The 144,179-nt window shown below is 38.2% G+C and overlaps 1 pseudogene; it reads left to right on the top strand.

Annotated features, from left to right (window-relative positions):
* Window positions 1-29,668: 29,668 nt before the first annotated feature.
* LOC134474717 (ubiquitin carboxyl-terminal hydrolase 42-like) lies at window positions 29,669-111,698 on the top strand (annotated as a pseudogene).
* The last annotated feature ends 32,481 nt before the right edge of the window (window positions 111,699-144,179 follow it).

The raw sequence follows: 144,179 nt of genomic DNA, 5'->3' as shown, positions 1-144,179 counted from the left end.
CAGTACTATATTAAATAGGACTCGTGATAAGGGACATCCTTGTTTTCTGCTTGATTGTAAAGTAAAGGCCTTCAATTTTTGGCCATTTAGTATGATATTGGCTGTTGGTTTGTCATATACAGCTTTCATTATATTGAGAAGGCCATCTATTCCAGTTTTCTGCAAGGCTCTTATCATAAATGAATGTTAGACCTTATCAAAAGCCTTGCATCTATAAAGAATATCATGTGGTTCTTAGTGTTGGCTCTATTGATAAGATGTATTACATTTATTGATTTACATATATTGAACCATCCCTGTGTGTCTGGGATGAATGACACTTGGTCATGGTGTATGATTTTCCTGATGATTTGCTTCATCCTATTTGCCAATATTTTATTGAGGATTTTTGTTTCTGTGTTCATTAGGGAGTTTGGTCTGTAGTTCTCTTTTTTCAGTTGGGACATTTTTAGGTTTTGGTACTAGAGTAATATTTGTTTCTAGGAATGATTTAGAAAGGATTGCTTCCCTTTCATTTTCATTGAAGAGTTTGAAGAATGTTGGCCTTAGGTCTTCTTTATATTTCTTGTAGAATTCTGCAGTGAATCTGTCTGGTCCTGGGCTCTTCTTTGTAGGTAAGGATTTAATTATGTTTTCAATTTCATTAATAGAAATTGGGTTATTCACTAGTTTTACATCTTCATGACCAAGCTTTGGTACTTCATATGCTTCCAGGAATCTGTCAATTTCCTCTGTGCTATCAAACTTTTGAGAGTAGTGGTTTTTTAAACTGGTGTTGATGAACTTCTATATTTCTATAGGGACTGTAGTGATTTCTCCTCTTTAATTCCTTATTGCCTCAATTTGAGCTTTTTCTTTCCATTTTAAATAAGATTGGTTAGTGGCTTATCAATCTTATTTATACTTTCAAAGAACCAACTGTTTGATTCATTGATTTTTTGGGTTCTTTTAGCCTCTATTGCATTGATTTCTGCTCTGACTTTTATAATTTCTTCTCTTCTTTTGGCTTTTGGGTTGACTTGCTCTTCTTTTTCTAGATGTTTGAGGTGTAATATCAGGCTTTTTATTTGTATTCTTTCTGTTTCCCTGATGTGTGAACTAAGTGTAATAAATCTTCCTCTGATGACAGCTTTCCTTGCACCCCACGATTCCTGTATGTAGTAATTGTGTTTTCATTTTTTGTATGGAGTGTTTCATTTCTTTAATTTTCTCTGTGACCCACTGATTATTCAAGATTGTGTTATTCAGTTTCCATGTGTTTGTGGGAATTTTGCAGTATCTTTTATCATTAATTTCTAATTTCATAGCGCTATGGTCCAATAGAATGCAAGGGGTAATTTCAACCCTATTGCATTAATTTAGGTATGTTTTGTGAATTAATAAATTGTCTATTTTAGAGAATGACCCATGCACTACTGAGAAGAATGTGTATTCTGTTGATGGGTGGAATACTCTATATATGTCTAGTAAGTCCATTTGTTCACAGGTGCGATGCAGTTCTTTTATTTCTTCACTGATTTTCTGTTTGGTTGATCTGTCCATTGGTGTTAATGGTGTGTTAAGATCTCCTATTAGAATTGTTGTACTGTTAATTTGGTTTTTTCATTTCTGTTAATACTTGTTTTATATAACTGGGTGCTCTGGAATTTGGTGCATATATATTTAAGATAGTTATCTCTTCCTCTTGGAGTTTTCACCTAACCCAGTATGTAGTGAACTTCTTTATCCCTTCTAATCATTATTGGCTTGAAGTTCACATTGTCTGCAAACAGAATAGCCACCCCTAGTTTTTTGGGTTCCTCTTACCTGAAGTATTGTTTTCCATCCTTTAACTTTCAGTCTGTTGATATCCTTTTGGTTTAGATGGGTTTCTTGCAGACAACCTATGGTAGGATTTTGTTTCTTGATCCATTCTGCCTATTTCATTTAATCGGTGCATTGAGACCATTCACATTAATTGTTATAACTGTTATACATTGGTTTATTTTTGACATGTTATCACTCTGCTATTGCATCGTTTTCTTTCAGTTGTATTTAATTGTCTTCTTTGTTTAGTGATTTTTTCCTAAATGTATCTAGGCTGTCGTTAAGCATTCTTTGCAGGGTTGGCTTGGTGATCATGTAGTTTTTCAGCTGTTCTTTTTCATGGATGTATCTTATTTCTCCATCCATTTTGAAGGACAGTTTTGCAGGGTACATCGGTATAGGTTGGAAATCATTTTCCTTTAGGATCTGAAATACTTCACTCCATGTGCTTCTTGACTTTATTGTTTGTGCTGAGAAGTCTGCTGTGAATCTGATAGGTTTTCCTTTATAAGTGATCTGCCTTTCCTCTCTGAAAGCTTTTAAAAATCTTGTGATGGATTTCTTGGATGGTGATTATTACATGTCTAGGTGCAGTTTTATTTTGGTATGACTTTTTGGAGTTCTATAGGCTTCACTGAACCTGATGTCGGTTTCTGATCTCATGCCTGGGAAAATTACAACTATTACTTCTCTGAATATACTCTTGACATTCTTTGTGTTGTCCCTTTCTTTTTCATTAATCCTTATCAATCTTGTTATATTTCTTTGCATCATCTTGCAGTTGTTGAATTGTTATTTCCTGATTCCTTGTTATTTTTCAAAGATCTTTGCTTGCCTGTTCACTAGAGGCATTCCTGTCCTCAAGCTCTGAAATTCTATCTTCACTTTATTGAGGTGGTTTTTACAGCTTTCAGTGCAGTTTTTTTTTTTTTTATTTCCTGTGTATGTTGGTGCATCTTCTTTAGGAATTCTGTATTTTTCTTATATTGCATATCTAGGGATTCTATATTTTTTAGTTCCTCCAATGTTTTAACTGTGTTTCCTTTAGATATATTCAGAATATATTAAATTTCTTTTATCATTTCTTCTTTTACCTGGGAGATTATTTCAAGTTTGAATTCCTTTAAAGCTTCGTGGAGTTTCTTGTTTATTTCAGTAGCTATTATGTCTGATATTTGAAGTGTATGGCATGTATTTTCTTCTATATACATCACACCTAGGGTTTCTTGAGATGGGATAGAGGTTTGAGGTTATAATTGGTCTTTTGTTTTGTAATTTTCCTATATTTCAGTGTTTCAAGTGTTATTTGCAAGCTTCCTCAGGGTCTGTTGGAAATCCACTTCTTTATTCGGAGCACCTGGGACTGTGGCACCCAGCTCCCCCAGGAGGCTGGGCCTCTAGAACCAGTGGCCCACTTCTGCCTGCTTATAAATCAGTAGTTGCTGACAAGCTGGCTCCATGGACACTGTGTGCCCACCTGCTTGCTGGAAACTCCACAGTTCTCAGAGCACAGCCAGAATGGGGAGGCAGATATACATGCCTCAGACCCATTAAGCCACTTAACTGCACCCCAAAGCCTCGGGACTCCTGAACAGTCTGTGCTTTGGGCAGAGTACACTGGCACTTACTGCAGGCCAGGGACCTCTGCAATGGGTGATTCTCACCTGCTGGCTGAGAAATCCACAGTCTTCCAGACATGCCAGGAGGTGGATGAAGTTGTCCCAGATCAGCCCAGGCCTTCCTCTGCACCCACATGGTGCAAGAGTCTCAAATAGGCTTTTTTCAAGGAATTGTGTGTGACCACCTGCTTGCTGGACCCTCCACAGTTCTCCTAGCACAACTGGAATAGGGAGGTGGATCAACTGTTCAGATTTACTCCAGAACTTTTTCACCTAGATCATTACTGCTCATCTTCTTCAGGTCAATCACCCCTCTGTGAGGCAGCCAGATTGCACAAGGACTGTGTCTCTAACTGATCTGTCCTATTTCCATTTTCAGTATACACAATAATTCCAAAAAATATATATATAGTATAATGTGTGAATGAATGACCTTCCTGCTCAGATAAGCACTGACAACATATTAAACAAACCTTAGCTCACTTTTTTAACAAGTCACAATTCTTCATATAAAGATGTAAGGACAGATTTGTAAAAATGGAACTTTGTAATATCTATCAAATTGCTATGCCAAGCAGCTCCTTCAGGAGGAAAAGCACCATTACATCTATTCAGAAACCCTAGAAACAACTACAAAAATATTGATCTATGTTTTAGATACTTATACCTTTCTTGTGTTGTTACTAAGCACAAGTAAATATGTGTAAATCATATAGAGCCTGTAAAAGAGAAACAAAATATAAAATAGAAAAAAAAATAAAGTTATTTGTATCTTCATCTTCAAAAACATCACTTTAAAGGAAATCATGATAAACAAACAATGAAAAGGAGATCCAAAACAGAGTAGTGGGGCAGTTACAATATTTGATATACTGAGCACTGGTTTATTGTAGTAGGTATTAAGTGCAGGACATAGTCATCATACCTAGTCTAAAAAGTTTATTATTTTATAGTGCAAAATATTATTTTCAGGGAACAGACAGAAATTAACTCTATGAGTACCTTAACTATCTTCTATATTTTTTTTTCATTTTACCTATTTTTACTTTCCCAATCATAGTTTGTCTTTTCTTTCAATGGTTTCTTCCCAATTGATAGTATGTGTTGAACATGTTGTATTTTAAAGAGAAAAAAGAAATAAACCATAAAAATCAAAATGCAAAACTGAAAAAATGAACAAAAGCAAAATAACAGCAACAGCAAACAAACAAACAAACAAACAAACAAACAAATAGTAGTTATATATGTCTTCAAAACAGTGTGGCAGGAATTTAACAATGGTTCTCATGCTGCATATTGTTATCTTCAAAATACTTGCTCAGGTTACCAGATACAGCAATCAAAAAAGCAGTAAAATTAAACAAAATTGATTTCTAAAACAACAGAGAAGGAAACTCCATAGCTGCCACAATGTACACTGCCATCCTCCAAATAGGTGCTGGGAAGACCAGTCATAGACCTGCAAAGTCAAGCAAACAGCTCAAACATCAAGTGATTCCTTTCAGCTCAGTTGCTATCATCTCATGCTGAGTCTTCTGAATCAGGCAATTACTCACAGTGTGAGCAGGGATGCTTTTCTTGTTTCCCACGCCCTACATCAGTGGTTCATGGGAGGCCTTCCACATCTGTATTCTTGGTGAGACTCTTCCTGATCCCCATGGTTGAGTTTGCTTACCGCAAATTTGTGTTTTTTCTGTATTTCTTTGATTAAGTGTGATGCATTTGTTAATTTATTACACTATGTGATACTTCTGGTATACTTCACTTGACCATTGGCACCAATTGGCAAACATAAGATCAAAGAAACCATCCTGGTGTTCTGCACCTCCCCAGTCCACTCAGGTATGTTAGACTCAGAGGTTTTCTTAGGAAGCCCTAGTTTTGTTAAGTAATACAAGTTAATTTAGCCACAGAATTTTCCTCTCTTTTTGATTTATTTTTGTTTTTATTCATGCTCTTGTAGCTGCCTCTAAAGTCCCTGTATAGACAGCTCACTGAGAAGAATCTGCTTTGACACCAATCATGAGAATATGAGAAATTTACTTCATATCTGACCTGGGAAATGGAAGCACTATTGGCATCTACTCCCTTACCTCCTATAAATAGTAAATGGCACATCCAAAACATTCAGCAGAGATGCCTGGGACGCAGTCATCTCTCAGGCATTAGCTGGCAGAAATATTCATTTTATCATGCTTATCTCAGTAAGTGCTCAAAATCTCCACAAGCCCTTTAACTTACAATGTGCAAATGAGCCCTGTTAATTGTTCTTTATTCATCAGAAACCACGAAGGCCAGCAGACAGTCCGGTGACATAATATGCTTAAAAAAGGAAAATAAAGTGCTAAAAGAGGTGATGGTCATGTCACTCCATTCAAGCATGTAAAAGGCCCAGAATAAAGTCTCTAGGAAGAAGGGGAGGAAGAAGGAGCAGAGTTAGCAGAGGAGGTGGAGGGGAGCAAAAAGAAGAAAGGTGGGGTAGTTCTAAGGGAGTGGGAGAGAGCGGCAGGCCAAAAATTCTGAAGAACTAGGTCAGAAATGCACCTTTCCTACAGAAAGGTTAAAAGGGCCAGCTTGGTAGCCTATGCCTATAATCCCAGCCTTCTGGGAGGCTGAGGCAGGATGATCCCAAGTGTGAGCCCAGTCTAGGTAACTTAGTGACTGGGTGAGAACTTGCTTTAAAAGACAATTTGGGATTTTGCTTATTGTGGAAGCCCTGCATTCATCCATATTTAGCCTATCATTTGTAGTGCTGAAGGGGGCACTTGGACTCCCTGACTCCTCTCCACCTGCACCATCTAGTAGTTTCTCCTCTTCTTCCCCCATCATACCTAGTCTAAAAGGTATGTTAAAGGGTGTTACTGATTGCTTAACTAATGCATGCTGGGAAACCCACTGAGAACCTGGGTGTTTCTGCACAAACACCACTGACACCTTCCTGACATGAATCAATATTAGGTGAGTGGAAGTAGGAAGATTGCAAGAGAATGGGGTTGGATGTATTAGTGAACAGGTTTATTCCCCATGTATGCATTCAACACAGTGTCATAATATGCCATTTTAAGAATATCTGCATTTCATTTATAAACTCAATCAATTCTATACAATGAATGTTTTATTCATTTTCAAAAATAATTTTTTGGGGAACAATTGCAATGTATTTTAAATCTTTGCAAATACAGACTCCCTGCCAGACTCAAACATCCAAGGTACTGCGAGCTGAATTATGGAGGAATGGCTAAAAACACAGGCCTCTCTCTTCTTTCCTTTCTTTCTATTTATTATTAATTATTTTTTGTTGCTGTTTGTTTGAGGCAAGTTCCTGGGTATCTTACATAGCCTGGGACCCAACTCCAAATTTTTCTCCCAACCATCATGTCTGACACAGAAGACTCCTTTAGTCTTTCACATCTTTTTAATTGTCATTTGTGGTTTTGTAATTTTGGGTACAAAATAAAAATACCATCAAAATACCTTATAAATCTAGAGAAATCACTCCTAAAATTTATCTGGAAGCAGAAGAGTCTTAGAATAGCAAAGGCAATTCTAAGCATCAAAGGAAAGGCAGGCAGCATCACAATCCCTGACTTGAAGTTATACTACAAAGCAACAGTAGTAAAATCAACATGGTACTTGAATCAAAACAGAGCCAAAGATCAATGGAATAGATTAGAAAGTACATCCACAACTACAAACACACTCAACCAACTTATCTTTGAAAAGGAGCCAAGTAGGTTCACTGGAAGAATGACAACCTCTTTAATAAATGGTTCTGGAAAACCTGGCTCTTCTTTTGCAGAAAACTAAAGCTAGACCCATGCCTATCACCATGTACTTGATTAAAAACTCAATGGGTCAAAGATCTGAATATTAAAACAGAAACACTAAATCGATTGGAAAACAAATTGGGCAGAAACTTTGAAGACATAGGGGTGGGTAGAGATTTCATGAACAGGACTCAAACTGCATGGGAAATACTTCCCAGAATCAATAACTGGGACAACTTATTACAAAGTTTCTGCATATCAAAAGAAATCTCCAGTATAGTGAAAAGAAAACCCACAAACTGGGAAAAGATTTTAGTGAACCCTCTCTCAGACAGGGGACACTTGTCTAAAACATATAAAGAATTAAAAAAACTCAGACCCCCAAGATTCAAAGATCCAATCCAAAAATGGGCATCTGAGATGAATATACACTTCTCAGAAGAAGAAATACAAATGGAAAAGAAATAAATGAAAAAATGTTCATCATCATCAGTAATTAGAGAAATGCAAATTAAAACCACACTGAGATACCATCTCACTCCTGAAAGAATGGCCAGGATCAAGAAAACCAACAACAACAAATGCTGGAGAGGCTGTGGGGAAAAAGGAACTCTGCTACACTGTTGGTGGGACTGTAGACTGGTACAACCACTGAGGAGGTCAGTGTGGAGAATTACCAAAACCTGGGACAGGAAGTCCCATTTATTCCAGTTATTTCACTTCTAGGCTTATTCCCAGAAGAACTGAAAGCATCATACCACAGTGATATATGTGCACCTATGTTTATAGTAGAACAATCTGTAATCACCAGATCTTGGAAACAACCCAAGTGTCCATCAACTGAGGAATGGATAAAAACGTTGTGGTATTTTTATACAATAGAGTATAACTCAGCTATAAAGAAGGATCACATTGAGATATTTATCAATGAATGGGCGCAGCTTGAGACCATACTCATAAGTGAAATAAATCAATCTTGCATGTGTGAATACCAAATATTTCCCTAATGTAAGTAATCAAATATATAAAAGTATGTGGTCATCATAATTTCCCATTATGTGGCCTTGAAGCCTTATAAATTTTTCACTTATTAATTTGAAAGTCTTTATTCTGGGCTTCTTGATATGGAAATATTTGAAACTCTATTATATGAAGTTATATACAAATATGTCAAGAAAAAAGACATTATTGTAACTACTATTAAGTCAGGTTATTTGGTGGTGAAGCATGAGGTTGCTGAAACAGTCATGCTTGACCAGTATTGTTATGTTGTTATGCCCTCTTTTATCTCAATCTCTCCCTTATTCATTAAAAAATTATTTAGTTATTTTTTTATGTTTTTTAATTAAGGGGAAAATTTTAAAAATTAGAAAGATATAGTATAGTAACTTTATTGGATTTCCTATTCCCTTGCTTTGAAGTCCTGTAATACTCCCATTATCTTGTTTTAACTGATTAAACTCTGTTCCATTCTATATGATAGTATCAAGTTTGAGGTATAGGCAACTACTTTGAAGATAATAAGATTCACTAAGATGCCCATTGTGGTTGGACTATTTTCTCCTTTGGAAGTCCTGTAATGTTTTCAATGCCTAAGTTTTATTGGTCTTGTTCTCTACTGTTTTGTTTAACTTTAAAATATCTAATGAAATAGACAATTCTTTTTAAGGAAACAAGAGACATCATTGATAACCATTGTTGGTAACCTTGTACTCTGTTTTAACATCATGTACTATGTCTATCCTTGGATTTGTCTGACAACTTTTTTTTGGATATTTGACTTTCTTCTCTTCCAAAAAAAGTAATAAGAACTAAGGAGTAATAAAACTGAAAATGTGTAAATTTTGTTGTAAAAAAGAGCAGGGAAAAAGTGCTATAGAGGATAAAACTGCGAGTGTGTTTAGGGGTGTTAAATAGCTGACCATATTAATGTTTTTGGTTGGATCATTGAACACAACTGTTTGCAGTCTCTGTGTTTGAATGTTCACTTTGTATGCTTTGATACTGTGACTTGAGCAACGATTTATAAGATGATACTATGTAATCTATTAACTGCTGATTTCTTACTTTTTTTTGTAGCTCTTTGCTGATGTACAGGAAGATGTGGGAGGATGGCAAGTTCTTAGTCAATGTTTTCTGTGGTTGTTGAGGGCTTCAAGTCATACCTGGTTCCACTGGGTGTGGAACTTACACCACTTTGTTTCACTTTATTTTTTCTCTTTTTCATTTTAAATAAAATTTTAAAAAAATCACACTGTGTGCTCGGGATGTGTGCTACCACTGAACTATGAACCTGTTGAAGAGCATTTTTCTTTTAGCACATTTGTGCAAGAGATTTGGGTCATGTACTTTTTTCAATTACTTTTCACTTGTTAGTATTTCATTAAGACTACTTTCACAATTAGATAGTACTAGTATGTGCTTTACAGACACACTTATTTACTTACCCATTGGGAGTACTTTAGATTAGAATCTGGGGAATATTTGACCTTACTATTGGATTTTATATTTTGAGACAGAGTTCCTCTAGGTTTCACAGGATGATCATGAGGCAGCAAACAGGTATGAGGATAGCCATGTAACACTGTGCCCCAAAAGCCATTCATATCAAAATTGATTCACTTAAACACATCCTTCAAGAAACATTCAAAACACAATTTAATCAAGAGTTTGAGCCAGCAATGTGATACATAAAATTAAGTCATTTAATTCAGTCTCTCAATGTTATCAAAACAAAAAAATGAGTTAAAAATTAAAAATTATGTTAAAAATACAAACATAAAGAAAGCAACAGAAAGAGGGCAGAAAGAAAGCTCTTCTTGCTGCATGGCTCCAGGAAAATTTCCTGAAGAGGCTTCTGCTGAACTGAATTTTGATATGGCAGGTGGGTCTTCTGCTTTGTACACTGGCTCTGCCAATGGCTGAGGCAAGAGGTTGCTAAATTCCCGGGAATTCTGGGCATTAAATAAAATAGCCTCTGTGAAAATTTCAGAGACTTTGATGGGAAAGGCTCTAGGTGTAACTTGGTGGAAATGTCACTTGCCTAGCATGTAGCAAGTTCTGGATCCATTCTCCGGTACTGAAGACAGTTCACAAAATTCTTTTAAAGTGTGACATGAAAAGACTGAAGCTTTCTTCATTAGTACAGAATTTACTTTTGTTATATGAGGGCCAATTTCAACACCATTAAAACATTCATTTTCTCTTGGTGGATGAGTACTGACCTGATCTATAATTATGGTGCTCAAGGTACATTAGATGTGATTTGGATTGGAGCACTTTTTTGTTCTTCCCTGAGTGCTCATTCAATTGATATGAATGGAATTATCTTTGTGTGTGTCCTTGAGACCTAATGATGTTTGTAGTGTCCCAAATTCCTTCAGGTCTGCAGGAACTCTCCATACAAAGGAGTACTTAGCAATTATACAAGAAGTAGTTTGAGAAATGGTGGTAGCTAGGCTTCAAAGAAGATGACAGGACCCAGTGTGGTGATGCTTGGGTGTTATCCCAGTACTCAATGAGACAGAGACAGGAGCACCACATATAGTAGAGCTTGACAAGTATCATGGATTCACTGTCTCAGAACAGATGAAGCAAAAAGATCTGGGGAGGCAGCCCAGGGCAAACGCCATGAATGTAATCCCCTGCATCTCAAAAAGCAAATAGAAGTCAAAAACCTCTTCTAGGTTAACTTTCCCAAGGTCTCAAATTGTGCTAAGGTCGGGTTTGGGAGCATTAGCTTAGATAATGTGGCTTCCAGGATATATTGAAGACATTGTGACTAGCATTAGTTCCTTCTTTCTGCATAACCTCTGTGGGCCTTCATAGGGAGCAGCTGGGGCAACCTGTAACAAAACAGGGGGCCCAAAGGTCTCCACACCCAGTGGAACCAGGTATGACTTGCAGCCCTCAACAACCACAGAAAACATTGAATAAGAACTTGCCATCCTCCCACGTCTTCCTGTACATCAGCATATGTGGCTCTACACTCATAGCCTAAAATATTTTTGTGAAGGGGGCCAAAACAATCAGATACCAACATTTGACACAACTTTGACAGTTAAGACCCAGTCTGGCTACACATGAGTTGAGCATCTGGATTGTATAATGAGACCCTGGCTCAAAAAGTGTATTTATATCTTAAAAAATGAAATAGCAACTTAAATTTTATACTAGTAACCAATGTTTTACATAGCGTGTTACAAGATACTTGAACTGAAAATATTCAAATCTGTATCTGAAAGAGTGTAGACTACGGATCCGTGTTTCTCAGCTTCCAGTCAACATGAACTTTTAATATAGCACAGAACACAGCCAGGTATCATGCATTTTCTTTTGAACCTAAACTGTGAAAGATTGTCCTCTATAAATTCATATTTAAAGTTCTCCTTCAGCATTCCCCGAGAATATTTTATGTTCATATCTTCACAGTTTTCAAATCTTAATGATGTATTTTATTTCTGAAATTGTTCATATGCAATATGTGAAAATGGGTGATCAATACATGATGTCATTTTTAGCTAAGTTTTAAAATTCTATTTTCTTATACAAACAATTCAAATACACATTTTTCTTCTGAGTACATCATTCCAACTCCTCTGTGGATAAAACAAGGTTCTAACATACCACAACCCACATCAATCCCTAAGCTGCTTCTGCTTCCCTACTCATGGAAAATTAGTGTCATATACATTAGTGTAGTACTTCTTTTATTAATCCCCGTGCATTTCTTCTTCCATTCTGTAAAGAAGGCACACACTATCATAAGACAGTAATTTGGGAGGTTTGTTACTGCATAAAATTGTACCAAAGATATATTTCTGATGTCTTTAATTTGTTGTGCACTTGAAATATGATTTGAAGAACTTCTTGTGTTAGTACAAATAGAACTCTACAAGTGTGAAATTCAGTGGTAAATTCAGCAATTTTCCCATTGAATGGAATCATGTTTCTCCGCTGTTGAAGCAATGCATAAGGACTCAAAAATCCATAGTAAGTGGATGCTCAGAGAGAATATGTGTAAATATTACAGATGGGATATCCATTTAAAGATAGACTCATATCTGTGTAGTTGGTTTGTCAAATGGTTTAATATCAGATAATTCAGAGAATCGGGGGGCCTTGACGTCCTTAAGGGTAAACTTGCAGGAATTGGTGCAGTTTACTGTGCCCCATTTGCAAATCTTTCTGTTAAGATCAGAAAGATTAGATCCCCTGTCTTATCTGCAGATAGGAGTGTCCTGTATTGACCCATGGCACAATTCTTGCCTTAATGCAGGGGAAGCATCCATCTCTTAGTCTACATTGTGTTCCTCAGACAGTGAGGTGAACTGGCGCCACATTCTCCAACATCCTTTCCACAGCCCCAATGGATCCTACCACCATTTACTGCACTCTGCCCCTTTGCCTTCACTCAGGAATGAGCCCAATGCCTAGACAATTCTGCCACACACCCACAACCCATGAAGAACATAAACTTTGACATTAATTGTTGGATCACAAACAATACATCTATCCTATAAACATGAAATACTAGTGGTGCCAAAGTTGTAGTCTTGTGGAGAAAACTGAATGACATGTTTAAAACACCAAGGAGTAGTACTTAGAACATATTTACCCATCAAGTGTTAGATGACAGAGATGCCATTCCATTACTTTTTGATCTAGGAGGTGATTTCTGCCAGTGCTACTGACTAACACCCATCATTAGGTCAGGTGGTCTCTGACCATGGTGGACAGCCCCTCAAGGAAACTTAACACCTCAAATCACCCCCTTGAGGAATGTTTTTGTGAAATTTTAATTATTGTCATCAGGTCAATTAGGTGAGCGAGACACTTGGCTTTCCTTGTGTTGTGATCTCTCAGTCTTGGTCCATAGAACTGCTGCATTCTAGGAGAGCAGAGTTTAAAGATAGGGTGGAGATGTTTGCTAGCACAGGATGGGGTGAGAATGAATCTTGAAAGGAATATATTTATGCACTTCCAAGTCTCAGAGCAGAGGCTATACCTTCCAGATACAGCTGAGTTAGGCCTCTCATGACAGATACATGGCTGAAGAGGAGAATGAAAGGTGAGAACAGAGCTGCTGTTGGGCTAGGGGAGCACAATCTAGACTTGAGTCATCAGTAGGCCAAAATGGAAAAGTGCAGTAACTCCATAAGGTAGCGACTGTGGAGGTGGGTGGCACTTTGCCCTTGGGTGATTTCAAGCAGAGGTCATGTGTGCTGTGAGAGAGTTAGGGGATGAAGGTGTTGGGAGTCAGACTCAGGGAAGTCTCGTCTGCAAAGGAAACACCTGCTTCCTGTGGGATCTGTGGCATTGGAATGAATGTCTGCACTGAGGAAGAACATATGCCCCAGGCTAGAGAGAGACATCTGCATATCATGAAATACAACATGTAAAAATATCCCTCCCATGATGTGGCCCACACCAATCCTGTTTCCCCCTCCTCCTCCCATTTCCAGGTGTCTCTAGATGCAGAGCAACTCTTTATAAGCACCTCCAGGCCAAATAGGGCTTCTGTGTTTTGAAATCCTTTGTTGACTCCCTGCTTTGCAGAGCTGACATCATGAAAATTCAAAACAGTGTTTCAAGAGAAAGAGTTCAGTGCACAAGTGAACAGATTTTTTTACCATGTGAACATCCAACAGAGAAAGTGTGACAAGGTGTCCTTGTGAGACAATTGCATTTTATGTTAAAATAATGTTAATCTTCACACTACAAGAATTTTATTTAATTCCAAAGAGATTCTCTGTGATCCATGACATCGTACTTGACACCCTTATGAATGGAGTGGACTCCTCCACCAGGTCCACCATTGCATGGTGTTTTGAACTTAATACATGTATCACTGGGTTACATACACAGCACTTTTGATTTTAATGAGACACAAGGCCCTGTTAAGTTGCCCTGAATGAACGTAAGATGTGGGTTCTTACCTCGGGTTCCTGAGGAATTATTATTGTAGGCCTGAAATAACATGTCTGGCCCTGCACACCTCTTCAATCAGAAAAGTGTTCAATCTTTTTCAGTTTTGCATTGGTTGGTGCTGGCAGTCTGGGACTCTTGGATGCCAGGCAGCTGCTTTTGCACTGAGCCATGCCACCACTTCAGAATGTGGTTCCTTAAGTCCTTAGCATTTGAGTTTGGGGCATGTATCCTTGTAAAAGTTCACTGTTCATTACTCGGGCTCTACATCTAACATATTTTGGTAATGAGTAGATCGCTAATCCTGCTTGAGAACACACTGCTCAAAATTTGAGCTGAGTATCCCTGTGTAACTTGCCACACTTGTATAATGATTTGTCGGTGTCGCTCCCAGCCGGCAGGAAGGACACACGACAAAGTCTGGCAGTGGACAACCTTTTCTTTTATTTTCTCTCCGTACAGCCTGCCCTGGGATCGCTCCCAGCCGAAGCCTCCTCTGGTCCGCTCCCCGCGGCTCCTTCCGTGCTTCGCTACGAAGCCTCTACCGGTCCGCTCTCCACGGCTCCTTCCGTGCTTCTTTCCTCTCGCGGAAGAGGCACTAGTATATATGCAGATACAGCGCCCAATCATGTTAAAGCCGGCGATGCAAGCTGATTGGCTAACGTCATTAGTTACTAGGTAAACTACATTGTTGAGCGGGTTGTTTCAACCAGGAAGCAGGAAACTAACGTGCTCGATGGGAGGGGTAATCTAACTCAGGCTTTATTCTTTACCACAGGCCGCATGATTGCTATATGCGGCGGCTCGGCAATGTGGTGGCTCCCAACATCTCCCTTTTTTATTTTAAATGAGTCTACGCATCGCAGCCCGTCCTGAATTGAGTGTAGAGGCCTATGCTCTGATAGGAGGCCCACCATGGGCTCTCGGCGTCGGCCCGGGTCGGCCGTCCCCGAGTCTGCCGAGGCCCCGAGGCCCTCGTCCTTTTTCTAGGGCCAGGAAGGAACCGGACGGAACCTGGATGCACACAGGCATACACTCATGTCGCTCCGCATGATCCCCCCGGGGCGACATTTGGTTCGGGCGGAACCTAGTAATTCAGCGGCTTTCGTGCGGTATGGGGTAGGGCCTGTCTTAGGTTGAGTCGTGCTGGGGAGGCACGCTCTTACCCGTCATTGACTCACCCACCCTGCTACATGTTGTTGCCTAGGGAGGAGAATATGGGAAGCCCATCATCTCTAAACTCGGTCGTAGGCCATTCGAGCAAGCCATGCATACGCTTGGGGGTCATTTTGTCCATTCTGGACTGCTGCCAGAGCCGCGTGGGCAACCATGCGGACCTGGCGCCGAGCCGCCGCAAGGCGTCCATTGTCCTATAAGCAGAAGCAGAAACAGAGAGCATAGGGGCCCCAACAGAGGTAGGACATAGGGGAGTAGGCCATTCCAAGCCCCCCAAAAGGGACTGTCTTGCAGCTCTTTTCTTCTTTTTTCTAGGTCCTCTTGTAAATTTTTGTCGATCACGCATGATCCCGGACCCGCCGGCACAGAAGCAGCACCTTTCCTGCAAGGCAACACAAACACCTCCCCTTTCCACAGTTAGTAGGTCTAGGCCCCCTCCATTTTGCAGCACAACCTCCGCAAGGGAGCCAACCTGGTCCTGCATTTCCTGAAGGGTCTAGACTAATGCCTCGGGATTTGGGGTGCAAAGGCGGGTGGTACTGTATCTCAGGAAAAGGATCTAATTGTTTCCACCGCTCGATGAGTTGTCTTTGCCTGTGTGTGCTCTTATATGGGTGGTGTATACTTTGGCATCCCTGTTTTGGAGCAAGGTTTGGATAGATAGGAGCAATTGAGTTATCCTGGAGGTTGGTTTAATTAGGCCCGCTGTCTCAAGGATCTGCATAGCATTGACCACATATTTGGAGTCAGAAACGATATTAAGGGCATCTGGGAAAACCTCCAGAACAGTTTTGACAATTTGTAATTCTACCACTTGAGGTTGGTCTGGCTCAAATTGTACGCTAACTGGAGCCGCGCCTGAAACCACATAGGCTCCCACCCCTGTCTTAGACCCATCTGTGTAAATGGTCGTCCCTAAGGCAATGGGCTAATCGGATGGTGAGTGACAAATTGTAGCAAAGGGTCCTTGGGATATTGATTGTCCACCTCCCCAAGGAAGGTGCATCTTAGTATGGCCCAAGCATCTATGCAAGCGGTTAAAACTTTGATCTGGCTAGCTGTATAGGGTACCCGAATGGCTTGGGGTTCAGAGCCAAAATGTTAGATGGCTCTAGCAAACGCCTCTAAGGCCAGGGTGGCGACTGTTTTCGGGTAATGTTCAATAATTTTGGCAGGTGATACTTTTGGATGTATCCATAGGAGTGGTCCTTTCTGCCAAATCACTTATGGTTACTCACCGCGTGAGGCCTAAGGAATCTGCCACTTACGCGTGACTGTGAGAGGAGTCTAAAAACCCTGTAGGTGCGCGCCACCCAGGGCCCAGGTTTATCCTCTACTCACCTGTCTTGCAGCGCTGTATCAAGAAGCGTTGTCCACCACCACGTCTCGGGGGTGATCAGTCCCCCGTACGGGCCACCAGATGTCGGTGTCGCTCCTGGCCGGCAGGAAGGACACACGACAAAGTCTGGCAGTGGACAACCTTTTCTTTTATTTTCTCTCCGTACAGCCTGCCCTGGGATCGCTCCCAGCCGAAGCCTCCTTTGGTCCGCTCCCCGCGGCTCCTTCTGGGCTTCTACTTCCAGGCTTCTTCTTCCCCCCCAGGGGTGGCACCAGTATATATATGGATACAGTGTCCAATCATGTTAAAGCAAGGCAAGCTGATTGGCTAACATCATCAGTTGCCAGGCAGACTATATTGTTGAGCGGGTTGCTTACGCGGTAAGCAGGAAACTAACGTGCTCGATGGGAGGGGTAATCTACCTCAGGCTTTGCTCTTTACTACAGGCCTCACGTCCGCCAAGTGAGGCGACCGGGCTCGGGGCTGCGGCTCCCAACATCTCCCCCTTTTTTATTTTTTATGAATGTGCGCATCGTAGCCCTTCCTGGACTGGGTGCAGAGGCTTATGCCCTATGTGTAGGCCCACCGTAGGTCCTTGGCTTAGACCCTGGTCGGCCGTCCCATGGTCCGCCAAGGCCCTGAGGCCCTCGTCCTTTTTCTAGGGCCAGGCACAAACTGGATGGAACCTGGATGCACACAAGCTTGCACTCATTTCCTCTCCATAAAGAAATCCCCTCGGAGAGAAATTTAGACCTGGGCAGCATCTAACAGTCCAGCGGCTTACGTGCAGGATGGGGTAGGGCCTGGCTTAGGTTGAGTCGCACTGGGGGAGTACACTCTTACCCGTCATTGACTCTCCTACCCAGCTATGTCATAATTTTTTAGAGGAGGAGTGTGGGAAGCTCACCGTCCCTAGACTCGGTCGTAGGCTAGGCGAGCGAGCCATGCATATGCCTGAGGATCTTCTTGTCCATTTCGGGCTACCACTATTTCTATTCATCTTGTTGGTTGGTCTGTGATGGATCTCCGGTAGGGCAGGTCTGATCTTCAGTCGAGGGCTTTGTCGCCCGTGTCAGTCTCTCCGGTACCCACAGTGGTTCTCGTCCCGATTCCTGTGGGAAAACACAAACCGCGCCTCGGTTCCAGCTGACCACTGGATCCGGGCCCATCCATTGTCCTGTCAGGACATCTTTCCACTTCACCCACCCTTTATGGTTGGGGGAAGGGTTGCAGTGCTCCACAGCTGGGGAGCAATTATCATTATTTAAATTTAAAAAATTGTGTGTGAATAGTGCCATGGATAATCGTGCCTTTGGGGCCAGGCCTTGGCCTACTCCCCCTTTTTGTTTTTGTAAAATTTCTTTGAGGCTTCTATGAGCCCTTTCAATGATTCCTTGACTTTGGGGATTGTATGGGATACCATGTTTTAATTGAACCTCCATCATTTTGCAGAACTCATTGAAGGCTTTGCCTATATAGGCTGGTCCATTATCAGTTTTTAATATTTTTGGTTTGCCCCATGCGGCCCAAGCCGCCAGGCAATGATTGATCACATTAGACACTTTTTTACCTGTTTTTGCTGTTGTAAATATGACGTGAGAACAGGTGTCTGTGGAAACATGAACATATTTAAGAGTCTCAAACTCCTGTATATGTGTGATGTCTATCTGTCAAACATCACCAGGGATCAAACCTCGAGGGTTTACTCCCATCGGTATGGCAGGTTTGTATGTGGCACAGGAGTCACATAGTCGCACGATATCTCGTGCATCTGCTCTGGAAACATGGAAATGGTTTGCTAGTGTCCTGGCATTGACATGAAACTTATCATGGAAGGCACGGGCTCGCTCGATTGGTGTTAGTAAGGTAAAAATCCATAACGGGCGAGTGGCAGTATCAGCAGCCGCATTCCCCTGTGCCATGGGCCCTGGCAGGGATGTATGTGCTCTTATGTGGGTGGTGAAGACCTTATGGTGTCTGTTTTGAAGCAATGTCTGGATAGACAGGAACAGTCCAGCCACTGTGGAAGTGGATCTAATTAAACCGGCAGTCTCAAGCACTTGCATAGCATTGACCACATACCTAGAATCGGAGACAATATTAATGGCTTCTGAGAACCATTCAAGAATCATTTTAACGATCTGCAGTTCCACCACCTGAGGCTGATCTGGTTCAAATTGTATGGTAACCGGGGGCTTGCCTAGGATCTCATAGGCGCCTATCCCCGTCTTGGAGCCATCTGTATATATTGTAGTTGCTGGGACTAATGGCTCAGAGGCAGTAACCTTTGGAAAAATTATAGGGTGCTGAGTGACAAATGACAAGATAGGGTCTTTAGGGTATTGATTGTTTATATCCCCATGGAAAACACATCTCAGAATGGCCCACGTATCTATGCAGGCAGCCAGGGTCTTGATCTGGCTGGCGGTATAGGGTACTCGGATGGCTTGTGGTCCTGAGCCGAAATGTTGGACAGCTCTACCATGCGCTTCAAGGGCCAATGAAGCGACTGCCTCCGGGTAATGCTCTATGACTTTTGCAGGTGAGACCTTAGGGTGTATCCACAGTAATGGTCCTTTCTGCCAAATCACCGCTGTGGGCTGTAGACTAGTCTGTAGCAAACAGACATCAAAGGGTCGCCCTGGTTCAATTCTGTGTAAGGTAGCCCCTCCTAAGGCTTTTTCCACTCTCTGTAAGGCAGCTCTTGCCTCAGGAGTGAGCCTCCTGTGGGAGGCTATATCTGGGTCTCCCTTCAGAAGGTCGAACAGGGGTTTGAGATCTGAATTTGGTGTATGTAAATATGGCCTAATCCAATTAATGTCTCCCAATAGCTTTTGCATGTCATTTAGGGTCCTAACGCCATCCGTCCTAATGGTGACCTTCTGTGGAGAGACTAGCATAGGGGAGATTTTCGTGCCTAAGTAGGTCACCATTTCTCCTCCCTGAATCTTGTCGGGGGCAACATGCAGATTAGCTTGTCTCAGGGCCTCGACCAACTGGCCGAGCATATTATTTAGCATGTCTGGGTCCCTGCCGCTGAGCAAAAGGTCGTCTATGTAATGTACACATCTTATCTTGGGAAAGGATTTCCGTAGGGGGGCCAGTAGGGAATCAAGGTAAATCTGACACATAGTGGGACTGTTGGCCATACCTTGGGGCAGCGTTATCCACTCGTATCTGAGATCAGGGCTTTCTTGGTTAATGGTGGGTAAAGTAAAGGCGAACCTATGAGTGTCCTCTGGATGCAGGGGGATTGAGAAGAAACAGTCTCTAAGATCTATAACATAAACTGGCCAGGACTGAGGGATGACTGAGAGAGCTGGCAGCCCCCTCTGGACTGCCCCCAGGGACTGCATCTGCGCGTTGACCGCCCTTAGATCATGGAGCAGCCTCCATTTGCCAGACTTTTTCTTAATTATAAAAATGGGGGTGTTCCATGGGGAGGTTGACGGCTTAATGTGTCCTAATCTAAGTTGTGTACTGACTATTTTTGACAAGGCTAATAGCTTCTCCTTAGGCAGGGGCCACTGAGGTACCCAAACCGGATCATTTGACCTCCAGGTGATTTTGATCGAAGTGGGTAGGAGAGCTTCTTCAGTGGCCCCTAAGAAAAACCCAGCCCTTGCCTACCTTTTTTGTTCTCTACTGGTATTGGGGATGTCCGACCCTGTAGGGCATTGCCCAAGCCTTTGCCGGGGGTATATCCCTGGTTCCTGAGTATATCCTTAGCCTGGGGGGAGCAGTTTGACGTAAGCGTGACATCCATCTGAGTGAGGATGTCCCTTCCCCATAGACACTGGCAACTGCAACACAAATGGTTGGAAATGGCCCTGATGACCCTCCTCATCGCACCAGAGCAGGGTTGAAGCACTAACCTGAGGAGCTGACACCATCCCCAGGCCCTGCAGCGTGTTATCTGCAGTGTTGGTGGGCCAGTTGGAGGGCCAATCCTTTTTGGAGATAATGGAACGGTCAGCTCCTGTATCTAGGAGCCCTGTTATATTCTTGCCATTGACCTTAAGTGAGAGCATGGGCCTTTTATCAAGTATTATATGGAGTCCCTCGAAGACTTCCCCTGAGGAACCGAAACCTTGACTTTCTCTAATTTTCTGCTTTGAGGGAAATCTCCTGTGGAGACTGGGGAGCAGCAAGAGCTGCGCTATCTTGTCTCCTTTATTGATTACCATAGTACCCACAAGAGATTGAACCATAATTTTAATGTGTCCTGTGTAGTCTGAGTCTATGACCCCCGGGACTACTATGAGACCCCGAAGGGCCGTGGAGGATCTCCCGATCACCAGACCCAAGGAATTTTCGGGTAACGGTCCCTTAAAGGTGGTTTCAACCACTTGAACACCCATATCAGGCACTAATATAAGTCTGGAGGCGACACTGAGGTCCACACCTGCTGACCCAGGGGTGGCCCTTGTTGAAGGCTGCCATCCTGAGCTGTCCTGTCTCTGGGGCGGGGGCCCGCCTGTGAAGGGGGCCCCCTCTGGCCGTTTTTTGGCCCTCTAACATCTCGTCCACAAATACGGTTGCCCTGAGCATCAAAGACCGACCTACACTCCTCAGCTTTGTGTGATCCCCTCTTGCATCGCCCACAAACATATGGTTCTTCATTCCTAGGGCGAGGCCTAGCATCTGCATTGTTTGGGCAATGACGTTTAATGTGTCCTGGCTCCCCGCAGGCAAAACACCCTTTAGCCTTACATTCCCCTTCTAACCCGCGAGGTCCCCTCTGCTGTACAGCCGCGGCCAGGAGAGCAGCCACTCCCGAGTTGGAGAGCGGCCCCCCTATCTCTCTACATATCCTAATCCAGGCGTTGAGGTCCTTGTTCTTATGAGGAGCTATCGCTGCCTTGCACTCCTTTGTACATTGCTCAAAAATCAGCTGCCTTACCAGCGGTCGAGCCACTCCCGGATCAGAAAATATCTTATCGGCAGCATCTTGCATTCGGGCCACAAAGTCAACAAATGGCTCTGTGGTACCCTGAATTACTGGGAAAGAACCCTGCGACTCCTTATCGAGCGACTTAGGCTCCTGACAGCTGGTCTCTTTGGCCTCCTTGCCATTCAACTTTCCCTCGTCCTCGGAGTCAGACGACTCCGAGGCTAGAGCCCCGTCCTTCTCCTTAGCATCTTTGTTCCCCTTGACGGGCCCCTCTCGGGAGCTCCCTGACTGGGCCTGCTCAAATACCCTGTGTACTTTTGTAAGCTCTTGAGAGCTTTCTCCACAACCACCCTCGCTCTTAGTGTTGCTACCTAGCATGTTTCCCATCTTTTAATATGTTACTCACCGCGTGAGGCCCAAGGAATCCGCCACTTACGCGTGAGCCTGAGGGAAGTCTAAAAGCCCTGTAGGTGCGCGCCACCCAGAGCCCAGGCTTATCCCCAACTCACCTGTCTCGCAGCTCTGTACTGGAGCGTTGTCCGCTGTCACGTCTCGGGGGTGATCAGTCCCCGTGCGGGCCTCCAAATGTCGATGTCCGCTCCCGGCCGGCAGGAAGGACACACGACAAAGCCTGGCAGTGGACAACCTTTTCTTTTATTTTCCTTCTCCGTACAGCCTGCCCTGGGATCGCTCCCAGCCGAAGCCTCCTTTGGTCCGCTCCCCGCGGCTCCTTCTGGGCTTCTACTTCCAGGCTTCTTCTTCCCCCCCCAGGGGTGGCACCAGTATATATACGGATACAGTGTCCAATCATGTTAAAGCAAGGCAAGCTGATTGGCTAACATCATCAGTTGCCAGGCAGACTATATTGTTGAGCGGGTTGCTTACGCGGTAAGCAGGAAACTAACGTGCTCGATGGGAGGGGTAATCTACCTCAGGCTTTGCTCTTTACTACAGGCCTCACGTCCGCCAAGTGAGGCGACCGGGCTCGGGGCTGCAGCTCCCAACAGTGGCTCCCAACAATGATTGTCTTTCCTCATTAGTTATGGCATAATTATCATAAATCTTTCCCTCTATTACTTTTCCAAGCCCCCCCTCCCCCGGAATAATCTGATCTCATTATGTAGTGAATTTCTTTAACCTGGCCAGATTTTTGGATTAAAAAATAATGTTCTGGGGTAGAGAGGTGCCTATCTCCTTTCCTCAGAGCTGGATGGGTTCAGACAGCTGTCAGTTTTGAGAATTAATCATCTCTTTCTCACAGAGTACTTTTACACTGCCAGGGATCATGGTGCACACCTGTGACACTGGCCCTCAGAAGGCACAAGCATGGTGATTGCCCTGAATTTGAGGCCAGGCTGGGCTGCATAGTGAGGTCCACACCATCATGAACTACAAAGTGACAGCCTTTCTCATAAAGCAAGACTAAGAAATAATTGAGTAAGAATGATCCTTTAGCCTCTTGTGTTCTTAGTCTGGGTGATATTTTCTGAAAAAGCAAAGCAAGTATGCCTTCTCTTTTATCCTTTAGACTAGTAATATTTTTCTAGACACTCTTTAGGTCCCAATCTTTAATCCTCAAAGTGTTTTTGGAGGAGAACCTGAGAAGGAATCCACTGACCACCTTAACCATCAACAAAAGCCATGAAAGAAATCAGCTTTTCTTTGCTTTTATGTTCTGTATACTCTCTTTCAAATGCCCTGGTTTTCCACATTGAAAATATGCACTTGTGCTGTGAGAATTACACCCTTGGAAGACTCCTCCTGATTTCTTTGCTGATTCTTTCCTTGTCCCAATTGTGGGCAGTCTTTCACCAAGTTCCTGTCTTTTGTACAGAAGACACCTTGATTTTCACTTTCTGCTTTTCCTCTATCCACTCTACAAAGCTTTTGACCCACTTTTAGTAATTCAGTTGACCTTTCACTCCATCCCTCATTCCTTTATAACTTTTAATAATACCAAGGCCACTCTCATTCCCCAAATTTCCCTGAAGGAGTCTTTGATCTTAAATTTGAAAGAATCATTAGTACATCAAAGAACAAAATGTAAGCTTCATCCTCTTTAGACTTTTTACCAACATTTTTAAACCTCCTAGTTTGGTCATTCTCTTTCCTTCTTTAACTTGGTAAGGCAAGAATTATCATACAAAATTCTCTGACACCAAGAATGTGTATGTACACTGTCCAAATTACTACAGAATTAATCTACAGTGTGTAAAGACCAGATTTCCTATTTAATATTGATTTAAAAAATCACTTTCTGTATGGAGTGGGTAAATGACCTGATCCATAAGGATACTGTAGTGTGGTTTGGTATATAACTCCAGTGAAATGCATTTTTGCCCTTCACTTAAGGCTTGTTCATATGAACAAAATGATCCCGATGTGGCAATGAGACTCCATTTTGCATGCAGCGCCTCAGATTACTTCCTCCCTAATAAGAGTTCTGAGTACACTGCAGGTACATTATAATTATAAATGAAATGATTTGGGAAATGGGAATAAGGAGACTTAAATGTATTTGACTTTCAAGATGAGGTCAAAAGACTTGGGCTTTTATCTTGTTCCTGCTCCTCCTTACCAGGTCTAGTCCCCAGTAGGGAGAGCTGTATCTGCTAGAAGCAAGACCCGCATCCCCACTCGGACCCAGAAATGACTTGAAGAGTTGAATCACCTCAAGACTAAATAGAACTACCAAGTTACAGAGCTAATGCTACACCTCAGAAATTGGAGGAAAATGTCTGCCCATGTTACAGTAGATCTCAACCATGTAGTTGGAGTGAAGAGTGAGAAATTGGCTCATTTGCATGGCTTCCATGCAGCACTTGTGGTGTCACTGCCATGAGGTTCCTCAACTGCCAGAATCTTTGTAACAGTGACAGTTGGTCTTAGAGGCTGAGGGTCTGTTGAGGTAAGCACAACTCTTTCTAATTTCACTTTTATATCCACAAAAGTAAGTCAAAGCAATTCTGGCTCCTAATTTATCTTAGTGAACTAACATGGTGATTTCCAGTGGTTACTGATGATAGAGTTGAGGCTCCCATTTTAACATCGAGACTTACACCTGGATTTTGAGGTCTCAATATCCACACAGTGAGAATATGTATTTTATCACATTTTATCCTTTTTTAAACATTTATTTATTTATTTATTTTTGGTTGTGGGAGTATTAACCCTAGAGTCATTCTTTCCCTGAGCTAGGCAGCCAACACTTCTTATATTTGACAAAGAGGTGGTGTCTCCCAATGTGATGCCAAGGCTGGTCAAGAACTTGCCACTCTCCTACCTGTGCCTCCGGAGTAGCTCAGAGAACACATGTGGGATACCATCCCCAGCTTGAGATACTTTTACATAAGTTTGAAAAATCATAAGCTAAAATATTTTGATAAATTTTGGCAAGGTTTAGTTAGGTGAAAAGCTTGCAAAGTAGGTAAATGTAGGAGTTCAGGGGTTCAGGAGGTAGGGGTTCAGGTTAATCCTGTACTTCACAGTGAGTTCTGGGCATTCTACACTGTGTACTGAGCCCATGTCTCCTAAAACATATTTTCTACTTATAAATAATCTAGAAATCTGGCCTTCTACCTAATAACGAGCATTTTACATGGAATGTTACAGAGTACCTCAGCTGAAAATATGCAGATGCATATTTCAAAATGTCTGGGCTTTAACTTAGTGCCTCTCAATACCCAGTAGATGTGAATATATGATGTGTAATGTAGCCCCAGACCACGGCCAGATCCCATTTGGTTTCTTCTGTAAAGTTCCTTTATTTTACACTACAGTACAGAGTCCTATTAAAGTATCTTTTTTATTTTTATTTTTTTGCTTTGTTTTCTGGGACAGGGTCTCAATCTGTACTGTCTGGCGTTGGACTCACTATGTAGTATAGCCTGGCCTCAAACTCATGACCATCCGCCAGCCACAATTACTGACTACTGGGATTACAGGATGTCATGTTTAAAATTCCTTTCAAAATTCTCTTTAGCCTGCCCTGCAGAGGTTTTGTGTTTGTATCTCATAATCTTTACACCTTAATAATGAATTTCATTTCTGGAAATGTTTAAATATCATGTATAAGAGTGGATGATCAATAAATGATGTCATTTTAAGGCAAACCTTAAAATTCAATTTTATTATAAAGACACATAGATATTTCTTTTGTGAGCACATTCTTCCAGACCCTCTGAGTCTTGTCAATCCCTAAGACCACTTTCCATCCCTATGCACTGAAGGCAGCTTCATGAATATTAGTCTAGCAACTATTTTATTAATTTACATATATGTATTCATCATGTATCCATTGAAATAGGCACATACCACAGTAAATCAAGAGATTTGATGGTTTTGTTCTCATATAAAAATTTCTTACATTTTTATTGTATCTTTAGTTTGTGGTTCCCATGAAAACATATTTTGAATAGAGTCTGATAATATAACATGATATAACATAATTCTCCAAATCTGATATTCTGCAGTCAGTTTAGCATCTTCACCACTGAAACATAGCAGGTCTCTTCATTATTGTAAAAAACACAAATGGTAACATAGGCACTCAGTGTATGTTTGCAGGCAAGTGTAGTAAATGTACTAGTAGGTAACTTGCACTGCTGTCTTTTTATACAGGAGTAACCTACATTGACAGAATGCATAGTTCTTGTCTGACAGCCATCTCTTACTGGTAACTTCTGTTTTCTCAGCTACTGATGTGAGTTAGTTCCACATCCATCAACATCTCCCCACAGAACCTGGAGCCTCATTCCAGCAAGGTCTGTACTCTGCTCCTTTGACATTTTTCAGGGCTGAGCCTATTTACCTAGGAAATCCTTCCACCCACTCAGAGTACTGAAAAGAACCTGCACTTTGACACTAATTGCTACACTGTATAAAATCTACTACACATTTATCTCATAAAAGTGAAATACTGTGTTCTTGATGCCTACTGCATACTTCTGGGCAGAACAGAAAATTACATGTCCAAAAAACTGAGGAGAGAGGCCTGGGAAACCCTCATCTGTCCAGTGTTAGCTGGCACTCATAAATTTTGCTAATGATCATCCTTCACTTTTGCTCCTAGGAGGTGACTGCTGCCATACCGCTGACCAACAGCCAATCCTAGCTCAGAGGGTCTGTGGGCCTGGAGGGCAGGACCCTGTCTTGCCAGACTCTTGAATCTCTTTGTTGAAGGAGGTTTTCATGGAGCTGCAGATTTTGTCATCAACACCTGAATGTTAGTCAAATGCTTGGATTAGCTTTTACCCTGTTGTCTTACCACTCCATTCCGTGGCACCTCCAGTGTTATACCAGTGTAGAGGTCGCAGATAGGATGAGAAAGATTCTGCAGGTCTAGGAGGGGACACAAAAAGTTTTAGAAGGGAGACTTTTGAGACTTCCAGGTCTCAGAGAGGAGATTACCTGTGCCAAAGATAATCAAAGGGAAGTATCAATCAATGTGGAAAAGCCTTGGTGAATGGGATCAAATGGGTTCAAAAGCAGAAAATGATACTTAACATTGGGACTGGGTCTTCTTTACAGAGTATCCTCTCCTAACCAAACATGGTTTTCCCCAGAAGGACAAAGAGCCAGCTGTCTCTATGTGACAGCTTTACATTGCTCAGCTCCTGAGGTGATCTGGACCCATGGCCCCCTACTCCCTCTCACAGCACCTGGAGTTCCACCACCCAGAACTGCACATACTCAGCCACTTAACCATATCAAGAGCTGAGTCCAGTTCCTTAGAAAGTCCTTCCCTGTGAAGAATGTGTGTTTTAAATATACTGAGTGTTGTGTTTTGAGCAATGCAATTCACCTGTAGTATGTAAAATGGAAGGGAGTCATGATGTGATTCCATAGTCTTGTGGAGAGTAGTCAATGGCCTGTATGAACATTGAGAAGGGTGGTAGTCATCTCTCAAGTGTTAGCTGGCATAAATGATTCTTCCCAGTGACAATTCCCCATCTTGGCTACTAGGAATCTCTGATGCCATCATGAGTGATGGACACCTAATCTTAGGGATCAGAAGAACTCTGATCCCACTGAGCCTGGTCTCCTCAGTGCCTTCTTACCTGGAATTAATTGAAATCTGCAGGTTTTTTCAACCAACTTCTTAGGTCCATGACTTGGCTTCTCTCCGTCTTCTCTCAAACCAAGCTCCATGAAATCTGCATTTTTCTAAGTGTCTAAACATACAGATAGGATGAGGAGAGTGTATTTCAATAAGATGAGACAAGAATGTGCATTGGAGAGGAACATTATTGTGTAACACCTGTTCTCAGACAGGAGGTTTCCCATACCAGGCTGAAACAGCAGAAGCACCTTGTTGGTGTCACATGAGAGAAGACATGAATATGGGGAACCTGAATCTCCTTTATTGGATTTTGGAGGATTTAGAAGTCAGGGTAGATCAGGGAGCTACACATGGAAGGCTGCAATAATTTCACTGGGCTTCGGGTGTTGGACAGTCTCTGTATGTTTTCACTTTGGCCCGGGTGATTTAGAGCAAAGTAAATATTAGATAAATAGCTAGATAAATAGGTCATTGAGATCAGACACTGGGTTGGTTTTTATAGGAATCCCGTGTTTTGAGTAGGCCTTTACTATCCAGAAATCACCTTCACAGAAGAGAGAGAATTTCTCCCAGGGGAACACAATGCTGGAGATGTCTATACAACATAAAGATGGCACCTCATGTTCACCATTGACACGCAGGCCAAGAGATGCCTCACTTTGCCATCTTTCATGATCTTTATGTGGATTTGTTCCCTGTGGTCATCTGTCTAAGTTCCCTTCCCATTGGAGAAAAACATCACAGGATTAAAGCCTCCCTTAAAGATATTTTGATGTGATTATCATCAAGTAAAAGAGCTACAGAATAAATGATGAGCAGCTGCAAGAGAAATTAGCCAGCAGGGTCCGGGGCAGGACAAGCTTTTAGGAGAGGTTTCTAACTCAATGTTACGGGAAAGGAGTAATGCAGGAAACTGTCCTGGGAATCAATCTCAGGACAGAATTTTTGCAAGGTAGGCACTTATGTTCTTAGTTAAGTCTCTGCCTAGAGAAGATAAATTGTAAACTGAGTAGAAATGTTTATGAGCCAGTGGCTAAAGGAAGGAAGAAAATCAGATAAAAATGAGTTCTGTATGCTTGGTCCATGGAAAGCAGGAACTAAATATGGACTCAGTATGGTGGGAAAGTAACCTGGGAAGCATCTGAGATTACCAGCCCAGAGTGTTAGGAGAAGGTACTGTGCATGGCTGCCAGGGCACTCCTGAAGGGTTTTCTGTGGGTAACAGCACACCTGGATTTGGCTGCTGGGCAATTTTTGAGGCTTCACTAAAAGTACTCTGTTGCATAGGTGGTTGAGCCTGGAGGAGGCTTGCTTGCTTCTGTTCTCAGTCGCTGACTGATTTTTGCTATAATCACCTCTCTGCAGGTCCTGTGGATTATTGTCTTCTCTTTGTGATTTACTATGAATGTTAATGTTCCTCCATCAAATATTGCAATGCTAGATGAGTTATACTCAGTAACTTTAACACAATATCAGATAGAAAATAAGTACTTTGGCACATGTATTTCTGTTGAAATTTTAATCAGACAAACGTGTGTTTGAAAGATGACACTTTCTAGAGTAATCATTTATTTAGATTGTTATGCTTTTCACGTAATTGTGTTTTTTCATTTTTTTTTTTTTTTTTTAGACACCGGGTCTTGTTACTTAGTCCAGTTTGGCCTTGAACTCCTTATGAACCTCAGGCTGGCTTTAGACTTGAGAGTTTCCTACCCCAACTTCCTTGTGACTTCTATTATTGATGTGCACCATCAGGCCCTGTACTTATGATGGAATTTAATTTCAAAAGCAAAGTTGGTTTTCCTCTTTATGTAGTCAAGACATTTTTCTTCTAAATAATAAGTAAACGTACAATGTCAAGGCTGAGGATATAGGTCAGGGGTTGAGTGAGACCCTAGGTTTAATCTCTAGGGCTTGGGAAAAGAAAAGAGAAATTACTCGAGTTTTTATATGTGGTTGATTTGTTTGAAACTAATATAAATTGGCAAGAAAACTTTCAAAATTCTAATGGCAGGCTGACTACAATACATTTACATTAGGAAAAAAATTGTATGCTTTTTAACTTTTGTAGATTTGAGGATGACCATTGTGGACAGAGCTGACTCTTCAGGTTAGTTGGACCATCAGAATCAGCAGGGCCATTCTCAGGCAGTCAGCACTGCAGACCTGGTTGCAAGCTCTGTTGGCCAGAGCCCTGAGTCTTCATCACTGAGTGATGTTTCCTTTCACTCGCTTTATTTAGGACTTGTACAGGGTGCTGTTTATTCAGAGTCAGCTGTCTTTGCTAAGTCAGAGCCATCACCACCAAAAGACCAAAGAAAGCGCTGTTTTCTAAAAATATTGAAAAAATCACTGCCAGACTTTTTGTACAAAAGCCACAAGTGTTGATAGTTTCAGAGGGCAGCTTGTGGTGTGAGAGAGATCCCCACATGGATGGCCAGCGTTCTAAAGTGGAAATCATTTTGCTCTAACATGTAAGCATTCCTTACTAGCATGTGTATCACAGCAAGGTATTGATTTTAGTTACTCAAAGATTTGTCATTGGTTTTATTTCTAATTTTTAAAGGGTAAACTATGTTGGGGAAAAAGGGGGGGAGTAAGTTTTCTTATGTTTTCAGTTAAACAGTAATTATTATGCTCACTAGGTAGGTATAGAGTCTGTCCTTGGAAAAGAGCAGGTAAGGTAAACACAGTTATATTTTTAAATTTATCCAGATAATTAAACATTGGCTCTTTCAAAGGGTACTTTTAAGCCTGAAAACCCTGATAGTTTGAATTGGAAAGAAAAGCATGGGTAGAATTACTTTGTAATTGGAATATTGTCTAGCTTAGGATAATTTGATACTTGTCTTGTTTTGAATCCTCTTAGTAACCTTGATATTTTTTTTATTTAAGAGGAAAAAGAGAAAAACACAAAGAAGTGTAAGGGTACATGTAATACAGAACTAAAAAAAACAAAACAAAACAACAACAACAAAAACAAACAAACAAACAAACAAAAAACATAACAGTAAGTAATCACCTGTTAGTAGATTACATATTATCATCTTGAAAATAGTTGCTCAAATCACAGCATCAAAGAATACAAGGTGGACATTCATAACAGCAAGTGTGTTTAGGGGTGTTAAATAGCTGACTATATCAATGTTTTTGGATCATTGAACACAGCTGTTTACAGTCTCCCTGTTTGAAAGTAACCTTGATATTGTGTGGGAGTGTTTGTTACGGTTTGTTCAAGGTGTTTTGACTATGTGCAAGGGGAGGCTTACAACTCAGAATACAACTTAATCTGAAGTTAAACGTTGAACTTCAAGGCCTTTAGCTTTGTGATCAAGACTTTCCCACAGGGCATTTTTCAGCAAGGCTTTCACTCTTGTCATATTGCTGAGGCTTCCCTTTATCTTTTCACTCTCCCCCTTTTTAGGACCCTTGTGTTGTTCTCTACAGACTCAGTTTTCCTTTCCAAATTTTGTTCTCTATTCCCTGTGATGCCACGGCCTACTTAAATAATCATTAATATCACTTCAGGTAGAGAGCAACTGTATCATCTTTGACTTCATTAGCACTGAGAAACCAGTTATCCTGGCGATTTTGAATTTTCCTAGTGTGGTAAGTTGTTTCTTTGCCATAGCACCCATCAGAACAAAAAACATGGGATTCCTGGGAAGGCTAAGTGACATGATGGTAGGAATGGAGGAGGCACTGCATGCAAACAGCCAAGGCAAATGTTCCAGGATAGTGGTGTATCTTGTGTATTGAAACTGATTGTGTTAATCAGCTATAAAAATAATTCTAATGAACTGTTATGAATTTTTCTCCCAGTTTTGACATTTATTAACATATAGACAACTGATCCACTGACCCTGTATCCAGTATTTTAAAGAATTCCAACATGAGGACAGGGATTCAGCTTAGAGTCATAATCGCCTGTCTGGGAAACACAAAGTCATAATTTCAATCCCCACTACTGAAAACAAAGTCCAATATTTCATATTTAATTTATAAAAAAATAGTTTGTATATGCATATAATTATTTTGAAGAAATAATACTAATTAGAAAATCTAGTCAGTATTTAGGCATCTGTGGTTCTCATAAAATTTGTTTTCAGTACCAGAATTCCATGGATTATACCTGGGAAGCCCTTGGGTATATTATTTTTATTTTTACAATCCTATTTTCAAACAGGATATGGCTAAATCAATAAAATGTCCACACTGGCCTAAAACTTGCAATCCTGCTTTGCTCTCTTGAGTAGCTGGTGTTACAGGGTTGCACAATCATGCATAGCTGTAGAGTTAGTTCTCCGTTCTCAGTCATTGAAAGCAAGATCCTCATGGTATCTGCACTTGGCATGTGTGGGTATTTCTATGCAATGGCTCTAATTGGGAAGCATACCCACTTCTTGTATTATTAATTTATTTATTGAAGCAACTAAATCATTTAGCTTCTCATTTTCTAGGTTGTGTCTTTTAAAATATCCCTGTTTGCCTTGAAAATGAGATTTAGAAATTTAATCAGAAATCACTATTTCTTTAAGTTTAGAAGCATGCCAAGTTTTTTTTTTTTTATAATGTTTGCTGTTGATTGTTGTATCCCTAGGTGATAGCATTCCTCCAACACAGAAAATTCTTTTTCCATCAGAGAAGATTTGTATTAAGTGGCAGCAAAGTCACAGAGTTGGCGCTCTGTTTCAGAATCTGGGTAACACTTGTTTTGTCAATGTGGCACTGCAGTGTTTGACATACACACCACCTCTTACCAATTAAATGCTATCACGTGAACAGACCAAGACATGTAAGTGCTATGCACTGTGGTGCTATATGAATGTTGAATGCTAAGCGGTGGTTATGTTAATCTGCTCATTTTTTCCCTCAGAAATGAGATGGATTAAGGTGTTATGTAATCATTAAGAAGTTGGTAGGGCTCGGGATTTATCTCAGTGGTCCTGAGTGTAATCCCTACTAGGGATTACAAAAAAAAAAAAAAAGTTGGTTTATCCGTTTAGAGTCTAGGATTTTTAGTTAGGCCACATAAGAAGCATTTTGTATGTGATTTGAGCTGGGTTGGATGTTTATTTATTTTAGTACTGGGACTCAATCTTAGGACCTTGTGCTTGCCAGCCAGGTGCTTATGCCTATGAACTATATCCATGGTCCATGGGGATGGTGTTCAAAAAAACCTTATTTTATCATCATTTGGCATTTCTAATCTCCTCCGAACTTTTCTACACTTGTTAAAAATGTTTTTTTTTTTCTTGTGCTGGGGATCAAACCCACATGTCAAGCAAATGCTCTACCCCTGAGATACACCTCCAGCTCTTCCATTAGTTGGCAACGTCACCCACTGTCTGACATTAACAGTTGGGGCAAAAGATCAGATCTTGCCACTCTGCCATTCACTGGAATGCCTCATTCATTTGCAGGCAAAGAGAAGATCGTTCACAAATGTCCCAATCTAGTGGAATTCACACAGAGCTTTCCTTTTAGCATTTGAGTGCTCCATCTTTACACTACACGGGCAGAAAAATCAGTTACAAAGGATGAATTGTGGTATTTACTTTTTTGAAAAATTGGCCCATTTCTTCTAAATGTATGTGTGTAAATTTATATAGTATTTATTTTCCTTTCATTGTTTCAGGGCTTGTATTATAATAATATCCCCAGTTTCATTCCTGATTTTAGTAATTGTTGCAATTTCCCCTCAGACCAGTTTTGTGCTCCCCAGTTTATTTTTATTCCATGTAGTGTATATTTCTAATTCCCTTGGTATTTATTCATTGATATCTGTATTAAATAACTTCCATTTCCAGTTATTTGGAGATGATCTTTTTTTTCATGATATTTGGTATTGATTCCATTGTGATTGGAGAAGACTTAAGTTTTCTAAGGTCTCTGAAACAAAGTCAGTTCTTTGTGGGTCCACTGTTCTCTAAATGGTGATTGATTTGTTGTGGTGACTGAGAATATTTTTATATTTTTCAATACACGTGATTTTCTATTGTACTATTCATGGAGTCCCTGACAGAAAGATGTTGACGTTTCCATCTCTAAATGTAGGTGTTCCTCTTTCATGTCTCAGGTTTGAGTTTGATTCGTGTAGTTTTCAGCAGTGTTGTTTGGAATAAACTCATGTAAAATTGCTCTTTGACTCTATCTCTGTCTCAGAATGGGCTTCAATTTGTAATTCTCCTGCCTAAGCTTCCCAGTTCACTGGAATTACAGGCATGTGCAACCACATCTTACAGGATTGCTGTTGTCTCAATGCATTGCTACTTAAATACAGAAAGCATTATTTATGTAAAATATGTATTGCCCTCTGTCTCTCCCTTTAGTCCATTTGTGTCAGTCATTTATTTATTCAATGATGGATATAGAGTCCATTGCTTTTGGTCTGTAGTCCATCTTCACTGATTGTATCATAGACATTTTTGAGTAATAGACACATAACATTTCATTTCCACCCTTTGATCCTTTGCTTAACTGTAGCGTGACATTTGAATTTGGTGAGTAATAGACAAAATGTGGGAGATCATATATTTTTAAATCATTGACTGTTTGATCAATCTGTGTCATTTATTTATTTGGCAATTTAATTTTTAATGTGAACCCAAAGCCTTTGCACTAAGCTATATACTGATGCTGCTTTTCACTTTTTATTTTGAAACAGGGTCTTGCTAAATTGTCCAGGCTGGGCTCAGATTTGTGCTTCTTCTGGTACAGCCACGCAGAGTCCTGAAATTACATGTGTGCATAATATATGTCTAATTAACCAGTTTATGTAGACATTGGAGTTAATATGATCACTGATACACCTAGACTCAGTGTGCCACTTTATGTTCTGTTTTATTATTTGTTCACTTTTTTTGTTCTTTCTCTTTCTTTTCCTTTCTTTCTTCGTCTCCTTTTCTCTGTTTGGCTTACATAAAAATGTTTACAAATCCATTTTTTATTTACATGTTTTTTTAGAGTATATCTGCTTCTGGGACTATATATATATATATATATATATATATATATATATATATATACATAATTTATTGGTTTTCTGGTATTTTCATGTTATGAACTTGAGTGTTATTTAGAAATGTTATTGCTTTTTGTACTTTTTATTTCCTCTTAAGATATAATTTTTTAAATGTATTTCCTACTTACACTTAGAGTCAGGTCAGTAAGTATTATAATTTTTGTTTGATGAATTTTTGGTTCTTCGTGCAGGATTTTTGATTTGAAACCTGGGGTTCTTCAGATTACATTAGGGGACCCTGGGTCCTCTCTAAGCTGTGTTTTATCCAGCTTTCCTGACACTGCTTAGGCCCAGGAAGTGAGGTTAGGCTGAGGCAAAGTCCAGGTTCTCCTCTCAGCTTCCATTGGCTGAGTGGTCCCTGATGCTGTGAGGTGATGTTGGGGAGTTGTAGCTCTGCAGGGTCCCCACTGATCCTGCAGTGTGAGTAGCTTTGAACTATTTAACCCTAAGCGGTAGGGCAAGAGTCAGCACCTATAGGTTACTGGGTGGGGATGGAACACACAGACTCATGGGGCTTCACCTTCATGGGGCTGGGAGAACTAAACCCACTTTGAGGAAAGCTCCATCTCCTAATCAACTTCACATAGATCTGTCCTAGGGTGTGGGCTGCGTGCCTCATCACCTGGCAAGTAAAGTCCAGGCTCTGCACTTGGCAGGTACAGGTAATGTTAGAGGTGGAGTCATATTTGCTCTGGAGAATATGCCTGTTCTTTTACATAATGGTCTGTTAGGAACAGCTTTAGTAGAGGCTTAAGAAAAATGCATTTTTTTATGGGCACTGGAGACTGGAGGCTTGGCTTGTTGTCTAGGGCTATCTTGAAAAGACACCAGAGTGGTCACGAGGTAGAAGACAGGAATGATGGGGGAAAGCATTAGGGCAGAGCATATATTGAGGTTTCCACAGGCAAGACAAATCAGGGCAGTGTGAATCTTTGCACTAGCCCATTTGAATAGTTTCAGTGGGCTCTAAGCTGTAGGCAAGGTTCTTACTTGCCTTGGACCTCAGCATGTGATGATTACTGCAGACTAAAGCTGCTGCCTGGATGTACAGGCCAGACAGAAGGGCACATGGTTTTGAACTGTTTAGTTTGCTGAGCAAGGGTACACTCCTTTCTGAGCCATTCCCTGTATCTAGAAATTGGGAGAGGTAAGGGTCCTTTCAGCCAGAAAGGATTTTAAAATTGTGACCAAAGACTATTGTTTTTATCATATTTGTGAGAGGATGTGTACACACACACAGGAGATGGTCCAGGAGGTTTTCTAAAGTTATACTCCCATTTATACAAGGCTAGTCTGTGTCTTATCATTTACCTGGATGGAACAGGCTTTGTTCTCTGCATTTGTTAGTGCTTCTGTATTGGGGTCTACGTCAGCTCCATATCTGGAGTATTGGAAAAACAAAGAAAAATAGAGAAACCACTGTCATGGCTTGCCAGTGTCCCAAGGTCCACAGTGTATGTCTCTTTATCTGTGCTTTTCAGAGTCTTTATGTATTCATTAAAAACACATTTCCAATTCCAAGGATGCTTTTGTCATCATAGTTGGCAGAAAGAACAGGAGAAACTACTCCTGTTTCATTTCCCCAGATTTGCAAATATCATCTTTGTGAAATGTGTTGAAGTCTTATTATTTTTTTTCTAATACTTGAAAGATGTTACTGCATGAATTGAAGGTCTGTGCTGTTTCTTACATTAAGTCTGTCACCAGTTTCCCATTCTTCCTTTCTATATATGGACTTTTTTTTTTCTAGGTGTTTTCATGTTTTTATCACTTGTCTTGAGCAGTTATAACTGCGTTTTCTTGAGGTTTTAAAAATGTATATGTATTATTTCCATGAAATTGGGACAACTTTTGGACACTTAGAAAACAGCAAATACTTCCCAGAATAAAATAAACTTTGTGTGTGCAAAGTTCTTTAAATTTAAACACATGTATCATATTCTTGTAAAACACCAACTCATGTCTCTCAAAATATGCAATCATTTCATGACCTTAAAAGTCTTTGTTGTACTGTACTTTGGAAGATAAGTATTCCTTGAGGTCTTTCATCCATTCCATTACTGTCATATTTCAGTTAAGTTCATATTATGGGCAACTTAGTATTGTCCCTTAGCTCACTGATACACTTCCAATTTTTTATTGTGATTTTAAGGTTTCTTTTCCCTCTTTGTGTATTATTACAGATAGGGGTTAACCATTCTTCTGATTTGTTTAAATGCCCCCTAGACATCATGCAGGAATGGAGGTGACTAAATCTACATTTATATTTGGCTCACCGTGTAATGTGGGGATTGGTGTTGTGAGTGCTAAACCAATCCAGGATGGGTAGCCAGTGTACAATATAAGGGAGGGAAAGAGTCATGCTTCCCACTTTTGATGTTTCATTCTTGTTGCTTGTGGACACCTTGAACAGCTGCTGCTCAGCCACAACACCCTGATTTGGAGCCAGTGAGTACAGACTGAAACCTCAAAAAAAATGTATGCTAAATATTCTTTTACTTGCTTCACTTTTGGTTCCAGGTATTTTGTTTTAACATTGAGAGAAAAATAACCAAGACAACCAGTATAATAGGCTATTTTCTATTCATAATGCGTGTCTTCAAATTAAATAATGTTCCATTTTATAACATCTAATTTGGTATTAATCATTTTGTGTATATTTTTCAGCTAAGAGAGTCTATTAAAATGATTTGTGCTATACTATAGGGTGTAGAGTGCTAGAAATAAGTTTTATCTTTTCAATTTTTAAAGCTTTATTTGAAAAGTTCTGAACAGCCTTTGCATAAATAGAATCTATTATGTTTTGGGGCCAAATAATTATTTTCTGTAAGGTGATATCGTGTTTTTTTGTAGGATATGTAGTGTATCTGGCCTCTGAGACCTACTTGCACCTAAAAACACTTAGCATGAACTAGAAATCAGTTTTTAACAATTTTATTTCATTTATTTGTTTTTATATTGAAAGGAATGACAGAATGCCATAAATTAGAAAAAACAAAACAACGAGAACCATAATGGATTTTCAATAGAAAATTGAAGGAGATCAACCATAGTCCTATATTGTATATTATCATCCTCTAAACATATATTCATGCTACTACTGGCTTTAGGCCTCCAACGTATCAATCGAAACAAACATTACTTTGTTTTTGTACTTTGATTGCTATCATATTGGCCTGTGTTCCTCTAAATCAATTGACTGCCTCCAAAGGGATGGTGAGTCTCTACTTGTCTCCTCGTCCACATGGCAGCTGGCTCACAGCAAGGCATAGGTTGACTTCTTGGCTCTCCTCTCTGCCCACAGCTGCTTTTGGCTTATGGTTATGGCAGGCAGACTTTATGGTTCTCTTCTTGGCCCATGTGGCTGTTGTTGGGTCTTGGGAAGAGCAGGCTGACTTCTTGGTTCTCTCAGGGGCCCAGAGTTTCTTGTGTTTTACATTTTTAAAAGCCTTAAAAAACAACATGTAGAGATCACAATTTATGGGCAAGAAAGCAAGAACATTTATGTAGAAATTTCTAACTCCTGTTATGGCAAACATTCTTTCACCATTTGCAACTAATGGTAACACAGGGGAAAAAAATCTTGTTTTTCTTGTATAGAATCAGTCAGAATACTGCCTTTGAAATGAGGAAAATTGTGAGTCTGTCTTATTGTGTAACCTTGGGCAGACATTTAACGCTCGGAGCCTTTTCACTTTCTTGAAATAGAGCCTATCTATACTTAGCATTTGGATTCTTAAGAGAATTAAATGGAAGTAAATGTAGACAAGTCAATGCACATGCATAGCAGCTGCAAATTTAATTTTATTTCAGGAATGTTCTCTACAAGTGTGATTTACTATCCATTTTGCTAATATGAGGCATTGTAATCTATCTTTCAGGTCATGCAGGAGGATATTGTGTGATGTATATGATGCAGGCACATATTATCCAGGCACTCAGTCTACCTAGGTATGCTATTAACCCCATGTGTCTGATCAGTGAACTGCAGGGTAAGTATAAATCAAGGAAGTATTTCTTGGTGATTAGAGTTTTCCTGATGAGGGCTGATATCTCTAATCCAGTGATCCCCTCACATCAGCATCCCAGGTAGCCAGGACTACAGGTATGCACAGTCATGTCTGACTTTTAATTAGTAGTAGTGGCCTAGATGATTTTTAAAAAGTGAAATGTTTAAAAAAAAACAATGTGTTTCATTGTATATGAATATCTCTTTAATTTGTAATGCATGTTTTGTAATATTTTTACTATATAAATTATTTTAAAAAATTAAAGATATAACAAAACAATGGAGACCTTAGTTTAATATCCTCAAAGTTTAAATGATTCAAACCTTACTTGTTAGTAAAATCATTTATAGATGCCTTTTCTCTGTTGGATTTATGTGTCTCTGTTACGTGCCCACAAATTTCTTTAAATGGTTTGTAATTGATTTTAATTTGGTAAATTAACTCTGTATTGTACTAGGTGAGAAGATCAGTCAAAATGAAGATATTAATACTTGGCCATTAGGTTAGCTCATTAGTCTAGTATTACAGGCTCATACAACACACCAGGCTCTGTGTACTTTTTAAATTAACCTTCCCTATTTGTAATTAGTTAAGTTGTAAAAAATGCATAGAAATAAAAAAAATCTTAATCTGTCATCCAGCTTGGTAATTATAGGGATGCATAATTACACAATGATTAATTGTAATGATTTTGCCTTAGAAGTTGCTAAACCTTAAATATTAAATAGGGCTTTGGCATTATTGGTCATGAAGATTTAACAGTACAGAAATCTTTAGATCATACTGGAGTCTGGTACAATTTAGGTAGGGCCTATTTGTAAAAGTTAATAAGCTATAAATGAACACTAAAATTTAAAAGACAATCTTTAAGGTAAAAACATAAAAAGAATACAGATTGCTTTGTTGAATGTCTTTTCGTCATGCTGCTCCTTCTTGTTTTGTCCTCGTCCTTCTCTTACTCCTTCTCCTTTTCCTTCTCTTTCTCCTTTTGTACATGCAGGCAATTTTTTTACAACTGAACTAAATCCAAAACACACTTCTCTTGTTTTTCTACGTCATTCACTTCCAATACAATTCTGTACCTTCACCATATTTATAATCCTGTGCAATCACTCTCAAAGATTTATCTGAAGAATTGTTTCTTACTTAACCTGCCCCACTATATTCTTCCACATGTAGCATCAATATGTTAGAAAATATATTGGGGCTTTGGAGATAGCCCTGTGATAGAGCTCTTGCCTAACATGTGCCATGCCAGAACAGCTTTTGTTTGACTATTCATACATTTACTTTTAGCAAGTATAATTAACCACTGTTTTTCTTTATAAAAGTGTCATTCTTCAGAATGTGTTCTTTGTAATCAAATGCATTTGAGTCATGGAACTGCTATTTTTGTCAGTCAAGGTGGTGAAATAGCAATTTTACATGATTTCAGTTAGAGCATATATCTATATTTGCATAAATATGGAAAACTAAAGGCATAATAAATTTTCTGTTATTTGTACATTTGTGCTGATTCTTATTTATAATTTGAAAAAAATAATTTATTTTTGCAACTGCTAAGTCATCAAGAAAGACTGAAATGAAAATATAACTTGTTCTTGGTCATTGGTACAGGATATATGTTGAATATGAGTGTCCTGCATTGGGTCTCTTATGATTTCGAGTGTCATATTCACAGTGGGTGCATTCACCTCACATTTTGAATGAACTTGAGTCAAATGAACTGAGGTTGACTTTATTCAAATGAATTGTGTCAACTTGTTTTAGACACAAGACTCACCCTGTAGCTGCTCCTAAACTCTCAGGAACTGCAGATCCGTGGGCTCTGGGTGAGAGTGTATAGTGTTTGTGTGAGTGCTGCTTTCTTATTCAGTATAATTTTGGCAGCTTCTAAGGAACATAGAATGTAACTTTGAAGATGAGGCATTTAATATATAATGATAAAGGCTTGTCTTAATATTTCTAGGTATAGCTAGTCACTTCCAATTTGGAAACCAAGAAGAAGCTCACGAATTTCCTCAGTACACTCTTGATGTTATGCAGGAAGCATGCTTACATGGCAGCTATGAGTGAGTACATGTCATTTCTTCTGTTTACATCTCAGGCTTATCACACGTATTTTGCCTTTTATGTTCACAACTTTTTATTTTTTGGCTTTACATTGCCTGTTCCCCACCTTATTTGCATAATTTACAATGTCTAAAATTTAAAAAGATTTGTTTACCATCACAATTTGAATTTGTTGAATTCCAAATGTTAGGAAATGAATACTGTTTTTGCTATTACTTAACTTTCGAGTGCAGGATGCTTTGGCAATGTAAAAGTATTTGCTTCTTTCTAATTGAGCTAGACATTTTCTCTGTTGACCTACAGCCTTATAAATATGTTTCATGTCTCTTGTCTCTGTATCTCACTCTCTGTTAGTTACCAGTTCCTATAGCTCCTTCCTAAAATCTAAATGCAGACTGAAGAGTGAGAAGAAACAGAAAGTTATGTAACTTTGCTAACCCACCTGCCACTGCCCACACACCTGGTCTAGTACCTCTCTGTGTATTCCACTCTGCCCTGGCCTTTGTGGTCTGGATAGTGATAGACTCTGCTTTTCCCCCTGCTTCACTTCCCACAATGGATGACAAAGCTGCTGGGAGTGCCTTCCACTTGCTGCTTTGTTTCTGAATTTAATTTCTGACTGAATTTCAAAGTCCCTTCATGATTTCGTTCCTTCCATCTTCTTCTACAGATACTTACTGTGTTCCACCAGGCGGGGCTAATCTCTGGATACCATTAAGACTACATTTTAAAAATCTCCCTTTTGTGCATGCTTGTTTTATAAATGTGCATCCTTTAAAGTCTAGTCATATCATCTTTAAATTAGCAGAACTCATTAATCACTGTTTTGTCTTTTTCAGATTAGAGAGACAATCAGGTCACCACTCTTATTTATCAGATATTTGGAGGCTATCTAAGATCAAGAGGTAAGACTGTATTCACAAGTCCATGAAGTGACACATGCATGTGGTATTAGAATGCAAATAGTCGAAACGAGGTAAAATATAATACTTTTTCCTCTTTAGTGGCTGCCCCTATGTCAGTTTCTACTATGTTCTTTGGGTAGTTCCTTATTCATGAGTAACTGAGATGCAAGTATAGAATATTATGTTTTTGTCTTAATTTTAGTTGTAACAGATTCCTTCATACCTGCCATAGTGTTTATTTATTTTTTCCACCATTGGATATTTAGTTGGGTTTCTATTCTCTTATCACCAGTGCATTATTAAAGAGTACCATGCACTCATACTTTATGTCTGTCTTACTATCTTTTCATTGCTGAGCAAAATACTGAGATCTAAATTAAAGGGGAAGATATCTGTGTAGCTCATAATTTGTAGATGTTTCAGTCCATCATCAGCTGGCTAGAAAGCTGATTGGCACAGCAGGGCCCAACAATTCAAGATGGCAAAAAATGCCAAAAGAAGCAATCACAGAAAGATTGCGGGAGCAAGCTTCTTTTCTCTCTTTATATTGTATGCAAAGTATCTGCCCCTAGGACAAATGTAGGTAGCCTCAGACAATGTCTGTGCTTTTTTCTTGCACAGGCTGAGGGTGTTTGCAAAGTGAGGATGCTGGACCATGCTAAATTATTAGTTAATATTTTAATCTTCTCAAGTTGATGAAAAGAATTGACAATTATCACATTGTAGGGTGTAAGCAACTGGACTAGCGCGTTTCCTCTATACTGTGGGATGCAAATCAGATGAGTTGCTAGTTAAGCTCTGAAACTTGTCAAGGTGACCCAATGTATCAACCATTACATTGTATAAGTAAAAGTGCATGTGATAAATTTTCAGTATTAGTATTTGATCCATAAGTTATATTTTAAATTTTAAAATGTGCATTTGTCCTTCTAAGAGGTCATAGAAGTTTATATTTCATCCAGTAGTATACTGAGGTCAAAACTCTTGAGTCTTTTTCATACACTGTGGATAAGATTAACTTGTCTGCCAATCTAGCAGAAGAAAAATTTTATATCATTTTAATTATCTTTCATTTTAAAATTTTTGAGACTGCCATGTTGATTTTACTTTGATTATTTTTTCACTTTATTTTTATTTCAGTCACATGTCAGACTCTTTTCATCCATATCTTGATGATACATTGGAAACAGAGGTAAATCTCATACTTTTTGAGGTGGTCAAGTTATAAAGCTTTATTACTCTTTTACTTTTCACTTAGTAAGTCTTAATCAATCTGGTTTTGATCTTGCAATGGCAAACCTTAATTGGGTTCAGTGTTATCATCCTAATGGGAAAACATTTTTTATGGCCTTGGAAGTTAATCCCAAGGCCCTCTAGCCCTCAGCCAGATTCACAGTCCATTTTAAAAATCATTTTGAGATTGAATCTGAATTGATCAAGCAGGACAAAATCTTACAATCCTCCTGCTTCAATCTCCAAAGTAGCTGTCAACACAGCCACATCATTCCAATAGAAATATTATTTCCTCATTAAAATGCTGCTTTAATTTTCTGTCTTCTTCTTCCTTGCTTGCTCTCTCTGTCTCTCTCATAAGCCACCATAAGTGTGGGAAGATGTGGCACAAATGATTTTTCCTCTCAGGATGTTTGCAGTTTTAAAGAGACATTGGCTCAGTTTGTGAAGTCAGAACAGCTAGAAGGAGAGAACTGCTACAAGTGTAGCAAGTATGATGAGGTGGTGTGTGGTTGGCTGTCCCTCATTTGGCCAGTTCAGGTGAATCTTTAAATTAGTGTATTGCAGAGAAATAATAAGTAGAATTCTAGAGCACCAAAAATAATCCATACATTAGACTTCTTAATCCTTTGTTTCTCTTGACTTCAAGGTGCAACAATATGGTTCCAGCTTCAAAGAGGCTTTCCATACACAGATCATCTAATGTTCTCACACTGTCTCGGAAACACTTCTCCAGTTGAACTGGTAGAAAAAATGGCCAAGGTATGTAGATAATGTTCTTAACAGTTTATGTGGAGCCAATATTTAAGTGCCAGTAGTTTTACCTAATTGAACAATTTTGGTAATTTACTTTCTACAGTTTTTTTTTTTTTTTTGCATTGGATAGAAGGGGAAAAAATCAAAGAATTGAACAAAGAGTTGGTCTGTGTGCCTAAGATTATGTGCATCTTTACTACACTCTTGAGGTCAAGCCTACAGAGGTAATTGGCAACTCTTATCTGTATTAGGCATTCATAGTCAGTTCTTTGATATCCATGGAAATGAAAGTACACAGGATGAGTATGTATAATCTGAAAGTCCAAAGAGGACTTTCTTATTACATTTCCCTCTCTTTCATCCAATTTTATTTTGTTGTTTTCTTATTTTTCACATACATTCAATTTTCCTATTTTCTTTCCACTATTAAAGGTTGAACGAGGTCAAAAATTCATGGAGAAGGCTGACCATGATGCACTCAGAAAGTTAAAGCAGGAAGATTAGGAGTTTGGGACCAGATTGAATGATATAGCAAGTTTAAAGCCAGACAGGCTTACACAGTGAAGTCTTATTTCAACAAACAAACAAAATTGCAATGAAATACATGAGAAATAACTAACCTGTTCTTTAATTATTGGAAGGAATCTGGAATAGAGTCATATTCCAGCACTAGGGAATCTGAGGCAAGAGAAGGTTTGCAAGTTCAAGATCAGCCTAGGCTTGAGGCCAGTGTGTTCTACAGATTAAGATCTTGTGTCAAGAAAGCTACTTACTTATTTAATTAATTAAATAAAACTAAAATAATTGGTGGTGAATGCCCACAGTTCCCAATTTGTGATTATCACCTATCATGATTTTGGGAAATTCACTAAATGTGCATCCTAAACTGTTTAACGAAAATAAAGACTGAGAGAATAGCTTAGTTATCCTTAGACCTGGTGTCTTTTAGGTATCTTGTCTTTGGAAAAGTGACTCAGCACACTGGGTTTCTGCAGGAAAATCACCATGCTGTGTAGTGCGGTCTCCTGCTGCACTGTATATACCCTGTAACTGAACATGTACGGCATTCACTGACTTTAGAAATGACATTATTTCTTCTTTGTCCATTTATGTTTAGAATATGAAATACCCAGAACATCTCAACATTAGACCTTACATGTCTCAGCCCAGTGGAGAGCCCATGCAATACTTTTTGTACACAGTGCTGGTCCACACCAGATCTAAGTGCTGTGTTGGTCACTAATTCTCTTACATAAAAGTAAGGCATGTGGATTTTGTGCTTGCTTTTACATAGACTCTGTAAGACAACAAGCAATAGCTTTCTCTGGGGGAAAGTAGGAAGTTTTACATGTCATGTATGAATGCTTGTATTCCTCCTTCTTTTCACTGTGTTTTTGTTAACCTGAAAAAATCTAACATTTCTCTCTTGCTGACTGTATTTTGCAGTAAAGCAATAACCTGTGGTACCAGATGAATGACTTCATGGTATTGCCCAGTGATAATTCATCTATGCTGACCCAGCAAGCCTATGTACCCTTTTATGTTAGATATTGTTAGTGCAAAAAGCTGCCACACTTTTTATACTGTAACTGCTTTTTATCTCACCCACATTCAATTCATTTTTGTGTGTGTGTGTGTTTTTTTTTAAGCCAGTGCTTAGGTTTTAGCCTTTTGCATGCTCTGCAGCATCAGGAGGTGATATCTGAGCTCGGGTTAAGAGTGGGGATTAGCTCAGAGCCCCATGGCACTCAAAATTGAGAGAGGCAGAGGAAGAGAAAGGGGGTGACTGAGATGATGGGGTGGCTTATGCTGCTACCTGGGCATGTGAAGGCCATGGCCAGAGGGCTCAGGATTGGAGTTCTGAGCACCCTCCCTGGTTCTACCCAACTGTTCTCTAACACTGAGCACAGTGCTGGTTATGTATCAGTCTGGGCTCAGACAAGCAGTTGATTGATTCTGCTGTGGCTGTAAAGTAACTTACAAATTCCACTTTTAAAAAATTTCTGCTGTGCCCTCACAAGTTTCCCCTGAACCTTTCTCCCCACCACAGACAAAGGAAAACCCAGGCACTATGACTGAGCCACACCCCAGCCCCTAAGGTACCCATTTGAAATATGGTGGCTTAAATTTAAAAAATGTCCTAAAATGTTCAACAATGGCATTATTTGTGTCGGAACTTTATGCAGTTGTCAAGAGAGACTATTTTCATTTCTTCTTTTTTAAAGACAGTTTCTTGCTGTGTCACCATATTTTGCTGAGTGGTTTTATACACACTTCCTTTTTTTTTTTTTAATCCTTTGAGAAAGTGCTGACTGTACATTGAGGGAAAGCAGGTTGTTATAAGAGATCCTGGTGTTGAGCAAAGGATGGGGAAATGATCCATCCAATGAAGGGGGAACCTTCTGGATGGACAGGTTGATACATTTGTTTCCTACTTTCCCATACACTCTCTACATCTTCTACATTGGTCCATATTTTTAATTTAAAATACAAACGGAAAAAGTATCCATCTGATAGCAGCATCCTCAGAATAGAGTATGAAAGTACTATTTCCTTTACCTGGCTGACCTTGTGACCTGGGCTACACACCCCAAAACTGACACACACCCCTCCAGCAGCCAGTGCATCCTGTGGTTCTGTGCAGTGTGATTTACAAGCAGTGCCTTTGCCATTGGTGTCTTCCAGAGAGACTGAGATTGTAAAGAAGTCCATAATAAGAGGCCATTTGTTGTCCTAAGCCCTCCCTTTCTTTGTCCCTAGGACCAATGATGTGCAGCACAGAGGTAAGGTTACTTTTCATTCCCCTGCCCCCCTGTCATTTCTCTTCACACATGGACACCCATCACCATACCTCCACCAAAGAGCAGGCTGCATCAGGGTTTAATGGACCACAGCTGGCATTTCACATAACATGGGTAACACTTCAAAAGTGGCCTCTGATTTTTACCTCATTCTAAGGGTCTGTCCCTAAAAACTCAGGCTAACCCTGAAGTTGTTTTGTCATGTCTACAACTGTAATTCTTAAAAAAGAAAAAAAAATATATATATATATACAGGCCTTTATTTCAAAACATGAAACGTACATTTATTTCAGCGTGAAAGATGATGGATACGGACACGTGATGTGAGCATATTTAAATATTGGTGCCCACTGTGGACCTGGGCTTTAGCCTGGTGTCATATCACTGAGTTTTTAAAATCACATTAGCCGACTGGAATGTGATCCTATTACAAGGACACTTTGTATCCACACAGGTATTTTAGGAATGAGCCATTTTTCCTCTGTGCTGTCCCCAAGTGTGTGATCATGCCCATGAGCCTCTATGCCCAAGGGTCCTGACAGTCCACAGGGTGAAGCCATTGGGAACCCCTTGTCCAGGCCTTCTACAGCTTGAACTGCATTAGGTCATTCTGCTGTCAGGTTTTGCAGCTCAGTTTGACTTTGATTTGAACCATTAGATTACCTGGTTCAATGCTTTTTTGTGTAGACTTTGGTCTCTGTTTCAGTTAAAAGCCTTTATGAGCTGGAGTGATGATGAGCTTTGTGATGGCTAGCTGCTGAATTGGGCAGTGCTTCAGAAACCCACTGGAGAACTGACAAAGCAGAAAGCATGCACAGTGGGAAAAGGAGAGGTAGAATAGACATTTTAAAGAGGTTTTTAAAACTTACAAAATAAATTTTTGTTTTACCATGCTGATTCAGCAGCTAATTCAAAAATTTAAGAAAACAACAAATAGGTCAACCTGTATTTGCCAGTGAACCAACTGTCAACTATGTTGTCACAGGGTCCAGGTTTAGAGCAATATAAGTGAATGAGTACAATTCTGACACATCACCTGTTGACATCCAGCAATCACAGACCCACATGCAGTGCCCAAAGCAGCCTTTGCTCCATGCCCTTGTGACTTTCTCCTTTGTTTGGAAACCAATTGCATTTCTTTCTTCTGTGACTTCTGTCTGTACATTGTTGACCTCCTGGGAATGACAGCAAAGGAGAGCATACATGAACCCATGCCTAGAGAGACCCGGAAAGAATATGGTTCTGTGGATTGTGTTCTGGGAGCCATATATGTCCTGTGTGTGAATTACTTTAAAATTAGGGCCAGTGATTGGTGCCTGTGGGTAGCTCAGATGAAAGTAAAGGGTGGTGGTTGTGATTTTATGTAATTTGCCAATCACAAGACCAAAGTGGGAAGGCCATAGCCTGGAGTGATGACCTGTCTCTGGCTTTCTCCCTTGCAGAATTTGCTTCACTGGAACAATATACTGGCACCAAAAGACACATCAAGTTGTTCCACGTGGAGTCCTAGTGGAAATCTCAAGGTGAACAGGCATAGGCCTGCTCAAGCTTCTACTTCTCTTCCACATCTTTGAGTTTACAGACACTCTGAGATTCCACAACACCCTATCAGGGCCTCTGTAGAAATCTGAAATTAAGTTTTTTGAGAATACAATTGTTCCCACATTCAACTTTTTTATTTTTAGAGAACAAAACTGAAAGAAATAAAATAGAATAGACAATCAAAATGAATTAATGAAGATGATACAAGAATTCAAAATAAGGTAAAAGGAAAGGAACTGGCTACCATGATGCTTCTGACTATATCCAAAATAACTTCCTGTACCATTAGCAGAATCAAATCCAACAAAACAGAGCAAAGCAAAACCAATCAAAACAAAACAATGAAAGCAATACAGGCCTACAAAACACGACTGTAGGAATAAGTAGTGGTTACCATAATGCTTCTTCTTTTCTAAAATGTAGCTGTTTATACCATCAGACATAATGAAATCAAACAAATAAAATAGAAGTAAAATTCAATACAAAACAATGAACATGATACAGGGCTTTATGTCAGTATAAAAGGAAATGGCTACCAAAATGCCTCTTGTTATCTTCAAAATATATGGCATACCATCAGGGATAACAAAATCAAATAAAATGGAAGAATAAAACCAATCAAAACCAAACAATGAAAGAAAGGCATACAGGACTTCAGGGCAACACAATTGGAATAAAACAGTGGATACCATAAAGCATCTTGATATCTTCAGAATAGCTGCTTACAACATCAGACATAATAAAATCAAACACAACAAAATAAAACAAAAAAAGCCACTTAAAAATTTCGAGCAATATATTACTCCAAATACGATAATAGGAAATCCATAATGACTACCATCATTCTACCTTTGTTACTTCAAAATTAGACATTCATGCCATCAAGTAAGATAAATTCAAGCAAAACAATTCAATAAAAGAAAGGCAAACAGAAAAAGAACAATAAAGGTTATCAAACAGGATTTAGATTAACAAAGGCCACTGCCTACCCGCTGTAAACACTTCTTCATCTTTCACCTTTACAACATTTGTTGTGCATTTTGGATCCCATCAACTCCTTTAAATTTTATACTAGGGAGACAGCATGATGTTCACTCATGTTACTCTGAATCATTTCAACATGAGCATGATCTCGTGTTGTTCCATTTACCCACAAGAGCCTCAAGGTTTTCTTTCTTTCTAGTTGAGTAGCTTTCCATTGTATAGAAATGCCATATCTCTCCTATCCTTTCTACAGCTGATGGGCAAGAGACCCCTACTTTTTTTCTGATTCCCTGTCACATACAGCACTTTTCTCCCCTCAAACTTTTAGTCTATGAATTTCCTTTTGAGTTCAATGTGTTTCTTGTATAAAGCATAGTAATGGGTCTTATCCCCTTATCCATCTGCCTGTGTTTCTTTTTATTGGTGAATGGGCGCCATCTACATTAATCTTATGGCCTCCTGCACTGGTTGGTCTCTGTGATGCAGTTTTCCTGCCATTGGATGCCTACTTTTCCCCTCCTTTAAACTGAGTTCCAAAAACCATGATCCCCTTCTGATGCTCTTTCTGAAATTCTGGTATTATTATCTCTCACTAAAATGTGCTTCTGTATTCTTTGCAGTTTTGGTTTGGTGGCTATGGATTCCTTCAGTTCTTTTTTGTCATGGAAATATCTTTCTTCTCCATTAGTTTAGAAAAAATCTGTTTTCCAGGCTACATTAGTTTGTGCTGGAAGCTGTTTACTTTTAGGGCTTGAAATGCTTCACTCCAAGGTCTTTGAGACTTGTTGGTTTGTGTTGCAATGTGTGTCATGAATTTGATGAGTTTTCTTTTATTGGTGATTTGTTTCTTTTTCTAGCATCTTTTCATATTCTATCCTTGTGCTGAATTTTTGCAATCTTGATTATTATATGTCTCTGTGGAGATTTATTTTAGTTATGTCTAGCTGGAGTTCTATATGCCTTATCTGTATGTCACATTCTTTTCCGAAATTTGGGAAGTTTTCTGCTACTTCCATAAATATCATTTTGTGTTGACCCCTGCTTTCTCAGTGACACCTATTATTTTTAAATTATTTTGCTTTGAATCATCAGGAAATTATTGAATTGTTATTTCTTGTTATTATTTTTAAGAGATCTTTCCTTTACTATGGCAACATCCACACCTGTCTTCAATGTCTGAAAGTCTATCTTCAGTTTCTTTCAAGTAGTTTTACCAGATTTCAATGTAAGGTTTAATTTCCTGGATAACTCCTTGAATCTGTTTTGTGCATTCTAAATGTGTGCTATTTTGTTCATTAAAGGTTTCTCTCAGTTTCCTATGCACTTCCCTTTTTAAAATCTATGCGTTTTTTAGAGACTATTACCAAGTTTTTTATCATGCATTTCATTTCATCTTTTACCTGACATAGTATTTCTAATCACTGCTTTGACTTAGAGTCTCCTGAAGTTGTTTCTTTAATTCAGTTGCAATCTCTTTAGAAACATCAGATGCACAACTCCCGATCTCTTCCATGTTTTTCTTTCCTATACTTGCTCTGCTTGGTTTTGAGTCCAAGGATGGCCCTTTGCTTCTTCATCTTGACACTTTCTTGGGTTTTTCCAATCAAGTGGGTAGTGGGGTCACAGGCCTTCTTGCATTGGCTACAATTTCTCCAAGTGTGAAAGTTTGATTCTCCTAACTTTTCTGGCCTAAGGGTGTGCTGGTACAGATCCTGCTGTTTCTTTTCTCCAGTCATGCATTTCTCCCTTTGTTGTGATCATCCCAAGGGCTGTTGGGCTGTGCAAGGGCAAGGGAAGCTGCTGACTCACTATTGAGCTGGTTCTTGGCATGCAGTCCTACATTTAATTTTTTAAAACTATTCAGTGTCTTGACATAGCTGTAACATAAATCAAGAATATGTGGAAAGGAATATGGAGTGAAGCCGTGGTTGATTCAAGTGGAATCTGCAGATGAACTACTACTCCAGGAGACAGGGTTTCTGTTGGCAGATACCTGACCACCTGCACGTGCACCCTGTGATCATTCAGCATGAACACTGCATCCAGAGTTGCCATCTACACCTCTGGGCTGTGAGCCACTTTGGGGACCTTTCAGCCACATCACAATGTGACCATTTCTCATTTTACACTATCCTTTACTTCCTGGGTAGGGTAATGTCTATTGTTTCAGTGTTTAGGATGGAAAAGCATATTACTGAGCTTTTGTTGGATCATTGAATGGAAATGTCACCAATATTACTCTATGAATGTCCCCCTTATATGACTTAATTTTATAATTTGGACAACTGTTTCTAAGAATACCACATGTAACCTATTGAGCAGTGATTTTTTACTGTATTTTTTTCTTGAAATTCTCTATTACTTGTACCCTTTTACTGCTTTTTTATCTCCTTTTTTGCCTTTAAATAAAAAGAAATGGTAACATTTTGCTTTGAATCATCAGGAAATTATTGAATTGTTATTTCTTGTTATTATTTTTAAGAGATCTTTCCTTTACTACTAAAGGAAAGAGATCTTTCCTTTACTGAGGTGATTCACCACAATATACCTGGGTGATTCACCACAATAGATGTGAGCACATGTCATGGAAGAGCCTCCTTCCTGGCCCTGTGACAACCCCAAATGACCCCCAAGAATCTATGTTATGGATGTGGCATTGTTAAAGAACAATGGAGAGACAGAGAACACTCCATACTCCTTTGCCTTCAGATACAATAGCTGGATGCCCTGTATTTGCATGATTATTTTCCCCCTTTTTCTTTCTTAATTCACTTTGGTGCTCAAAATGAATGTACAAAAGAATTACTGTATATACACTTATTATATGTGAGGCCATGTATGCACGCTGGCCAAACACATGTATTTTATGTGCAGCCTCAAAAATCTCCTGCTACACTCAGTGCTACTAACTTCCCTATGGGGCTGTAGTTATCTCCTCACTGGATTGTGGAGATCATGGCAAGGGTTGCACTGTTTCCACAGCTGTCAGCTCATCATGAGAGTGTGTTGGAAGAATTGCAGCCATCACTTACTACAAAAAGTTTTCCCAGAGCCTCAGTGAGTCCCTTAGTTTTCCTTAATTTAAGGAGCTGTTGGCTCTATTTGGAATAGTTACCTCTCCTCTGAGCTTCCAAGAGAAACAAGATAGGCAGGAAAGTCATCAAATAATGCCTTAGTTCTTGAGAATTAAAAGCATTTCTGGAAAGAAGCAAAGTGCAGAGCTACAGAATTATTGTTGTTGAAACCAGGTAAGATTGATGTAAATTTTGGTTGGTGTCCAGAAGTGATAGCCTGATACCGTCCTGAAGGTAGCTTAATATACCTAAGGTAGCTATATTTAAAGTGAAAAGATATTTAGTAAATGTGATCCATGACAATACACATAGAGCATCCTGCTAACTATTGTCTTGTCTCTTTCTTTTGGTGTGATCCAGTGCTCCTGGAATGAAACAAAGTCTGTTGGGGGAAGTGATTACAGATCTTGAGGCTGTCAGTGTTTCTGCTGTTTCCAATGATGAAGTGGACCTGACAGCAACTCTGTGTGAAATGTTTATGAAACTTTTGCTGGCCATGGACATCATCCTGAAATGCATGAGAGATGTGATGTTAGAAACCAGCTCAGCCATAAGTGATGGGTCTTTGACTTTGGAAACAAACTTGGCAACAAGAACAAGAGAAGCACATGTGCAGACCCACTTTGTGAGCCCTGTGATGCTGGGAAGGTAACACAGGATTGCAGCAAGGAAAAAGGGTTGTTACATGAGAGCCTAAGGCACTCTGGACTAGCAGAGACAGTGGAGCAGATGAGCCTGGCTCCCTTCAGACATGCAGAAGGCAGATGTGAGCCCGGGCACTTGGTTTCCCTCAGCATAGACCAGTGTAGTGTTACAGGGACTCAGACTCAGAATACAGGTGAATGTGCCAATGCACTGCCTTATACTCAGCCACAGAGGAACCCAGGCACCCATACTGAATGGGACACTGGGCACAGTTATGTCAAGGGGTGCAGTGAATTTCAGGCTGTCCAGAAGGTTCCAGACCACCCTCCACAAAAAATAACCTGCTGTAGGCCATGTAACCATGAAGGTTACCATAACCTTAATGACTGTTCCTCGACTGGAGAAATGTTAAGAAAAGCAGGGTTCAAAGTCAGAGCTGGAGGTAAAGCAGGGGTTAGAACAGGAACATGGGCAAGGGCCAGACTGAAGGTCATTGTTACAGAAACTAGCCCTGCTACATGAGAAAGCATAATGAGCCACAGTGCCATGCTGTGCAGAACTGCAGTCCCAACCAGCACACTCTCTGCTGTAGAGACAGAGTCATTTTCAGGCACTATGTTCTGAGAAGATAAAGCTAGCACCACTCCTAAACCTGGAGTTAAGCTTAGCCGGGCTGGTGCTCATACCTCCTCTCTGTCAGGGAGCATCACAGGCTCCCGGAGAAGTTTTACTGCAAGAAAATGTGGTGGAACCAGTGCAGATACCTCAACAGGTACACTCCATATGAAGCCAGTGAACCAAATGTGAAATGATCACAACAAGAGTTCCTCCCAGTCCAGGAAGGGCCAGGAGCTCCCTGCCCTGGTGTGGGAGTGGACCAGCTTCCACAGCCCAAAAACAGGTGCTTCACCACCTTTCCTTCTGCACCCTGAGTGCTACCATCAGGAGAAAGCTGCCTTTGGGGCTGACCACAGTGGCTACAACCTGTCTCACCGAATTCATGGGCATGAAACTGTGAGGTTAGGAAAGCACAGGTTCCAGAGTGCAGAAAGTATCTGTAGTGGGGGTAACACACCAAAGAAAGACCACAGGAGCCTATCAAGGGAACTGGAGGACCCTAACAAATCTAAAGCTAAACACCATGAGTTGAAGCACAGGTGAGTGCAGGCTCTGCCAGCAGGGACTCAATCCCTCAGCTTTGTGGGTTTTGAAACTTCACTGTTTCTCTGCATTTACAAAATGGTGCAGCTTTTACCTCCTGTATCATAAAATGCCTCATTTTGCCATTCTCAGTGAATGCATTGTAAATCCTAGGAATAATTGTGAGTTCTGAAGAAGTCACATGGTGACTTGAAAATTGATGGTCAGATAAGTTACATTTCAGAAATTTGTTTTTGTTTTTAAATTGAGTGACTAAATGGAAGCAGGTGAAGGTAGGGCACAGTACTGCTTGTATCTGCCCTGTATGTCTAGATAGAATTCTGAGGGTCATCATTTCTTGTCTTGGGCTTTGTCTATGAGTCTCAATACAAAACTAAAAACAGTCATATTTTTAAAATGCTAAATAGGTTGTTGATTGTGTGTGTGTGTGTGTGTGTGTGTGTGTGTGTGTGTGTGTGTGTGTGCATGTATGTGTAGTATTGGGGATGAGACCCACAGCTGTGCTCATGTGGCCAGCACCTACCAGTGAGCCACAGGCCTAGCTTTGGGTGCTGTCTTGAAATCAACTTGTTCATGAGAAGATGAGTGAAGATGGGTGGAATTCCTGTGTATTCTACTTAACTTGGTTTAAAAACCTAACATCCTAGCCAAAGAGTGCCAAAAGCTGTATATAAATAGGAATCGGTTACTTAGGGTGCAAATGAAACCAAATTACAAACCCCTTCCTCTATTAGTCTCAGGCCCTGGAATTCTTTATTTTCTTCTACTTTCTTCCTTTTCTCTCTTCATTTTTTTCTTCTTTCTTTCTTTCTTTCTTTCTTTCTTTCTTTCTTCCTTTTTTTCTATCTTTCTTTCTTTCTTTCTTTGTCTTTTTTATTTTTCCTTTTATCACTAATGCTGCATGCCCAGTTCCTGAGCAAAGAGCCAGTGGTGGGAAAGTCAGCGGTGTGCTGAAGTTGGGAAAGTTAAGGCTCTGGAATTTAAAATGATTTACAGCTGAAAGTGGAGAATGCATTTGAACTAGATAAGCACTGACTGTGGCTGTAAATTGAGTGCCTTCAGTAAGTGGTCAAGAGAGTGCCAGCTGCTGTCTGAGGTGGTGCTTGCATTAGTGTTGCTAATATCTGTCTACTGCTTCTGCAGGTGTCTGTTGGACCCAGATCTCGCAGTCTTGCAGTCAGACACTGAATCCCATAGATACAAAAAGAAGAGGCACTCAGAAAACTTTGGAACAGAATCAGGACTTCACTCACACAGGACCACAAGCTGTGAGACTGTGGAAGATGTCTGGAGACCTGAGGGTAGCTCCCTGTTTGATGATGGCCTTCCTGTGGAGGGCTTTGGACATTTTTAAATGGAAAAAAAAACCATTAAAGCTGGACAGCAGGACTGACCATTGTAGGTATGGCCAGGGTAAGAATGGATTTTTGAAATTAAGAAGAGAAAAATTCTTTCACAAAACTTGTTATGAAAAGGGGACTGACACAGTGGGGTGTAACCCGAGTGCCTGGAAAGGTGGTGTGAGTAATGCAGGGCTCCTACCTTGCCAGCCTCTACTCACAGTGCCTGTGTGATTCACTATCCTTGTGTAGTTTGGATACCTGACACTGATCCATTAGCACTGAATGATGGTTTCTTGGAAATGGAATTTAAGGCTCCTGAAATTCATGACTCTCTGGGTTTCTGCATATTTACTTACAAGGGAGAACTTAATGTTTTTGATGTATTTTTGGTAGTGATGCTTTTGCACAGAGAGAGGGAGTGTTGTAACTCACAATTTGATGACCTAGGCCATTCAAAAGTTAGCTGCCACCTGTAAAGTTATCGCCTTTGGACTCCTGGTTCGCCCTCTTATTCTGAGATACTGGGCATCTTGGATTCTTGTGTGTCAGTTTTGTCTTCTTGTGAGTTAGCAGCTCTTTGTGCTCTGATTGCAGTGAGGCAGCCCCTCCCCCTTTCTAACTGGTTCCCCAGGGAGGAGCCCTGAGAAGCTTGTTATGGTTGAAAGTGAATGGAATGCATCTTGGGACACAGTTTCCAAGCTCCAATAGAAGACCAAAGCAGGTCCTGTGCCTCTTACATCAACTGTGAGGTAAGGTGGCTTTCAAGTCTTCAAAGATTCCAAAGAAGGGTAGGAATTGGGTCATCTGAAGATTGTGAAATACAAATGTCATGTTCTGCAGACTTCCCTGAAGCACAGCTGGTGTTTGTGCATGGTTGGTGCTCCTGCCAGAGGAAGGTGATCACTGCTGATACTGCACAGCCCACCACAAAATGTTTATCACCTGGCCCATTACAGAAAAGAAAGCTCAGCTGAAATGTGTTTTCTTGGAAGGTACAGTCAGGAACAGGCCCTTGCCTACTATTTCCCCATGAATGTATGCAGCTGTCATTGGTATGCTGAGAAGCAGGCCTCAGGAAGGCCGAGACTACAACAGAGGCTACAGGCAGAGTCAACTTATTCTTCCAGGAGAGGAGTGAAGCAGTGTGGCATTTGTTCTTTGTGTTATGGAAATGTGTACATTTGTAGAGCATGTTCACATTAATGTTTCATGATTTTGGGAGGATACAGTTTTCTGACCACTGTGTAGTACTTGAGGATTCGGTAGTGAGACAAATTTGGTCTGCATGATGGCAGCTTCCTACCAGTGTTGGAATCTGTTATCCTGCCTGGGCAGGTGAAGCCTCAGGGCTTAGCAAACTGGAGTCAGCAAGTTGACCAACAGCATTTTGGGCTGTGTCCACTCATCTACTGCAGGAGCTGTAATCAGGTCATTTCTCACTCCTGGTGCACTGATGAATGGTTTGAAGCCTGCACTTCCACTGGGAACACACACCAAGTTTCCTGGGTTCCAGGCTTCCTGAGATGGGCCTTGGGTGAACCAAGTACTCAGCCATCCTACATGCGCTGGCCTTCCTGTGTCCTAACATGGACCACTGATCTTTCTCCTGCAAGTTCCTGATCTTGGCTTCATTCAAAACCACTTAATTTCTTTGGGCTGAAGTCTTTTGCACCCTCATGTGGGAACTCAGAGGTGTGATGGTGTGGGCATAGCCTGTTTCTTAGGGACAGCTTTGGGGACTCCTGTCTGACAATCCATCATAATGGGAACTCATTTTTCTTACAGGGGGACTCTTGTTGCAGGGGTTGTGTGCAGATTGACTTTACTCAGACCTATTGTGACTGAACGCGGGCAGTCAGTGTTAAGCTTCAACAAAACTATGTCTGATGAGAAAGACTTCATTCATGCTGAGAGCACAGACACTAGAAATTATACTGTCATTAAAATGTTTATTAACATTTGCCTTTCAGGTGATTAAAACCTTGGTCCCAGAACAAATAATAATCCTTATCTCAGGTTAGCACTTTCCCTGTCCATTTCCTTCTTCCTAGAATCACTGGGAAGGGACAGAAAAGTGTCACATTTCTGAGGAAAGTCAAGGGTCATGGAATGCTGACCTATGGAAACAGCAGCATGGACTGGGACCCCTGAATTCTAAGCAAGCACTGGAGGGTGGGGACCTCTTCTATCTGGCTATGGAAAAGGAGGCATTGCTTCCTCCCCTGCTTCCTCCCACCTCCCTCTCTGGAAGAAGCCCACAGGGAACCCTCATCAGAATCAGCTGATATGGGATATGCTTCTGGGATGAGAAGCCCGTGTCCCCCCAGACAGCAGAGTCCAACACAAGATCTCAGCACCTAGGCCCGGTGGTCATGAAATTTTTGGTCATAGCCCTCAATTGACACTGCCACCTTGTGGGGATGAGGTCCAGGGGACATGTGCAGAGCCTTCATTTTATGGAGGCTGTGTATGAGTCTCTATTGTTCTGTAGTCCTGGGAGGTCGGGACTCCTGTTCCATGTTATCCACTGGGGCAGGTAAAGGGAGAGGTGAACCATTTAACTCACGAAAAGGAAACTGTTTTTATGTTACTCATAAATAATCAGCAAGGATGATTTTATATGAACTTGGAGGTGAACTATCAAAAGATGATCAGTGTGCAGTTAATTAACATTCTTTACTTGTGTTTCCTCAAAGGAAAGCATTAAGTCTGAGGACTGGAAGTGTTCTGGAGTGAAAGAGGATCTAAGGATATGGAAGGACTGGTGACAGCTTGGTTCCAGGCTATGCAGGTGCAGTGTGTCCAGCAGGTGGTGACTCCCTGGCAAGGACCACAAGAGGTCCTCTACAACTGCTTGGCTTCCATGGGTTCCTCTACTGCCTTTCAGAAAGGCAGCAATTACTTCAGTTGAAAAGAGCTTCCTGAATAGCAAGGGGAACTGTGGACTGGCATGGTGGCACAGAAAGAGGAGCCTGGCTCCAGGGGGAAACTCATTTTCACTAATGTGTGTGCCTCCTGTCTTTCAGATTCAACATGTTCCACTGCAGTCATCCCAACTTGGTTACATTAATAATACAAAATTGTTCAAATCTTGGTGATGCCTCTTTACTAAATGCTGTACATATTTTGCCAAGATTCTTTGGGTTTAATAGTTTCTTAATTGTCCCTATTCCAAAAGGATGAACACTTTCTGCATCTGTGGACCATTGTAAAATGCTGTGTATATAAATCACAATGAAAGTAACCCCCAGCCACAGCACATGTCACATGCTGCTGAACTGCACATTAACCTACCCAGGCTGAGTACTCATACTTATGTAGTGTTCTTCCAAGATAGACATGTGATTGTGCAAGACCAACTGAGAAAGCATGGAATTATTAAAAGAACAAACTGACAGGGATTTCATTTAAAGACTTACTTAAAAATTTACAAGCTTTCAACTAGACCTTTGATGGCACTGTTATCTGTGGTGTCTGACACAAAGAAAATTAATTTGCTCCCTAGATTAATTGTATTCAGGTTTGAAAAGGTGTTTCACAGAAAAGATTTGTTTTTGAACTTTGTGTAACTATACCAATCAACTTATAGCTATGTTGAGTATTCACACTAATAATTTAAAATTCAAATACTTGTGAAGTTTACACTATTTTTTAATGATATAACCCTTTCTTCCACCGGGTCTTGTCACCTGTAGAATCCTGAAGTCACTTGTCAGCCTGATCCTAAAAGTTCTAGTTATGGACAAAATCATGCTGTGATATTATTTTTCATATGGATATGCTATAATATTCAAGTACTAATAATGGTATTTAGTAGTGTGTGTATAAATAATTGCATGGTTTATATATTTTTTAAATTTTATTTAAAAGGAAAAAGAGAAAAACACAAAACAAAACAAAGCTGTGTAAGGGTACAAATAATACAGAACTACAAAAAAAAAAAACAGTAAGAAATCACCAGTTAATAGATTACATATTATCATCTTAGAAATAGTTGCTCAAATCACAGTATCAAAGAATACAAAGTGGACATTCCCACAGTGAGACGGCAAACAGTTGTGTTCAATGATCCACCAAAAACATTAATATGGTCAGCTATTTAACACCCCTAAACACACTTGCTGTTGTATCATTTAGAGCTCTTTTTTTTCTCTCTTTTTTACAACAAAATTTTTACCTCTTGGGTTTTATTACTCCTTAGTTCTCATTACTTTTTTGGGGGGAGAGAATAAAGTCAAATATCGTAAAACAATCCTGTCAGTCAAAACCAGGGATAGACATAGCACATGATGTAAAGCAGAGTACAAGGTTATCAATGATGGTTATCAATGATGACTCTTGTTTCCTTAAAAAGAATTGTGTATCTCATTAGATAATATAAAGTTGAACAAAACAGTAGAGAACAAGACAAATAAAACTTAAGCATTGTAAACATTACAGGACTTCCAAAGGAGACAATAGTCAAACCAGAATGGGCATCATAGTGAATCTTATTGCCTTCAAAGTAGTTGCCTATACCCTCAAACTTGATACTATCGTACTGAATGGAACAGAGTCTAATCAGTCAAAACAAGATCATGGGAATATTACAGGACTTCAAAACAACTTAATAGGAAGTCAAAAAAAGTAATTGCATGGTTTAGACAGTTTTTGCAGTTCAGTGATTTCTACTTTGGTTTTTGATCTCTTAAAGATGGAAAAGCACTTGCTCCCCTGTTAATATGCAGCAGGTGGAATTTATATAGTTTATAAATTTGTGGACCTATATTTGGTGGAGGTCAGGTCCACAGCAGCAAATTTGTCAATATGTGGTATTTGTGACCTTTTTTCCCCACTTACTTGCACCTGCTTCTTCTGTCTTCATGTTCACTTTACTTAAAAGCTGCACAGTTGTGCCAGAATCTCTATGGGTGCATCAGACCTCAGAGATGGATCAGGGGCAACCAGGCTGTGATGTGCTGGACCCAGCACATCTCTATTCTAAGAAAGCTAGTCTTAGACAGCCTTGCTTTAAAAACACATGTGATTTTTATTTAGTGAAGGCAATTTTCCAAACTTTAACATCCATACACATTTCACTTGTTTAACTCAGTTTACAGAAAATTATTGGTTGATATTTTATTATCAAGAGAATATTCATGTAAGTGGTAGAAGATTGATACATTGAATAGCAAAACATTCCAGAAATCAGACTATGTACATTATGAACATATTACTTTTATTTTGGCTAATAGAGATCTTTTTTTGTGGAAAAATAAAAATAACTAAAACTTGACTCTAATCTATAATAGCAGCATAGCACATCTGTGTAGATGGGTGCATTTTTAATCTTAAAAAAATTAGTGCTTTATATAAAGTGTAAGATGCTGCTTCATTTACAAAAGTTTTAATTTGAGTCCATTTAGTGCCCCCATTAAACCACCTGAAATGTTCTAGAACCTGGAGATATGAGGCCTCATGTGCATATAGGATGGGGCCAAATAAACTTCTAATGGTATCTGGGACCAAGGAAGACATCTGGTCTTGTGGTGCCGGTTGTGGGGATGCCATCTCTGTGCCCAGGTTCCTGCTCAGAACTGCCTGTGACACTTTGTCCCTGGAGGAAGCTTGGTTTCTGGCAAGATATGGGACCTATAGTGTAAGAGAGTTTAGACCCTCATGTAGAGAGTCAATGAGCACAACTGAGCCTCACTGTCTGCTCATTGAAGGGAGGCTCTCCCCACTTCTATATTTGGTGAAGGTCAGGTCCACAGCAGGATGTCAGATGCTTTCAGTGTTAATACTGTCACAGTTATTCTGGAGCTAAAGAATGTCAGGCATGGCTCTTGATAGGGTGAGTTACATAAGATACTAAGCCCCAGGGCCGTCTGCCTGATCCTGAGTCAGCAACCATCTGGCAGAGTTGCGCACAGGTGACTGTGGTGAAAAAAAGATTCCCCACTAACCACTCCATGCTCACTTCTCTCAACACCTTCAACAGAAAGTGCCACATGACCCAGGAGGTGCCCTGGGATATATTTCTAGTACTGCAAAAGAAAAAACATAAATACCTCCAAATCAGCACTGCCCATCTGCAGAGAACTTTGGGAGGTTTAAAAGCAGTTGCCAGGGAAGATGAGCTACAGCGCCACCATGAGGAGGCTGTGAAGCTCAGTTCCACAGGCTCACCCTTCTGTCCTCATGGGGTCAGGGGTGAGCATCTGGCTAAAGAAACAAGATTGAGGACAGAGGGGTCCTCAGAACCATCAGAGAGACTCAGTTTCTTTACATTCAGTAATTCAGGTAAGATATTTAATAACTGCTGGTGTTTTACGTATTGACTGCAGCCAATACATCAGCAAGCCCCACTTCTTCTGCAAGCATTTCAGTACTTTTGTCCCCACTGGCAGGGTCCCCTGGATCCCACCAGTGATCTGGAGCTTGATGACATCCCACAGTGCTTACAGTGCATTTGAGGCCACGCAACCATCACAGAACTGCACTTGGAGGAATGACAGTGGCAGAAAGATACCTCCAGGGCCTGCTTAACCTCAGGCCACAGCCAGTGGCTGCTCCTGCCTCAGGGACCAGGCCCAGTTGAGCAGATGCTGCTAGTATTGGCCCTTCCCTGTGAAGTGTCCTAGTGACCACCCTCCTTAAAGTTGCAACCCCCACCCTCTGTGATTTCCTGGGCTGCAAGGCATCCTCCTCCTCCTCCTCCTTCTGCTACCTGTCTAACTGGAGGGTTCTGGGCAAGGACGATGACTTTGCTCACCTCTGCTGGCACCATGGCCAGTCTTTCAAACAGTGATGTTCCATACTTGGTGACTGGAGACCTGACCTCAAAAGCTGAGGTCAGGCCTATAGGCTCTTATGAAGCTCCAGACTTGCTTGTATTTTCGGGGGGAGAGTGGTTTGGTACCAGGAATCAAACTCCGGAACTAGCTCATGCTAGGCAGATGCTTATGCCACTAAGCTAAATCGCTGGCTGTCTTCAGTTTTTCAGTGGGCATGGGATGCTGTTCTTCCTGCTTTGCAGATCCCCATGTTGGGCTGCTCTCTGCTGACCACTGCTGTCCCCCACTCTACTCTGTCCTGTCTCCTAGGTATTTTACATTTGAATCTGTTTCTGCCAGCACCAGCTCCAAAGTGTTCATACTGTGACATGGCCCAGGTCTCAGGCCAGCTACCTTGGGCTAGGTCAGGCCATGCCTGCTCATCTTCCCTTGTCCTCACTCTGGCCAGCAAATCATCCCACAGTGTGCTTCCCTGCCTAGCACCAGCCTCACCCAGACAGCTGTTCAGAAAACAGGACAGCAGTACTTCCCCTACTAGGCCCCTGTCTGGTGCTCCCTTTACTTCCAGCAGTGACTTTCCTCTGCCCTTATCCCCCAGATGTCCACCTCAGAGGCTTGAAGACCCTTACTCTTCAGTCTCTCACTTGTTTTGTTTCCATAGCAAGCAGCTCCTTCCAACAATTCATACCCTTGGCTTAGGGCATGCATTATCCCTTCTCGCTCTCTGCCCATGACAGCCAGCTTGGAAATGCCATTTACCAGCATTTTCACCTGAGTGACATGCCAAGGACAGAGTAATAAGAGTTGCACAAGCTGAAAAGAGACAAGGACCACTGGAACAAGGACAAGCTGACTGCTTTCTGTCCACTTGGCCTGCTCCTTCCCTCAGTGCAGTGTGCAAAATATTCACAGATGTAGGACTTATCAGGAATGCCTAGCTTTATGCCAGGAATCAGCTGCCCACATCCATGGAAGCTCATTGACAGTGGCCAGGCTGTGGACTCACTTGCAAGTCACCATGCCTGTGCCCTTCTATGGACACACAGCTTTTAAGCACCAAATGTGAAAATATGAATCAGATCCATATGATGCATACACATTTAGGGCCTCAGCCACATTCTTTGAGTCTCGATTGTGAGAACAGATCTGATCCACTCTTTTGCATTTGATATTTGGGATGAGTGTTATAAGACAATCCTATAAATTATGTGTCCTACATTTTTCCCCTACAAACAGTGAGTACCATAAACAGGAACTGTCAGATACCAAGGAGACTCAGTATCCACGGATAGAAAGGCAGTGTGATGGTCTCACTGGTTTGGACTCAGCCAAAATTTCAGAGAGATCAGGAGAACTGAAAAATCTGATTTTTCAATAACATTCTCCCATTCAAGTACTAACCAGGCCCGACCCTCCTTTAGCTTTTGAGATCAGAGATCGGACATGTTCAGCTTGGTCTGGGCCAGAGACTCTAATACCATTCTATACTTTATCCATCCTAAGAAAAGTACCTATGTGTCTTCTGGTGATTTAATAGTTTAAAGGACAAATATGTGGGTTACTGAACAAATTATTATAAGTGATTGTTTCACATGATAAGGTTTCACCAGCCTGACAGTGAAAAGCGATGGTTAACTTTGCTGTACTGAAAACTGCAGATCAAGAGATGGGTACTGTAATGAAGCAAAGACACCAGGGCAAAAGGTCCCCCTTAGCAGAGGCAGGGCTATAACTGCTCCCTAGCGGGTAACTGGTGATCTCCTGGTCTATAAGTGGCATCAAAGATCAGCAAGCTGTCTTTATTAAAAAACTAGCACCTCAAGGGCAGGCAGTGCCTCCGGTTTCCTCTGAAGGGGCCACAGCTTTAAGAGGTTTTGCAGTCCTCTCAGCTGCTATTTCCATACCTCCTAGGTGTTCTATAATCTCTGTGGCCACAAAGTTGGTGGCTGTGCCCTGAGAAGCCAAAGGTCTAATAGGCCAAATGGAAGGTTTACTCTGGACACTCAGGACTTATCTTTGCAAGTCAGTACACTTCAGACCTAAAGGAACATTGGAACATTTTATGAAATGACTCAGAAAGACTTAAGATATGCAGTCAGGCTTGGATCAAGGAAATTTCTGTGCTTGCAGGTGCAGAATGGAGACAGAAGTGGCTGTTGTGGAGGCTGAGTATCCTTTGAAGGTGAATGGGGTTGCAGCCATGAGAAACTGGGACCCAATGTTCAAGATCAGATCAGAGATGCAGAGGTGAAATTCATTCAGAAGCTTGAAAGGACAAGGGAAGCTATGACTTTGAGACTGTATCTCAGAATGGAGAGAGGCAAGAAAAGAAGGGAAGCACACAGAAACAGGCTGCTCTGAGCATGGTAACAAGTGTCCTCAGAAGTGAAAAGGTCATGTAAAGGGGAGGCAAAGGGTGGAGTGATGTGTTCATGATCCAAGGACACCAGAGAATGCAGGGACAGGCCCACAAGGCATTGCCCCTTGGTGCAGAAACTCTTCGGGCCTGATGAACTGCAGGAGAATAAAGTTTTGTCTTTTTAAGGAATCCGGTTTAATAGCTAGTTTTCTGCAGTATCCCTTGGGCTCTGATACATTGTGTAGATGGTTACTCAACAAGGAAAGCAAATATTTCACTAGAAAATTTTAATATTTTATAGTATTGTGCAAAAAAATCAAACAAGATGGTGGCCACCATTCAAACTATTAAACTTAGTATCTGCTTCTTTATTTTTAACCCACATGTGTCTCTCAGAAGAAGTTGGAATTTTAAAAACAACCTAACATCCAAGGTTTGTTTGGTTTTTGTTTGGGACAGGTCTCCCCTGTGCGTAGCTTAGGCTGGTCTTTGATGCTTGGCCCTCCTGACTCAAAATTTTGAGTACTATTTTCTGTTTTTTAACAAGTTAATTTGACCTGGTCAAATTTATTATCAGGGATTTGTGAGGACTTAATCCTGAGTTCTTATTTTGTGGTTTTTATTTGAGCTGCCTTTTCACCCTATTGTTAAATTTATTGTTTCCTTTATTTCCTTGTAACTCATATATGATATTTAGTTCCTGTCTCTATTGACTACTCTGAAAATTTTAACAATTATTTAAACTTGCATTTATCTGTCAACAAATGGAAAATCTATCCAATGGTACTTTCCTTTGTAATTTTGCCTTTTCATTTTGGCATTTAGACGTACCTGTAAGCCCCACCCTCCTCCTAACAGTACTAGGGGATTAAAACCATGGATTCTCTGACAACTGAGTTATACACTGTTCTTCTCTTTAAAAAAAATTACATGTTCTAGATGACCTCACCAAGTTGCCCAGGCAGGAGTTTTATTTGTGGTACTCCAGCTTCAGCCTTTGAGAACCTTGTTTTAAGGCTGGAGCCACCATGTCTGTCTGAACTATAAAAATCACATAGCTTTCTACCTTGTGGATTTGTTTTGTTTGTTTTGGGGTGCAATCCTTCAACTTCTCAATTTATAGAGTTCAGGGGAAACACTTGGTGACAGAGTCTTGCCTGACTGAAACAGTCTTTACTTGCCCTCCTTCTGAAGGACATTAAGGGAAGTCTGAAATTGCCCATTGAAATCACTGTGCCTCACATCTTGGAACTGTTTTCTTGCTCTTTCTGATCCAGAGTTTCCTGATAATGAGCTCATTTTTTCTTAGATGGCTTTGTCTTTTCTTCCTCGAAAATTTAATGACTATCTCTTGACCCAGAAATTTTAGGATAGATGTTGAATAAATTTAAATATAGGCCTTTCAACAATTTATACTTCTTACCATCTGGTAAGTTCAGTGAATATGAGAGTTTTTTCTTTTCTTTTAAAATCCACCAAAATTTTCTTACAACACTTCCTGCCTTCCATTTAACATTCTCTCCTTTGGGATTTCAGTTGGATGAAATCTGGGTTGCTGGTCTCACCTTCCATGTCTTGTACCTCTGTGAAAAACCATGAAGAGAAACATTTTGCTCTCCCATAGACCTTAAATCCACATAGAAACAATTCAGAGTAACAAGACTTCAAGAAATGTTGCTTCCAAGATGAATTCAAAAGACAAGGGCTTTCATCTTATTCCTGTTCCGCCTCACCTCTGCTGGTGGCCAGGGGGGAAATCACTGAGTCTGCTAACAGAAAGACCCTCATCATAGAAAGAATTGAACCCAAAAGAAATTAGAGCCCTGAACCACCATAAGATTTAACAGAACCACCAAGTAACAGAACTAATGCTACAAATCAGAAACTGGAGGAAAATATCTACACATGTGACAGTAGATCAAAACCATGGAGTGGGAAGTCAGGGTCACAAGGACTGTTTGCAAGTGGGAAGAGTTAGGAAAATACAGGCCACAATATCCAAAATGGCATCTCCTAGGGAAGTTTGTGATAAGAAAGTGAGGTCACTTGGATCAGAAGGGATTCTAAGAAGCAATAGTAAAGGAGTTCCTGAGAGCTGGAGGAAGGGGTTTCAGGCAGTAACAGCTCCAGAGGCTGTATCCAGGGAATTCTGTAGCTTACAATCAGCTCTCTGAGGCCTGAGGCTGACAGTTTTACACAGCCTGCCACAAAATTCCAGGGCCTGAAGAGAAAAGATGCTGATTTACAAGTGGCTCTGAAGGATGAGAGGTCAGATGAGAGCTCCCTGCAATAGACCTGGGCTGAATGAGTCTGTGGAGTTTGAACCATGTCCTCCACAGGCTGTGCTGCAGTGAGTGCCCATCTCAGGGGAGAAGGAACTCACCTTGTCACATATCCTCAGGTTTTTTTGAAGGCCAAAAGTGCCCCCACACGGGACTCTCTGAAGATAGCAGAGTGTTCACTGGGGATCTGACACATGGTTTCTCACAAGGCAAGAAAGCAACAAACAGGAGGACTGGGCCTGGCTGGAAGAAGGGTCTGGATGGGGCTCTGGGCAGGCAGATGGGAAGAGTCAAGAGAACGATGTTCACCTGGCAGGATACTGGGCCAGGCCACAGAGTCTTGGGGAGCTGCTGGATTGGCTGTTTATGAAATGAAAATAACTTTCATTGAAATCTTCTTAAATACAACTCTTTATTTTGTATTGCCGCTTCCAAAGGTGAAAATCACCAGTGGGTCTCTACTCCTTCCAAGGGCCATAGGAAAGATGGGTGTAAACATATAACCCAGATTGCAAGGGTACCATAAGCTCAAATTAAGGACACCTTGTCTTATTACAGGATTCACCTTGGGGGACACATCACCACCGCTGTGGTACTGTGATCACGGCTCAGCAGAAACCCCTCCAGGAGGAATCCACAGAGAAACTGCTCCCAAAGGACACTAGTTTTCCATGTGTTTTGACAGGTGAACTATTTGGCTAACAGTTGCTCTAGTGTGGCCAAAGGCAGAATTGTAATAGTAAGTTAAAAAGCTTAAGGTCTGTCAGAGCAGAACTTCGGGAAGTAGTCGAGGATGCAAGGAGGGAGTGCTTGGCCTGCTAAACAGACAAGGAGCCCAGCGCCTCAGGGGAACAAAGGGGTCTCAGGAGGCTGCTTTTCCCCTTGGCCTGAAAACCTTGCTCAGCAGAGGGGCTCAACTGTCTGTGGTGGCTGGTGCACCACATGTTTCTCAAGGCACTCAGGTGTGTGGAGACCTGTTCAAAAGCACAGCACCCCTGCCACTGGACAGTGTGTGCTCTGCCCATCACCACAGGAGGGAGGAATGGGGGAAAGGAGAGCTGGGCAATGCAGGCTCCACACACTGCCTGAGGGAGGAATGGCTGGAAATGACTATGGGTTCTTCATGTCCTGCTCACCATATAAGGGAGAAATGTGGAAAACTGGCAGGAGGTTCTGCAGGTCCTCCACACCACGGGAGGGAGGAGTGGGGTGCAGAGAGTTGGTTCTGCTGACCTTGCCCACCACCCAAGAGAAAAGTGTGGGGAACTGACAGTTGGGCTGTTTAGGTCCTGTCAACCTCAGTATGGAGCAATGACCAGGAACTTACACTTTGATATGCAGGTCTTGCCCACTACCCTGGGGACCAATGGTGGGAAGTGACAGTTGGTTGTGCAGGGCATGCCCACTGCTGGAAGGAGGAATGGCAGAAACAGAGGAGTGGGCTCTGAAAGCCACGCACACTGCTGTAGGGGAGTGGCCTCCCACACATCTCTCAGTGGGGAAAATTCAGTAGAAATAGGTACCCACATCAACTGCCAGTGAGTCCTGGGAGATGTCCAGATCCTAGGCCTCAGAGTTCTGCCTGGGGCAGTGATCTTCTATCTCAGCAAGCAGCAGTGGCATTGCTACCACCAGTGACCTCCCCACAAGGACAAGTCAGGCTTTTTGGGTCAGAGGTGTGGTTAAACTCAGCATGTTCTTATCTCATTGGTAGGTTTTGTACATAGTTGTATATAAACATATACATATGTTATTTCTTTAGGCATCTCACAGTAGTAAGGAAATATGATCCTTATAATTGCATGTCTTATTTATTTCACTTATGAATATGGTCTCAAGTTGCAACATTTATAAAAGACTCAAGTTTATCCTCCTTTATGACAGAGTACTCCTCCTTTGTATAAAAGGAACAATTTTTTTTAAAAATCCATTCTTCAGTTGATGGGTATTTAGTGTGTATTATAAAATAGATTTGCTATTACAAATTGTGCTATTCTAAACATGGATGCTCATATATCACTGTTGAATGACATGTTTAATTGTTTTATTTTTCATTGTAATTCTTGTAGGAAGATACACAAAAGGGAAATATCTGGTCAAATGAGACCTCCAATTCCAAGTTTTTGAGGAATTTCCACACTGACTTCAAAAAATGTTACACCAGCCTACTCTCTGACAAACAGTGAACATCATTTATTTTTCCCCACATCTCCTCCCAAATTAGATGGTCTTATATATCTTGAAGACAGACATTTTTTCTGGGGTGAGGTGGAATCTCAGTGTTGTTTAAATTTGCATCTCCTGCATGATCATTGATATTGAATATTTTTTCATTTATTTATTTGCCATAAGGATTTTTTTTTGGTTAACAGGTATCTAAGCCATGACTCCATGATTGCCAAACAGGTGCTTACACCACTGAGGTAAGTCCCTAGTCCTATAGTTTGTGGTTGTTTATTGGAGAAGCATGTATTCATCTCTGATGTCTATTTTTGGGTTGGGTTTTTAAATTTAGGATGACAGATTTTTTCAATTCTTTGTATTTTTTTATAGTAATCCTTTGTCTGAGGCAGAGCTGGTCAATATTTTCTCCCATGTTTTGGGTTGTCTCTTCATTCTATTGGTGGTTCTCTTGCTGTGCAAAATTTTGTACTAAACTGAGATCCCACTCATTGGTTTTTTGTGACAGGTGCTGTACCACTGAGGCTTTGTTCATGAAGTCTTTGCCTACACTAATGTCTCCAAGAGGATTTCTTACTCTGTCTTGCAGTAGATTTAATATTTTTGCTTTCATACTTAGATTTGTGATCGATTTTGACTTTCATGAATAATTATAGACATGGATCTGTGTTGACTTTGTAGCCAGCTGTATTTCTGAGTTAGATTACAAAATCTGGAAGTCTCAGTGTTGTTTTAATTTGCATGAGGTCTTGACATTTTCTAAGTAGAGTACTATGTCTTTGACAAATAATGACAGTCTAACTTCTATCTTTCCTGTTTTTATTCCTTTAAATTTTTTCTTTTCGCTAATTGCTTCTGCAAAGTTCTTAGGACTCTCTTTAACAAAGTGGAGAGAGTGGACATCCTTGTATTGTTTCTTATTTTACAGAAGTAGTTTCCAGTTTTTTCCAGTTAGCATGAATTTGCCTAGTGATTTGTGATAGATGGCTTTTATGGACAGAGACAAGACCATGATGTATTCCAATTTTCTGTAGAATTCTTATCATGAATGGGCCCTGGCCTTAGCTAAAAGCTTTTTTTGATTCTATTGAGATGATCATATGATTTTTGTCTTTGGTTCTGTTATTATGGCCAATTATGTTTTTTGCTTTATGTATGTTGAGCCATCTCTGCAACCCTGGGATGCATCTCACTTATTCATGGTTTATGATCTTGATGACTTGCTACATTCTGTTTACCAAAATCTTATTCATAATTTTGCATCTATGTTTATTAGGAATACCACATATGTTACTGTTTTTTATCTGTATTAAGGTTTCTGAATATATAAAATTTATGTATATAATACATACACAGGCATATGTATATATGTATCTTTATGTGTATATAAGCATTCCTCATTTAATGCTCAACCTGTTAAACAACCTATCAGATTTACTACAGACCTTCTTCACCTAGATCAATACTGCTCATCTTCTTCAGGTCAATGACCCCTCTGTGCCACAGCCAGATTGTGCAAGAACTGTGTCTGCAAGGACTAACTGATCTGTCCTAATTCCTTTCTTGGTATACACACTATATAAGAAAATAACCTCGTGGTATAATGTGTGAATGAATTAGTTTCCTTCTAAGATAAGCACTGAAAATATATGAAACAAACATAGGCTCATTTTTTAAAAAGTCACAATGCTTCATATAAAGATGTAAGGACATATTTGTAAAAATGGAACTTTGTAATATCCAGCAGATTGATATACCTATACCTCCATCAGGAGGAAAAGCACCATATCTTCTATTCAGAAACCCTAGAATCAACTACAAAAATATTGTACTAAGTTTTTAGATACATATACCTTTCTTGTGGTTTTGCTAAGCACAAATAAATATGTGTAATTAATATAGAGCCTGCAAAAGTGAAACAAAATATACAATAGAAAAATAAATGGTATTTGTGTCTTCTTTTCCACAAACATTACTTTAAAGGAAAAACTGATACATAAACAATTAAAAGGAGCTTCAAAATAGAGTAGTGGTACAGTTACAGTACTTGAAATACTGAGCATGGGTTTATTGTATTAGGTATTAAGTGCAGGACAGAGTCCTCATACTTTGTGTAAAAAGTTTATCAGTTTATTGCACAAAACATTTTCAAGGGAAAGAAAGAAACTAGCTCTATGAATATCTTAACTATTTGCTATATTTTCTTGCGTTTTACCCTATTCTTACTTTCCTCATCACAGTATGTCTTTTCTTTGAACAGTTTATTCCCAATTCATATTATCCTTATCACATGATCTATTTTAAAGAGAAAAAAGTAATAAACCTTAAAAATCAAAATGCAAACAAACCAGAAAAAACCAATAAAAGCAAAATGACAGCAAGAGAAAGCCACAAGAGTTATATATGTCTTCAAAACAGTGTGGCTGGAATTTAAATATGGTTCTCATGATGCATTTTGTTATCTTCAAAATAGTTTTCAGGTTACCAGATACAGCAATCAAAGAAAGCAATAAAATGGAACAAAATGTTGGATTTCAAAAACAACACAGAACAAAACCTAATAGCTACCCCAATGTTCACTGCCATCCTCGAAATAGATGGACAGAAGACTAGCCATAGACCTGCTAAGTCATGCAAACAACTCGAGAAGCAAGTGATTCCTTTCAGCTCAGTTGCTATCATCTCATGCTGAGTCTTCCGAATCAGGCACTTGCATACAGTGTGAGCAGGAATGCTTTTCTGTTTTCTCAGCCCCTACAACAGTGGTTCATGTTAGCCCTACAACATTTGTCTTCTTGGTGAGACCCTTCCTGATCTCCATGTTGGAGCCTGCTTCCCAGGAAGTATTTTTTTTCTGTATCTTGTTAGATTAACAGGTGATGCATTTGTGACTTTGGTTTTTAGACATAGTTATAAAAGCACTATAAGATACTTTTTCTGGGATACTACACTTGACCACGGGCACCATTTGGCAAACCTAAGATCAAAATATCCATTCTGGTGTTCTCCACCTCCCCAGTAAACTCAGGTATGTTAGACTTGGAGGTTATTGTTGGAAGACTTGTTATTGTTAAGTAATGCAAGATAATTTAGCCAGAGTTTTCATCTCTTGGTTTTTATTTCTGTTTTGTTCATGCTCTTGTAGCTGCCTAGAAATTCCATAGATGGACCGCTCACAGAGAAAAATCCGCTTTCAATATCAATCTTGAGATTATGAGCAATATACTTCACATCTGACCTGCAAAATGGAAACACTATTGGTTTCTACTCCATTCCGGCTGTAAACAGTAAATGGCACATCCAAAACATTCAGCAGAGATGTCTGGGACACAGACAGGTCTCAGGTATTCATTGGCAGAAATATTTATTTTTTCGTGGTTATCTCTGTAAGTGTTCAAAAGCTTCACAAGCAGTTTAACTTACAACGTGCAAGTGATCCCTGTTAATTGTGCTTTACTCATCAGAAGCCATGAAGGCCAGCAGACAGTCAGATGACACAAGGTGCTTAAAAAAAGAAAAATAAAATGCTAAAAGAGGTGCTAGTGATGTCACTCCATTAGAGCATGTAAAAGACCCAGTGTACAGTACCTAAGAAGAAGAAGGAGAGCAAAAACAGCCGAGGTAGCAGAGGAGGTGGAGGGGGAAGAGAGAGAAGAAAGTTGGATGAGAGTTAAGGGACTGAGAGAGAAAGGTAGGCCAAAATCTAAAGCACTAGGTCAGAAATACATCTTCACTACAGAAAGGCTAAAGGAGCCAACTTGGTAGCCTATGCCTATAATCACAGCCTTCAGGGAGGCTGAGGCAGTATGATACCAAGTGTGAGCCCAGTCTAGGAAACTAAGTGACTGAGTGAGACATGGTTCTAAAAGCCATTTGGGATTTTGCTCAGTGGGAAATCCCTGCATTCATCTCTATTTAGTCTATGGTTGTAATGCTGAAGGGGGCATTCAGACTGTCTATCTGCTCTCCAACTCCACCATCTACTTGTTTCTCCTCCTCTTCCTCCAGGGGTGTTACTAATTGCTTACATGCAGTATCCTGGGAATCCCACTATGAGCCTGGGTGTTTTCACACAAACACCTCTGCTGCCTCCCTGATATTAATCAATGCTAGGTGAGTTGAAGTAGGAGGATTTCATGATAATGGGGTTGGATGTATTAGTGAACAGGTTTATTGCCCATTTAAACATTAACCACAATGTTATAAGATGCCCTTTATTTCTAAGATGATAATATCTATTTATTATTATTTTTTTTTTCTGCAGTTATGTGGTAAGGGCCTGGCTATCTTACATAGCCTACGCTCCAACTCTCCAACTTCTTCTCCCAGCAATCATGTCTGACGCAGAAGTCTGCTTCATTTTTTCAGGTCTTTTTATTTGATATTTATGGTTTTTCTATCATGTTCACAAAAAATAGACACCCTTTGTACTCAGTACATGTGTTCCCACTAAAATATGAACTTACCATAGCACATTTTTCTATAGCACATTTGCACAAGAGATTTGGGTCATGTGCTTTTTTCAAGTACTTTTCACTGATTAGTATTTCATTAAAACTACTTTCACAATGAGATACTACTAATATATGAATTTTGGATACATTTATTTATTTATTTACCCACTGGGAGTACTGTAGATAAGAATCTTGGGAATTTTTGTGGCTTATTATTTGATTTTATATTTTGAGACAGAGTTCCTCTAGGTTTCACAGGATGATCATGAGCCTGCAAACAGGTACAAGGATAGCCATGTATCACTGTGCCCCAAAAGGCCATTCATATCAAGGTTGATTCACTGAAACACATCCTTTCTGAAACATTCAAAACACAGTTTAATCAATTATTTGTTCCAGAAATTTGATAAGTAAAATTAAGTCATTTAATTCAGGCTCTCAATGTAATCACAATAAAAAATGAGAGCAAAATAAAAAGTAAGTTCAGAAAAAATGCAAATATAAGGAAAGTAACAGAAAGAAGGCAGAAAGAAAGCTCTTCTGGGTGCAAGGTTCCAGTATATTTTGCTTAAGAGGCCTCTGTTGAGCTGAATTTTGACATGTCAGGTGGGTCATCTGCATTTGTACCATGGCTACACCAAAGGCTGAGGCAAGGGGGTGCTAAAATCCCAGGAATGCTGGTCAATGAATAAAATAGCCTCTGTGAAACTTTCAGAGACTTAGATGAAAAAGGCTATGGGTGTAACTTGGTGGCAATGTCAATTGCCTAGGTGGAGCAAGTTCTAGATCCAATCTCCAGTACTGCAGACAATTCAAAAAATTCTTTTAAAAGTTAAATGAAAAGACTGGGAATTTCTTTATTAGTACAGAATTTATTATGATTATATGAGGACCAATTTCAACACCATTAAAACAATCATCTTCTCTTGGCAAATGAACACTGATCTGATCTGTAATTATGCTACACAAGATACCTCAGATGTGATTTGGAGCATTTATTTTGCTTTTCCTGGAGTGCTAATTTAGTTGATATGAATGGAATTATTTCTGTTTATGTCCTTGAGACCTAATGATGTTTCTAGTGCCCAAAATTCCTTCATGTCTGTTGGAAATCTGCATATAAAGGAGTACTTAGCAATTATACAGGAAGTGGTTTGAGAACTGGGGGTAGCTAGGCTTCAAAGAAGATGCCAGGACCCAGTGTGGTGGTGCTCAGGTGTTATCCCAGTACTCAATGAGACAGCATTAAGAGCACCCACATGTAGTAGAGCTTGACCAGTGTCAGGGATCCAATGTCTCAGAAAGGATGAAGCAAAAAGATCTTGGGACGCAGCAAAGCCCATGGCAAAGGCCATCGACTCAATCTATAGCAGCTCATAAGGAAAATAGCAGTCACAGGCCACTTCCAGCTTAACTCCCCAACTTCTCACGTTGTGCTACTGTCAGACTTTTTGAGCATTTGCATAGAGAATGTGGCTTCCAGGATGAATTGAATGCACTGTAGCTTCAATTAATAACTTCTTTCTGCTTGGCCTCTGTGACGCTTCATAGGGGGCATCTGTGGCTGTCTATAACAAGGCAGGGAGCCCACAGGTCTCCATCCCCAGTGCAACCAGGTATGACTTGCAGCCCTCAATAACCATAGAAAAGACTGAGTTAGAAGCACTGAGTCACAGAGCTAATTCTTAATCTCAGATAAATGAATGATATCAACAGGAATGAAAAGTGGGATAAGAGAATTTGAGGACATGGGGTGATTACACAAAAAGAGGAAGCAATCTTCGCTATATACAAGTAACCTCTCCTCAGGGGATTTTAAATTCCAATAACTGCAAACTTCAACTAGTGAATTTAAATATCAGAAATTTACAAAACAAGCTACAGGAAAGTATCCACTGAAGGAGCAGCAATAATGCACATGATAGTGTATATCTCAATCATTTTTTGATGCTGCAAGTGGCCTAGCCAATGGAGAGTGAGAAATCATCTCATTTGAATGACTGCCAAGCAAAATTGTTATGTCGCTGGAATGTGCTCCTTCATCTGAATGGGTCTCATTAACAATGACAGTTGGTCTCAGATGGCAAGGGACTACTGAGGTGAGCAAATCACTTTCTGCTTTCTCCTTCATATGCACAAAGATAAATATGTGAAACAATACATGGCTCTGGATATATCTTAGTGAACTAACATATTTTCATGGTGATTTCCATGCTTGCTGATCAAAAGAGTAGATGACTCCTATATGAACATGGAGACTTATCCTCTGTGTTTTGAGGCCTGAATATACATATAAGAAGAATATAAATACATATCAAAGGAATATAAATATAAATACCCATATATATATATGGATATGATATATAGATACATATATATATATATATATATATATATATATATAGATATAGATATACAGATATAGATATAGATATAGACATACACATACACATGCATATACATATAGATAGATAGATAGATAGATAGATCGATAGATAGATAGATAGACAGATAGATAGATGATAGAATCCTGTTTTGTGCTACTTTAAAACTTTACAAACATATTTGGTTGTGGAGAGTACTGATGATGAATCCTAAAACATTCTTTCACAGAGCTGTAGAGTCAGCTATTTTTAAATGTTACATTAAGACAGGGTCTCACTGTGTGCTTCCTGGCTGACCAAGAACTTGCCTTCCTCTCGTGCCTTCCTGTAGATCAGCATATGTGGCTCTACACTCACAGCCTGAAATATTTTTGTGTAGGGAGACAAAACAATCAGATACCAAACTTTGATACAACTTTGAGGGTTAAGACCCAGTCTGGCTACACATGAGTCTGGAGCATCTGGACTCTATAATGAGACCTTGGCTCAAAAACTACCTTTGAAACTTAAACAAGTAAACAGCTACTTAAACTTTAGACTAGCAACCAATGTAAGACATATAGCGTTACAAGATTCTTCAACTGAAAATCTTCAGATCTGTATCTGAAAAAGTCTGGACTATGGATCACTGCTTCTCAGCTTCCAGTCTATCTGAGCTTTTAATGTAGCCCAGACCACAGCCAGATACAATGCATTTTCTTTTGTACCTAAGGTGTGAAACATTATCCTCTACAAAATCAGATTTAAAGTTCTCCTGCAGTATCCCCTGAGAATGTTTTATGATCATATTTTCACAATTTTCAAATCTTAATGATGGATTTTATTTCTAGACTTGTTCATATTCAATATGTAACAATGGGTGGTCAATACATGATATCATTTTTAGCTAATCTTTAAAATTATATTTTCTTATACAAATAATTCATATGTAAATTTTTCCGCTGAGTACATCCTCCCAACTCCTGTGTGGATAAAACAAGGTTCTCCCTTACCACAACCCACATCAATCCCTAAGGTTCTTCAACTTCCCTAATCATGGAAGTTAGTGTCATGTTCATTAGTGTAGCACTTCTTTTATTAATGACCATGCATCTCTTCTTCCATTCAGTGAAGCAGGCACACACTATCATCAGATGGAAATTTGGGAGGTTTATTACTGTATAAAAAAGTAAAGAAGATATAGTCTGATGCCTTTAATTTGTAGTGTATTTGAAATATTTATGAACTTCTTGTGTTAGTACAACAGAATTATACAAGTGTGAAATTCAGTGGTAAATTTAGCAAGATTCTTTGGAATCGCCCCATGTTTCTCTGCTATTGAAGCAATTCATAAGGTATCATAAACCCATAGTAAGTGGATGCTCAGAGAGAAGATGTGTAAATATTCCAGATAGGATAGCCATTTAATGATGGACTCATATCTCTGCACTTGATTTGTCAAAGAGGTTTGATGTCAGATAACTCACAGGATAGGGTGACCCTGATGGAACGGACGTACTTAAGCGTACACTTGCAGGAAATGGTGTGGAATACTGTGCCTCTTTGTTGAGTCTTCCTGTTGAGACTATGAAGATTTAATTCTAGCTCTGTGGTCTTTGCAGATAGGAGTGTCCTGTCTTAACCCATGGCACATTTCTTGCCTTAAGGCAGAGGAAGCATCCATCTCTTAGCCTACATTGCATTCCTCAGACAGTGAGGTGAGCTGGCCCCTCATTCTCCAAAATCCTTTGCACAGCACCATGGGTCCTACCAGATTTCACTGCACCCTCCTCCTTCACTACCACTCAGGCATGAGGCCTGTGCCTAGACAATTCTGCCACCCACCAACAAAGCCGTGAAAAACATAAACTTTGATACTAATTGTTTATCACAAATAATTCAGTTCACATCTCTCCCATAAAAAAGAAATGCTAATGGTGCAAATTTGGTAGTCTTGTGGAGAACAGTGAATGACATGTCCAAAACACCAAGGACAGGTGCTTAGTACATAGTCACCCATCAAGTGTTAGCTGGTAGAGATGTCATTTCCCTTACTTTTGGATCTATGAGTTGATTAATGACAGTGCTACTGACTAACACCCATCCTTAGGTCACATTTTCTCTGACTATGGAGGGGGCCCCTGAAAGGTACTTAACCCCTCAAAACTCCCATTTGAGGAAGACTTTTGTGAAGTTGTAATTATTGTCATGAGGTCAATAAGGTAAGTGAGAATACATGGATTTCCTTCTGTTCTGTTTTCTCAATTTTGTCCATGAGACCTGCTGCATTCTAGAAGAGTAGAGTTTAAAGATAGGTTGGAAATGTTTGCCGGCCCAGCATGGGGCAAGAATGAATCTTGAAAGAAACATATTTTGCACTTCCAATTCTCAGAGCAGGGGTTACTTATGCCAGGTAGAGCTGAGTTAGGCCCCTCATGACAGACTCATGTCTGAAGAGGAGAGTGCAGGGCTAAGTCAGAGCCATTGTAAGGCTGAAGGAAAGCCAACTAGACCCCAGAGATCATCAGGTCAGAAAGGGAAACCTGCAGTAACTCCATCAGGTAGTGACATTGGGGGTAGGTGGCACTTTGCCCTTGTTTGATAACGGGCAGAGGTCATGTGTGCTGTGAGAGAGTTAGGGGGTGAAGGTGTTGGGAGTCAGACTCAGGGAAATTGGTCTGCACATGAAATACTTGCCTCCTGTGGGATCTGTGGAGTGTGGAATGACAGCCTGCCCCCGTGAAGAGCATATGTCCCAGACTAGAGAGACAAATGCGTATCATGAAATACACCATGTAAACAGCTCCCTCCCATTTGTGGGCCATGCCAATCTTGTTTCCCCCGCTTCTCCATTTCCTAGGTGTCTCTAGCTGCAGAGCCATTTTCTATAAGCAGCTCGAGGTCAAAGGTGGCTTCTTTGTCATGAACTCCTTTTTGACCCCCTGGTTTGCAAAGCCAACATCAGACAAACACAAATCAGTCTATTTCAGGAGAAAGAGTTCAGTGCATTACTGACAAGAATTTTTACCATGTGAACATCCAACAGAGAAAGTGTCATGTCACAAGGATTCCTTGGGGGTTAATTGCATTTTACTGGTAAACTAATGTGAATCTTCACACTACAAGAATTTTATTTAATTTCAAAGAGATTCTCTGTGATCCATGATATTGTACTTATCACCCTTATGAATGGAGTGGACTCTTCCACCAGCACCACACTCACATGGTGGTTTGAGCTTAATACAAGTATTGCTGGGTTGATTCCACAGCACTTTTGATTTTAATGAAAGGCTCTGCTAAGTTGCACTGAATGAACTTAAAGATTGTGTGCTCTTATCTCTCGTTCCTGAGGAATTATTACTGTAGGCCTGTGCTAACCTGTCTGGCCATGCGCATCTGTTCAGTCAGAAAAGGACTCAATTTTTTTCAATTTTGCATTGTTTGGTGCTGTCTGTCTGTGACTCTTGATTTCTAGGCAGCTGCTCTTGCACTGAGCCGTGCCACCACTCCAGAAAGTGGTTCCTGAAGTCCTTGGCATTTCAGTTTGGAGCATGTGTCCTTGTGAAATTCATTGTTCATTACTGGGGCTCTACATCTAGCATATTCTGATACTGAGTACATTGCTATTTGTTTTTATACATTTATCATTGTTATTGAGAAGGAGTGTTCTTTAAGTAGGCTGGGTTGGCCTCAGACTGCAATCCTCAAGCCTCAGCATATTTAATATCAGGCATTACAGCCTTGCACCAATGTGCTCCCCAAAATGTACCACATTAATACACATCTCACCAGGAAACACCTTCATAGAAATATATAGAATGAACTTTAATGCATTTCAGTGTAGTCATTTTGAAAGAGAAAATGAACAGTGAAATGGTTGAGGCTCTAGCTGAGATTCCAAGCACCAACAAACAGGAAAAGAATAAATGTAAATAATGATAGAAAGAAGGAAGAAGACAAAAAAGGGGAAATATCATAAAGAAATACTGACATACAAAGTAAGCAGTAGAGGGAAGATAGAGTGAGCAGCCCAGGGAAAAAGTGTGTGAGGAGGCTTCTTCTAATTTTGTCACTTGTATTATGATGTGTCCAGGTAAAGTCATCTGTGTCATTACCCTAGCTATGTGAGAAGGTGAGCCAAGAGGAAGGCAATGAAACATGGGCAACTTGGAAAGATTATCACTCACAATTTAAAATGTTTTCTTCCAGAAATTCTATGAATTTAACTTAGTGGCAGACCATTTGACTAGCTCATGAACAGTGCTGTATTCCTTCTGCAGCATATGAGAAGTTTGTTCATTTTCCTGGATTCAAAGAACTGACTCAAAGGAGGGAAAAGCAGTGATAGTGTGGCTGTAGTAATCTACTGGGAGGGGAAGATGCTGCCACAGGTGTGGCACCTAGGGTGCCTACTGGAAGGAATGATTTCCTTGCCCACAGGGGCCTTCTACAGCTCACCACTGCACAACTCCTGCAGAGTTGACAATCTTTCCAGAAGCTACCTGTTTGCTTATTTGCTCTATAAAGCAGTTCCTAGGTATTGCTGGTTCCTTACTCTAGGGATTTCAGAGAAGCAAGATGTTCCTTCCTGCTTAGAGATTTAATGCTTGTGAAGATGACTTTTCTGCTTATTCATAACAAGCTAACCCATGTTTCTAACTGAAGGCTTTTTCATTAGTTGATTTCTCCTCTAATCCCCTTTTGCTTGGAGATGTTCTGGACATGAGAATTTTTCAAGCTTTTACACAAAGTTTAAATGCTAGCAAGCAATTTTTCACTCTGAGTTAACTGTTCTCTTTAAAAACACCAATTTTTGTTTATTTTCTTACAAATTCCTTCTTTGTTTTTGTTACTGTCTTGATCATATTTTTTATTCTCATTTTAACAAAATGATATCATTTTGTTTTTAAATCATTTTGGTATCAGCTGATTCTCCTCATCATAAGAGGCTCAGTCCTTGCTCTTTCTAGATGTTTCAAATGTATGCACCACAACATAAGTGTAATTGTTTTCAGTATGTATAGTGCCTTTTTTGCCTTCAAGGAGCTTTAATTGTGCTTGAAAACACAAAGCTCAAAAGTTTGCGCTGAGCATCCCTGGGAAACTCGCCACACTCGTGTAATGATTGTCTTTCCTCATCAATTATGGCATAATCATCATCCATCTTTTCCTCGATTACTTGTCCAAGACCCATCCATTAATAATCTGATCTAATTATGGAATGAGTTTCTTTAAGCCTGGCCTTATTTTTTGCTTAAGAAGTAATGTACTGGGAACTAGAGGTACCTCTTTCACTTCCACAAAGCTTGCTGGGTTCAGACAGCCTTCATTTTTGAAAATCAAGAAATCTCCTTCTAACAAAGTAGTTTTATACTGCCAGGCATGGTGGTGCACACCTGTGACACTGCCACTCAGGAGGCTCAGGCATGGTGATTGCCCTGAATTTGAGGCCAGGCTGGGCTGCATAGTGAGTTCCACATCATCCTGAACTACAAAGTGACACCTTGCTTTCTCAAAAACCTAGACTAACATACAAATGAGTGAGAATGATATTTTAGTCTGTTGTGCTCTTAGTCTGAGTGATATTTTCTCAAAAAGTAAAGCAGATATGTCTTCTCTTTTATCTGTCAGACTAGTAGTATTTCCCTTCACCCTCTTTAGGTACCAGTCTTAAATCTGTAAAGTGTTTTTGGAGGAGCTGCTAAGAAGGAACCCAATGACCACCCTCACCATCATCAAACGCCTGAGAGGCTTCATCTTTTTTTTTTTTTGATTGTTTGTTTTTCAGTTCTGTATACTTTTTCAAATGCCCTAGCTTTCCACATTGAAAATATCCACTTGCTATGTTAGGATTGCACCCCTGGAAGACTCATTTGGTTTCTTTGCTGAGTCTTTCCCTGTAACCAGTGCTGGAGTCTTCAATCAATTTCCTGCCTTTTGTACAGTAGATACCTTGATTTTCACTTTCTGCCTTTCCTCTTTCCACTCTACAAAGCTTTTGAGTCACTTTTAGTAATTCAGTTGATTTCTCACTCCATCCCTCACTCCTTTATATCTTTTTAGTAATATCAGGTCCTATTTCATTTACAAAATTTCCCTGAAGGAGTCTTTGATCTGTATATTTTGGAGAATCATTAGTATAGTAAAAAACAAAAAAAGTAAGCCTCATCCTCTTTATTATTTTCCCAACATTTTTGAACCTCATATTTTTGGGATTCCCTTTCATTTTTTATCCCGGTAAGGCAAGAATTATTATACAAAATTCTCTGACACCAAGAATGTGTCTGTATAATATTCATATTTTACTTTTATCCTACTTTTGAGTTCCTCTCTATAACAAAGCTCTTGTCCTGGCAGGCTTTTTTCCCTTGGTCCCAGAGTGAGTTCAGAATATTTACAGTATAAAAGGTGCTGACTAGGGGCTGGGGATTTAGCTCAGTGGCATAAGCACCTGCCTTGAAAGCAGGCAGTCGTGAGTTCGATCCCTGGTACTGATAAAAATGAAAAAAAAAAAAAAAAGCCAAAAATAAAAAAATAAAAATAAAAGGTGCCGACTGGCAAAACCTACAAGGAAACTTTTGTATTGTCTTTATCTGAGTTCAAGAAGAGACCTACAAAAGAGCAAGTTTAACCTGGAGCTGAATTCTAGAACTTTCCCAATTTATAGGCTATTTTGCACATACCAATTAAAGAAAAAATATCAAGTTAAATCCGAATATAAATGTAAAGGTATCAATCACTGCAATTTTGCCAAAAGGTTGAAAGTTTGAAGTTAGGCCTTTGGGCCAAGCAAAACTTCAATGTTTAATCATCCTTTGTTTTTATTTATCCTTGCTACAAGTCTGGAACCCAGCCCCTAAAACTAGCAATTCCTAAATGGACTATATGGAGGGCGTGGGAGGCACAGTCCTTATTTCCCATTTCTTCAGTTATGCAGGCCTACAATTCGCTGTTTTCTGCTGCACTTTGTGATTCAATTTCCCTGTGTATTCAGTTTCGTGCTTCAGGTTTCCTGCACGCTCTGTGTACTCAACCATGATGGAGGTTTCTCAGGCAGATCTCAGTTACATAAAATTGAAAAAGCAAAAATACTTGATATGGATTCAGAACTGGTGGTCAAATTAACACCAGCTCGATTATTTCAGCATGGCAATTGATGAAGATAAACCACCCAAGAAAAGTTGCCAGGATAAATAGGTGGAGAAGAAGGGAGGTGTTTAGGGTTGAGGCATTAAGGAGGCATTGTGGGTTCTCCTATGATTTGGTGTCTGAGCTGTTGGTTCTCCTGGAGAAGCTTTGGTCTTCACATTGTGCATTGCTTCCTGGCTCTAGAGGGGAATACATGGGCTACTTGGTCTCCAAGATGAACTCCTCCTGCAGCTTCCTGGCATGAACCTGACTGGGCTTGTTGTCGGAGGAGCTTGGGGCCTCTGTGTTTCTGAGGATGGCTGTGGTGACTTTCAGAATAACCTTGGTATTTGCTGTAGTGTGACTTCTCAGCTCGAGTTAAAACCCTCCTCCAACTAGCACAGATCCTTCATCCTGCTCGCATAGACTTTCTGGATTACAAAGCTGAACCTTGGGTCTTCTTAGCACTGATGCATAAAAGAGAATCTTGTGAGTCCTTCTTGTTGGTTCTGTGCCTCCAGTTGTAACTCATGGGAGGCACTAACCTGAGCTCTGGATTTTATCTGGACTCATGCGGGACATGTGCTGTGGGATTTAAGTTCTTAACTAAATTTATGTCTTTGGTGTTGTGGATAAATTTCCTTCATTTTCCTGTTAACTTCTGATGACCATTATAAAACTCAGTAGTGAACTCCATGTCTTGATCCAATTGTTCTCTGTGCACCACCCCTGACTACCACATTGCCAAAGCAGTACTTACAGTTCAGGGTTTATACTGTGGTTCATGTGTGAGGTTGTTGGTTGCCTCAGTGCATATTTTATCTCCCTGTGTCAGTTTTGCTGTCTTCAGAGCAATGGTATTAGGGATCTAATATATTTTGCCAGCAAATGGAATGTATTGCCCTGTAGGCCACATGGAAAGAAACTGGGTCATGTCCCTCCTACAACTCATGGGCACAGATATCCTACACAAGACACCAATTGTGAGGTCTGTGTCCATTTTCCAAGGCCCAAGAATGGACTCAGAAGCAGGAAGACCAATGCAGTGGTGGATGTGAGCAGTGCAGGCAAAGCACACCCAGAGGAGGAATTTGTCTCCTAGTGCTCTGTCCCTTGTTGAGGTTCCTCATGGGCTGAGTATTATGGAGCATACAACCCATGGCACTGCCCACGGGTTGGTTCTCTCTGTATAAGTGGTTCTTTGGTGTCCCTGAAAACCCAAGTTTGGACTTCTTCATGATGTTGTTTGTTTTTACTCCAGGACCTTTTAAGAAGGAGATGTTCATGCTTAGATATTTTATGTGACCTTATGATTAGTGTATTACTTTTCAGCCCCAGGTATTATTACATTTTCCAACAAAGGGTTTTGAAAATTGTATTTGTTCGGTGATGCCCACTGGTTTAGACACTTTCTAAATTTATGAACATAGCAGTCATGCAGGTAGTATTATCTGCCAGGAATTCACAACACAAGAGTTCACTAATATTTTGCCTTACAAATGGACTATGTAAACTTGTTTGTCTTCCATTTAGCACAGAAAATTTAACAATGAAATGAAAGAGAAGTGAAATTAAAAGGAAAAGTACTGTACAAATTGCTATAGAAATAACATGGAGTGTGTTAAGACCAGATTTCCTATTTAACATTGATTTAAAAAATCATTGTCTGCATTAAATGTGTGAATGACCCGATTGATAAGGGTACTGTAGTGTTTTTCAGTATATAATAACTCCAGTGAAATGCATGTGTCCTTTACAACAGCTTGTTCATATGAACAAAATGATCCCTGTGTGGCATTGAGACTCCATATTGCATGCAGTGCCTCAGATTACTTCCTCCGTATTAAGGATTCTATGTACACTGCAGGTACATTGTAATTATAAATGAAATTGTTTTGGAATTAGTAGTAAGTAGACTTCAAGGTATTTGACTTTCAAGATGAGTTTAAAAAAACTTGGGCTTCCATCTTGTTCCTGCTCCTCCTTACCCCTTCTGTTCCCCATTAGGGAGAGCTGTATCTGTCAGCAGGAAGACACTGATCACCACTTGGATCCAGAAATGACTTAAAGCCTTGAATGATCTCAGGAATAAACAGAACCACCAAGTTACAGAGCTAATGCTACACTTACATAAACTTGAGGAAAATGTTGTCACATGTTACAGTAGATCTCAAACATGTAGTTAGATTGAGAAGTTGCCTAGCCAATGTTGAGTGAGAAATTGATTCATTTGATTGGCAGCCAAACAACACTTGTGGAATCACTGTCATGAGGTTCCTCAACTGCCAGAGTCTTAGTAATAGAGACAATTGGTCTCAGATGCTGAGGGTCTGTTGAGGTGAGCACAACTCTTTCTGGTTTCTCATTTATATCCACAAAAGTGAATAATTCAAACCAATTCTGGCTCTTGATTTATTGTATTGAACTAGCATACATTTAATGGTGATTTTCAGTGGTTACTGATGAGGAGAGTTGAGGGATCGCATTTGAATATCCAGACAACACCTGGTTTTTGAGGCCTCAATACTCATACAGTGAGAGTTTATATTTTTTATCATTTTATTCTTTTTTAAGCATTTAAAACTTTTCTTTGGTTCTTTGGTGCTACTGAGGATTAATCCTCAAGGCATTCTTACTCTGAACTATGCAGCCAGCGCTTCTTATGTTTGACAAAGAGCTTGGGTCTGCCAATGTGCTCCCCAGGCTGGTCAAGTATTTGCCACTCTCCAGCCTGTGCCTCTGTATTAGCTCAGAGAACACGTGTGGCACACCATTCCCAGATTGAGATATTTTTACATGAGGTAGAAAAACCAAAGGAAAATATTTTGATATATTTTTGACAAGTTTTAGTAAGGTGAAAATCCTCCAAAGCAGGTAGAGGTAATAGTTCAGGGGTTCAGGAAGTAGGGGATCAGGTTAATCCTGGGCTTCACTCTGAGATCTGGGCATTCTAGATTGTGTACTGGGCCCATGTCTCCTAAAATATATGTTATACTTATAAATAAACTCAAAATTTAGGCTTCTACCTAGTAATCAGCATTTTACATGGTTTCTTACAGAGTACATCAGCTGAAAATATGCAGATTCATATTTGAAAATGTCTGGGCTGTAAATTAGAGCTTCTAAATGCCCAGCAAGTGTGCATGTATGATGTGTAATGTAGTTCTAGACCACAGCCAAGTCTCATTCGGTTTCTTCTGTAAAGTTCCCTTGTTTTACACTACAGTACAGAGTCCTACAAAATTTTCTTTTTTTTTCCTTTGATTTTTGTGACTGCATCTCACTCTGTACTGTTTGGCCTTGGACTCACTGTATAGTATAGCCAGTACTTAAGCCCATGACCATCCTCCTGCCTCTGCTTCCTGACTACTGGGATTACAGTATGTCATGTTTAAAATTCCTTTCAAATTCTCTTTAGCCTTCCCTGAGAAGGTTTTGTGTTCATATCTCATAATCTCTACACCTTAATATTGAATTTCTTTTCTGGAAATGTTTAAATACCATGTATAATAGTGGATGATCAATAAATGATGTGCTTTTAAGGCAACCCTTAAAATTCAATTTTATTGTAGAAGCAACTAATATTTTTTTGTGAGTATATTTTTCCAATCCGTCTGTGACTTGTCAATCCCTAAGATCCCTTTACTTCCCTCTTCACTGAAGGCAGCTTCATGTATATTAGTCTAGCATCTATTGTATTAATTTTGATCCATGTATTCATCTTGTATCCACTGAAATATGTACATAACACCGTAAATCAGGAGATTTGATAGTTTTTTGTCATATAAAAATTTTCTTACATTTTCATTGTATCTTTATTTTGTGGTCCACATGAAAATATATGCTGAATATAGTCTGTTAATATAACACGATATAGCATAATTCTCCAAATCTGATATTCTTTGGTCAGTTTAGCATCTTCACCACTGAATCATAGCAGGTCTCTTCATACATGTAAAAAACTCAAAATGTAACATATGTACTCAGTGTAATGGGAAGAGTAGTAAATGTAGTAGTAGTTAACATGCACTGCTCTCTTTCCATACAGGAGTAACCTATCTTGACCCAACACAGTTTTTCCCTGATGGCCATTTCTTTTTTGGTAACATGTGTTCCCTCAGCTACTGAGGTGAGTTTTCTCCACATTCACCAACATCTCCCCACAGCACCTGGGGGCTCATTTCACCAGGATCTATATTGTGATGTTTCAACATTTTTCAGGGCTGAGCCTATTTACCTAGGAAGTCATTCCACCCACTGAGTACTGAAAAGGACTTACACGTTGACACTAAGTACTATGCTGTGAGAAATCTACTTCACATTTATCTCATTAAAGTTAAATAATGTATTAGTGCCTACTGTATAGTTCCTACTGTATTAGTGCCTGCTGTATAGTGCCTACTGCATAGTTCTGTGCAGAAGAGAAAATGGTGGGTCCAAAACACCAAGGAGAGAGGCCTGAGAAACTCCAATCTATCCAGTGTTACCTGGCACTCATAGCTTTTGCTAATGACCATCCTTCACTTTTGCTCCTAGGAGGTGACTGCTGCCATACCACTGACCAACAGCCAATCCTAGGTCAGAGGGTCTGTGAGCCTTGTGGGCTGGACCCTGGGGGGCCACACTTTTGAATCTCCCTATGGAGGGAGGTTCTAGTGGAGATCCAGATTTTTTCATCAACTCCTGAAGGTGAGCCAGATTCTTGGCTTAGCTTTTACCTAGTGTTCTTACCACTCCAGCGTGTGGCACCTGCAACATTCTACCAGTGTAGAGGTTGGAGATAGGATGAGAAAGAGTCTGCAAGTCTAGGAGGGGACAAGAAAGAGTCTTGGAGGGGCTGGGAATTTAGCTCAGCGGCATAAACGCCTGCCTTGCAAGCAGGCAGTCGTGAGTTCGATCCCCAGTACCAATAAAAAAGGAAAAAGACAAAAAAAAAAATCTTGGAATGGAGACTTTTGAGACTTCCAAGGTCTCAGGATAACCAAGGTGAAGTATCAATCGTGGGGTAAATCCAAGGTGAATGGGATCGAATGTGTTCAAAAGAAGGAAATGATAGCTAACCTAAGAGTGGAACTGGGTCTTCTTTACAGAGTATCCTCCTCTAACAAAACCATGGTTTTGCCCTGAAGGGGCCAGAACCAGTTATCTCTCTGGACAGCCTTCCATTGAACAGCTCCTGAGGTGAGCTGCATGCATGGCCCCCTACTCCATCCCACAGCACCTAGAGTTCCCGCCACCTAAAACTGCACACACCCTGCCCTTTAACAATATCCAGGGCTGAGTCTTTTTCTTAGAAAATACTTCACGGTGATGAATGTGTGTTTTAAATATAATGAGTGTTCGATTTTGGGCAATTCAATTCACCTGTAGCTTGTGAAATGGAAGGTAGTCATGGCGTGACTCCATAGTCCTGTGGAGAGTAGTCAATGGCCTGTCTGAACATTGAGGAGGGTGGGAATCATCTCTCAAGTGTTAGCAGGCTTAAATGACTCTTCCCAGTGACAATTCGCTATCTTTGATACTAGGAATTTTTGTTGCTGTCACCAATGATGGATATCTACTTTTAGGGATCAGAAGACCTCTGATCCCACTGAGCAGGGTGTCCTCAGTGCCTTCATCCTTGCAATTCTTGGAATCTGCAAGTTTTTCTCACCAACTTCTTAGGTCAGTGACTTGACTTCTCTCCCTCTGCTCTCAAGCCTAGCTCCATGAAATCTGCATTGTTGTAAGAGTCTAAACATACAGATAGGATGAGAAAAGCTTATGTTTCATTAAGATGAGACAAGAATGAACATTGAGAGGAAGACATTTGTGTAACACCTGGTGTCAGACAAGAGGTTCCACATACCAGGCTTTCACAAGCAGAAGCACCTGGTGTGTGTATCACATGATGGAAGAAGTGAATGTGGGGAACCTGAATCATCTTTTTGGGATTTTGGAGGAGTTAGATATCAGGGAAGATCAGGGAGCTACTCATGGAAGGCTGCAATAATTTCACTGGGCCTTCGTTGTTGGACAGTCTTAATATGTTTGCACTTGGGCCCGGGTGGTTTAGAGCAGAGTAAATATTAGAAAAATAGCTAGATAAGTAAGTAATTGAGATCACACACTGCATTGGTTTTTATAGGAAACTGGTGATTTGAATGCACCTTTACTACCCAGAAATCAGCTCTGCCAAGGACAGAGAATTTTTCCCAGGTGAACACATTGCTAGAGATGTCTAATCAACATAAAGATGGAACCTAATGATCACCATTGACACACTCTGGCCCAGAGATGCCTCACTTTGACTTCTTTCTTGATCTTCACATGGATTTGTCCTCTGTGGTCATGTGCCCAATTTCCCTTCCCCTTGTAAAAAAAAAATCACTGTATTAGAGCCTGCCTTAAAGATACTTTGACTTGGTTTTCATCAAGTAAAAGCACTACAGAGTTTGTACTGAGGATCCACCATAGGAATCAGCCAGTTGGGAAGAGGGGTGGACAAGCTTTTAGGAGAGGTTTCTATCTCAACATTACAGAAAAGGAGTAGTGCAGGAAAGTGTCCCAAGGAGGGAAATACCATTTTTTTTAAATGGGGATGAATCTGAGCACAGAATTTTTGCAAGTCAGGCACTTATGCTGCTTACTTAAATCCCTGGGTAGAAAAGATAAATTGGAAACATAGTAGAAATTTTTATGAGCCAGTGGCTATAGGACAGGAAAGAAAGCAGGTAAAAAAAAGTAGCATGTGCATGATCCAAAGGCGAGCTGGGACTACATATGGCCTCAGTATGTTGGGAACATAATCTGGGAAGCATCAGAGGTTACCACCAGCTCAGAGTGTTAGGAGAATGTGTGGTTACTAGCTCAGAGTGTTAGGAGTAGGCATTGCTAATGCCTGCCAGGGATCTCCTGAAGGGTTTGCTGGGGTTAACAGCACACCTGGATTTGGCTGCTGGGCAATTTCTGAGGCATCACGAAAGTACTCTTTTGCATAGGTGGTCAAGCAATGAGGAGGCCTCATTGCTCCTGTTCTCATTTGCTGACTGCTTTGTGCTATAATCACATCACAGTAGATCCTGTGGATTATTGTCTGTTCTTTGTGGTTTCCTATGAAATTTAATGTTAGTCCATCAATTATTGCAATGCTAGCTGAGTTATACTCAGTAACTTTAATACAATATCTGAGAGAAAACTGCAAATCAGTACTTTGGAATATGTATTTGTGTTGAAATTTGATTCAAGGACCAACGTGTTTTTGACAGATGAGACTTTCTAGAATGCTCAATTCTTTAGACTGCTATGCTTTTCATGTAATCCTGTTTTGTCCTTTTTTCAACACAGGTCTTTGCTACCTAGTTCAGGCTGGCTTTGAATTCCTTAGGAAGCTCAGGCTGGCTTCATGCTTGAGATTTTCCTGACCCAACTTCCTTCTGGCTTCTCTGTTAGATGTGCACCATCATGCACTGTTTTTATGCTGGAATTTAATTTCAAAAGCAAAGTTGGTTTTTCTCTTAATGTAATCAAGGCATTTTTCTTCAAAATTTTAGTAAACTCATAAGGTTGAGGCTGAGGCTATAATTCAGTGGTTGAGTGAGACCCTTGGTTAAATCTCTAGGGCTTGGGAAAAGAAATGAAGAGAGAAATTACTAGCATTTTATATTTGGCTGATTTGTTTGAAACTAATATAAAATGGCTAGAAAACATTCAAAAATGTAATGGAAGAGTGAGTACAATACATTTACTTTAGGAAAGAAATGTACTTTTTTAGACCTTTGCGGAATTGAGCGATGACCTTTGTGGACAAATCTGACTCTTCAGGCTCCTTGGAACATCAGAATCAGCAGGGCAATTCTGAGGCAGCCAGCACTGCAGACCTGGGTGCAGGCTCTGCTGAACAAAGCACTGAATCTTCATCCCTGAGTGATGTTTCCATTCACACACTTTAGGACTGGTACTGGGTGCTGTGAATTCAGAGTTGACTGTTGCTGGTAAGTCAGAGCCATCACTGTTTTCTAAAAATATTGAAAAATCACAGCCAGAATGTTTGTATAAGTAATGTAGGCATTTGGTAGTTTCAGAGAGTGTCTTCTTGTGTGACAGAGATTCCCATGTGAATTACTAGCATTCTAAGGTGCATATATTTTCCTCTAACATGTAAGCATTCCTTATTAGCATATGTATCACCACAAGGTATTATTTTTTTTATTCAAATGTGTATCATTGGTTTTGTTCCTAATTGTTAAAGGACAGACTATGTTGGGGAGAAAGGAGGTGAGTTTTCTTATATTTTCAGTAAACCAGTAGTTATTATGCTTCCTTGGTAGGTACAGTGTCTGTCTTTGGAAAAGAGCAGGTAAGTTAAACACAGCAATGTTTCTTAAAATTAAAATTTATCCAGATAATTAAACTTTGGATCATTCAATGGTTAATTTAAGCCTGAAAATCCTGACAGTTTGAAATGTAATGAAAAGAAACAGTAGAATTAGTACATAATTGGAATGTATCCAGCTTAGGATAATTTAATCCTTGCCTTGTTTTGAATCATCTTAGTAACTTTGACATTGTGATAAGGGGATATGTGTTATGGTTTGTTTAAGGTGTTTAGACTGTGTGTGAGGGGAGGCTTACAACTTAGAACACAACTTAATCTGAAGTTAAAGGTAGAACTTCAAGTCCTTTAGAATTGCCATCAAGACTTCCCCACAGGACATTTTTCTGCAAGGATTTCACACTTTTCATATTGCTGTTGCTTCCTTTTCTCTCCTCACTTTCCCGCTTTTGAGGACCCTTATGTTGTTCTCAATAGACTCATTTTTCCTTTCTAAATTTTGTTTTTATTCTCTCTCAGGCTATGGCCTACTTAGATAATCATTAATATCACTTCAGGTAGAGAGGAACCTGTAGACATGTTTTGCCTTCTTTAGCACTGAGAAATCAGTTATCCTGGTGACTTTGAATTTTCCTAGTGTGGTAAGTTCTTTCTTTGTCATAGCAACAATCAGAACTAAAGCCATGTGATTTTTGGTAAGGCTCAGTGACATTATGCTAGGAATGGTGGTAGCATTAAATGCAAGCATCCTACACAAATGTCCCAGGGTATTGATGTATCTTTTATATTCAACTGATTATGTTAAGCAGCCATAAAAAGTAATTCTAATGAACTGTTAGGAAGTATTCTCCAAGTTTTGACATTTATTAACATATGGATAACTTCCCACTGATCCTAAATGCAGTATTGTAAAGAAGTCCAATATGCAGCCAGGGATTTAGCTTAGGGGTATAATCACCTGCCTGAAAAGCACAAACTCATAAGTTCAATTCCCACTACTGAAAACAAAAGTCCAATATTTCACATGTAATTTATCACAAATTTAGTTTGTATATGCACAGAATTATTTTTAAGAAATAATAACTTTAAAAATCTAGTCAATATTTAGGCATCTGTGGTTCTCATATAATTGGTTTCAGTACTAGACTGCAATGGATTATACCTGGGAAGTCCTGAGGAATTTTTATTTTTACTTTATTTGCAGACAGGATCTGGCTAAATCAATTAAATATCCACACTGGCCTAAAACTTGCAATCCTCCTGCTTTGCTCTCTTGAGTAGCTCGTGTTACAGGGGTGCACTATCATTCATAGCTCTAGAGTTAGTCACCCACCATCTGACATTAACAGTTGGGCCAAATATCAGATCCTGCCTCTCTGCCATTCATTGGAAGACCTCATTCATTTTGAGGCAAAGAGAAGAACTTTCACCACTGCTGCCATTTGTGGCATTCACAGAGAGCTTTCCTTTTAGCATTTGAGGGTTTCATCTTTACACTACAGGGCAGAAAAATCAGTTACAATGAATGAATTGTGGTAGATACTTTTTTGAGATATTGGTCCATTTCTTCAAATTTTATGTGTGTAAATTTCCATAGTATTTACTATCCTTCAATGTTTTAAAGCTTGCATTATAATAATATTCCCAGTTTCATTGCTGATTTTAGTAATTTTTGTAAATTACCCTCAGCCCACAGTTTATTTTTATTCCACGTAGTGTATGTTTCAAATTCCCTTGGTATTTATTCTTTGATTTCTGGATTAAATTCCTTCAGTTTCCAGGTATTTGTTGATGATCTTTCTTTTCATGATATTTAGTATTGATTGCATTGTGATTGGATAAGACTTAAGTTTTTTGAGGTCTCTAAAACAAAGTCTGTTCTTCATTGTTGCAGTGTTATGTTAATGATGATTGATTTGGTGTGGTGACTGAGAATATTGTTGAATTTTTAAGTACACTTTGTGATTTTTTCTGTTGAATTATTCAGGGAGTCACTGACAGAAAGATGTTGAGGTTTCCATCTCTAAACATAGGTGTTACTCTGTCACCTCTCACATTTATGTTTGATCAGCAGTGTTGTGTTGTATAAACACATATATAAAATAGGGCTTTTTCTATACTTCTGTCTCAGAATGGGATTGAATTTGTAATTTTCCTACCTCAGGCTTGCAGTTCCCTGGCATTACAGGCATATGCAAAAGCATTTGCAGAATTGCTTTTGTCTGGATGCATTGCTACTTAAATAGAGAAAGCATTACTTTGGTAAAATATGTATTGTCCTCTGTCTTTCCCTTTTGTTCATTTGTGTCAGTCATTTATTTATTCAGTGTTGGATATTAAATCCAGTGCTTTCAGTCAGTAATCCATCTTTATCTTATAGTAACATAGATATTTTTGAGTAATAGACACATACTATTTATTTTCTACCCTTTGATCCTTAGCTTACCTGTACCATCACATTTGAATTTGGTGAGTTATAGACAGCATGTGCTAGATCATATGTTTTTAAATCATTGTCTGTTTTGTCAATCTGTGCCATTTATTTATTTGTTAATTTAATATTTAATTTGAACCCAAAGCCTTTGCACTAAGCTATATAACCAGCCTGGTTTTCACTTTTTATTTTGAAACACAGTCTGGCTAAATTGTCCAGGCTGGGCTCAGATTTGTGTTCCTTCTGTTGCAGCCACCTAGAGTGCTGGAATTACATGTGTGCACACCATGCATATCTAGATAACCAGTTTATAGAGACAATAGAGTACAATATGATTACTGATACACCAAGGCTCAGGGTGCCACATTATGTTCTGTTGTTTTATTTGTTCTCTTTTCTTTTCCTTTCTTACTTATTCTCTTTTACTCTGTTTGGGTTACTTGACAACTTTTAGAATTCCATTTTTATTTACATGGCTTTTTAGAGTGTATCTACTTCTGTTACTCTATGTATGGCTGCATATATATATATATATATATATATATATATATATATATATATATATATATATACATTTATAATATATAATTTGTTGGTCTTCTGGTTTTTTCATGTTATGGAATTCAGTGTTATTTAGAAATGTTATCTCTTTTTGTCCCTTTTACTTTCTCTTAAGTTATAGCTATTTTAAATATATTTCCTACTTACACTTAGACTCAGGCCAGGAAGTATTATAAATTTTATTTGAGGAATTTTTAGTTCTTTGAAAAGGATTTTTGATTTGCAATTTGGAGTTCTTCACATTACATTAGGGACATTTGATCCTCTCTAAGCTATGTGTTATCCAGCTTTCCTGACATTGCTCAGGCCCAGGAAGTGAGGGTAGGCTGAGGCAAAGTTCAGGTTCTCATTTCAGCTTCCATTGTCTGAGTTGGGTTTGTGGTCCCTGTTGCTGTAAGGTGGACTTGGGGAGTTGTACCTCTCCAGGGTCCCCACTGATCATGCAGTGGGAGTTGCATTAAAATATTTTACCCTTAGGGGTAGGGTAAGAAGGAGCACCTATGTGTACTCAGTGGGGCTGGATGTACATGCTCACCGGGCTTCAACTGCATGGGGCTGGGGGAACTAAACCTACTTTGAGGAAAGTTCCAGCTCCTAATCCAATTGCCATAGATCTGTCCTGCGGAGTGTGCTGGGTGCCTCAGAGCTGGGCAAGTGAAGTCTAGGCTCTGCACTTGGCATCTGCAGGTGATGGTAGAGGTGGAGTCATAGTTGCTCTAGAGAATGTGCCTCCTCTTTTACATAATGGTCAGTTGGAAACAGCTTTAGGAGAGGCTTAAGAAAAATGCATTTTTAGGGTATTTATTGCACCTGAAAACAGGAGGTTTGGCTTGCTGCCTAGGGCTATTTGGGAAGACACCAGAACTGTCACAAGGTAGAAGAGAGGAATGATGGGGGAAAGCATTATGGCAGAGCATATATTGAGGTTTCCACAGGCAAGGCAAAGCAGGGAAGGGTGAATCTTTACACTGACCCATTTGAATAGTTTCAGTTGCCTCCAAGCTTTAGGCAAGGTCCTTAGTGGGATTGGACTTCAGCATTTGATGATTACTGCAGAATAATGCTGCCACGTGGGTGTACAGGCCAGAGGGAATGGGACATGGATTTGGACTATGGAGTTTTCTGAGCAAGTGTACACTCCTGTCTGAGCCATTCCCTGTCTCTGGAAATTGGGAGACTTGCGGGTCTTTCCAACCAGAAAAGATTTTAAAATTGTGACCAAATACTAATATTTTTATGATACTATTTTTGGAGAATGTGTACACACCCACAGGAGATGGTGCAGAATAGTTTCTAAAGTTGTCTTCCCATATACCCAAGGCTAGGCTGCCTCTTCTCATTTGCTTGGATGGAACAGGCTTTGTTCTGTGCATTTGTTAATGTTTTTGTGTTGGTGTCTACCTCAGGTCCAATTCTGGGCTATTGGAGACACAAAGAAAACTAGAGAAAGCACTATAATGGCTTGCCCATTTCCGAAGTTCCCCAGTGTGTGTCTCTTTCTCTGTGCTTTTCAGTCTTTATGTATTCATTAAATCACATTTACAATTCCAAGTATGATATTGTTGTAATATTTGGCAGAAAGAACAGGAGAAACTACTCCTGTTTCAGATCCCCAGATGTGCAAATCTTATCTTTCTGAAAGATTTTGAAGTCTTATTATTATTTTTTTTAATACTTAAAAGGTGTTACTCCATGAACTGGAGGTCTGTGCTATTTCTGAAAAGAAGTCTGTCACCAGTTATCCATTCTTCCTCTCTATATATGGAATGATTTTTGCTATTGTTGTTTTCAAGTCTTTATCGCTTGTCTTAAGCAGTTCTACTTGGAGTACCTTGATGTTTTAAAAAATGTATATGTACTATTCCCATGAAATTGGAACAAATTTTGGATATTTAGAAAACAGCAAATACTTCCCAGGATAAAATAAACGTTGTGTGTGCAAAGTTCTTTAAATTTAATCATATGTATCATATACATGTAAACCAACACCTCATGTCTCTCAGAATATACAGTCATTTCATGAGCTTAAAAATGTTCCTTGTACTGTGCTTTTGTTGATAATTACTTCTTGATGTATTCTTTCCATTCTGTTACTTTCTTACTCCAGTTAAGCGTATATCATGGGCAACTTGATATTGTCCCTCAGCTCATTGACACACTTCCCATTTTTAATGTTATTTTAAGGTTTATTTCCATCTTTGTGTATTATTATGGATATTGGTTAATCATTCTTATGATTTGTTAAATGCCCAAAACAACTTCATGCAGGAATGTAGGTGACTGAATCTAGCATTTGTGATTGGTTCACTGTGCCGGTTGGGAATTGGTGGTGTGAGTGCTGAACCGACTCTGAGGTGAGTATCCAGCATACAATATAAAGGAAGGAAAGAGTCATGCCCCCCACTTTTGCTGTTTCCTTCTTGTCGCTTGTAGCCACCATGAACAGCTGCCCCTCAGCCACACCAACCTTGGAGCCAGGTGACTATGGACTGAATCCCCCCAAAAATGTATGCTAAATATACCTTTATTTGCTTCACTTTGGGTGGCAGGTATTTTGTCTTAACAATGAGAGAAAATTAACCAACACAGCCAGTATAATAGGCTGCATTCTATTCATAATGAGTGTCTTCAAATTAACTGATGTGTTATTCTATAATGTCTGTTTTGGTGTTAATCACATTAAGTATAATTTTTAACTAATAGAATCTATTTAAATGCTTTTGAGCTATACTAGGGGGTGTAGAGAGCCAGAAATAAGTTTGATCATATCAATGTTTTTAAAGCTATATTTGATAAGTTCTGAAAAGATGTTTCATAAAAAGAATTTATTGTCTTTTGGTGCCAGATAATTTTTTCCTGTAAGGAGATACAGTGTTTTTTGTAGAATATTTGGTGTACCTGGCCTCTGACAACTAGTTGCACACAAGAGCACATATTGTGAACTAGAAATCAGTTTTTAGCAATTTTTATTTCATTTATTTAATTTCATTTTGAAAGGAATGAAAGAAAACCTTAAAATGGAACAAAGCAAAACAATGAAAAAATATTGGATTTTCAATAGAAGACAAAAGGAGATCCCTCATAGTTCCTATAGTGTATATTGTCATCCTCTCAACAGATGCTCATGCTACTGTCTTTAGGCCAACAAAATATCAATCAACAGAAACTTTAAATTGTTTTTGTACTTTGATGGCTATCATCTTGGCCTGTGTTCCTCTAAGTCAATTGACGGCATCCAAGGGGATGGTGAGTCTCTACTTGTCTCCCAGCCCATGTTGCAGCTTGCTCACAGCAAGGCATAGGTTGCCTTATAGGTTCTCCTCTCTGCCCACAGCTGCTTTTCACACATGGTTAGGGCAGGCAGAATTTATGGTTCTCTTCTTGGCCCAAATGGCTTTTGTTGGCTCTTGGGAAGAGCAGGCTGACTTCTTGGTTCTCCCACTGGCCAACAGTTTCTTGTCATTTTACCTTTTTAAAAGACTGAAAGAAAAACATGCATAGACCACAATTTATGGGAAGTTAAACAAGAACATCTACATAGAAATTTCTAACTCTTGTTATGGCAGACATTCTTTCACCATTTGAAACTAATGGTAACACAGGAAAAAAATTCTTCTTTGTCTTGTATAGAATAAGTTAGACCACGGCCTTTGAAACTAGGAAAAGTATGAGTTGTTCTGATTGTGTGACCAAGGACAGAATTTTTACTCTCGGAGCCTTTTCATTTTCTTAAAATAGAGCCTATCTACACTTAGTATTTGGGTTCTTAAGAGAATTAAATGGAAATAAATTTAGACAGGTCAATGCACACAAGTAGCAGCTTCTACTTTCATTATACCTCAGGAATGTGCTCTACAATTATGATTTACTGTCCAGTCTCATTTTGCTAATATGAGGCATTGGCATCTATGTTTCAGGCCCTGTAGGAGGATTTTGTGTGATGTATATAATGAAGGTGCATATTATCCAGGAACTCAGTCATCCTGGGGATGCTGTTATCCCCATCTCTGTGATCAGTGAACTGCAGGTAAATATCAATCAGCTAAGTATTTCTTGGCAATTAGTGTTTTCCTGAGATGAGGGCTGATATCACTACTCACATCAGCCTCCCAGGTAGCCAGAACTAGAGATATGCACAGTCATGTTTGACTTTTAGTTAGTAATAGTTGCTTAGGTGATTTTTTAAAAGTCAAAAGTTTATAACAAAACAAATATCATGTGTTTCATTTTATATGGGTATCTCTTTAATTAGTAGCACATGTTTAGTAAAACTTTTACTATATAAACTATTTAAAAAATTTAAATATATAACAACACAATGAAAACCTTAGTTTAATATCATCAAAGTTTAAATGATTTAAAACAACTTGTTAATAAAATCATTTATAGAAACCTTTTCTCAGTTGGATTTCTGTGTTGAGTAGTCTCTCCTACTTGGCCACAAATTTCTTTAAATGGTTTGTAATTGATTTCAGTTTGGTAAACTAACCCTGTATTGTGCTAGGTGACAAAAACTGTCAAAATAAAGATAGTCATATTTGGCCAGGGAGTTAGCTCATTAGCCTAGGATTACAAGTTCATACCAACACATGAGACTCTGGGTACTTTTTAAATTAACCTTTCTGTCTTTGTAATTAGGTAAGTTGAAATAAAATACATAGAATTAAAAGAAAAACTCAGCACTTAATCTGTCATCTAGCTTGGTAATTATAGGGATGCATAATTATGCAATGATTAACTGTAATCATTTTCCTTAAAAGATGCTAGACAGTATATATTAAATGGGGCTTTGGTATTATTGGTGTTGCAGACTGAACAGTACAGAAATCTTTAGATCGTACTGGAATCTGGTACAATTTAGGAAGGACTGAGTTTTATAAAGTAATAAGCTATAAATGAGCACTAAAATTTAAAAGACAATCTTTATATTAGAAACATAAAAAGAATACAGAATGCTTTATTGAATATCTTCTCCTCCTGCTGATCCTTCTTGTTTTTGTCCTCATCCTTCACTTCCTTCTGTTACTCCTCCTCCTTTTGCCTCTCTTTCTACTTTTTGTACAAACAGGAAAATTTTTTACAACTGAACTAAATCCCAAGCCCACTTTTCTTTTTTTTCTATGTCAATTGCTTCCAACTCAATTCTGTACCTTCCCCATATTTATAATTTTGTCCAATTACTTTCAAACATTTCTCTGAAGAATTGTTTCTTACTTAACTTGCCCCATTATACTCTTCCACAGCTAGCATCAAAATGATAGAAAACACATTGGGGCTTTGGAGAGAGCTCAGAAATAGAGTACTTGTCTAGCATGTGCCCTGCCAGAACAGCTTTTGTTTGATTCTTTAATTATTTTATCAAGTATTGTAAAAAGTGTTAGTCTTAAGAAAAGTGGCATTGTACTGAATGTGTTCAATTGTATAAAAATACACTTGAATCATGGAATTGCTGTTTTTTTTCAGTCAAATAGGTGAAATAATAGCAATTTTACATGAATTCAGTTAGAGGATATTTGTATATTTATATACATATGCAAAACTCAGTGTATAATAGGTTTTCTGCTATTCATACATTTGTGCTGATGTCTTATTTATAATTTGAAAACAATAATTTTTGCAAATTCTTAGTCATTGAGAAGGACTAAAATGAGAATATATCTTGTTCTTGGTCATTGGTACAGGATATAGGTTGAATATGTGTGTCCCGCATCGGGTCTCTTATGGGTTCGAGTGTCATATTCACAGTGGTTTCACTCATATCACATTTTGGATGAACTTGAGTCAATAGAACTGAGGTTGACTTTATTCAAATGAATTGTGTCAACTTGGTAAGGACATGAGACTCACACTGTGGCTGCTCCTGGACTCTCAGTAACTGCTGATCCTGTGGGCTTTGGTGAGAGTACGTAGTGTTTGTGTGAGTTCTGCTTTCTTTATCAGTATAATGTTTGTCAGTTTCTGAGAAACATAAATTGTAACTTTGAATGATAGGCATTTAATATCTATTTATAAAGGCTTGTCTTAATATTTCTAGGTATAGCTAGTCACTTCTGATTTGGAAACCAGGAAGATGGTCATGAATTTCTTCAGTACACTCTTGATGCTATGCTGGAAGCATGCTAACATGGCAGCTATGAGTGAGTACATGTCATTTCCTTGGGTTACATCTCTGGCTTATCACACGTATTTTGTGTTTTATTTTGGAAACTTTTTATTTTTTGACTTTACATTGTCTGATTTGCATAATTACCATATCTAAAATTTAAAAAGATGTGCTCACCATCACAATTTTGAAGTTGTTGAATTTTAGGTGTTAAGAAATGAATACTGTTTTTGCCATTACTTAACTTCTGAATGCCAGCAAGCTTTGGCAATGTAAGAATATTTGCTTCTTTCTAATTGAGCCAGACAATTTCTCTGTTGACCTACAGCCTTATAAATATGTTTCCTGCCTCTTGTCTCTGTATCTCACTATCTTTTAGGTCCTGGTTCCTGTAGCTTCTTCCTAAAATCTAAATGTAGACTCAAGAGAATGGTGGGAGAGAAATTTATGTAAGGTTTATAATCCACCTGCCACTGCCCAAACAGGTGGTACCAGTACCTCCCGCGCATTCCATTCACTGTCCAGGCTTTCATCTTCTGGATGATGGCAGACTCTGATTCCCTCCTTGCTTAGCATCCCACATAGGGTGATAAGGCTTCTGGTAGTGCCTTCCTCTTGCTGTTTTGCTTCTGAATTAAATTTACAACTTGATTTCAAAGTCCCTTCATGACTTAGTTCCTTCCATCCTTTTCTCCAGATACTTACTCTGTTCCATCAGGCAGGGCTTATCTCTGGGTACCATGTAAAATAAGTTTCAAATTGCTCCCTTTTGTGCATGCTTGTATATGTGTATATATATATATATATATATATATATATATATATATATATATATATATATATATATATATGTATATATCCTTTAAAGTCTAGTCATAGCATCTATAATTTAGCAGAATTCTTAAATCACTGTTTTGTCTTTTTCAGATTTGAGAGACACACACAGGCCTCCATGCTCATATGTCAGATATTTCGAGACTGTCTTAGATCAAAAGGTAAGATTGTGTTCACAAGTCCCTGATTTGACACCTGCATATGGTATTAGAATGCAAATAGTTGAAATAAGTGAACATAGACTCCTTCATCCTCTTCCATGGCTGCCCTATGTCAGTTTCTACTATGTTCTTCTGGTAGTTTCTTACTCATGAGTAACTGAGAGGCCGGTATAGAATATTTTGTTTTTGCCTTGACTTTAGTAGTAACAGATCCCTTCATACCTGCCATAGTGTTCATTTATTTTATTCTCCTTTTGATGATTACTTAGGTTTCTATTCTGTTATCAGTAATGCATTACTGAACAGCCCCATGCACTCATGCTTTATGTCTGCATTACTGTCTTCTCATTGCTGGGCAAAATACCTGAGATCTAAAGTTAAAGGGGAAGAGATTTATGTAGCTCATAATTTGTAGATGTTTCAGTCCATTATCAGCTGGGTATAAAGCTGAGTGGCACAGCAGAGATGCAACAATTCATGGTGGCAGAAGATGGCAAAAGCATCAAGAGCACAAAGCCTGGGTGGAGCAAGCTTCTTTTCTCTCTTTATATTGTATGCAAACTATCTGCCCTAGGACACGTGTAGGTAGCTTCAGAACATGCCTGTGCATTTTCTTGCACAGGCTGTGGATGTTTGCAAAGTGAAGATGCTGGGCCCTGCTAAATTATTAATCTTTTAAACTTCTTAAGTTGATCCAAAGTATTGACAATTATAGCATCCTAGGGTGTAAGCAACTGCACTAAGGCATGTCCTCTACACTGTGGGATGCAAATTTGCTGAGTTGCTTAGTTAAGCCTAGAAACTAGGTGACCCAATGTATTAATCATTACAATGTATAAGTGAAAGTGCATATGATAAATTCTTCGTATTAGAATTTGAGTCATGTTATATTTTAAATTTTATTATTGGCATTTTTATTTCTAAGAGGTCATAGAAGTTTATATTTCATCTAGTAGTATACTAAGGTCCAAATTCATAAGGGATTTTCATATATTATTGATAAGCTTAAATTGTGTGCCAATCTAGCAGAAGAAAAGTTATAACTATTTAATTATATTTAATTTTAAAATCTTTCTAGGGAAACAGCTGAGACTGCCATATTTATTATTCTTTGATTTTTTTTACTTTATTTTTATTTCTATCAAATGTTTAAATTGCAAAGTATTGCAGACACTTTTGATCTGTATCTTGATGTTACATTGAAGTTACAGTTAAATATCATACTTTCTGTGGTGGTCATGTTGTAAATCGTTATTACTCTTTGACCTTTCATTTAGTAAATCTTAATCCATCTGGTTTAGTTTTGGCAATGGCAAACTTTCACTGGGGTGGGGGTAATCATCCTAATGGGAAAAGCTTTTTTTGTGGCCTTGGAACTTAATCCCAAGGCCCTCTAACCCTTACCCAGTTTCCCAGTCCATTTTAAACATCATTTTGAGATTGAATCTGAATTGGTTAAGCAGGACCAATTGTTACCATCCTCCTGCTTCAATCTCCAAATAGCTGACAACACCGCTACACCATGCCCATAGAAATATTATTTTCCCCATTGAAACTCTGTGTCTTCTGCTTCCTTGCTTGCTCAATCTGTCTCTCACACAAACCACCTGCAGTGTGGGAAAAGGTGCCATTGATGCTTTTTCCTCCCATGATGTTCACAGTGTTAAGGAGACATTGGCTCAGTTTGTGAATCCAGAACAGCTAGAAGGAGAGAACTGCTACTAGTGTAGCAAGTATGATGGGTTGGTGTGTGGCTGGCAGTACCTCATTTGGTCACTTAAGTTGAATCTTGGAATTAGAGTATTTCAGAGAAATAATGAGTAGAAATCTAGATCTCAAAAAAAATCATACATTAGACTTCTTAATCCTTAGTTTTACTTGACTTCTATGTGCAACAATACGGTTCTAGCTTCAAAGAAGCTTTCTATAGATAGATCATCTAATGTACTCACACTGTCTCTGAAAAGCTTCTCCAATTGTACCAGTAAAAAAGTTGCCAAGGTATATAGATAATGATATTAACATTTTATGTGGAGCCAAAATTTAAGTGACACTAGCTTTTACCTAACTGAACAGTTTTGGTGATTTACTTTCTACAGTTTTCTTGCATTGGATAGAATAGGAAAAATCAAAGAATTGAGCAGAGTTTGGTCTGTGCTTATGATAATGTGTGTCTTTACTATTCATTTGAGGTCAAGCTTGCTGAGAAAATTGGCAACTCTTATCTGTATTAGGCATCCATAGTCAATTTTTTTATCCATGTTAATGAAAGTACATAGGTCAAGTAAGTATAATCTGAAAGTCCAAAGAGGACTTTCTCACTACACATCTTCCCTCTCATTCATCCAAGTTTATTTTTGTTTTCTGATTTTTCACTTACATTATATTTTCCTATTTTCTTTCCACTTACTAAAGTTTGAACATGGTCAAGGCTGACCATGATGCACTCAGGAGGTTAAAGCAGAAAGATTAGGAGATTAGGACCAGATTGAACTATATAGCAAGTTTAATGCCTTTCTGGTTTACATAGTGAAGTCTTATTTCAACAAACAAACAAAATTGCAATGAAATACATGAGAAATAAGTAACCTATTCTTTATTTATTTTAAGCAGTCTAGAATAGATTCACATGCCTGCATTAATTAAATAAAACTAAAATAATTGGTGGTGAATTCGCAGAATTGTCATTTTCTGACTATCACACATCATTTTTTTTGAAATTCACTTAATTTGCATCCTAAGTTGTTTGAGGAAAATAAAGACAAAAGAATACCTTAGTTATCCTTAGACGTGGTGTCTTTTAGGTTTATCTTGTCTTTTACAAGTGACTCAGCACACTGGGTTTCTGCATTAAAATAATTGTGCTGTGGTAGTGCGGGTCTGCTGGGGCACTGTAAATACCCTGTGCCTGAACATCTATGGCATTCTGTGCCTTTAGGAATGATATTTTTTTCTCCTTTGTCCATTTCTGTTTAGAATGTGGAATACCCAGAACATCTTAATATTAGTCCTTACATGCTTCAGCCCAGTGGAGAACCCATGCAATACTCTTTGTACTTGGTTGTGGTCCACACCAGATCTAAGTGCTGTCTGGTCCATTCCTTTCTTTCATAAAAGTAAGCCATGTGGATTTTGCTCTTGCTTTTATGTAGACTCTGTAAGACAGAAAGCACTAGAATTCTCGGGGGGGGTGGGTTGGAAGATTTACATGTAATGTGTGAATGCTTCTATTCCTCCTTCTTTTCACTATGTCTTTGTTAACCTGACAAAATCTAACATTTCTCTTACTGGCTGTCTTTTTCAGTCAAGCAATGGCATGTGGTACCAGATGAATGACTTCATGATATTCTCCAGTGATATTTCATCTGTGCTGAGCCAGCAAGCCTATGTATTCTTTTATATCAGGTATTGTTGGTGAAAAAAGCTGCCACATTTTCTGTTCTGTAAGCGCTTTTCATCTCACAACATTCAATTCATTTTTGAGTTATTTTTTAAAAGCCAGTGTTTAGTTTCACCATTTGCATGCTCTCCAGAGTTAGAAGGCCTTTCTGAGCTTGGGTTAAGGGTGGGAGGTAGCTCAGAGCCACTTGGCACTCAAAATTGAGAGACACAGAGGAAGAGAAAGGTGGTGACTGAGATGATGGGGTGGTTTTTTTCTGCTACATGGGCATGTGAAGGCCAATGCCAGAGGGATCAGGAAGGGAATTCTGAGCACCATGCCTGGTCCCACCCAAAACCGCTCTAACCCTGAGCACAGTGCTGGTTAGTTATCATGGTGTGCTTGTATAGTAGTTGGTTGATTCTGCTGTGACTGTAACGTAACTTACAAATTCCACTTTTAGAAAATATTTGCTGTGCCCTCCACAGTGTCCCCTTACCCTTTCTCCCCACCACAGTCAAAGGATAATGCAGGCACTACAGACTGAGCCACACCACAGCCCCCAAAGTAGCTTTTGAAATATGGTGGCTTAAAGTTAAAAATATCATAAAGTGTTCAACAATGGCATTATGATGTGTGGAAATGTTATGCACCTGCAAGAGAGAATTTTTCATTTCTTCCTTTTTTAAAGACAATTTCTTGCTGTTTCACCTGTCATATGTTGAGTGCTCTTTATAGACCCCTCCCTTTTTTTAATACTTTTCAAAAGTGCTGACTCTACATGGAGGGAAAGCAGTTTGTTATATAAGATCCTGGTGTTGCACAATAGATGGGGAGATGATTTGTCCAATGAGAGGGGAAGCTTCTGTGAATGATAGGGTGATACATTTGTTTCATAGTTTCTCATACATTCTCTAGGTTTTTTACAGTGTTCCATGTTGTTATTTTAAAACACAAACAGAAAAAGTAGCCATCTGATAGCAGCATCATGAGAATGGAGTTTGAATGTACTGTTTGTTTTACCTGGCTGGCCTTGTCACCTGGGCCACACACCCCAACCATGACTCACATCCTATAGCAGCCAGTGCATCCTGTGGCTCTGTGCAGTGTGATTTACGTGCAGTGCCATTACCATTGATGTCTTCCTGAGTGACTGAGTTTGTAATGCAAACCCTACTAAGAGGCCCTTTGTCCTCCTAAGCCATCTCTTTCTTATCCCTAGGATCAATGCTGTGAAGAACGGAGGTGAGGTTACTGCTCATTCCCCCTGCCACCCCATCAGTTCCTCTTCATATCTGGACACCCATCAGCGTGACTCCACCAAAGAGCAGGCTGCCCCAGGGTTTAATGGACCACAGCTGCCATATCACATGACATGGGTAATACTTCACAAGTGGCCTCTAATGTTTACCTCACTTTAAGGGTCTGTAATTAAACACTCAGGCTAACACTGCAGTAGTTGCCATGTCCTGTCTACAAATGGAATTCTTAATAAAAATGTATATTCAGGATTTTATTTCAAAACATGAAATGTCCAGTTAATTCAGCATGAAAGATGATGGACAGGGACATGTGATGTGAGCATATTCAAATGGAGGTGCCTACTGTGGACCTTGGCTTTACCCTGATGTCATATCATTGAGTTTTTAAATCACATTAGCCCACTGGAATGTGATCCTATTACAAGTACACTTTGCATCCAAGAAGCTATTTTAAGAATGAGCCATTTTTCTGCTGTGCTGTCTGTGAGCATGTGATCATGCCCATGTGCCTGTGTGCTCAAGGCAACTCTCAGTCCTCAGAGCGCAGCCCTTGGGAACACCTTACCCAGGCCTTCTGCACTCAGACTGCACTATGTCGTTGCTCCTGTCAGATTTTGCTGCTCAATTTAGGTTTGGCTTGAACCCTGAGATTTTTTGCTTAAATGATTTTATATGCAGTCTTTGGGCTCTATTTCAGTTAAAGGCCTTTATTAGCTGGGATGATGATGTGCTTTGTGATTGCCAACTACTGAATTGGGCAGTGCTTCAGAGACACATTGGGGGACTGACAAAGCAGAATGCATGCACAGTGGGAAAGGGACAGGTGCAATAGATATTTTCAAGAGGTTTTTAAAACATATTAAATAGTTTTTTGTTTTACTATGCTGATTCAGTAGCTACTTTAGAAATTTAAGAAAACACCAAATAGGTCAACCAGTATTTGCCAGGGAACCAGCTGTCACCTCTGCTGTCACAGGGTCCAGGGTTAATACTTGAATCTAGAGTAATAGAAGTGCATGAATACAATGCTGAGACACCACCACGTGACATCCAACCTTCACAGACCCACATGCAGTGCCCAAAGAAGGCTTTGCCCCATGCCCTTGTGACATTCTCTTTTGTTTGGAAATCAATTGCAATTCTTGCTTCTGTGACTTCTGTCTCTACAGTGGTGACCTCCTAGGAGTGCCAGCCAAGGAGACCATACATGAACCCATGGCTAGAGGCACCCAGAAAGAATATGGTCTGGGGGTTGCTTTCTGGGAGACAGATATATCCTGTGTGTGAGTTAGTTTAAAATTAGGGCCAGTAATTAGTGCCTGTGGGTAGAGCAGATGAAACAAAAGGGTAGTGTTGTGACTTTGTGTAATCTGTCTGTCACAAGACCAAAGTAGGAAGGCAGTAAGGAGGGATGACAACCCGGCTCTGGCTTTCTCCCTTGCAGAATTTGCCTCCCTGAACAGGACTCAGGCACCAAAAGGCACATCGAGTAGTTCCATGTGGAGTCCTCCTGAAAATCGCAGAGTCAGCAGGTCTAGGCCTGGTCTAGCTTCTATTTCTGTTCCAAACTGGTGAGTTTACAGCCCCTCTGAGATTCCACAACACCATATGAGGGCCTCTAGAGAAATCAGGAATTAAGTTTATAGAGAATACAATTGTTCCCACATTCAATTTTCTTTTATTTTTAAGAGAGCAAAATTGAAAGAAATAAAATAGAATGGACAATCAAAATGAAACAATGAAAATGATATAAGGCTTCAAAACAAGGTAAAAGGAAACCAATTGGCAACCAAGATGCTTCTTAATATCTCCAAAATAACTTCCTGTAACATTAGACACAATAAAGTCCAACAAAACAGCACAAAATAAACCAATAAAAAGAAAACAATGAAAGTAATGCAGGCCTACAAAACAAGACCATGGGAGTACAACAGCAGATAACATAATGTTGCTTCTTTTCTAAAATGTAGCTGTTTATGCCATCAGACATAATACAATCAATCAAATAAAATAAAAGTAACATTCAATACAAAACAATGAACATGATATAGGGCTTCCTGTCAAGATAAAAGGAAATGGCTACCGTAATGCCTCTTGTTAACTTCAAAATAACTACCATACCATCAGACATAATACAATCAAATAAAATAGAAGAATAAAACCAATCAAAACAAAACATTGAAAGCCTTACAGGACTTCAGGGCAACACAATTTGATTAATACAATTGCTACCATAATGCATCTTGATATCTTCAGAGTAGATGCTAACACCACCAGACATAATAAAATTAAACAAAACAAAATCAAACAAAAAACCATTTCAAAAAAAAAGTCAAGCAATACATTACTCCAAATAAGATAATAGTAAATCCATAATGGGTACCATCATACTAGATTTTATTACTTCAGAAATAGACATTCATGCCATCAAGTAAGATAAAACCAAGCAAAACAAAGCAATAAAACCATGCTAAACAATGAAAGAACAATACAGGGTATCAAACAGTATTTAGATTAACAATAGTCACTGCCTTCCCCCTCTAGAAAACTCTTCCCCTTTCCTTCCACAACATTTTTGTGCATTTTGAATCCCATCAACTTGATTAGATTTTATACCATGGAGAGAAAATGATGTTCACTCATGTGACTGTGAATCATTTCACCATGAGCATGACCTCATGTTGTATACCTTTACCGACAAGAGCCTCAAAGTTATCTTTCTTTCTAGCTGAGTAGCTTCTGCAATTATAGATATGCCATATCTCTCCTATCCTTTCAACAGCTGATGGGCAAGAGACCCCTACTTTATTTCTGATTCCCAGTCAAAGAGAGCATTTTTCTCTCCTTGGAATTTTAGTCTATGAATTTCCTTTTGAGTTCAATGTTTCTATTGAATAAAGCATGGTAATGGGTCTTTCCCCTCATCTACTCTGCCTCTGTTTCTTTTTATTGGTGAATGGAAGCCATCTGCATTAATGTTATGAACTCCAAGCACTGGCTGGGCTCTGCCATACTATTTTTCTGCCATTGGGTGCCTACATTTCCCCTCCTTTAAAATGTGTTCCCCGATCCATGATCCCCTTCTGATGCTCTTTCTGGAATTCTTGTCTTATTATCTCTCACTAAATGAGTTCAGCATTCTTTGCAATTTTGGGTTGGTGGCCAAGAATTCCTTCATTTCTTCTTTGACATGGAAATATCTTGCTTCTCCATTAACTTCGAAAACCTGTTTTCCAGGCTATGTCAATTTGTGCTGGAACTGTCTCCTTTTAGGACTTGAAATGTTTCACTGCAAGCTCTTCTTGACTTGTTGGTTTGTGTTGCGAAGTCTGTCATGAATGTGATTCATTTTCTTTCATAGGTGATCTGTTTCTTTTTCTAGCAGGTTTTCTTATTCTGCTCTGGTGATCAATTTTTGGAATCTTGATTATTATATATCTCTGTGGAGATTTATTTTGGTTATGACTAGCTGGAGTTCCATATGCCTTATCTGTATGTCAAATTTTTATCCCATGTTTGGGCAGTTTTCTGCTATTACTTCCATAAATAGCATTTTGGGTTGACCCCTGCTTTTTCAGTGACACCTATTATTCTTAAATTATTTTTGCTTTGCATCATTATGAAATCATTGAATTGTTATTTCCTGTTATTATTTTTAAGAGATTTTTCCCTTACTATGGCAACCTACACACCTGTTTTTAGATCTGAAAGTCTATCTTCTGTTTCTTTCAGAAGTTTTATCAAATTTCAATGCAGGTTTTAATTTCCAGAATAACTCTTTGAATCTGTTTCGTGCATTCTAAATCTGTCCCAGTTTGTTCATTAAAGGTTTCTCTCAGTTTCCTATGAACTTCCATTTTAAAAATCTATGTTTTTTTTTTTTGAGATGCTTAGCAAATCTTTTATCATGCGTTTCATTTCATCTTTTATGAGATTGTATTTCTACTCACTAATCTGTTTTACAGCCTCCTGAAGTAGTCTCTTTAATTCATTTGCCATCTCTTTAGAAACTTCAGATGTGCAACTTCCAATCTCTTCCATGTTTTTCTCTGCTAGAATGGCTCTGCTCAGTTTGCATCTGTGGACTGCCTTTTGCTTCTTGATCTTGACACTTTCTTGGTTTCTTCCATAAAAGTGGATAGTGGGGTCCTATGCCCTTTCTACACTGGCTACAATTTCTCCAAAATGTGCAAGTTTGATTCTCCTGGATTCTCCTGACTGCTGTGGCCACAGGATGTGCTGGTACAGGTCCTGCTGTTGCTTTTCCCCAGTCAGGCTTTCTCCCTGGTTTGGGAGCAACCCAAGGGATGCTGTAGTGTGCAGGGGCAGGGGCAGCAGCTGACTCCCTCTTGAGCTGATTGACGGAACGCTGTACTACATTAAATATTTTTAAAGCAAATCAGTGTACTACCATAGCTGTAACATAACCCAAGAATAAGAGCAAAGGAATATGTAATGCAACTGTGGTTGCTTCATGTGGAATCTGCAGATGAACCACTGCTGCAGGACACAGTGTATTAGTTGGCAGATACCTGAGCACATGCAGGTGCACCCTGTGATCATTCACCATGAACACTGCATCCAGAGCTGCCATCTGCACCACTGGGCTGTGAGCCACTTTGGGGAAATTTCAGCCACATCAGAGTCACATTACCCTTTACTTCCATGGAAGAGTCATGTCTATGGAAATGTTGAAGAGTGTAGGATGGAAAACAACATTACTGAGCCCTTGTTGTATCATTTAACAGAACTGTCTCAAATATCACTCTATAAATGTCTACTTTATATGCTTTAATTTTGTAATTTGGACAATTGTTTCTAAGAAGACAGTATGTTACACATTGACCGGTATATTCTTACTTTATATATTTGTTCTTGAAATTCTGTATTACTTGTATGATTTTACGTCTTTTTTTATGTCTTTTCTTTTTTGTCTTCAAATAAAAACAAGAAATGTTAACAATAATATTACTGGGGGTTTCACCCCAATAGATGTGATGACATGTCAGGGAAGAGCCTCCTCCATAGCACTGTGATAACCCCAAATGACCCCCAATAATCTATGTTAGGGATGTGGCATTGTTAAAGAAAAAGGGAGAGGCAGAGAACACTCCATCCTGCTTTGCCTTCAGATAGAATAGCTGCATGCCCTGTATTTGCACAATGGATTTACTCTTGTTTCTTTCCTAATTCACTTTGCTGCTCAAAACAAATTTGCAAGAGAATCAATGTATATACATTTAATTGAGTATATGTATGCACTGTGGCCAAGCAAATGTGCTTTTATATGCAGTTTCAAAAATCCCCTGCTACCTTCAGGGCTACTACCTTCCCCATGGAGCTGTAGGAATTATCTCCTCATTGGAGAGTGGAGATCCTGGTAGGGGTTGCACTGTTTCCACAGCTGTCAGCTCATCATGAGAGTTTGTTGGAAGCTTTCCAGCCCTTATTTACTACAGAAAGTTTTTCCAGAGCCTCAGTGAGTCCCTTAGTTTTCCTTAATTTGAGGAGTTGTTTGCTCTGTTTTGAAATAGCTACCTCACCTCTGAACTTCCAAGAGATAGAAGGGAGGCAGGAAAGCCATCATCTATTGACTTAGGTTTTGAGAATTAGAAGCGTATCTGGAAACAAGCAAAGTGCAGAGCTGCAGAATTATTGTTGTTGAAAACCAGGTAGTATTGATGTAAATTTTGGTTGGCGTACACAATTGATAGCCTGATACTGTCCAAAAGGTAGCTAAATATACCCAAGGTGGCTACATATAAAGTGAAAAAATATTTAGTAAATGTGAGCCATGACAATGCACGTAGAGCATCCTGCTAATTATTGGCTTGTCTCTTTCATTTGAAGGGATGCAGTCCTCCTGGAATGGAACAAAGTCTGTCAGGGGACCTGGCTGCAGAGCTTGAGGCTGTCAGTGTTTCTGCTGGTTCCCATGATAAAATGGACATCATTGCAACTCTTTGAAATGTTTAAGAAGTTTTTGACGGCCCTGGAAATCAGCCTCAAGTCCATGAGAGATGTGATGTCAGAAACCAGCTCAACCATAACTGAGGTGTCATTGCCCTTTGTAAACAAACTTTGCAACAAGTACAAGACAAGAACATGTGCAGACCCACTTTATGATCCCTGTGATGCTTGGAAGGTAACACAGAACAATTACCCACTAAGGCACATATTTATGTAGTATTCCTCCAAGTTAGACATGTGATTTTGCAAGACCAACTGGGAAACCATGGAATTATTCCAAGAACAAATGGACTGCACTGGGATTTCATTTAAGACTTACTTAAATATTTACAAGCTTTCAACTAGACCTTTGATGTCAGTCTGTTATCTGTGGTGTCTGACACTAAGAAAATTAATTTGTTTCCTAGTTTAATTGTATTCTGCTATGAAAAGGTGTTCCACAGACAAGATTTGTTTTTGAACTTTGCGGAAGTATTCCAATCAACTTATCAGCTCTGCTGAGTTTTCACACTATTAATTTGAAATCCAAATACGTGTGGTTTACAGTATGTTTTTTATGATATGACCCTTTCTTATATTGAGTCTTGTCCCCTGTAGAATCCAGGAGTCAGTTGTCAGCCTGGTCCTAAAAGTTCTAGTTATGGACAAAATCATGCTCTGATATTATTTTTCATATGGATATGCTATAATATTGGAGTAGGGAAAATGGTATTTAATAGTGTCTGTATAAATAATTGCATGGTTTAGACCCTTTTGTGTTGTTCAGCCATTTCTAGTTTGGTCTTTGTCCTCTTAAAGATGGAAAGCATTTGCTCTACTTTTAATATGCAGCAGGTGGAATTGATATTGTGTATAAATGGCAGTAAATTAGTCAGTTTGTGTTATTTGTTTCCTTTTGTCCCCACTTACTAGCACCTGAATCCTCTGTCTTCACATTCACTTTACTTAAAAGCTGCACGGTTCTGCCAGAACCACAATTCAACATCTAGAAATGTTCACACACAAAAATTATGTTCATTGTAAAACTTGAAAAACTAAAATTGCAATAGATTTACAAATTGTAATCCAGTAAAATATTCTAAAATGATGCAAAAAAAAACCCCCTCTAATATAACTTGCACTATTTCTTGAGCAATGTAAATACCAAGAAAATTACAGAAGCATTTGTCAAAGGAATGACAGAAGTTCTCTTGGATATTCTCACACAATTTCTGATTACTTTATATATGAGATCATTTTAATATTCAGAAAACATATTTGCATATTAGTCCCAAGCTGAGACATTTGAAATTGTAGTAATGCTATTAACACTTTCTTCAAAACTATTGCAATGTTGACTGAAAGAGGGGACAGTTAAATACAAAAACAACATGAGGAAAAACAGACATTGACTCAATAAAGAAACATGATACCATACTCAATGGGAAGCTAGAAAATCAATAATTTCTTTCCTTGTTACTCATAATGGGAGAAACATAGTAATCAATATAATAAATAAAGAAATTTAGATTTGTCATTCTGTTTAAGAATGTTTCATCCTTTATCAACTTTCAAAATAGCAAGGAAGCATGTTGCAAGGCACACTGTTCTGGCACCAGACATTCATGTCAGCAAGTCAAAAGAGTGCAGAGAAAAGCCTGTTCCCCTCTCTCATATTGTAAACGTTCTTGCACACACAGTGCATTTTAAACACTTACAGTAATTTTACGACTATTTCTACAATCTGAGTATATTTACCAAATAAATTACAAGCTCTTTGTTGAGTCTTAATTTAAAAATTGATACTTTGCAAATATGAACATATTTCTACCATACTAATAAGCTCTTTTGAGTTTCATCAAGCTGAATCATTTTTTTTCTTTAAAAAGTAAAGGAGAAAAACACAAAACAAATCAAAGCAGTGTAAGGGTACATGTAATACAGAACTACAAAAAAAAAAAGTAAGAAATCACCAGTTAATAGATTACATATTATCATCTTAGAAATAGTTGCTCAAATCACAGTATCAAAGAATACAAAGTGGACATTCAAACAGTGAGATTGCAAACAGTTGTGTTCAATGAACCAACCAAACATTAATATGGTCAGCTATTTAACACCCCTAAACACACTTGCTGTTGTATTCTTTAGAGCTCTTTTTCCCCTCTCTATTTTAAAACAAAATTGACACATTTTGGGATTTATTACTTCTTAGTTCTTATTACTTTTTGGGAGGGAATAGAATAAAGTCCAATATGGCAAAACAAAGCTGTCAGTCAAAACCAAGAATAGACATAGCACATGATGCAAAACAGAGTATAAGGTTATCAACAATGGTTATCAATGATGTCTCTTGTTCCTTAAAAAGAATTTTCTATTTCATTAGATATTATAAAGTTAAACAAAACAGTAGAGAACAAGACCAATAAAACTTAGGCATTGTAAACATTACAGGACTTCCAAAGGAGAAAATAATGAAACGAGAATGGGCATCTTAGTGAATCTCATTGGCCTTCAAAGTAGTTGCCTATACCTCAAACTTGATACTATCATACAGAATGGAACAGAGTCTAATCAGTAAAAACAAGATTGTGCGCGTATTAAAGGACTTCAAAACAAGTTAATAGGAAATCAAAAAAAAGTTACTATTATATATCCTGCTAATTTTTAAAATTTTTCACCTTAATTAAAACAAACATAAGAAATAATTAAATATATTTTAAAAGAATAAGGGAGAGGTTGAGATAAAACAGGACATAACAATATAACAATACAGGTCAAAGCATGACTGTTTCAGCAACCTAGTGATTCACCACCATATAACCCGACTTAATAGTAGTCACCATAGTGACTGTCTTTTTCCTTGAAATATTTGAATAAAACTTCATATACTATAGCTTCAAACATTTCCATATCAAGAAGACCAGAATAAAGCCTTTCCAATTAATAAGTGACAACTTTATAAGGCTTCAAGGCCACATAATGGGAAATCATGATTACCACATATTTTTATATATTTGAATCATTACTTACATTAGGGAAACTATTCGGTATTCACACATGCGAGATTGATTTATTTCACTTATGAGTATGGTCTCAAGCTGCGCACATTTATTGATAAATATCTCATTGTGATCCTTCTTTATAGCTGAATAATACTCCATTGCATAGAAATTCCAATTTTTTTTTATCCATTCCTTAGTTGATGGACAGTTGGGTTGTTTCCAAGATCTGGCGATTACAAATAGTGCTGCTATCAACATAGGTGCACATATATCACTGTGGTATGATGCTTTCACTTCTTCTGGGAATATGCCTAGAAATGGAATAGCTGGAGTAAATGGGATTTCCAATCCCAACTTCTTAAGAAATCTCCAGACAGACTTCCACAAAGGCTGTACCAGTCTACACTCCCACCAACAGTGCTGGATAGTTTCTTTTTCCCCACAGCCTCTCCAGCATTTGTTGTTGTTGGTTTTCTTGATCCTGGCCATTCTTTCAGGAGTGAGATGTTACTTCAGTGTGGTTTTAATTTGCATTTCTCTAATGACCAACGATGATGAGCATTTTATCATATATTTATTTGCCATTTGCATTTCTTCATCTGAGAAGTGCGTATTCATCTCAGATGTGCATTTTTGGATTGGATCTTTGAATTTTGGGGGTCTGAGGTTTTTTTTTAATTCTTTATATGTTTTAGACAAGAGTCCCTTGTCTGAGAGAGAGTTCACTAAAATATTTTCCCAGTTTGTGGGTTTTCTTTTCACTATGCTGGAGATTTCTTTTGACATGCAGAAACTTTGTAATAAGAAGTGGTCCCACTTATTGATTCTGGGTAGTATTTCCTGTGCAGTTTGAGTACAGTTCATGAATTCTCTACCTACTCCTATGTCTTCAAGGTTTCTACCCAATTTGTCTTCCAATAGACTTAGTGTTTCTGTTTTAATATTCAGATGTTTGACCCATTTAGAATTAATTTAGTACATGGTGATAGACATGGATCTAGCTTTACTTTTTGGCAAATGGAGACCTAGTATTTCCAGCACCATTTATTAAAGAGACTGTCATTCTTCCAGTGAACCTGCTTGGCTCCTTTATGAAAGATACGGTGGTTGGGTGTGTTTGTAGTTGTGGTTGAATCTTTTAATCTATTTCATTGATTTTCAGCCCTGTTTTGATTCCAATACCATGTTGATTTTACTACTGTTGCTTTGTAGTGTAACTTCAAGTCAGGTATTGTGATGCCTCCTGCTTTGTCTTTGCTGCTTAGAATTGCCTTTGGTATTCTAGGTCTCTTCTGGTTCCAGATGAAAGTTAGGAGTGATTTCTCTAGGTCTATAAGGTATGTTGACGGGATTTTTATTGGGATTGCATTGAATCTGTACAACAGTTTTGGGATAATGCCCATCTTCACAATGTTTGTTCTTCCATTCCATGAGCAAGGGATGTCTTTCCATTTTCTGATATCATCCTCAATTTCCTTTTTCAGTGTATTATAATTTTCACTGTATAAGTCTTTCACTTCTTTCATAAGAGTAATTCCTAAATATTTCATTTTTTTTTTTTTGCTTGCTAATGTGAAGAGTGCAGTTTCTCTTATTTCCCTCTCTGTGATTTTGTTGTTCGTGTATAGGAATGCTATTGATTTCTGAGTATTGATTTTGTATCCAGCCACATTACTGAATTTATTGTATGTAAGAGTCTTTCCATGGAGTTTAGGGGATCTTCTATGTAGAGTATCATGTCATCTGCAAACAATGATACTTTAACTTCTTCTTTTCCTAACTTTACCCCTTTTATTTCTCTTTTTTGCCTAATTGCTCTGGCTAGTAATTTCAGTACTATATTCAATAGGAGTGGTGTTAAAGGACATCCTTGTCTTGTGCCTGATTTTAAAGTAAAGGCTTTCAAGTTTTGGCCATTTAGTATGATGCTGGCTGTTGGTTTGTCATAAATGGCCTTTATTATATTGAGGTAAAGACCATCTATTCCAATTTTCTGTAAAGTTCTTATCATGAATAAATGTTGGACCTTTTCAAAGGCTTTTTTGCATCTATAGAAATGATCATGTGATTCTTATTTTTTGCTTTATTGATATGGTGGATTACATTTATTGATTTGTGTATGTTGAACTATCCTTGCATTCCTGGAATGAATCACACTTGGTCATGGTGTATAATCTTCTTGATGATTTGCTGCATGCTATTTGCCAATATTTTATTGAGGATTTTTATATCTGTTTTCATTAGGGAGACCGGTCTATAGTTCTCTTTTTTAGTTGAGTCTTTCTCAGGTTTTGGTACTAGAGTAATATTTGTTTCCAGGAATGAGTGAGGAAGGATTGCTTCCCTTTCAATTTCATTGAATAGGTTGAGGAGTGTCGGCATTAGGTCTTCTTTGTATTTCTTATAGAATTCTGCCGTGAATCCTTCTGGCCCTGGTATTTTCTTGGTGGGTACGGACTTAAGTACATTTTCAATCTCATTAACAGAGATTGGGTTATTCAACAGATTTACATCCTCTTGATCTAGCTTTGGCACTTCATACGTTTCTAAGATTCTGTCTATTTCTTCTGTCTTATCAAACTTTTGAGAGTAGAGGTTTTTGAAATAGGTGTTGATGATCTAGTGTATTTCTATTGAGTCTGCAGTGATTTCACGTTTTTCATTTCTATTGAATGAATTTGAGCTTTGTCTTACCTTTTTTAATAAGGTTGGCTAGGGGCTTATTGATTTTATTTATTCTTTCAAAGAAAACTACTCTTTGATTTGTTGATTCTTTGGATTGTTTTCTTAGTCTCTATTGCATTGATTTCTGCTCTGATTTTTGTAATTTCCTCTCTTATTTTGGCTTTGGGCTTGCCTTGCTCTTCTTTTTTCTAGATGTTTGAGATGTAGCATCAAGTTATTTATTTGTATACGTTCTGTTTTCTTGATGTGGGAACTTAGTGCAATAAATTTTCCTCTGAGGACCGCTTTCATTGCATCCCAAAGATTCCGGTAAGTTGTATCTGCATCTTCATTTTCTTTTAGGTATTGTTTAATTTGCTCTTTTATTTCTTCTGTGGCCCACTGATTACTCAAGAGTGTGTTATTCAGTTTCCATGTGTTTGCAGGATTTTTTCATTATCTTTTATCATTAATTTCTAATTTCAGAGCGCTATGATTCGATAACACGCAAGGGATGATTTCAACTCTTTTGCCTTTGTTTAAATATGTTCTGTGAGCTAATATATGATCTATTTTAGAGAATGATCCATGTACTGCTGAGAAGAATGTGTATTCTGATGTTGTTGGGTGGAACATTCTGTAGATGTATATCAAAACCATTTGTTCACAGGTGTGATTCCATTCTGTTAATTCTTTGCTCATTTTCTGTCTGGTTGATCTGTCCCTTGGTGTCAATGGCATATTGAGGTCCCCTGTTACAATTGCGTTACTGATAATTTGAGTTTTCATTTCTGTTAATAGTTGTTTTATATAACTGGGTGCTCTGGAGTTTGGTGCATATATATTTAAGATAGTTGTCTCTTCCTCTTGGAGTTTTCCCCTGACGAATATGTAGTGACTTTCTTTGTCCTTTATGGTAATTGTTGGTTTAAAGTTCACGTTGTCTGCCAACAGAATGGCTACTCCTGCCTCTTTTTGGATTCCTGCTGAATAAAGTATTGTTTTCCATCCTTTGACTTTCAGTCTGTGAGTATCCTTCTGGTTTAGATGGGTTTCCTGTAAACAGCATATGGTTGGATTTTGTTTCTTGATCCATTCTGCTCGTCCGTTTCTTTTGATTGGTGCATTTAGACCATTTACATTAATGGTTATTACTGTTAAATGCTGGTTTATTGTTGGAATGTTATCTCTCTGCTGTTGCATCTTTATCTTTCTGTTCTGTTTAATTATTTGCGTTGCTTCGTGGTTGTTTCCTTTAAGTATCTAAACTGTCTTTCAATATTTTTTGCAGGGTTGGTTTGCTGTTCATGAAGTTCTTCAGCTGATCATTGTCATGGAAGTATCGTATTTCACCATCAATTTTGAATGATAGTTTTGCAGGATATATCAGTCTAGGTTGGAAATCATTTTGCTTTAGGATCTGGAATACTTCACTCCATGCTCTTCTTGACTTTATTGTTTGTGTTAAGAAGACTACTGTGATTCTGATAGGTTTTCCTATATAAGTGATCTGTCTTTTCTCTCTGACAGCTTTTAATAATCTATTCTTGTGTTGGATTTCTGGGATGGTGATCATTATATGTCTGGGTGTAGTTTTATTTTGGTTATGACTATTTGGATTTCTATATGCTTCACTGATCATGATGTCGGTTTCTGATCCTATTCTTGGGAAATTTTCAGCTACTACTTCTCTAAATATCCTCTTGACATCCTTTATGTTGTCTCCTTATTTTTCATTAATCCCTATTACTCTTTTGTTATCCTTCTTTGCATTGTCTTGCAGTTGTTGAATTGTTGTTTCCTGATTCCTTGTTATTTTTAAAAGATCTTTCCTTTCCTGTTCACTAGCTGCAATCCTATCTTCAAGGTCCGAAATTCTACCTTCACTTTAAATAAGGTGGTTTTTACAACTTTCAGTGGAGTTGTTTATTTCCTGTATATCTTTGCATCTGCACTATGTATTCTGTTTATTTCTTCTATTGCTCGTCTAGGGATTGTATTTTTTTGTTTAGTTCCTCCAATTTTTTATCTGTGTTTTCTTTAGATATATTCAGAATGTCTTTCATTACTTGTATCATTTCTTCTTTTATCTGGGAGCTTATTTCGAGTTTGAATTTCTTTAAAGTTTCCTGGATTTGCTTGTCAATTTTAGTAGCTATTGTGTCCGATATTTGAGGTGAATGGCATATATTTTCTTCTATGTACATTGCTCCTAGGGTTTCTTTAGATAGGCTGGAGGTTTGAGGTTGTAATTTGGTCTTTTGTTTTGTCATTTTCTTATATTTCTGTGTTTCAAGTGTTATTTGAATACTTCCTCAGGATTTGTTGAAAATCCCCTTCTATGTTTGCAGCTACTGAGACTCTGGCACCATGCCACCCCAAGTCACTGGGCCTGCAGAACCAATGGTCCTCCTCTGTCTGCTCAGACCTCCGCAGTTCCAGACAAGCTGGGCCCCAGGGACACTGTGCACCTACCTGCCTGTTGGAAACTCCACAGCTCTCCAATCTCAGCCAGAATGTGGAGGCAGATGTAGACGCCTCAAACCCACCTCTCCACTTCACTGCACCTGGAAGCCCGGAGGGACCAAAACAGCCTGGGATCTGGGCAGAGTGAGCTGAGCACTCACCACAGGCCGCAGGGCCTCAGGAACCCGCTATGCTCCACCACCCATGGAGACATCCTCAGTCCTCCAACACAAAGGTAGGCCGATGCAGGTGCCTCTGATCTGCCCAGCCCCTCCTCAGCACACTGATGGCCAGACCTGGCAGTTCAAAAACAGGCTGGACTCTGGGGACAAAATGGGCCCGCCTACCCTTCGGAAGCTCAGCAGTTCTCCAAGTGGAGTCTGGATGTGGAGGCGGATGTGGAGGGCTCAAACCCACCTCTCCACCTCACTGCACCCAGAAGCATGGAGGGTCTCAAACAGTCTGAGATTTGGGCAGAGTGTGCTGAGCACTCACCACAGGCCGCAGTGCCTCAGGAACCTGCAATCCCTCCCTGCTTGCTGAGATATCCACAATCCTCTAGACACCAAGCTAAATCGTTTTTAAAGTGTTTGTCAAGTGAGTCCCTGCTATTTATTGACTAGAGTTACATAAAGTGTTGCAACATGAATAAACAGAAGATGTGGCATCAGCACGTTGTATGAAAACTCATAGAAAAAACACCCAGAACTCAATGATTTCTGACACCACAGGACTTTTTGGTTGACTGCTATATTGTTTCAAATTTTCAGTTCATTTGGCTTACATTTTATGATGTTGCTAGTTTATGTTAAAGTAGATGGCATAAGCATCTTTTGCAAGATAATCCATGTACAATGTTGTAGAAATTAGGGATATTCTACGATTTTCCATGAAGCACATTATTTAACTAAGTCTGTATTTTATTTTCCATGTTTTTCTGACTTGTGAATAATTACCAATATATCAGAAGATACATGTAGCATCTTTGTAACAGAAAGATGCATTCTAATAACTATTGATGATTTACTAAATTTTTTGTGTCGCATAATGTATAATGATTTATGTTGCTTTGTTTAGTTTGGCTTTTGCATCATTAGATGAAATATAATACACTGATGTCACCATGCTGGAAGATACTTTGATGCTTATTACTGTAGCTCTTGGAAATTGTAACATAAGGTTAAAAAACCAAAAGTATTACTATTCACGGTGAATATTATATTATATAAAATGTAATGCTGTGCTCTTATTTTTCAAGTACATATTAACACTTTTCTTGGAAAAGTCATTTAATCTAATAGCAAGAATTTGGGTATTCCTTGTAGTTTCTTTTCTGCTGAACATCTTAGTACCAAATCTCCTCTAATGTGGAAGACAAATCATACTAGCAACTTCCTATTCAAAGGAGGATATTCAATGCCACAAAATAAGTATTTCCATTGGAAAGTACAAACACAGTGAAATATGAATCTTTGGGAAGAAACAAATAGCATAATGCAGAGGTTAAATAATTTTTTGGCCTGTAAAAAACCTGAATGAAAAGACTCATTTTCAAAAGCTTGAGAGTTTCCAAGTTGCTTCAAATATGTTTTTAAATCCTCTAGCTTTTCTCTTTGTACTGATATTTTTACCTTTAAAATATGAAAACTGATGTAACAAAATACAAAATCTTTGCTTTTCCTGACATGTGGGATTTGCAGTCATCCTTTGTCTTCATACTGAAAAATTCATGTATTTTTCTCTTAGATGTTTAAACTGCATATTTGCAAGACTTGAGAAATTATGGGGAAGACTATTTTACCTCAAAAGCTTTCCATTTTATTGAACTTATCAATAAATAACACAGATGACACAGGCACTTGTTGCCTGCTAGAGAAGCAACAACAATTTCCATTATCATAACTGAAGGGTATAAGACCCTGCATCACGGGCACTCTAAATTCAACTTTTGGAAACAAGTTTGGATTTAACACCATTTTGAATAGGATATATGAAAGCATGATGCATTATAGCCTTCACCTAAGTTGAAATACTTATCTTTTCAAGCTTGACAATGCAATATTTTAATTTTTCACAACTTTGGGTTGTTTCATGGCATCACTCTAATATACTCTTTCTTTCCTCATTTGAGCATTGGTTAGCTGTATTTTTTCATTCCATAGGTTTACTGGGGCTTATTATTTATTCACAGCTTTAAATTATTAGGTTGGATGCTTTGCTATTGTCTATATTACATAACTTGCTGTAATCTGTCAAAATTTGCTCTACCACATCCCTTATATATGGCTTATTGCAGTTTGTTTTTCAAGACTAATTACATCACTGTCAGTTGTCCAAGAATCTAAGAAGATACTTTTGACTCAAAAAAAAGTTTTAAGCTTTCAAAAAAACAAAAACTTGCAGTACAGCCTTGGGTATCATTAAATCCAAATGGAGAACAAGGAGATATATATATATACCTCACGTAATACATATATAATATAAATACACACACACACACACACACACACACACACACACACACACACACATATATATATATATATATATATATATATATATATATATATATGATAAACTACCTTAGTACCTTGTAGTTGGATGTCATATAAATTAACACATCTGAGAGAAAACTCATGCAGTACTTAATCAAATTTTCCATGTCATTGTTAATAAAAATATATGAAAATGACACATGAAATTTTTCTCATAAACAAAACATGATATATTTTAAAACAGAAAAGAAAAATGTTTTTTTAATTTTATTTCTGATGGTCATATGGATGTAATAATTTCTTGGCAACTTAAAAGAAATCACTATATTATAAAAATTATTTATGTTAGTGATATCTTATACATAGAGAAAATCAATACCCAAACTTTCCCAAATATATATCAAATATATCATAAAGTAAGACCTTGTTTTCTATTGAGGAAAGGATTTATAAACTTATGATGTATAACTAACTTACATTTGAAAACATTGTCTCTTAGAATGAAAATTGTGTTCTTGCCTCTTGTATGGTTTCACCAATGAGATTCAGCAATTTATCTTCTAAGTCAAGCTGTAACAAGTCCATATGTGACCAAGCATATGTTCCACAGGATATGTTGCAGTGATCACATTATTTAGTAAACATCCATAAAATACACAAAAGCAGCAATGCCTGTAACTTTGGAAGAATTTTCAAGATGTCCAAAAATGCAAAAATCTGTGTCAATATTTATACTCACATATTCCTTGCTGAATTATAGGAAGAATCTGTAAATTTGTAATATAAATGGTATGAAAAATGTTTCTTCTTCCTCACCTGGGGATCAGGTGTGATTCCTACCAGACTGGTGAGTGGATCAGCAGCCACTGGGAATGCTCTACAGCCCGAGGGAACTTTTTTCAAGGCCTGGGGACCAGGCTGGTCCTTGCCAGACTGGTGAGTGGAGCAGCGATGGCTGGGAATACCACCTAGTCTGAGGGAACTCTCTTCCTAGCCTGATTAACATGCAGTGTTTCCCTGCTGGGCCTGGTGAGTGGGGCCACCGAACGAACCCCATCCCAGGCTGGCAGAACTCTCTCTCACACCTAGAACAAAAGTTGCAGTTCCAAAATACAGGAAAATGATAAAACGAAAGACCAAAATGCAATCTCAAACATCCAGCCCAACCCAAGATAGCCTAGGAGTCATGTGTAGAGAAGAAAACACATGCCACATAACTGAAATACCTGAAAAAATAGTAACTGAAACACAGAAGCAATGCTGGGAAGCCTTAAAGGAATTCAAAGTACAAATATTCTCTCAGGTAAAAGAAGAAAGGATAAAAGTAATGAAGCAGATCCTAAACATACCTAAAGAAGATGCAGTTAAGAAATTGGACGAACTAAAAAAAAAAAAAAAAAAAAAAAAAAAGGATAGAATCCCTGGATGAACAATATAAGAAACAAACAGAATACATACAACAGATGCAATAGTTATACAGGAAATCAAAAACTCAATTGAAGGTTGTAAAAACTGCCTCAATGAATGTGAAGATAGAACTTTACACCTCAAAAACAAGATTGTGGCCAGTAAACAGGAAACAAAATATCTTTTAAAAATAACAAGAAATCAGGAAATAACAATTCAACATCTGCAAGATGATGCAAAGTTAAACAACATAAGGTTGTTAGGGATAAATGAAAAAGAAGGGGACAACACAAAGGTAGTCAAGGGGATATTTAGAGAAGTAATAGATGAAAGTTACAAAAACACGAGATTGGAAACTGACATCAAGATCAATGAAGCATATAGAACTCCAAATAGCCATAACCAAATAAATCTACACCCAGAAACATAATGAACATCCCAGAAAATTGAACAAAAGAAAAGAGGATTAAAGCCTTTCAGAAATAAGACTGATGCCCTATAAAGGAAAAACTATCAGTACCACAGCAGGCTTCACAGCACAAAAGATAAAGTCAAGAAGAGCAAGGAGTGAAGTATTTCACAACTTAAGGAAAATGATTTCCAACCTAGGCATATGTACCCTGCAAAACTGTCCTTCAAAATCAATGGAAATATAAGCTACTTCCATGACAAAGATCAGCTGAAAAACTTCATGATCACCAACCCAACCCTGCAAAAACTACTGAAAGAAAGCCTAGATACATTTAGGACAAAACCACTAAACAAAGCAGACAAACAGAGCAGAAAGATAAAGATGCAACAGAAGAAAGATAACATGTCAACAATAAATCAATATATAACAGTTCTCACTATTAATGTAAATGGTCTCAATACATCATATAAATGAAACAGACTGCCAGAATGGATCAAAAAAAAAAAAAATCCAACCATATGCTGTCTACAAGAAACCCATCTAATCAAAAAGGATACTTGCAGACTGAAAGTCAAAGGATGGAAAACAATACTTCATGCAACAGGAACCCAAAAAAAGTGGGGGGAGCTATACTTTTGGCAGAAAAAGTGAACTTCAAGCCAATAATGATCATAAGGGATAAAGAAGGTCACTACTTACTAATTAGGGGAAACTCCAAGAGGAAGAGATAACTCTCTTAAATATATATGCATCAAACTCCAGAGAATCCAGTTATATTACACAAGTACTAACAGAAATGAAAAACAAAATCAGCAGTAACACATTTCTAAAAGAAGATCTTAACACACCATTGACATAAATGGACCAATCAACCAGACAGAAAATCAAAAAAGAAATAAAAGAACTGATTCACACTTGTGAACAAATGGACTTAATAGACATACAGAGAACTCCCCCAACAACAACACAATACACATTCTTCTCATCTGTACATGTAACATTTTCTAAAATAGAACATATATTAACTCATATAACATATTTAAATCAATGCAAAATAATTGAAATTATCCCTTGCATGCTATTGGAACCATAATGCTATGTAATTAGAAATTAACAATAAAAGAGAGTGCAAAAATCCCAAGAAAGGAGACTAGGGATTTAGCTCAGCAGCATAAAGGCCTGACTTGGAAGCAGGCATAGTTTTTGATGCCTGATACCAATAAAAAGACAAAAAAAAATCCCACAAACACATGTGTCACAGAGGAAATTAAAAAAGAAAATAGGCAATACCTACAAGAAAACGAAAATATGGAGACAACTTACTGGAATCTGTGGTACGCAAGTAAAGCCATCCTCAGAGGAAAATTTATTGCACTGAGTTCCCACATTAGGAATAGAGGACGAATAAAATAAACGACTTGATGATACACATCAAACATTTAGAAAAAGAAGAACAAATCAAGCCCAAAGCAAAAAGAAGAGAGGAAATTATTAAAATATGAGCAGAAATCAGTGCAATAAAGACTAAGAAAACAAGCCAAATAATCAACGAATGAAAAATTGTTTCTTTGAAAGAATAAATAAAATCGATAAGCCCCTAGTAAACCTTATTTTAAAAAGGGAAAAAGAGCTCAAATTCATGCAAAAAGAAATGAAAAATGTGAAATTACTACAGAATCTATAGAAATACAGATCATCAACACCCATTTTGAATACCTCTACTTTCAAATGTTTGATAACAGAGTAGGAATAGACAGATTCTTAGAAACATATGAAGTACCAAAGATAGATCAACAGCATATAAAACTGTGGAATAACCCAATCTCTATCAATCATTTTGAACATGTAATTAATTCCTTTCTACAAAGAAGAGCCCTGGCCCAGATGAATTCACTTCAGAAATCTACAAGAAATACAAGACTTAATGCCAACTCTCCGAGAAGTCTTCAATGAAACAGAATGGGAAGTAATGCTTCCCAAGATATTGCTGGCAGAAAATATTACTCTACTACCAAAACCTAAGAAAGACCCAACTGATAAAGAGAACTACAGACCAATCTTCCTAATGAACACTTATGCAAAAATCCTCAATAAAACAGTGGCAAATAGGATGCAGCAAATCATCAAGAAGATTATACACCATGACCAAGTGGGATTCATCCCAGGAATGCACGGGTATTTTAACATATGTAAATCAATAAATGTAATCCACCATATCAATAAAGACAAAAGTAATCACGTGATCATTTCTATAGATGCAGAAAAAGCCTTTGATAAGGTCCAACATTCATTCATGATAAGAACTTTACAGAAAATTGGAATAGATTGTTTTTACCTCAATGTAATAAAGGCCAACTATGACAAAACCTAGAGCCAGTATCATACTAAATGGCCAAAAATTGAAAGCCTTTACCTTCAAATCAGGCACAAGATAAGGATGTCCTTTATCACAACTCCTATTTAATATAGTACTGGAAGTACTAGGCATAGCAATTAGACCAGAGAGAAAAAGGGTTAAAGATAGGAAAAGGAGAAGTTAACTTGTCATTGTTTACAGCTGACATGGTTCTCTACATAGGAGACACAATAAACTCTTTTGAAAAACACTTAGATATCATAAATAAATTGAGTAATGTGGCTGGAAACAAAATCAATACTCAGAAATTAATAGCATTCCTACACAGCAACAACAAAATCACAGAGAGAGAAATGAGATACACACTCTTCACACTAGCAAGCAACAAAAAATAAAATTTAGGAATTACTCTTATGAAAGAAGTGAAAGACTTTTACAGAGAAAATTATAATACATTGAAAGAGGAAATTGAAGATGATCTCAGAAAATTGAAACATTATGCATAGGAAGTACAAACATTATGAAAATGTGATTCTCCCAAAACTATTATACAGATTCAATGCAATGCCAATAAAAATACCACCAACATGCCTTATAGATCTAGAGAAATCACTCCTAAAACGCATCTGGAATAGATCTAGAATACCAAAGGCAATTTTAAGCAGCAAAGGCAAGGGAGGAGGCATCACAATCCCTGACTTGAAGTTGTACTACAAAGCAACAGTACTAAAATCAACATAGTACTGCAAAAAAAAACACAAAAAACCGAGATGCTGATCAATGGAATAGATTAGAAGATACACCCACAACAAAAAAAAAAAAAAAAAAAGAAAAGAAAAACCACTAACCCACCTTATCTTTGATAAAGGAGCCAAACAGGTTCCCTAGAATAAGGAGAGTCTCCTTAATAAATGGTATTGGAAAAACTGGCTCTCCTTTTGCCAAAAACTAAAACTAGACACAAGCCTATCACCATGTACTAAATTAAAATCTAACTGGGTCAAAGATCTGAACATTAAAACAGAAACACTAAATCTATTGAAAGGAAAATTGGTAGAAAGTTTGAAGACATGGGGGTACATAGAGAATTCATGAACACAAATCAAACGGCATAGGAAATACTTGCAAGAAATAATAACAGGGACGACCTCTTATTACAAAGTTTCTGGGAACTCATTTGATTAAAAAGTTTCTGCAGTCAAATTAATTATCCAGCATAGTGTTAATAAACGCCACAACCTGGGACATGATTTTACTGAACTCCCCCTTTGACTAGGGACATTTGTCTAAAACATGTAAAGAATATAAAACAAAACAAAACAAAACACCAAAAAAAAAAATATACCTCAGATCCCCATAATTCAAAACCCTATCCAAGAAATAGGCATCTGAGATGAATATATATTTCTCAGATGAGCAAATACAAATATCAAATAAATACACAAAAAATGTTCTTCATCATTGATCATTAAGGAAATGCAAATTAAAACCACAATGAGATTCCTTCTGACACCTGAAAAAATGGCTAGGATCAAGAAAACCAAAGGCAACAAATGCTGCAGAGTCTGTGTGGTTAAAGGAACTCTCCTACACTGTTGGTGTGAGTGTAGACTGGTCCAACCTTTGTGGAGGTCAGTCTGGAGATTTCTCAAAAACCTGGGATTGGAAATCCTATTTATTCCAGCTATTCCACTTCGAGGTATATTCCCAGAAGAATTGAAAGCATCATACCACAGTGATATATGTCCACCTATGTTTATAGCAGCACATTTTATAATCACCAGATCTTGGAAACAACCCAAGTGTCCATCAACTAAGGAATGCATAAAAAAATGTGGTATTTTTGTACAAGGAGTACTACTCAAATATAAAGAAAGATCACATTGAGATATTAATAAATAATTGGATGCATCTTGAGACCATACTCATAAGTGAAATAAATCAATCTCACATTTGTGAATACCGAATAGTTTCCCTAGTGTAAGAAATAGTTCAAATATATAAAAGTATGTGCTAATCATGATTCCGTTTTATGTGGCCTTGAAGCCTTATAAAGTTTTCCCTTATTAATTGGAAACGATTTATTTGGGGCTGCTTGATATTATTGCATTGTGATGAAATGAACAGCTATTTTGAAAAAAACAAGGCATCTTAAAAGCTAGTGGTGATTTAATATCATTTTTTTTGAAGGCCCACCAAATTATGGCGCTTCTCTCTCCTTTGGACTTATCATGTTGTATCTTGCTGGAATGTATTATATGTGATAGTATAAACAAGTTGTTTTAAGCAATATGATAATATAGAAACCATTGTTCTTTTTCTGTTAGCTGGTTCTACATACCCTACAATACTTTCATCCACTTAAATGGTGTTACACTATCTTGAAAAGTGAGATGCTACAGTATATGAAGATATATTCAAATATTTCAAGGCAAAGGGCCCTATGGTAGCTACTATTAAGATGAGTTATTTGGTGGTGAAGAACTGGGTTGCTGAAATTGTCATGCTTTGACCTGGATTCCTATGGTATTATCTTGTCATTAATCTCAATCTCTCCCTTATTCATTAAAAAAATTCGTTATGTTTTTATTAATTAATGGGGAACATAAAAAATTGACAGGATATATTATAGCAACTTTATTGGCTTCCTGTTAACTTGATTTGAAATCCTGAATTACTCCAACTATCTTGTTTTGACAGATCTAGACTCTGTTCCATTCTGTTTTATAGTATCAATTTTGATGGAATAGGCAACTACTTTGAGGGCAGTAAGATTCAATTTGATGCCCTTGTGGTATGTCTCTAATCTTCTTTTGAAGTCATGTAATATTTATGATGTTTAGATTTTATTGGTCTTGTTCTGCACTGTTTTGTTTAACATTATAATATTTAATTATATAGGCATTTCTAAGGAAATTCAGAATCAATATGGTAACCATTGTTCATAACCTTATACAGTGTTTTTACATCCTGTGTTATGTATATCCTTAGTTTGGACTGCCAGCTTATTTTATTATATTTGGTTTTATTCTCTTCCAAAAAAAGTAATAAGAACTATGGGAGTAATACAACCAAAAATGCGTAAATTTTGATGTAAAAAAGAGATTGAAAAAAGTGCTCTGGACAGTACAACAGAAAGTGTGTTTAAGTGTGTTAAGATAGGTAACCACGTTAATGTTTGTGGTTGGATCACTGAACATAACTGTTTGGAGGCACACTGTTGAATGTTGAATGCTTGGATTCTGTGACTTGAGAAAGCATCTCTAAGATGATAATTGTAATCTGTTAACTGATTTTTCTTACTATATTTCTTTGTTGTTCTGTATTACTTGTTCCCTTACACTATTTTGTTTTGGTTTTTCTCTTTTTTCTTTTAATGAAAATAAAAAAGAAATGCCAAATACATTGAAATATAATTATAAATTTAATACTTTAGAAATATTTTTTATAAGATTAGTTGCTCTGCTTCACAGGTAGACACCGATACATGACACAGAATGAGAGGATCCAATAGTTAAAAATCAGTAGAATTTTTTGATATACTAAACATGTCCACTGGTTTTCAATGTTTTCTTCTTTTGGATCATCAAGATATTTCTGTCAAACTAATCTTTTTCACAATAATGGACAGGTGGCCCTTGCAGATATTTCTCTTCTGCCTTCTTGAATTCCAGGCCTTCCACACTAGCAATAGAGTAAATCATGGCTTCAGGAAGAAGAACCTCTATTACAAATTTGACCCCATCCACTTGACACAGTGTTGCTCTGGTTTTACACGCCTTCTTGAAGACATCCGTCAAGTGGCATCCTACACTGTATATCTGGTCTTCATCTTCAAGGTATGTTTCAACACAAATCATGTTTCTCTTGGCTTTCAAGAAAGAAGTCAGCCAAACTGATTGCTTCTTGCCCATCATAATATCCATTAGATGGATATCAGCTCCTTGCTTCTTCACAATGAAGTCAACCAACTTCTGGTTTACTCTGTCCCTAGCAGCCTTCATTTGATCAGATAGTAGTTTCTTGAAGGATCTCTTCCTAGTCATTGAGACCACTTGCTCAAGAACATCTCTATCAGGGTTCTGATCCTTGTAAAATTCCATGCCTTCTTCTCACACTCAGATTATCATCTAAATTAATTGTTTGGGGTTTTCAGCCCAGTGACAGACAGTGACACTGAAAAACATAAAATATAGCCTATTAAGGCATTTTAGACTGTTCTCACCACTACAGACATGATATCTGATTGATAGTGAGGAAAATCCAGTGAATCAGAAATTGAACATTTTCTGGTCTTTGAAACACTGTACTTATGGAACAATTCTGCAAACAAGAGAGAAAAATTGTGATGTGTCATAGAATTATCTAATCCAGAAAGCTGGCAACTTACATCACATAATAGAGGAAACTGCCAAAAATGCCCCAGAGTTAAAAACAAAACATTTAAAAACCAAAATGAATGACATTCTCATCACAAAAACACATGCATAATTTATTTTCATACAAATGATTTATGCAACAAAATTGATTCTAAAATTACAACATGATATGACATAAAATGTTAGATAATTCTATTTATTTTTTCCAGGCAGAGCATTTCAGAAAACCTACCTATCCATTTCTTGAACAAACAGAACAGTATTTTGCAGGCAATTTAAAACCTCAAGTTTTGTGAAGCATGGGAACAGGAAATGATTATTGTTATTTATAGATGATGTGATCTTTGGATTTTCAGGATTTTCATTACTGTTCCATATAATTACTTTTAAATAATCTTATGGCCCTCAAGTACTGTTCCTGTTGTTTTGCATGATACACAGAGCCCACTAGACAATTATTTTAGATGATAGCAGAAGCAAGATACTTTGGAATAGCTTTCATATTTACATGAGCAACTTTTCATCATTCAAGTTGTGATCCTGCTCCATGTGAAATGCAGTACAGCATAGAGTTTACAATTAATTTGTTCCAACTTTGTTGCTATTTATTATTTGCATTTTTATTCACTATATGAAAGAATCTGCAAGTCAAGATGTACTTCTCGTAATGAACATAATTTCATCAATTTTGTGAGAACTTTAATATGAATTATGAAAATGAATCCCGAGGCCAATAGAAATTTTATACAATAAGGTAAAACATACAGTGATTTGAAATATGTCTCTAACAAATGATATCATTCTGTTATGAAGCAAAGAAGCTGACTAATGACCACACTGTATTAAAATTTTTAATCAGATCAAGGGTAGACAGTCACATGATTATGCCTCAAACTCAATACTGTTTCTTCTCAAATGAAATTCCTGATGAATAATTTACTATGAAGACTCTAACTCTTTGGTCTTCCTAGTAACATTTGGGTTAGTCCAGAAAATCAAAACTCCTATGGAACCTGTAAATTCGCATTGCTACCCAATATCATTATAATTTAATTATTTAATTTTTCTCCTTTTTTAAACTAACATTAAGTAAAAAATAATATATGTCGAATGATTTTTGTAATATAGAAACATGATAGCTTTTATACACCAATGTTCTTATAGTAGGTTGTTATAGTTCCAATCCTGAAAATCTTTGGAACATCTTATATAAAGTTTAAGTAAATCTACTCTTGAATCTTTAACATTTAGTGCTCAAAAACACTTTCAATTGGTACATAAGTATATATAATTCCTGAAGTAACGTACAGATGCTTTACAGTGTGATCAAGATCACACAATATGTTATGAAAGGCTTATACCAAGAAATACCATCATGTCAGCTGAACCTTCCCATGTTACACTCATTCAGGAACTCGGAGCCCAAGAACTTCCCCACTAGACACTTACTTGTACGTTTCAACTCAACTCAAGGAGATCTATGTGATTTTGGCATATATCCACCAGGACCAACTTGTAAACACTGGCCTGGTTGTTATAGAAAAAAGAATGTTACCACAAAGCTCTCTGTCAACAGAATTCTTAAACTTAAAGGGAAAGAGCAGTACAATATAGTTAAACTTGATTGTGAACACTGTGAATTAATGCGTAGCTCTCAATGAAGAAATAAAATAAAAATGAATTTATGGATTAAGGAATCAAACAATTAATCAGTGAAACACCAATTGAATAAATGTCACATTTTAATCCATATGTATTAATTATCCCTGGAAATTTAATTTTCAAGTTACAGTATTAAAAAAATTTAGCTTACTGCAGAGAATGCTTAACCCCATCTTTCCATTATTGTTTTACTTAGATACAGAATGATATTTTTTGGAAATCCCACCTATAAATTTCCCCAGCATAGAAATGGTTCAAATTTTTCTACTGCATGGAGATAGATGTCCAAATGAATGTATTGCAACAAGAAATCAATGTAAAATTAGCATAAAATATTTTGAAGTCAAAATTGATTTCCAAAAATGGTCAACTCCAGATCTCAAAGGTGCATCTCTGGATTGAAATACCATTCCACATCTGATATTTTCATCCCAGTTACATTACCCATTTAGTGGCAGACCATAAAGTTCCACACGGTACATGTCAGTTATGATATGGATACAGAATTGTCCATTTAATCATAATTTGTAAACATCTCCTAATTATAAACCTGGCTGTTGTTTTGCAGGTTGAGAATGCTTTCCAATAAGATGTGGCCACTGAAATGTATCTTTCTGAAATGTTGTTTCTTACAGGTAGATATGTGGTGGCTTCATTTGTAAAAGAATTTAGAATTACCTCATTGCTGTAATATACACCATATGTGCAAATATAGGGATGAAATTATTTCATTTAGTATTCTGTTTTCAGTCAGTAATTGTGAAATTTGATGGGCTTCAATATTGCATACTTGAAAGCTTCGCAAATGAAGAATTCACAGCATGTATAATAGAGAATTTCACTGAATTTATAAAAGTGAAAAAACAACATATCTCTTAATTCACTCATTCCAGATTGTACCTTGATCAGTACATACACTTATGCATAAGTGAAGGACTACATTGTGTAATCTCAAATATATATATATAATGTAAAACAAAGAATAGTTATGAGATATATATATATATAATAGTAAAGCAAATAATAGATATTATATTTTATGAATGTCATTCAACCCCAATGTCACTAATCTTTGATTAACAACTTCAAAAATGTTATTCATGTAACTGACTCTCTCAGGTGTGGAAAAAATCTTCAGGAAACTGTACGGAATCTCATTGGACCCTGTATCTCTAAAGTGTTAGGGAACTCTCTAGTTAGAGGCAAGATTCTAGAATCTTGTGCAGATTAGATGATTTATATCTAGAAACCTGTCTCTGTGTGTAGCCTTTTACTTACCCATTGTGTAAAATAGTTAACTTCATTGCAAACATGATACTGCTTTTCATAATTTTTGCTACTCTGGGTCTGATATTAACATTAATGTTTTCTTTTCACAGTTTGAGATTTACAATGCTTTTATTTTTGATACCTGTTTTTCTATATGAAATTAAAAATTATGCAGGAAATTTGACGGAGATGTTGCCTTCACCAATGTCCATTAGTAATCATATTGAATTATCAATCAACCTTTTTATATTTTACTTGTACAATGTACATTTTCTATTTTGTATTGAGATTGCGAAATAAAATATGCATACAGGCTCAGAAAAAGCAATGTGTATATTAACTGTTTATTGAGAAAACATATTTGCAATTTCAGCTGAGTTTCGGAAAACATATGTTGAAAAACACATCACGTTATAAGCAACAATTGATTTTCAATATCCAAATTTTGCAATATAGAATCCTTGTTTTCTTAATATGTACTTCACCTACATGTAGCTAATCTTTCCCACATGCATTTTAATAATTTTACACCAAGTATTTTCATAACTGTGATGTGAATTTTAATATCATTTTATTTTCCCTGTGCTGAATAAATGAAGCTATTAGATGATTTCACCATTATTATTTGTTCATCTCTTTATCACTTGCCGTTTTTGAATTGCTTTTTGTTTCTCTTTAATTTGACATCATAAATCATTTTATGTAATCCTCTGGCATTTTCTCATTGTTTTTCTGCATGACCACAAGCCCTGATGAATTATGGACTCCATCTAATCTAACATTTTGAATGCTTCTTTTTCTAGCAGTTGAATGGTGCTTGGATTGCTTCACACACTTACTGCTGGAACCATCTATATATATATCAGCAGATTCCAAGAGATTCTCCCGCATTTTCTGCTTGCAATTACTCTTTCAGCATGCATGAAAGGAAGCCACATGTGCCACACTGCTTTGGAAACAAATGAATGTGCATTGAATACTAAGAAATGTAAGAAATAAAATTTGCCTTCATGAACCTGGGCAATAAATATTTTGCCTCAACAATGAAAAAATAAAAACAACCACCTATATTTTACCTATATGTTCACATTTTATAATTCTATATTCTCTGTATCATATCATTATTTTCTTTATGGATCTTACCATGGATACCTGAATAACATTTTTTATGAACAATGTGGTAACACTTCAAACACTATTTGTTTTATGAATATATTCTTTTACTGAATTAAATTGAGTCATGTGTTTTACATCAGACATTAATTTTGGATTCACATTGTGGAACATATTTTGTGTAATGCGCTAAAAAATTGAAGTATTAGAGACATGTGTTACAAAATATATGATATTTATCTAGCATAAGGTCTAAAATTCTGTCCTCAACAGAAAATGATTTCTTGGTTTTTTTTTTTTTTTTTTTTTTTTTTTTTTTTGTTGTTAAATGTGTAAGATATTTTGTATTATTTCCTGTACCACTAAAAATCCTTGACATTTATAAATTTGAGGTGTTATTTTAATTCATCTGGAAATAAGTATCACACATGTGATAATAGTGAAAAAATGTTTTTGTGTTTTTGTTTTACTGTTTGAATATTCTAATACTTGTTTTAGAGTAATGCTTCATGTATCAATCTATCATTTTGATGAACAATGACATAAAAGTAGTATTAAACTACTCATATTATTTCTCTAAATTAAATTCATTGGAAATACATGTGAAGTTCCATAATAGCCAAAAATAATTGGAAAAAATATTATAACAGATATTTCTTTCTATTTTGTATTTCAAAGACAGTAGATTTATATGGATTGACTTTGGTGACTTTCATATTTTAAATCACAAGACTTTGTGTGACTTGGACAATTGCCAGTGATATTGTTAATCTTGAAAATCATGCTACCATTTATTCAAATATTGAGTAGGTAATGAAGAAAATATTGGTGGATTGTAGGCATGTCTTTGCTGTACATTAGCAGCAAGGAGAACACCATAATAATAAAGTGGTGTGAATATAGTTATGGAATGAAAAGGTAAAGCTGATATAAGAGTAAAATTATATTAAAATGATTGCTTGAAAGAACACCCAATGAAAAAAAAATTAAAATAAGGTAAAGTCAATGATGAGTAAGTAACAGTTTTCCTCAAGTGAGTGCTTTAACTACTCATGATCAAAAACTGTGGTAAATCTGGATTGTGCTAAATCTGTGGTAATCCTAAATGCAACTCTTGAATCTTACAGCCATGATAGAGTGAATGCTGCTCCGTTCCCTGAAACCAACAGTGTTCGCGTCACTTGTGTACTACTGGTTGAAAGTGTAAACAGAATTCAAGAGTTTTGAGGTTTTATAATATTTCCTCTAATTTTAAAAAGCATGTTAGGACTTCAAAGAAAAGTATTCTTTTCTTGATTGCTTAATCACTTCCCTTTTAAGACAGTATTTTGTTTTCTTCTCATTGTCACATCATGAGTTATGTCTTTCCTCATAATTTCACATGAATCATAGACGCAAATCACTTAGCATTTTTCTGGCTCTTGGATTTGTGATTTGCGTGAGTTATAGCCTCTAAGTGTATAAGCAATGGCAGATTGAAATTTTTCTCTAGGATGGCTCTTTTTATGCTTTACAGTGTGGAGCAACCATGAAAGACTCCAAGCGATATGTAACACTGTATTGGAGCAAAAGGAATATGATCAGAAACCTCTTAGACCATTAAGAAATAAACCTTTTGTTTCCTAATTGTGGGTGACAGGTATTTTGTCTCAGTGAAAAGTAAAATTTGATACTGAAAAATATTTTGTTTCCTTTAATTCATAAAATTTCATTCTATAATCTTTAATCCATGTCATACTATTCAATTATTTTTGGAACTTTCCAAAAATTTCGTGCAAATTACTCAATGAAGATTTTGATAAACTTAGTTATTGGATTCATTTAAGAGTATAGGATTAGGTGGATTCACATTGTATCCTGTGTTTCACTTCATACATTACATTTGGATTCACATTCAAGAAGGATTTGCTCTTTGAATTGTTAGAAATATGATTTTGATTCTGAAAGACAGTGGTTGTGAAATTTCAGTTGATTGTATTGTAAAAGAACTTAAACCCTTGGAGAAAAATATGGTGGCTTGCTAGAGGGCTGGGTGCAAAGTCTCTGCAGAAAAAGCATATCACATGCTCAAATATGACAACATGGTGAGGGAGAGATGAATGGATAATAATTTTTATTAACCAAGAAAGTAACCAGGGGAAAAATAAAACTAGGAAGAGAAGGGAAATGCAGGGGTGGAGAGCTGAACCCAATGTCCTCGCTGAGCCCCAATTTGTGCCTTACAAGCACTCGTGGACATTCAAGTAGGCACTGAGATCATGACTGCCGATAACAGGAGTTGGCAAATCCCAGACCCTTAATGGGAGGATGTGGCACAGTGAGCAATGAATCCAAGGAAAAAGCTATATTGGCTTTCAACGACTGCTGCAATTTTAGACCCTGGGGATCTGCAGAGCAGCCAAAGTTACCTGGCCATGCTGGAGGAGATTCCATGAAGATCCGGAGCTCCGAAGCATGACCCATGGAGTTTTCTGACATACCTACACTATGATGGAAACACAATGAAGACATGGTGTAGTGCAATGAACACAAGAGGAAGATCTGTATTGAGTCTGTGAGAGTACTAGGAACTGGATCCCATGGCTGCTGTTTCTGGTTGCAAGACATCTTGGTATTGGGTGTAGCACAGTGCCATGGAAGCATCAGTGACCAAGAGAGTACTGTTGGAGAGCATCTTGGAGTTGGGCAGAGCCCTGTGCCACATTAACATCAGTAAGTCATCATTGCTACAGAGAGAGTTCGCAGGGTCTACTAGCGATGAACTACACCTCTGCTTGGGACCCAATAAGCAGGTTCAAAATTGTTGCCACTCTGTGACATCTACAATGTAAAGCTTAACTCACGGATTTACTGGCAAAAAGCCTAGATGCTAGCCTGCCCCATCCCTGCATCATTGCCTGTATCTCAGATAATAGCAAACTGGGGAGGGCAACAAAAACTCCAGTCAGCATGCTTCAAAATACCCAAGGCAATACAGAAAGGACCAGTGACATGCAGGTAGCACAAGAAAGAAAAAAAAAAAAAAAAAAACCAAGAAACAAGACAAGAATAAAGAATGGGAGCGAGGAAGTATGAGTAACCAAAAAATGAACTAAATAAATGTTCAAAGATATATTGAAGGAACACTTCTCAAGCATAGGAAAATGAAATGATACACACATAAATGAGGCATACATAACTTCAGGCACCTACAACTGAAACAGATCTACACCCAGACATATAATAACCAAGATTACAGAAATCCACCTAGAGAACAGAATGCTAAAAGCAGCCAATGGAAAAGAAGCAGATTACCTTCAATGAGAATTTATACAATTTATAGCAGTAAAGTGGAGCAGCAGGTATGAGGCATATGGTAAGTTATGATCTTTAATATAGATAGCCTTGATACAAGAAAAAAATAGGCAGAGTAGATTAGGAGACTGGCTCCATTCAGATGGTCTGAGTTGGAAATGCACTCTCCCAGAAGGAGGGTAAATAAACTGAATGTCAAAGATTAGAAAGCAAAGCTATATGTGACAGGAAACAAGAGAGAAATAGGGACATCTCATCCAGCAGCTGCAGATAAATTGAAAAGCTATAATATTTTTGGGCAGTGTGGAACTACACAGATGGAAGGAAGGAAAACCCTATGACTTTAGTGAGTAAAGTAATAGAGCTCAAGATCAACCGCAGGAGTAGAAATGTTCAGCAAAACTCAAATATGTGAGCGCTGGCCCCCTAATCAAAAAGTAAAAGAGTGGGTGAGAACCAAATCATGCAAAGCATCCTGAGAAGGGGAAATGTGAAAAAGAGAATAAAAAAGGAAGGCAGAGATCCTTGTTACTAGTATATCAGGACTTAAAAGACACAGTAGTCTTATTGCTCTCCTTAGTTTGAATTTATTTTGTTCTGGTTTGTCTACTCTTATCAGATTAGAGGGCATAGACATCTAAATCCAAAATAGAAGGTCATACCATTCTATCCTTAATTTCCTATTAACATAAAATGAAATCCTGTATTACTTATATTGTCTCACTGTGACTGATCATATCTGAGTCTGCTTTGTTAAACTGTGGTTTTGCCTTGGCTGATTTTATTCGAATTTGGTATGCTTGATAGTATCAAGTATAAAAGTAGAGGACATTACTCTGAAGATGACAAGATGTAAAAGATAGCAATACAGGTTTTGATTACTAAGCATCCCCAAGTACTATACTGTTTTCAAAGTTGTGTTTTTGTACAAATAGCTGTGTGTTACTATGCAGAACTACGTTAAGCCTGATGATGTGGACAAGACTATTGAAAATAACAAGAGAAATCAAACTAACTATGGTATATCATCTAATATTGTGGTCTTTTGTGTATTTTTCATTGCACTTTTTTCTGTGAATCTAGTTTGCTGTCTTTTTATTATTTGTTTTCCCTATAATACAGAGAGAATAGGTATACATGTAGAAATTCACACATGGGAAGAATTTTTTATTCTATTTATGGGAAGAGATTATATAATGTATGATTTAATGAATTAAAACTCCAAAGAAGAAAAGACACTAAGAAAACCAATGCTAATTTTGTAGCATCATAATATAAAATCTAGCAATACTATTACTCAATGTTCAGCGTGATATAAGTGTAGTCCCTTAAGTTCAATTTCAGCATACATAAAGATAAGAACAGCTACTACAAAGAGAATGAGAGATACTATGTTAGTCATTAGTGTCTTCCCAAATGTCAGATCTTGAAGAGTTAAAAAACCTTCATCATCCTGTAGTGATTTGATAAATTCTATAATCTGCAGTATAGATTCATTGTGTGCAAAGATTGTGACAAATATTTTGAAGAATACTGGAGACAGTAAGATAGACACTGAAGATCTCCTGTGGACTTGCATTGACATTTGTATTTCTTTAAATTGTGTCGGTTTGAACTGTTTTGTTCTGTTTTCATATGTTTAATCATACACTCTTAAGATAAAAAAAACAAGAGTGTAGGACTGATACCCATATTAAGTTCTTGTTGGATCATTGAGAAGAATTGTTGGCAGTATCACTATTTGAATTCACTTTACATACTTTAATATTGTAACCTCAACTACTATTTCTAATATGACATTATGTAATGTATCAACTGGTGATTTATTATTGTAAATTTTTATGTAATTTTGTATCATTTCTACCCTTTTTCTCCATTTTTTTGTTTCCTTTTCTTTAAATAAAACAACTTAAAAACTTTCCTCAATATAAAAAGCTGTTTATTTTCTTGGCAAATTTTCAAGATATTTTGAATTGCTTTAAGTTGGAGCAATGGAAAGTACGAATTGGGTTATAGTTTATAAAATTTGGGGGGTCCTTTAACAATAGAAATATGTGAGTACTATACTTCTGGAAAAAAGAGAAAGAAAACATATTTCCCTTTATCCTGTACTATTCAATATTTCACGTGTTATTTATGTTAAAAAGTCACATGTTATCATCTATCACTTTAATAAAAAAGTATAGAAATCATATTTAATTAATGTGAATATTCACTATATAAAATTCTAGATAAAAAGTTTATTTGTATAATAACCCACTACATTTTCTAAGGATATTCTATCATAAATGTCTCAGGACATTTTTGGCATAAAAAAACTGCAGAAACTGTGTGGTAGGGCTTTTACATTTATCGTGATTTTGGGGGCACGGGTTGGCAGAGGAGACCCTGAGTCATTCTGCCAGAAATAACTGTATTGAGATTTAACTTGCAAAACAAGCTCAAGGTAATCAAATAATGCAGAATTGACAGGGTAAATACTGATACATTTTTGCAAGATCTGTGTTGTTAATCAGTCTTGGAGAGCACACCAGCAAATGTTATGGCAGTGTGAACTGAGAAATAAAGCCACAATAAGCTATGGAATGAAAAGTTAGAGATGATGTCAAATTTGAATCATTGCTTTCACTCAATACTTTCACACAGATATCATTCTAGAAAAACTGGAGGTATCAGAAATATATCTATATGAGGCAGATATAAAGATGAGTGATATCTTCAATGTGGAATAGAATGTGTATAATAAAATGCTTCCCTGAGAGCACGAACAAAGTTAAAATTGAGTATTGCAGTGTAAAGCTTCACAAACAAATAGTCTTTACATTAACGTGAATGTTTATTGCATCATATTGTAATGTTGGATTAACTCCGAATTTTCCTACACATTTCTTTATTCTTTATTTTCCCTAATAAAAGTTGTTTGGATACAAAATATTCAAGCTTCCCCTAAACATAAGAAATTTCATTTCTACCAAATTTCAACTTAATTTTACATCTTCCTAGTTCTATATAATAAAGATTGTCAAACATATAGCAAATAATTGATGAGAAAAGTTCTCCTAAAATAATAAACCATACAGCATTTAAGTAGCAGGATTAGTATAGTGGCTTATGAGGGTAGCAGCTGAAGAAAAAGAGTTGAATATTTCATTTCACATTTCGGGTAACTCTTCAATGAAAAATTTAAAGCATTAAAGTCATTAATTCGCTAAATTTAAAACATGCTAGTGTTCAAAATCCTGAAATAGCCAACAGATGCTTACTCAGACAAGAATCTTAAAATCACACAATATCCAATTAATACCACATAGAGAGACAGACAGATTTACAAACTGTACTTATGTGACAAACATTGAGGTAGCAAAATAGCATCGATTTCTGAGCTAACCCCATATATATATATATTACTTAACAGGAAAGAGAATAAACAGAACAAACCAAAACAAACAGTACAAGTAATAGAGAACTACAAAAAAAATGTAAGATATCACAGGTTAATAAATTACACAATTTCTTCTTAGAAACAGTGATTGCGATCACAGGATCAAAGCTTACAAAGTGACCATCCAATCAGTGAGACTGCAAATAGTTTTGTTCAAAGATCCAATCAAAAATATTAATATGGTCATCTATTTAACACAACTAAACACTCTTGCTCTTGTATCCTTTAGGGCACTTCTTTTTTCTTCTCTTTATTATAACAAAATTTACACATTTGGTGTTTTTTGCTCACATAGATCTTATTACTTTTCTTGAAAGAGAATACAATAAACAAAGCTGTCAGTCTAAACCAAGAAGAGACAAGCACATGATGTAAAAACGGAATACAAGGTTATCAACAATGCTTACCATAATAACTCTTGTTTCCTTAAGGAAAAATGTCTCTTTTGTTAGGTATTATAAATTTAACAAAACAATAGAGAAAGAGACCAATAAAACCTAAACATTGTAAACCTTACAGAACTTCAAAAGAGGATAATACTCAAACCAGAATGGGCATCATAGTGAATCTTATTGCTTTCAAAGTAGTTGCTTATACTCTATACTTGATACTATCAAACAGAGCAGAACAGAGATTAATCACTCAAAACAAGATAGAAGGAGTATTACAGGACTTCAAATGAAGTTAATAGGAAATCAAAAAAGTTATTATAATATATCCTGCTGGTTTTTTTTAATTTTTCTCCTTATTTGAAAAACAAATAAAAAATAATTAATTATTCACAGTTTTAAATTATTAGGTTGGATGCTTTGCTATTGTCTGTATTACATAACTAGCTATAATGTGTTCAAAATTTGTTCTACGACATCCCCTATATGGCTTAGTTGCAGTTTGTTTTTCAAGACTAATTACATCAATACCAGTTGTCCAAGAATCCAAGAAGATACTTTTCAGTCAAAAAAATATTTTAAGCTTTTAAAAAAAAAGATACAGTGCAGCTTTGGGTATCATTAGATCCAAATGGAGAACAATGATATATATTATATATGTCAGATATATGTATATATCTGACATCATACATATATAATATAAATACACACACAGATATATATATGATAGGCTATCCTTAGTGCTTTATAGATGGAGGTCTTATAAATTTACACATCTGAGAGAAAACTCATGCAGTACTTAATTAAATTTTCCATGTCATTGTTAATCAAAATATATGAAAATGACACATGAAAATTTTCTCATAAACAAATCATAATATAATTTAAAACAGAAAATGAAAAGTGTTTTTTTAATTTTATTTCTGATGGTCATATGAATGTAATAATTACTTGGCAACATATAAGGAAACACTAAATTATAAAAATTATTTATGTTAGTGATATCTTATACATAGAGAAAATCAATATGCAAACTTTCCCAAATATATATCAAATATATCATAAAGTAAGACCTTGTTTTCTATTGAGGAAAGGATTTTATGAACTTACGATGTACAACTAAATTACATTTGAAAACATTGTCTCTTAGATTGAAAATTTTGTTCTTGTCACTTGTATGGTTTCACCAATGAGAATCAGCAATTTATCTTCTAAGTCAAGCTGTAACAAGTCCTTATGTGACCAAGCACATGTTCCACAGGATATGTTGCAGTGATCACATTATTTAGTAAACATCCTTAAAATACACAAATGCAGCAATGCCTGTAACTTTGGAAGAATTTTCAAGATATCCTAAAATGCAAAAATCTGTGTCAATATTTATACTCGCATATTCCTTGCTGAATTATAGGAAGAATCTGTAAATTTGAAATACAACTAGTATGAAAAATGTTTCCTTTGAAAGGAACTTTCTGTGTTTTGATGTTTATCATTATGAAGAATCAGTTTTACCTTTGAGGCATTCTATGCCTTATTTTATTTTCTTTTCTAGATTTGGTTTTCATTTTTTCTTTTCATTTTCTTTGTTTTCTTTCTCATTTTTTATCTAGTGAGTATCGAATTCATGACTGAGCAGTTGCAAAGTACGTGCCTAGCTATTGAGCTACATGTGCACCCCCATCTATGTCAAATATGAATCACTTGTTTCACTTAATTATTTAATACAGATATCATTTTAGAAAAACTGTACAAATCAGAAATATATCTACAGTAGGCAGATAAAAAATGTGAGATGTTTAGAAACATCATACATTGTCTGAATTATAAGAGATATGAACATGACTTGCAGCATAACAAAATTGGTAAAGTTGATTCTAATAACTGCATTTCATGAATGATTAAGAGCAATGGACAGAAATATTGTTTTAATTCAGTTATTTTGATTAATTGGTGGATTGGTAGATTGGTACCTTCCATTTCACATATTTCTTTGTTAACATACATGGATTAACTCATTGTGTTTATAGTCATGATTAACTACAAAGTATGGGTCTTTCCTTAGTGAAGAAGTATATTATTGATACATAGAGCATTGTGATGATATTCTTGTTTATGGAAAATCCATGAATGCCATATGACATAGTCA

Source organism: Cavia porcellus, unplaced genomic scaffold (genome assembly GCF_034190915.1).
Source record: "Cavia porcellus strain 051 isolate PalLab524CR breed Dunkin Hartley unplaced genomic scaffold, mCavPor4.1 scaffold_36, whole genome shotgun sequence".
NCBI lineage: Eukaryota > Metazoa > Chordata > Mammalia > Rodentia > Caviidae > Cavia > Cavia porcellus.
This window is presented reverse-complemented; position numbering and strand designations above follow the sequence as displayed.